Genomic DNA, 121,896 nt, shown 5'->3' with positions numbered 1-121,896 from the left:
GGACTTAGTAAGATCGGCATAACAGGAAAGTTATTCTCATAAAAGTTAAATCTCACCCCGCCTCTTCTCTATTGTCCTGGACCAAAAACGCTCTAGGCATGTTTCACAAGGGATGCATGCTACATCTGTTTTTTTAAACAAGTGGGCACAGCAAAACAGGTAAATAGACCATAAAAAAATGCTCAAGGAGGAATGTGCAGACTGAACACCTAGAGACCCACCCACTCTTTAGTATAAAGGTGACACGGAGAGCCAGTGAGCTCAGCTTCCTGCATCCTCTCTCCATCAGTCTCAGCTTAAGAGTCTCTCCAGTTTGTGCATTGTTACTGCCTGCATCATGTCTGTGAGCAGTTACCAAGTCAGGTCATCAAACCAGAAGGTCAGCAGAAGCAGCTACGGAGGGTTCAGCAGCTCCTCGTTGTCTGGAGCTGGATTTGGTGGCGGCTTGGTGTCCCAAAGCGCCGTCATCAACTATGGAAGCGCTGGTGGCTTTGGTGGCTTTGGTGGCAGCGCTGGCTATGGTGGCAGCGATGGGCTCCTCTTGGGTGGGGAGAAGCAGACCATGCAAAACCTGAATGATCGTCTGGCAACTTATCTGGATAAAGTGCGAGCTCTGGAGTCCGCTAATTCAGAACTGGAGAAGAAAATCAGAGAGTGGTACGAACAGCACAGCTCAATAAACAGCAACCAAAGAGGAGATTACTCCAAGTACTTTAACATCATCCAAGATTTGAAGAGCAAGGTGAGTCCCATAATAGGCATTAATTAATGCAATAAACTTTTGTTATTTTTAAATACATGTTGCCTTTAATCCTTACTGTTATATTTATGTCTTTGGTGTATATAGCTAGTATTTAAATATACCATCATGTTAAAGAAGGCTGACTAGAGGTTAATTGTCATGTTCTGTGAATGGAATGTTAGACAGGATGTCAGCTGTGAAAAAGACATTACCTGTTTCTTGTTTAACAACTGTCGGGGTATTTCAGTAAAGCAAAACACAATATACAAAGTGCAGTATCTTATAGCAAACGATTCGATCTTCTACATTTAGTACATTTTTATTTATACATCTATAAAATAAAAGTGATCCTATGTAAAGGGCTATTTAAGACAATCCTAAATACATATACCGTATTTTCCGGCATATAAGACGACTGGGCATATAAGACGACCCCCCTATTACATGATCTACCGGTAATACTTCTACTTAGGTTACCTTGGAGATATTATACTCGGCGTATAAGACGACCTCCCATTTTTGGGGGATTTTTTTGAGGTTCAAAAGTAGTCTTATATGCCAGAAAATACAGTATATATAGTTGTTCCTTACCTGCAGAAAAGTAAAGATTTTGAGCATTGTATTTGCATTTTTTTCTATGCAATCAGCCGTATTAGGCCATGGGAGGCTTAAAAGAGGCCAACAGTAACATTTCATTACATGAAGTTCAAGTGGATCTCAGGTCAAATTTTAAATTTACAGCCATTGCTTCACCTTGCTGCTAATATGAATAAATTAAACAGCAACAGCCATTAAAAATTAATGTTCACTGCAATGGATTTCCTCTTGGTCTGAACAGCTAGTGGGTGCTATGATGATGATGCTATGGTAGGCTATTGGAGGCTGTTGTTGAGATTTCTATACATGAAGGAAAATGGGGCCTCAGGTCAAACTCTAAATGTATGTTCATTGCTTTACCATGCTGCTTCTATGAATGAATTAAGAGTAACTGCTATGACATATTTAGATGTTCACAAGGGTGAATGCCTTTGATGTCTAACCAGCCCCTGGGTTCTCTATGGGGCTTTAAGGGGCTTTGGAGGCTGTCATTGAGATTTTGATACAAGAAGTTAAGGTCAAACTTTAAATTCAGGTTTACTGCTCTATTTATTTGCTCCCATGAACACATTTAACAGTAACAGCCATGAAATACTTGGATGTTCACTGGAATGGATGACCTCTGGGTCTGACCAGCCACTGGGTTCTGTATGAGGTTAAGGGAGGCTGTCAGTGAGACTTCAATACATGAAGTTAAAGTGGACCTCAGGCCAAACGTTGCATTTAGATGTATTGCTCCATCATTCTGCTCCTAGAAATAAATTAACAGTAACAACCACAACATAATTAGATATTCCCTGGAGTGGATGCCTTCTGGGTCTGACCATCCACTGGATTCTGTATTAAGTAGAAGTACTGGTTGGCTGCTTTCGACCTAAGCAGCCAATCAGTACATAGAGTCCTTTATTGTCTTTGCCTCATACAGAACCATCATCAACCAAGTGAAGACATGGTGGGAACAGGAAAGCAGGGGGCAGTAGTTTAGGTCCACAACCATTTTTTCAGTTATAAAATCTGCAAGAGGCAGCAGACAGCAAAGTCAATTTTGATTGTTTTGGTTGCCTGTCCGGCTTGTCTTCAAGATACAGATGTATTAAGTAAGACAAAAAGCAATGCACAGAGTGCCATATGAGACCGGCAACTCAAAATTCATTCTTCATTGACCAGACTTTAGCCAATTTGTAGTCTGCCTCAGCAGTTCTCAACCAGGGTTCCTCCGGAGGATGCTAGGGGCTCCTTGAGCTGTGGCTGAGTACCCTCCCATCTGATGGTGCTTGCCTTGGTCCAGGGCCAATGTCACTTGGCAGAGCCAACAGAACGACACCAATTATCTTTTTAGCTGTCTTTAAGGGTAACATTCTAACCACCACTGGGGGTAATTCGTCCCATTGTCCACCAATATAAGGAGCATGTTTACCATTGATCCTTAGTTTAGGTAAAGGTTTCCAGAGATCTGAAAAATTATTTTAGGGTTCCTCTGGGGTAAAAAGGTTGCCAAAGGCTGGTCTGGCTGGTACACATTGCTGTATTTAGCACATCTTCACTCATTGGATATGCATTTCAAACAACCCATTAATTAAATTTTCTCTGTTCAGCTGGTAATAAGCTCTTGGATTATTGCACAACATCATAACTTTACTATTTATTTCTGAATACAACATATAAGTAAACTATGCAAATCCCTATGGGAAGTTAGGATGTTGTTTCTTGATTGTTTTTCCCATTATAAATATAAATAATAAAGGGGTAGTATTGAGTGAAGGGACATAAACCACAGAGTTATCCGATTACTTTCTGCACAATGCATTACGTCATACTGAAATACAACCTGTTGTTAATAATTATCCTCTATAGATGCAGTGGGACAAGGATGCCTAGAAGCAGTTTTCCTTTATTTACAGAGCAGAGCATAAAACTATGATTATCCAAAAATATATTATTAGTCCCTAGCGCATGGTTGGAAAAACCATATGTCATATCTGCTTTATTATACAGAATAAGCTTACCTTATTGGATCGAGCCTGTAAGATGACTGCTGATTATTTGAATGGGTTATTACTTATATGCTTTGCATGCTACCCTATGAAGCAGCCGTTGGAAATGCAAAACCATTCTTTTTAAAGAGGTATTCTACCTTCAGATGAATTAGTCCTCTTAGTTTCAACATGCTGTTCTATAGTTTTTACTCTACCATTTATAAATATGCGGAAACTTATACCTGCTGTACAATACAAAGGGCTGCACTCGGATTACAATAGCCTTTGACAGATGACATGCAGTTATGTTTCAAGATAATGGTAGCATTTTACTATACCATAAAGGGGTTTATTTACTAAAACTGGAGTGCAAAATCTGGTGCAGCTCTGCACAGAAACCAATCAGCTTCCAGGTTTTTTTTTTTCAAAACCTAATTAAGCAAGCTGAAGTTAGAAGCTGATTGGCTACCATGCACAGCTGCACCTGATTTTTAGTAAATCAACCCCAAAGCATCAAGAAGATAGAATAGAATTTCTAAAGTCTAAAGGCCCGTACACACGTACCGATTGTCGCCCGAAAAACTTCGGCCGACGACCGATCTGCCGATTGTAGGCTTGTTAGTATGATGCCTCCGACAGCCGACAGCGCACATTCGGCCGAAAAGAATCTGTCATGCAAGCATTACAATTTTTGTATGCTGACACGAGAGCGGCCGATTGTTCGCCGGTCAGTACAGAATTCGGCCGACAGACCGCAGATTTGCAAGACTGGGCATGCTCAGAAAAGGAAAAACACAGGGAAAGTTAACCATTACATGACATCACTTCTGCAGTCGACTGTAGTCGGCAGACAAAATTCTTGTGCAGTCTTTTGCACTTTTCAACAGATACCGGCAGCCCTGGACAAAAGACGGCCGATCGTTCGGCCGACGATCGGTACGTGTGTACAGGGCTTAAGTGTAAAAGGCCTCTTGCTCAGGGATCATTAAATAGCCTTGCAGCAGAGAAACAGGAATGTGCATTTGTGTGTGCTCCTAGTTCTCAGACCCGATGTCATGCAATTAAATTAGCTATTGCCAAGTTAACTGACATACTGACACTGCTAAACTTGGTCTAGGCCTAAAAAAAAAAAACATTGGGAATTAAAGGGTTAATACTTAAAGCAAACCCGCTGATACTCTCACAGGTACTGATGAGGCGACAACTCTGCATTTCATTATCAGATGACGCCTAAATCCTATTTACCTATTTTTCCTTGTATCTTCCTAACGAACAGTAAAGTAGCCCATCATTATGAGGGGCCAGTAGGGATGTGCAGTAGGAAATAATAGCATGCAGGACGCCAACACTGTCAAGAAGTGGTAAAATTTGCAAGTTACAGATCCAAGCCTTCAGGACCCTGGAGAGGGCCCCAACAAGTACCTGTAAATCAAAGAATTAGCATTATAGTTGAAGAGTGTCTCATTGAACTTCTAATGTAAAATATATTCACATAATAGAAAAAAAAATTGGATAACGTTTGCTCAGATTTTAAAATGTAGAAATTACCTTGGCAAAAATGGGGCTCAGCAATGCCAGGCAAGGATGTATAGATAGCTTCAATCAGCACTGATCATGTAGCACATCAACAATAGACAGAGATGGCCTTGAAATAAATGTATGATAAAAGCAGAACACAGGGCACATAGATCTAGTGCATTGTTTTAAAATTAAATTTAATAGTAATAAGACAGTATTGCACTTTCAAAGAGTCTATGAAATTGAGTGTGTAACCAGCCTAGGAGAAGATAATATCCTAAGCCCCCAGCAGCTAAGAGTATGTGTAACAAGGTGTTTATGTGCACTGTGTTCAGCTTTTATGTTACTCAAAGAAATTCAAATTGTTAAAAAGTTTGTTGATACAAAAAACCTGTAAACGGAAAGTAGCCAACTCATTTTGGGGTTTGATCTCTTCTTCATGGCTAACTTCTTGGAACCATGGACCAATCTTGTGGCATCAGATAAGATGCCTTAGGCAAGGCTGAACTTTAGAACTGTGCTCCTGCACTGTGCACCTGGCTGCATTCCAAATTTCAGATAGGATCAGCATGACAGTAAGGAAAATGGTATTTTCAGAAGCTGAGACCATAAGTGGAAACCGCCATACATCTGTCACCACAGGCCCGCTTTAAGCCTTCTGAAATCTTTTACAATAATTTGGCATATCAGTGCTGTAAGCAAATAAGACAGTGAGTCAGCCTGGTGGGCACCTGTTAACTTTTAAATTTTATTTTTTATTTTTTAAATATTACTTTTTAAAATTAATACATTTTTCATTTGAATTTGTTAAATTTGTTGACAAATGTGGAAGAGAAATCGACAGTGTAACTACTGTTCTTAATGTGTCACGGTACTTTGATGATGGATACTAAGTGTATGTTTCCACTGTTTGCATATACCTGCCATTCAGTTGCCTGCGGGCTCTCAGGATAAAAGGTTTTCTGTGTCTGGAACTTTGCTAACATGTCCAATGTACACTGAAAGATAATAAAAACATGCTCCCTTTGACGGCAAACAATGCATTTGTTTGTGTGCCATAGAAACAGAATCAAAGAGGTAATATTGTAAATGGAAGTAGAAACTGGAACATCAATGTACTATTAAATAAAGAACACATTAAAGAAGATTGACCTTAATGTAACATCATTATCTTTAATTATCCATAAGATAAACAGTTTAAAACAATATTGTGGATTCAATATGAAATTATGTATAATTTTCTCATTCCTATAAATTTTCTTAATTGTTTAATGGCAATATTTGTGGATTACTCAGTGATGCTGTGCAAAGAACACCCATAAAAGACCGCGAGCCCCATAATTACGATTGCTAAATAATGTCTTCTGGTCTTGCCATGGCAAGACCAAACATTTTGCCATAGCGAGAGGTAGAAAGGATTTTGTTTTTGGCAGAACTTCATGTTCTAAAACTAAGACAAAAAATGAATACAAACTGTAATAGCCAATACTTACTAGGCAGTTTGCTTGTTTTATTGACCTGACTACAGCAATCTGAAATCTGATCGGATATTGTTAGTTACTGCTCTTTGAACATGAAGGACACTGTCACACTTGAGGTGAAGTTTGGTGCCCTTATGTTCAGATTGCTTTCTATAGGGCATTTGACAGGTGGCGCTCACCATCTGATTAAAACCCTATAATGCTGCACTACCGCATAATTGCATGCATTGCAAGCGGTTGAGGCATGGCTCTAATTAACTTATTGGTACCACCTGTCAAACTCTGCAAACTGAGTTAAAAATGCTGCTGCCATAAGGTGAAGCCTTGTGGCTGTTTCATGTGAACAGCTCCATCCCGCTGTTATTTTACAGTTCAGGCGGGCGGTGCTTTAAATTTGCGGCTCGGTCGTCCATTTTTACTGCCCTCTGACCACCATATCTGAAAGCAAGCTATTGCTGCTTCTGTTTTTTTAGGACATAATTAATAAAACTATATTGTAATTACATAACATAAGATTTTAAGCTGGATCCAAGTGAATATGTGGCCTTTTTAAATTAAGGGTGCCAACATAATATAGAATGTTCATCTGGCCATTGACAGACTGGAGAATGTTTAAATATTTGTAGGCACTTCCACAGTTCTGGACGATTTTCTGAAGCCAATCCATAATTGTCAGGGATGGATTTTTCCTGACAGTCACTACTTACTCTGAAACAGGTTGGCACCAACAGCACTCCTTTATATATAGGCACAAATAATCAAGTTTCCCCAATGCACATTTGCATGTTTGTCCAAAGATCATTACTTAAAATGATTGTTTGCGGCTAGGGAGTGAGGTTTGTGGGTAGCTTTAAATTAGTTGAAGATAACAGGCACCTCAAGAGGCCTAGTAATACCTTTAGTAATCTAACAAATGCCCTTCTTTGCCCCAGTTACTTAGGAGCCTGACTTATCCAACTTTGGACATGAGCCATATAGCTAAAGCTAAGCTTCATCCTATTATGAGAGCTACTCTGCAGCCAACAGAGAAGAGAGGTTACCTCATGGGCAGGGCTTAGCTCCAAAATCAGAGAAGGCAGGACAACTAAACTACACATGTACCAGTGATCTCAAAGCTTATAAGAGATGGTTTGCAGGTTATCAAGTACCTACTGATACTTAAGTTAGCCATAGACTGTTCGAATCTTGGTCCATTCAGCAGGGACTGGCAGAGATTCAAACCATCTAGGGGCAAGATGATTGTACCCAAGTCAATTAATCGATCAACTTAGGTACAACCAGCCTGTTTGATTTTTTTAATGTGATTTTTGGCAGTGGCTATAGGCACTAGCAATAATCACTATGTTTTCCCGGCAGGGACGACTCCCCAAGCCCCAGGCTGGGAGAACACAATAGTTCCAGGGGAGGGATTCCCCCCTTACCACTGACTATGCTGATGGGGGATCAAGCGATTAGGTTGCAGGAAAGAAAAGGAAAAAGGAAAGAAAATCCTGCCATCTATAGCTGGCTTTAGGCTCACAGCCCTGCCTCTGTTTTCTAAACGCTAGTTGCCTGACTGATGCTGATCCTACGTAGTGAGGAATGGAACCTGAGCAAATAGGCAGCTAATACATTTGTATACCTGTTGCACATCACTCACCAATAGTGAAACTGAACAATCATCAAAAGTCATCAGAAATGATCCTAAAGTATATACTAAACCATTTAACTAACCTTGGATATTGTATGGGGAAGAGTATGGGTAAAATATGGGAAAGGATAAGAACGCCTGTCAGGATTATTTTGTTCCATGTGCCCTATTGGATAGACTTCCCTTCATTTCTTCACCTGGAGAAGGCATATTGCCTCTTAGACATATGTCCATGCAGCAGGTGCCCACTGCAACATTTTCTTTTGACCTGTTTTCTAGTGACAACTTAAAAATAATTAATTTCCAATCACTTTTTGGGGACCCAGAGGGGACAGAGACAGCAATACAATCTGACAGAAGTTGTAACGCTACCACAACATCCCTAACTGCCAAATCTTGAATGATATAGTGGTCATATGATTGTTTCAATAATAAAAAGTGCTGAAAAGAAATGCACTTTTCCATGCAGTAAACATGTACGATTTTTCCTATTAGGGGGGTGGAAGGGAGCACTGAAGAAGATAGCCTCTTGTAAAAGACAATAGCAGTTGGTCAAAGAAAACCATAATCTCAAAGAAAGCTCAGTTAGGGAGGTGTTTTCATGTTGAGCCTTCAGACATGGCCATATTGGGCTCATGCTCTCTGATGACTGTGATCATCTTTAGTTAGCAAAGCTTGTCTTCTCCCCAGAAATGTTGCCTTGTAGGTGGCCTGGAAGACTGTAGGTTTAAAATATACATACTATAGTATGTTTCCGTTGGTTGGTACACCTATAAAACGGTTATCATGTTGTACAAAGTGACAGCAGGTTTTGCAGGTGTGAATGCTGAAAGTTTTATTGGAATGTTGTCTGCATAAGTAATTTCCTGTTCCCTTGGGCAGGTGATTAGCTAATGAGTTTCGTCATTTGTCAACGACTTGTATTAACATGTGTTACAAAGATAAGATCTGTCAAGCAAAGTGAGGTGTATCATGATCAAAGGCCAATGAAGATGTCATGCTTTGTGTCCAACAGATTATCTCTGCCAGTACAGACAATGCTAGAGTGGTCCTACAGATTGACAATGCCCGACTGGCTGCTGATGACTTCAGAATGAAGTAAGCAATTTTCAGAAGTGCTTTGAATGTTGAATAATGAGTGATCTTAACAGATTTCAGTTTGAACATAGACGCCGCCCAACTCAAGATTTTCTAGCGGTTGACTATCAAACCACACAGCAAATAAGAGTCAAATGCAAAGCATAATGTTTTTGTAACTCTTTTTTTGTAATTATGTAGAACTAAAATTTTCATTTAAAAACAGATTTCATTAAGAAAGCAGCAACAGCCCGAGTAGAGAAGCCTGTCCTCTAAAAGCATATTGCAGAGAACGACCTGCTTCAAAATAGAGATCAAGGGTAATTTTCTGCAACATGCTTGCAGTGGATGGGCTTTTCTACTCAGACTGTGACTTCTTTCTAAATAAAACAAGCAGGGCTGGCTCTACACCTCTGCATTGCAGTAACACAAAATAAAACAACACCCCCCAAATGCATGGTACACTGTGTTTAGAATAGCATCCTTAAGCAATAGTACAATAGATGCTGACTAACCCATTGCAGTGCCCTGCAGAAAAAAATGATAGGCTTCCTAAACATAACATACATTAACACATGAATACAGTATTTAACATTACCATGCATGCCGTAATCAACCCAACCATAATGGACAGGTGTAAAAGAAGACTAAAGTAAAGTCATTCTTTGATTTTGAAGAAATAGTGAATGTTTAGTAAAATAAAGTAAATGTTTAAGTAAGGCAGCCAGTAATTTATGCCCTTACTCCATTGCAGATATGAAAATGAATTGGCCCTCCGCCAAAATGTGGAGACTGACATCAATGGCCTCCGACGTGTCTTGGATGAGCTGACACTCGCCAGGTCTGACCTTGAACTGCAGATTGAGTCTTTGACTGAAGAACTGGCTTTCCTAAAGAAGAACCATCTAGAGGTAGGAAGACCATTTAAAGGTTTAACTCAATCAGACCTGACAATGCGGACAAAGATACATGTTGGCACTCACCACTTCAAGGGTTCTTCCCCTTAAGAAGGCATTTAAGGCAAGAGGATGGGTCCAAAGGCAATAACTCCAGCATATGCCTGGATCACATTATTTTTCTTAATAATACATATAAGTTAAGCATTGGATACTGGTTATAGAAGTCATACGTAAATGTAATGCTACTACACCATGCAATGGGAAAATCAGGCACTTTTATAGTGGGCAAAATGTAAATGATGCTGAAAATGTGATACTGTGGCACAATAAACTATATAGCCCGCATCTTAATAAATGTGTATGCTTCACATAAATAGGAGATGAATGCCCATAAGGGTGGGACCGGTCAAGTCAGTGTTGAGATGGATGCTGCACCAGGTGTGGACATAACCAAACATCTGAATGAAATGAGAGCTGAGTATGAACTACTGGCAGAGAAGAACCGCAAAGATGCTGAAGAATGGTTCCTCAAGAAGGTTAGACATCACTATACAGAGCTTTACCACTTTCTCATTCTTCTTTTATTATGTTTAGTTGTAATTAATTGGAAAATTCTAACATTGGTCATTTCAGAGCAGTGAACTGAAAAAGGAAATTTCCATTGGTGTACAAGAAGTCCAAACTAGCCGCTCTGAGATCTCAGACCTCAAGCGCACATTACAAAGTCTTGAAATTGAACTACAGGCACAAATCTCCATGGTAAGTATATTTTTTTAATAATAATATTAAGTATTTGCTTTCTAATACAACCGTTTCTAATGTCTACAAACCAGTTTTAAAGGCTATCCATATTTAACACAAACTTAGAGAGCTTTTTTACTAGAAAGTATGGACCATTGGCTTGGGTCTCTTCTTAAAAGACCATATTCTTAAAAAAAAAACATTGTTAGTAATGGCTTTCTGTCGGTCAAATGGAGTAAAGTAAAGGCCCCATTAGTATAAATTAACATTTTAACATTGTAAAGTGGTTACTATTTGTGGTTTAAAAAGGACCAGTCCTTTAAATAGACTAACTTTATTGATACATAGTGAAATGGCATTATCATCAACATTTTTATTGAAATAAATGCTATTTCTATCAATTCCTTTGCTAGAGGAAAGTCATACAACATTTTTTTTTCACCCCTAGAAAAACTCGCTGGAAGGAACATTATCAGAGACAGAAGGTCGTTATTGTTTACAACTGAACCAGCTTCAGATCCAGCTCAGCAGCATTGAAGAACAGTTGCAACAAGTCAGATCAGACATGGAAAGACAGAGGGCAGAATATGCAAGACTCTTGGACATCAAGACCAGACTGGAGATGGAGATTGAAACCTACAGACGCCTGCTAGATGGAGAACTTGGGTAAGAAGAATTTGCTAAGAGATGGAATGAGGCCAAATAAGATTGTCTACACTAAATTTGATCAGAGATTAAGGGTCTGTCCAAACATTACCCAACCACAAACCCCCCTCTAGAGCCTGTGACAGCGTTTTTCTACCTTGCTCCTGTAGTGAGAAGAGCCCTTTTCCTACATGCAGTGTGTGGGAGGCAGTTGGGAGTCAAGGCAGTGGCATTGTTTCACTTGGAAAGAAATCAATGTATGCAAGTGGAGTGTGACAGAGAGGGATAGTGGGGATACTGTAAGTAAAGTACTGTCATCCAGCAAGCACAACAAAGCCACAGAGTTTTTAGTCCAAACTGGAAATTTGGAGCACACTGGATTTATGGCAGGTGATCTGGTATTTTTCTGTACTTGTAGGGATAAAACAGGGTAAAATGTGTTTGTGTTGCATAGATGTACTAAATGTATTTTTTTTTTTTTTTTTTTTTGTCCAAACATATTCTGTCAATAAAATGAAAAAACTAGCAAATTAGTCACTCATCTTGTTGCCCAAATAGTCCTTCCCCTATACTATTATAACTTAGCTGGCCAAGTGGTCAACTCCGTTGTTGGGTTTTTTTGTTGTCATGTATGTGTGAAAGTGTTATATTAGTGATAGAATGAGAACAAGTAATTGTAATGTGACAGAGGTCAAGTTACAAGTGACACATTTGGTATAGCTGTATTTCTTTTTAACAATATGTTGACGTTTCAGGTACATATAAAGCAAACTAAACTCAGATCTTTTTTCTCTAATTACAGAAGTTTCACTGTGCAACAAACCAAATCTCCGGCATCATCAGTGGACTCCAAGAAAGGTAAAGTTTTGGCCCTGACTGAGATTATCAACTGTTGAAGATGAAGGTATCACAAGTGTACATATACATCGTGTTGCAACAAAGGCCACTTTTTGACCTAGCCATAGCGCATCAGGTGCTCCTTTGCTTCCCCTTGCACCTCCACTTTAGGTCACCTAAAAGCGAATGGCATAAAGAAATTAAATAAAGTCCTTGATAGTGTGGACAAGCATTAGAACTTCTTTTCTTGGGGAGATTTCTCCTCAGTTCTTCTCGCCATGATAGCTGTCATTGGAATAGGCATTCTAATTGGGTGATTTCCTCTCTATTCCTGTTCTAGTGATGGCTAACGGCTGATAGTGGTGATTCACATTCTACTGGAGTTTTTCTGTAATGCTGAAGCTCAGAGTCAGGAACATATTCCAGCATTTAAAAAGCTACAAAGGTCACCTTAATAAAATTATCATGGAATGTGTCTAGGCAGATGTTGAATATCCAAGAACACAAGGGAAAGTGTGAAAGTATATGGAACCAACCCTTTCTATCTTAGGGCCATGAATGGGTCAGATTACTTAATTACAACAGGGTGATTCCACAAAGAGAACCATTTCCATAAATTTACAAAAACTTTTACACAAGTCTCTTTTTACCCAAAAAACATGTAGCTATTTCCCATATCTTAATCACACTCTTGATTGGTTCACTTAGCAATTCAACATTAGCTCTGAATATAAGGCAGACAGCATTTTGCCTCTACTAATTATTTCTGGCTACTGGCAAGGAAGTGTCACATGATTTTTTTTTTATACTCATTATAAACTGAATCGACTGCCCAGGCAGGCCCTCATACTACATAATTGTTCATACATCTAAAGAAGATGTACTGAGAATGTGTAATTGGAATGTAATAGATATGGCCAGTATAAGATGGCAAAACATCAAAAGACAGATATAGCTGGCCATATATGGTTAAAAACTTGGCCAATTCAACAGGAACCAGCCAAGATTCGATCAATCTATGGGCAGGTTGATTTTATCCAAGTTGATCCATCGATCGACTTGGATACAACTAGGCTGTCAGATCTTTTACATGGGATTACTGCCGGCAGCTATAGCCACTAGTGGTAATCATTGTGTCCTACTAGCTGGGAAGGCTTCCCCCACCCCACCAGCAGAACACAATAGGGCTGTGGGAGGTATTCCCCCATCAACACTCGTTGTGATGATGGGGAAATCGAGTGATTTCATTTTCTTCTGCTTGTAGTGGAAGGAAAAAAAATGTAATCATCTATGGGCTGCTTATGGCAAGCAGTCTTTATCTACAACCAATCTGCATGGTAACAACTTTTAATGCAGTCTATTGTTTAAGAAGAGAATGATTTGAAAGACCAACTCTTGTGTATTCCAGATCCCACAAAGATAAGGAAAGTGAAGACCATTGTTGAAGAGATGGTGGATGGAAAAGTTGTTTCTTCTGAAGTGAAGGAAATGGAAGAAAAGATGAATTAAATAATAGTGCAGGCACAACAAGCTATGGTTGATGTACAATGGCTGCAGAACAAAGTCAAGCTTATGAAATTCACTTTGCAATTACTTGTGAAAAAGCTACCATTTGTACCAATACATATAAAACATGGCAATATCAATAATATCATTTTTCTGTTCTGACTTGCCAAACACACAGTGTAAGAGGACAAAACTAAACCATTATGGGGCAATGACAATATCCATCAATCCTGCCTATGTTCCTGTGTTTCTTTCAATAAAGCATTACTTTAATTTCTGTGTACGAGGTCTTTAATATTCTTTATGTGCACCACCAAGTACTTTGTATTTTGAATATCCCAGATGGTTATTTGATATTATTTAATGTCCTTCAAAAATGTTTGAGTATCTAGTAAGAGCTGGAAAAATCCTAGGGGCCTGGCAGACTTCCACACAGCACCATCTGAACAGAGCAGGTACAGAGGGGGAAGAGTCACTCCTCTGACTTCTTTTATTTGCTTTCTTTTCCTAACTATTATTTTTGATAATTGTTTAGTATTATTTTATGCCCTTCCCAAATGTTTGAGTTTATGGTAAAGGCTAAAAATTACTAGAGCCTAGCAAAAACTCCATAGAGCCCCCCCATAAGGGCAAATGAGGACAGATTCCCAAATGAATGACTATGTTACTACTATTTGCATTGAGAGCAAATGAGAACAAGCAATCATTCTCTAAGTGCTTCTTACAAAGTCATAGATGCACTTGAGAGTTACTTAGACAAACATGCTTACATAGGTGAATTGTGTCACAAATTCAGAGGCTGAAGCCTACAGAAGAGTAAGACAAATAAACCGTCACTGCCTGAGTCACGTCTCCCTAAGTGGTCTTGAGAACAATGACTATCACAAAGGTATACCACTTCTGTAATTTACAGATCATAATTCATTCAAGCTATGTTCCAGTCAAACTAAAGAATGATGACTTTTTATTGACTTGGAGATACTGTCTGCCTACTAAATAGTTATAATTTTCCTGTAATTTATTGTATGTTCTAAATGCCTATAGTCACTAGCATTCATATTCTCTAAATCACCCTGAACATTAGCCAACAAAATGCACAAAAGTGTTCCAAGGCCCAGTGCCCATAACTATATCCCTCTGCACTGCACAACAGCATATGTAAGAAATGTTGGTTCCAGCTTGAAGTACCGTGAGGAGTATGCTAAATTTAGTTCAGCTCGATGTTATACTCAGATTAAAACTGACAGCACAGTTGATGTATTTTCTTAGAAGCACTAGGCAATTTGCTTGCTGACTCCACTTTTTGTCTGTAGTGGTACTTTAAGACTAGGTTGGCAGTGGAAGACCTTAAATGTCAAACTCAAGGAGCCATACTTTGGGGCACATGAATAAAATATCTTATGAGCCTAAACTATCCAACACCAGGAGCTTCCAGGGCTACACACTTGGCCAGTGCACTCAATCTATGCACTTATTGGGTTCTCTGACTTGGGGCATCACCCGCAAGGCTCCACCCAATCCCTCTACTGATATTACCCAGCTCTCATCCCTGGGTCGCACAAGCTCAATCCAGAATGCTTCCCTCGTCCTCCTCCAAAAGTTCAATCCTCTCTGAATCCTGGAATCAGAGCGGCATTCTTCCCCCTTCCAGTATGGCTACATGTATGCAGCCTCTTCACACTGCACCTGGTGCCCAGTCTTCCATCCTTTCAACCACTGCTTACTCCATCTTTCTCTTTAAATATATTTTTGATAGCGCTGCTAGAGGAAACGGAGGTTCACACATTTGAATGCTCAGGAACTGAATTACTAAAGACTTTTCATATGCAAAATAATACATCTTGCTAAGCATATCAGGCACGCAACTTTAAAACAATGAAGTTACTCTTCAATGGTTGATGCACTCCTTTGCTGCCTAGATGCTCTAAGAATGTCTGTAAAACCAGCCTTACGAGAATCGAAATTTAACCTGTTCAACAGGGACCAGCTGAGATTCGATCCGTGTATGGGCAGGCTGATTGTACCCAAGTCGACCCATCATTAAACGTAGGTACAACCAGCCTTACAGATTTTTTACATTTGATTACTGACAGTGGCTATAGCAGCTAGCAGTAATCATTGTGTTATGTCGGCCAGGAAGGCTCCCCATGCCCATGGAGGAAGGAAAGAAAATCTATGTCTATGGGCTGATTGGGGGGTAACTCCATCCCTGCCTCAACATTCCTCTTAGGTATGTCTCATACCACGCTTTGCTATGGTGGGGAAGTAGAGCTAGATCTCTTAAAGACCTCCATGCAAGATAAATAAAATATCTGCCTCAAATCCTGCCTTGTATGAAAGCAATACTGTACCTAAATACACAGATCTTATAAACAGAGCTGACTCTCTTCAAAAATACATCCCTAATTATTGATATAGGCCAAACACATTGAGGAAAGGTCTGCTGTCAATTTTTGCCTTTCCTACAAAAAATAGGCATATTTGGGTAGAAAGTCAGTCCTGCCCTTATTTTTGGTATATCTTGGTGTTCCCCCACAGGACAGAATGAAAACTAAGACCATGTGAGGATAAGTTGGCATGACCCTACCAAAGGGTGTAGTTTTGTTTTCTATCAGTACCATCTGGTACAGATTTATACACTGTGACATTATAACTACCAGTATCACTAGTATTTATAACTGCAACAGTGTTTATGACCATGATAATAAAGTGTCTACTTCTGTGATAGCGCAAGGGTCCAGGCTTTCAATGAAACGAATGCCCACCATATCCATTTTGATTCATGATATAAATAATATTAATTGCAAGACATTGATTTCTTATCAGTTTGAACCCTCCCCACCCCCCTCCCCCTTCGTCTCTCTGTACTCAGTTACAGAGCTTAACACTGTGGGATTCTAGTGCAAGAAACATGCTTTTCCCCTGGCACCCAACCCCATATCCCTTCTTCTACACCAGTGCATCCAGGCAGTGGCACTTCTAATATTATATATGTATCTATATACTGTATGGGTATTTTCATATTCATGGGTAGTGCTATATATGGCCCTGGATATGAATACCAATCCCCAAATAAGATCTATTTCTCAATGCAGCACCTTCTGTGGTCTGCAACATATGATCATTAGGGATGGGTTCGAACATGGCTGAACACATGAACAAAGTGGGCGCTCAGCGGGAAGTTCGCCCACCGATGAGGGCCCCATAATGCACTGCGCTGGTGCAGTGAATACATTTGCTGATGATTGGCCAAAGCATGCCCATGACCTGTATGCTTTGTCCAATCACACCACAGTGTCCTGTCAGAGCCATGATTGGCCAAAAGCAGGCTGCCTTTAGCCAATCATGGCTCAGAGGCTAAGTCCACGCCCAACACTATAAGGCTGCTGCTTACATGGCAGCCGTGTATAATGTATGATAATAGAGTTTAGGCAGGTAGTTAGTGGATAGTGAGTTGAGTTAGTTTAGTGCAGTCAGTGTAGTGAACAGGCATACCCCACTTTTATAATGTATGGATATGTTGTAGTCCTGGGTCCCCTTTCAGTGCTCCCCAAGTTTTGTGTCCCTGTCACTTATAGTTTGTGAGCAGTGCCATGTCAAGCAGACCGAGATTTCCCATAGACGCCGATGTTAAAGACAGTGAGCAGTGCCATGTCAAGCTGACCGAGATTTCCCATAGACGCCAATAAGCACTGAAAGCTGAAAATTGGTCTAGGTAGGAAGGGGGTGAAAGTGCCTTGTATTTAAGTGGTTAAGGGAAAACCTATGACAGAATTAAAAAAAAAAAATGGTGTGGCAAGGGCCTCTTCCTAACAACCCTGGGCTGTGGTTGTCGGGGTCTGCGGGTGGGGGGCTTATCAGATTCCAATAAGCCCCCCACCTGCAGACCCCGACAACCACAGCCCAGGATTGTCCGGAAGAGGCCTTTGTCCCCATCAACATGGGGACAAGGTGCTTTGGGGGCCTGGTATAGTTCAGAAGGGGGGGCCCTCACTCACCCCACCCCCATCCTGGCCAGCCAGGCTGCTTGCTCGGATAAGGGTCTGGTATGGATTTTTTTTTGGGGGGTACCCCACACCGTTTTTCTTTTTTTTCAATTTTGGGGTGGGGTTCCCCTTAAAATCCATACCAGACCCGAAGGGCCCGGTATAAACTGGGGTGGGGGGGGGGTGACCCCATGCAGTTTTTTTTCATGTTTTTTTTTCTGTATTGCTGGGAGTCGACAATACATTACAGCCACAAGCAAGTTTAAATGACATTTTTCCCTTTAGAAATGTCAGTATTGCTACAGCAGGCTCTATACATCATACAGATGTGCCATTTTACAGGCACATCAAGGGGTCTCCCCAGGCATGATATTTCAAGGAATTTTTCATTTTTAACGTTCAATATATTTTATTAATATAAAGAGTGAGGTTACAAAAAAAGAACAAAACAATAACAGGTGGTATGCAAGGTGAGATTGCAGAAGCAACCGGAAACAGGAATACAGTGGGCTTCAAAAAGAATACAATCCAAACCAGAAGAATCATATCAGAAGCATCAAAATGAAATATCATCTTCAAATGAGGAAAAAAAAAAAAGAAAAAAAAAAAGACCAAAAAAGAAAACGAGCACAGGCCAGGGGGAAACCCCAAGAAGTCTTTAAAGTAAAGAAAGAAAAAAGGAAAGTAGACGAGAGAGGAAGATAAAGGCGAGGGAAGCGAAGGCAGAAAGAAAGCAAATGAGAGTCGCCTCAGAGGCTCCCGGACAGGGAGGATAAGTGTCCCGGGTAGAGGGGCGTGTTGGTATAGACTGCCCATGGTTCCCAAACTGCTTCAAAAGCGCTTTTCCTATCAAGGAGAGTGCTGGCTAATTTTTCTTGGGACATAATCCAAGAGATTTTACGTTTAGTTGCTGAGAATGAAACCGATTCCCGTTTCCATGATTTTGCCAAGGTCATTTTAGCACCAAGGAGTAGGAAAAAAAGGAGTTTAGACATATGCCCATCACTAATGATCATGTATTTTTTCTTTTAAATCCGCGGTGGTGATGAAAATAAAAAACACAAACTGTTAAGTGTACAAAAAACGTGCATGTGAGCAAAGTGGACTTAAGGGTGTGCTTTTGTCCACCCCGGAAGGGGTAGGACCTCTCCCTGATCCCCACGGGGCACAAGGCTCCTAGCAGGGACAAAGTCTACCACCTAGGCAGAAGGCCTGGCTGACCCCTCTCCTCATGGCTAGCCGAAGACGACTACCCAGTACTAAGTCGAGGGGCTTTCCCAAAAAGAGACCCCCCCCCCCATGTTCGGGGGAGGAAGGATCATGTAGCCATACTCAATTTTGTGCAGAGCACAGGGAATTTGAGTTGCTCATTCCATGAAGGTAAAAGGAGGCACTGTGCTGACAGATAGGCCTAAATTGGGGAGCCTTCATTGCTTTGCCATTGCCACAAAAGTTGTAGCTTTACATTGGCCATGTATAGTAGTTATCTTAAATGCCTGTACCACTATAATACTTCCTACAGCTAACGAAAATTGGCCCTGTTACAATTGTTGCTTATTGTCATTCTGTAGCTATGACACTGTGTTTACCCAAAAAGTTATTTTATTAGACCGGTTTAACAAATATGCAAATTAGCTGTAAACTGTAGATGGTAATCCATTCTCAATACTGTTGTAAAACCTGTTTTACCATAGAAACATTTTATTTTATTTTTTTTTTTTTTTACTGGATCATTGACCATTATCAAAGATTCAATACTGCTGAAAGCATCTGAAAATATAAATTGCATGACTCTCTCATTTCAAAAAATTTGGAGATAGGTGAAGGAGCACCAAAATTGACCCTACCATCTTTTTTTGCACCATGCTAGATATCAGCGCCTGTCACTGGTCACTTCTGATATTACATGTCTCATTATATTGTATTTCTCCATTGAGCAAAACTACCATGAGGACAGCCCTGTAGAAAGAGCCAACATGAAAATTCTACAACGCTGGGAAACTTTATACGTGTAAAAACGTCAGAAAAACATTGCAAAAAGAATCCAGCATCCCCAAACACTGATTTCCTTATATGAGCATATTTGTATAGGAACAACCTGGGAACTCAATAGATAAGATAAGGGCTACACCTTTCACATTATAGCCCATGTAGAATCTCTCCCAAGTCCCCACCTTTCTAAGAGACATACTTTAACCTTTCCAAACAACGAATACAAAGCAATAAAATAAAGGGGTTAATCAGCCATGACTCATAACAGCCTAATAGTGTGACGATAGACTAAGATGAAATGATTGTGACTTTGGGCAGACCATAATACAGCTCAAAGGGCGTGGTGCTTAGTATTTTTTAAGAGTTATTTATGGTTATTTCAGTGTGTGAACTACACACAAAAGATAAAGCTGGTTACACAATACTGGGTGACACCATGTACAATTCAGGCATCAGTAATGATGAAATGATATCTGTTAAGAGGGCTTGTACTAGGAAAACCCAGGAATATGATTCAAGAGCTTAATGCATGTATGAAAAGTGAAAATAAGTCTGCATGAAATGATGGTCTTCAGACAGACAAAGATTATGGTAGAATGGGGCCCTAGGCAATTGTAGCTCTTACCCTCAAAGGAGCTGCTGATGGAGGGGTCCCCTAATTCCAGATAACAATGATTCTTCTGGGAATGCCACGCCAAGGCTGGCCATAGACGGAGCAATTTTATTTCCTGCAACAACAGATTGCAGGAAAGAAAATCCCTTGATTTCCCCATCAACGCCGTAAGTGTTGATGGGGGAATCCCTCACGGGGAGCCATTGTGTTCTCCCACACATACCAGCAAGGAGAATACAGCTGCTAGCAATAATTGCATGTAAAATCCGACAGGCTGGTTGTGCCCAACTTGATTGATCAATCAGTCAAGCCTGCCCATACATGGTTCAAATCTGCTGAACCAGCAGAGATTCGAACTGTGTATGGCTGGCTTAAGACTAAAGAAAGAAATACTCCCCACAAAAAAAACATATGAAATAGCAATAACAATAGGCAATGACAGATAACAATTTTGTACAACACCACAAACAATGGGAGGATCTTTAAAGTATCTTTGTACCTGAACCCTTTGTTAAACATTCTGTTTATAGCCCTAAAGAACAGACAGTGCACACTCTTCATAGGCTTTGCTGCTTAAGACAGGAGACAGGAAACTTTATTCAGGGAAAAGACATAGAGCAGTGGTCTCCAGACTATGGTCCAGGGGCCAGATGTGGCCCTTTGCTTGCCTTTATCTGGCCCTTGGGGCAGTATTCATCCCATTGTTTCGAGACACTCTTCTGCCCACTGACACCTGACACCAATAATGGGGCATAATTCCTAACATTGACATTAACAACGGGGCACTATTTCTGCCCCTAATACCAAAGATGGGAGACTGTTTACTCAAATTGATGCAAAAAGCTGGGAACCTATACAAGCCGCTGTACTAAATCAGTCTCTAGAGTTCCTGGGACCTCAGTGTTGCATGTTTTGCAGGACCTGTGTGCTATTGACACACAGGATCTTGAAAAATGGTGAAGTAAGGTTGTGGAATGTAAGTATGGGCTTTGGATAACATTTTAAGATAGTGTTGGACTAAAGACATCTTAGGATTGGTAAGTTAAAAAAAAAAAAAAGTTTTGTATGTTTGTATGTTATGTAATGTTTGTTTGTATTGTAATGTTTGTATGTAATGTTGTAGTGAGGGTTATATATTAAGGGCTAGTTTAAGGGGTTAGATTTGGTGTCCAGGGAGCCTGATATTATAAACTACCAAGAACATACACTATATTACCAAATGTACTTTATTGGAACGCCTAACTTTACACACACGAACTATAATGGCATCCAAGTCTTAGTCCATAGGGTTCAATATTGAGTTGGCCCACCCTTTGCAGTTATACCAGTTTCAAATCTTCTGGGAAGGCTGTCCACAAGGTTTAGGAGTGTGTCTATGGGAATGTCTGAACATTCTTCCAGAAGCGCATTTGTGAGATGAGGCACTGATGTGGACCAGGAGGCCCGGCTCGCAGTCTCCACTCTGAAGGCCCGTACACACGATAAGAAAATCTGAAGGGAAAATTTGTCCGACGACCGATTTTCGGATTGTTAGTATGGTGCTTTCGACAGCCAGCTCTGACTTTTTGGCTGACAAAATCCTGATGTGCAGGCTATAAAATTTTTGTCGTCCATAATACAACGTCTGATTTTCGTCTCATTAGTACAGTTTTCGACGGAAAAAAATCTTAAGAGCAAGACTAGGCATGCTCAGAGAGAAAGAACACATACAAATCAATCCAACACATGACATCACTTCTGAAGTAGAATTCTGTCGTACGGGAAAATTCGTATGAAAATAACCTCTTCACTTTCCACATCAGACTAGCATGCCACAAAAGACGGACGAGTGGTCGGCGGAAATTCGTAGCGTGTGTACGGGGCTTTACACATCCCAAAGGTGTTCTATTGGGTTGAGGTCAGGACTGTGCAGGCCAGTCAAGTTCCTTCACCCCAAACTCACTTACCGATGTCTTTATGACCCTTGCTTTGAGTACTAGTCTAAATCATTTGGTGGAGGGGGGAATATAGTGTGGGGTTGTTTTTCAGGGGTTGGGCTTGGCCTCCATAGTTCCAATGAAGAGAACTCTTAAGGCATCAGCATACCAATTTCATGTTCCCAACTTTGTGGTAACAGTTTGGGGATGGCCCAACATGGCTGCGCACCAGTGCACAAAGCAAGGTCCATAAAGACATGGATGAACGAGTCCTAACCTCACCCGATAGAACACCTTTGGGATGAATTAGAGTGGAGACTGTAAGCCAGGCCTTCCCATCCAACATCAGTGCCTGACCTCACAAATGAGCTTCTGGAAGAATGGTCAAAAATTCCCATAGACACACTCCTAAACCTTGTGCACAGCCTTTTCAGAAGAGTTAAAGCTGTTCTAGCTGCAAAGGGTAGGCCAACTCAATATTGAACCCAACGGACTAAGATTGGGATGCCATTAAAGTTCATGTGTGTGTAAAGGCAGGCACCCCAATACTTTTGGTGATATAGTGTATGTATCTCTGAAACTTTGATTGTGGCTCTGAATGCAATCGGTCTATATCCAGAAAAGCCAATCTGTACTTGTATACAAGTACATGCTCAGATGTATGTAAAGACCTTTACAACCGCTGCATATGTCAAACTCTCATTGATTTTAAACAGGCTCCTTGGCTCGGCTGTATGCTACTCCGGGCACTTAAGCAAACACCTCTTCATGGATGTATGGTTCTACATGCTTCTGTGCATGAACCCTAAAGCTGCCACACCAATAACAATGCAAAAAGGGTTTTATTAGTGCCAGGAAAAGCCCTGCAACGGAAAGTTTGGTTTAAACGGATACAGCAATGGCAGGGTTATTTAAACAAAATGGAATATGGGAACAAACAATTGTAAATTAAGGATCTGTGATTTTTATTTCCTCTTATCACCTTTGAGAGGCCTTGCCAAACACAGTGGACAGTGAAGAGCATAAAAACCTGGCTGACAACAAGGTAATAAAACACAGTAACAAATGACTCCAGAAGAGGAAATCAAAAGTTTTAATAAAGTGTATGGCCTATCTGTGGGTGGGTGCAGCATAGTGCGGTGGCAGTAAACACTCATTCCAAATGTATTAAACAGAACTGTGAATGAACTGAAGTCTATCAATACACAATAAGCACAGAGGGCAACCAGAACAGGAGCACTCACTGGATGTAATAGAGTAGTTGCAGAAGGTCTCAGGTGTGCCGATAGCATCTGTCTCGAGGGGCAGAATGTGGCCTGGCTGGTCTGTACCCAAGCGGAGAGGCTTCCAGGAAGGATGGCATGTCTCTGCACTTTCCTGCTCATTTGGAACCTCTCCCTGACACTAAGCACTGTCCCTGACAGAGGGGTGACTTGTCCCTACTTTAGCCACACATGAAACGTGCAAAGTGCATAGACTTAAATAGACTCTGCCTGACCCAAGATGGCTGTCAATGTCACATGGAATGCCAGCATGCAATTGGATGTTGCCTCTCTATGATTGAGAAGATCATAGAGGAACTAGGTTCTTCTAGACTTCATCCTCTACCTGCATTGCCACTGGGAATGATCACCACCTGCAGTGGAGAAAATAGACTGCACTGCCTACATTATCTACTGTTACTTTGCCCCATCTATACCACTGGCCAGTGAAGGAATGGCTTTAACCACTTGCCTACTGTGCCTACTCATATATGAAAAAAACTGTGTTTTACTTATAACCCAAAACATTATATATATGTTTTTAGCAGAGACCCCCAGGGAATACAGTATTTGCGCAACAATTTTTCAAACACATGTAGCACTACTCCCAAAGGAGCTGCTGAGTGTGGGTCCCCCTGAGTTACTGCTAGCAACAACAGTACCTTTTTTTTTTGTAAATTCAATGTTTATTAGGAGAGGAAAAGGCATACATTGGAGTCAAGATCAACAGTACAGGATCATATACACAGTACTAGACATAACTCAGTTTCGAAATGAATGCTAGCAATCACATAATATACAACGTCAGAACAGGAGGGCAGTTGAAGAAGACATCATATCAAGGTTCCACAGGAGGCCAGGCCCCCGGAGAAGTCCCCCCCCCCCCCCACCGGCATCTACCATATGGCCGGGGTACTGAGGCGGAGAGGAACCACCCCAGCAGACCCAACTCCCCGCAGTTGACCAGGGGGGACCCAAGAATGTATGCCCACAAGAAGAGACAGATAAATAAAAGAAAAAGTGTAGCAAATCCTATTCTCCCGCCTCTCCCATTTCTTTTTACTGAGAAGGTGGGACAGACCCACAGGGTGAGAGGGAAGAAGGCAGGGACAGTAGAGGGGGAGAGTAGTAGAGAGAGAAAAAAAAGGGGGGGGACTGGGGGAGGGAAGGATAAAGAGAGAGAGATGGCCACCCAGTCCGCAGATATCAAGCTAGACCACCAAGTCCTTGTATTCTGCGGAAAAGCTGAACTCATGCCAGTAACAACAGTACCTTTAAGCATGTTTTTCAAGTGTGAGCACCTCAGACAAGAACCAGTCCAGTTTCTTTGGTCTTTAGGGTTTATTTGAGAACTTGGATGGGAGAAGTGGGATACTCCAACAACTGAACTATGCACATTTAGGCAGGGACACTGAAAAATGCTGCTTGACGCTAATTAGCGCTTCACTGACGCTGGTTAACGCTTCACTGATGCTGGTTAACGCTGACTGATGCTGGCCTCAGCAAGACCAGTTACTAGAACTTCACCTCTGAATGTGGAAAAGTCCCTTTGAGCTCCCCAAGGTACTCCTTCCTGAGGAAGCTGACTTTAATGCAAACTGTATTGCTGAACACTTCAAGGCCCTTCCTGGCGCCCTCTTTACTCCCCAAACTTCAGGGCTTTACTACTTGGCACCCCCTTTACTGTGCACTCCTGGTTAGCTGGCTCCTGGATCCCCCCCTGACCTCTCTGGAGTGGTCCTCTCTCCTAGGCAGACCCCTGGGCAGATCTTAAGTACTCACAACACTGTTTTTCCTGAAGATCTCTGACCAGCAGCTCCACTCGGTCAGCAACTCTGGATCCCTTGCAGCCCAGCTCAAACTCTGGTCCCTAGGCTGACTGCCTGGACCACCTTCACACTTTACAGGAAGAAAGACAGCCGTCACCTCCTCCCGGGACTGAGGCTCCCACCAAAAGACACTCTGTCACAGGCTCCTTTACCTATTTATCTGCAATCCCGGGATGCATTGCAGGAATGCCTTCCCACTGGAACTGACATAAAATAGAGTTTGCCACTGGCTGGGTTTCCTCCACTGTCCAATGAGCTCCCTCATTGGCTGCAGTGGGTACACTCCCTCAGACCCAGTGAATAACACCTGGAAACATGTGGCAGGCTAAACTAATAGATCAGGCCCTCCTGATAAGCATACAGGGCCACAAATATGCTTTTCCTAGCACCTACCTAGGAGGGTGCTACACACATTTTTTTAAATATTTAATGAATAAGAAAACAAAACACAATATTTACCCCAATTTTTTGTACAATGTGAAAGATGATGTTATGCCAAGTAGGACAGGCCCCTTGATACAGATCTGTACTGAATGTATGCAGAATCAGATCCTTTCCAGTGTCTCCCTTCCAGTCAGCTCTGCAGGACCTCAGTTCAGCTCCTCTCTGACTCTCAGGCCCTCAGGTCGACCACCTGAGGCCACATGGAAACTTCTACAGAGGAGGGGCAGCCGCCCCCTCCCTCCAGGATCCTGCTCTCTAGCTCAAAGTCCCCGAACACATGTGCCCTAGCATTTATACAGTATCCCAGCATGCACCGAGGCACTTTTCTCTGCCAATCACCAGGGCTGTACTAAATGTCTGTGCCCTCATTTGTCAGGTTTCCTACCACTGTCCAATATGCCCCTTATTATGACTCCAATTGTAATAGTGACTTATCCCTTGCTGAGACCTTTTTCTGGCCTGTATAAGCAGATACAATCACCGCGGACAATCCTTATCAGATAGCTGAACTCACCAGACACCGTTTCCTTCTATCCATGTAGGTTTTTTGCAAGCAGTAAGTACAGCAGACAACAAAATGTAGTAGATGATTGAAGGATGGTATCTGCAGGTCAAAACATGATAATGCATTCCCGGGTGCGAGTAGATTGTATACAGGCCTAGACAGATGTGGCCATCTCTATTTCCACAAGCATAAAGAAGCAGGAACAGGAAATACATCATAAATGGGAGGATATAGGAAGGAACACAGAGGGGAAGACAGAAAGCCGAGTGCAACAACCAAAATAACCACAAGATGGCAGTATAATAACCAAACATTACCACAACTATGCATAATATTATATTTTACATATTGGTGTAACAGCACACCTACCTATAGGACCAGTGTGAAACACTTCATACGAACTAAGCTGCACCTGAGCACCATGAGCAGACCTCACAAGCAGATCCGGCTCTCTGGTAGGCAGAAAGCAATATACATTTACCTGGAAATCTCTCTGGTAAGCAGAAAAGATCCAAAAATGATATTCTCTCTTCTAGCACCTACCTAGGAGGGTGCTACATCGATATTACTTTTAGAAGTAGGAAGAGATAGCCCAAACTAAGCACACTCTGCCATACTTGCAAACTGTCCCTTTTTTCCAGTTACAGTCCCTGGAAATAGGAGCCTGTCCCAGGTAATTTATATTGTCCCTGGAAGTGCCTGGTAATTTATATTGTCCCTGGAAGTGCCTGGTAATTTATATTGTCCCTGGAAGCGCCTGTTAATCGGCCTGCCCATAAATGTTATGCAGAAGTAGTGCAGCTGAATGGGAGAATTATTCCAACTCTGCTACTGTGGCCTTAAGTTTGAAATTCCCTTTTTAATTTCCTGTAATTCTCTCTATATTGAGTAGACTCTATAATCTGATAAGTAGGCGAGATTAATTATGCAGAGTGGGCGGAGCATCAGGGAGTGGGCAGAGCATCAGGGAAGTGGGTGTGGTAATTGATAGCTGTGCTTCAAAGTGTCCCTTGAAATTTTTTTTAAATGTTGGCAACTATGACTTTGCCCAACCCAAGTGGATAGCAGATAAAAGCATCCTCAGCTCGATTTATCTAAGCCATGCCTCTATGATTAATCCCTGGGGGGGTGGGTGAAACATGTTGGGGGCATGACTTGGATAAATCGAGCCGAGGCTGCTTCTACCTGCTAACCATTCGGCAAGGTGGGCAATGGTCGGGCTATTTCCTACTACATCTACAGTGTGCTTTGGGTCTGGACAAACCTTTCCCCAGCCTGCACCCTCACTAGTCAGCGGCATCCATTTCATCGAGCCTTGTTAGCCTGAGCGGGGGCCACTAAGCATTTATTGTGGGTCACATTTTAATGATATTATTATTTACTTTTACTCTGTATCCCAAAGGCTGTTTTTCTTTTATTTTGAATATGTGACCAGCAGGAGAGGACTAGAGGCTCCTGCCACTGTTTCCCTACAGACATGTTGGGAAAGAGCTGGGTCATGTGACAGCTGTATATTAAACAGGAAAAAAATATTTAGTCATTTTTTAAAATTAAAATAATTACAGTGCCATCATCTACACTGTATTACCAAAAGTATTGGGATGCCTGCCTTTAAACGCACATGAACCTTAATGGCATCCCAGTCTTAGTCCGTTGGGTTTTTACCCACCCTTTGCAGCTATAACAGCTTTAACTCTTCTAGGAAGGCTGTCCACAAGTTTTAGGAGTTCATATATGAGAAAGTTTGACCATTCTTCCAAAAGCACATTTGTAAAGTCATGCAATGATGTTGGACGAGAAGGCCTGGCTCACAGTCGACACTCTAATTCATCCCGAAGGTGTTCTATCGGGTTTAGGTCAGGACTTCATGCAGGACAGTCAAATTCCTCCACCCCAAACTCACTCATCTATGTCTTTATGGACCTTGCTTTGTGTACTGGTGCGCAGCCATGTTGGAATAGGAAGGGCCAACCCCAAACTTTTCCCACAAAGTTGGGAGCATGAAATTGTCCAAAATGTCTTGGTATGCTGACGCCTTAAGAGTTTCCTTCACTGGAACTAAGGGACCAAACCCAACCCCTGAAAAACAACCCCACACTCTATTCCCCCCTCCCAAGGTAGGGACAAGGGGTGGACAGGAGGGATGGCTGCCCAGGGCACTGTGGTATCATGTGAGGTGGGGGGGTGCCACAGGGAGATTGAGAGGGAGAGGATTTGTGTTCAAAGGTGGAACCTGGGGAGTATTGTTCTAGGAGAGGAAATTTGGGGGGGCACTACGAGTGCGGATTTAAGGGGATTTGTGTTGAGAGGGGAATGGGGAAGAAGATTTGTGCTAGGCGGGGGATTGAGGGAAATTTGTGCTGGGAAGGGGGGATTTTAAATAGGAGGGGGGGGGGGGTTTGCTAGGATTTTTATTTTTTTGGAAGGTGGGAGGGATTTGAGCTTGGGGGATGGGAGGGGCAAAGATTTGTGCTGGGAGGGGGGATTTCAGCAGGGAGGTGGATCTGTACTGGGAGGAGGGGGGATTTATACTTAGGAGGTAAGCCCAGTATTTTTGTGGCGAGATTGTTGCTGACACATAACGCTGATACATTTTGGGAGGGGCGCAGTTTGGCATGTTCGCCCTGGGCTCTAGATGACCTTGTCCCGGTGTTCTGCCAAAAACATCAACTTTCCAAAAACTCCAACCACATCATTTCCGATGACTCTACAGCAGGAACAGTTGGAGATTTCAACCACTTGGTGTTTTCAAAGAACAGGCGGCAGCGTATACACTCCAGTACACACTATATTGAGTGGACATTTTTAGTCCGGCAGCTAGTAACCAACAACATGGCCGCCTCCAAGGCGGCGACAACTAGCGGGCGGACAAACAATGTCTACTTGCACTGGAGTGTATAGGCCACTGGTGTTCAGTAAAAACATCAAGTGGTCGAAATCTCAAATTATTCCTGTTGTAGAGTAAACGGAAGTGAAGTGGTTGGAGTTCTCTGCAAGTTGGATTTTTCAGCAGAACACTGGCACTGCACCCTTCTCCAAATGATTTGGATCCGTGGACAAAGCAAGGTCCACAAAAGACATGGATGAGCGAGTTTGGGGTGGTGGAACTTTACTGGGCTTTACAGAATCCTGACCTCAACCTGATAGAACACCGTTGGGATGAATTAGAGCACAGACTTTCCCATAGACACACTCCTAAACCTTGTGGACAACCTTCCCAGAAGAGTTGAAGATGTTATAGCTGCAAAGGGTGGGCCAACTCAATATTGAATCCTACGGACTAAGGCTGGGACTTTACTAAAGTTCATGTGCGTGACAAGGCAGGTGTCCCAATACTTTTGTTAAAATAGTGTATATACAGTATCTCACAAAAGTGAGTACACCTCTTACATTTTTGTAAATATTTTATTATATCTTTTCATGTGACAACACTGAAATAATTACATTTTGCTACAATGTAAAGTAGTGAGTGTACAGCTTGTATAACAGTGTAAATTTGCTGTCCCATTAAAATAACTCAACACACAGCCATTAATGTCTAAACTGCTGGCAACAAAGGTGAGTACACCCCTAAGTGAAAATGTCCCAATTGGGCCCAAAGTGTCAATATTTTGTGTGGCCACCATTATTTTCCAGCACTGTCTTAACCCTCTTGGGCATGGAGTTCACCAGAGCTTCACAGGTTGCCACTGGAGTCCTCTTTTACTCCTCCATGATGACATCATGGAGCTGGTGGATGTTAGAGACCTTGCGCTCCTCCACCTTCCATTTGAGGATGCCCCACAGATGCTCAATAGGGTTTAGGTCTGGAGACATGCTTGGCCAGTCCATCACCTTTCTCCTCAGCTTCTTTAGCAAGGCAGTGGTCATCTTGGAGGTGTGTTTGGGGTCGTTATGTTGCAATATTGCCCTGTGGCCCAGTCTCAGAAGGGAGGGGATCATGCTCTACTTCAGTATGTCACAGTAGATGGTGACATTCATGGTTCCCTCAATGAACTGTAGCTCCCCAGTGCTGGCTGGTGTTGAGTTATTTTGAGGGGACAGCAAATTTACACTGTTAGTGCCGGTTCACACTGCAGCGGCACGACTTCGGGGGTGACCTGTGAAGTCGCGTGCACCGTGACTTCGGCGCGACTTGCACGGACTTCATAAAATTAATTTCTATGCAAGTCGCTCCAGGTCGCCCCGAAGTAGCACAGGACCCTTTTTCTAAGTCGGAGCGACTTGTGGCACTCCTATTAGAACCGTTCTTGTACTACACAATGGACCGCGACGGTCTGCGACTTGTCAGGCTGACAAGTCGCCTGACAAGTCGTACTAGTGTGAACCGGCTCTTATACAAGCTGTACACTCACTACTTTACATTGTAGCAAACTGTCATTTCTTCAGTGTTGTCACATGAAAGGATATAATAAAATATTTACAAAAATTTGAGGGGTGTACTCATTTTTGTGAGATACTCTACATAAAAAGAAGGGATCATAAAAATTAAACAGTGTGTGTTTAGTATGACTTTAACTCCACCAGCCACAGGGGGGCTTGTTTTTTTGGCATTACCACTTTAAGAGTTTATGTTTAATACAGGATTATTATTCGTATTATCAGAAGTCTCTATCTTGAAACTGATCTGAATGATGGAAACCGGTAAACTTGATAAATTATTCATGCACCACAAAGCTCCTCGGGGCACACTTACTATGAAGCTGTCTGCTTTGTTTGATGATCTTCATGTATCATTCACAACCAGGAGAGGAACAGCTGGCCAGACTAATGGTTTTTTTACAAGGACCTCAGGGCTATACACAGAAGGCTTGACATTTGAAAGGACCTGTTGAAATGATAACTATCTGGTTCTCAGCGACGATCTTTGCACATTTTTTACTCTCTATTGGTGAAATCCAGTCAGATATACAAATAAAATCAATATAATGTAGTTATTTATTCATTAATGTATTTTATATTCAATTAATATAAGTGCTTAAAGTGTTACTAAACCCACAACAGTAAAATCAGTCTGTATATGCAGTAAAGCATGCTTGCTATACTGACTGTGAAACCTAAGGGGTTAATCCTGTGCCTTATGTAGAAAGGTTGTTTGATCCTGTCTTCTCTGATCCTCCCCTTCTTCCACTGTCCACAATCCATCTCCTGATAGAACAGATCCTTGGGGGCACTCTGCACATGCTCAGTTTGTGGTGTATTGCTATAGTTTTTTCTTTTTCTTGGGAGGGTGCATGTGATCAGCACAGGGCCAATCAGCACTGTCCAGACAGAGGGTCAGGGGTTCTGCAGCCTCATAGGACACTCAAGGGAGAATGAAAACTCCTCCTACAAGCTTTAACCAGTGCCCGGCTGGAGTCTCAAAGGAGTTGCAAGACTGTTATATCATTCCTCTCAACTTTTTGAGATGGGAATGTGGGACACCTATCAGCAAATGTATGTAGGCATAGGACACACCCCCCCTACCACGCCCCCCTTAAAGGAGAATTATGGAAAAAAATTAGTTAAACCCACAAGTGCTTTTTTTTTTTTTTACCACTACAATTCCTTTATACTGGCTTTTGACATTTATAAATGCAGCAATTTTGAATTTGGATGAAAGGTTTAGCACTGGGAAACACTTTCTGAAAGATAAAAAGTGAATTTTATATAAAACTATATAGATCAGACCAAAATGAGGGAAAAATAAGGAGGAAAGAGTGACTTTGTTCCAAATCAGGGACAGTCCCTCGAAATCCGGGACAGTTGGGAGGTATGCTATATACTGCTGATTAGAAAAGGTATTTTGCCATTTATATTTACTAAAACAACTGCATTTCCATGTTCTGTGTACTGTGGGAGACCAGATATAGTGAATGCAGGGTCCTGGGTTTAGGAACACTTTAAATGGTTAGTTCACCTTTACCAAAATTTTGCCTATGCAGATAAAGGGCATCTGTAGATAAAAACAAACTGTGCACGTATGACTAAAGGTAAATAATGAACTTGCTATAGTTGTAGGGCATTTACGTACCTCCTGAAGCCTGGCTGGAAAACGCCTAGGATATTGCTGAGGGCATTGAGGACATAGCTAAGAGATGCATAGCTGTTACTGTTCACCTTCACCAACACCTTTTTTGGTAAAGTTTGATAAAGGTGAACTGTGCCTTTACACCTGTCTAGTTCTAAGCCTCCTGCAATCTGTATAAGACCCCTTTCACACTTGTGCCACCTGAAAGTCGCGCGATTTTGATGCAATTTTAAATGGACTTGAAACAATGCTTGTGTAATCTTGAGGTCTATGGACCTCAAATCGCATCAAAGTCAGACCAAAGTAGTGCAGGGACTAATTTGAAGTCACTATGACTTGAAGTCGCACACATATGAACAGTACTCATTGGAAATCATGGGGTAGGACTTGGCATGTGACTTTGCAGTCCCAAGTCACAGTATAAGTAGAGGTGTACCGAACTGTTCGCCGGCGGACAGTTCCCAGCGAACTTAGCATGTTTGCGTTCGCCGCTGCGGGCGAACATATGTGATGTTCGGTCCGCCCCCTATAATACATCATTGAGGCAAACTTTGACCCTAAACTTCACAGTCAGCAGGCATATTTCCAGCCAATCAGCATACCTCCCTCCCACACCCTCCCACCTCCTATAAATAAGCAAGGGCAGCATCCATCTTAGATCATTCTGAAGCAGTGTGTGTAGTGAGAGTAGGGAGAGCTGCTGCTGCTGCTGTTAAGCTAGGGACAGTTGTTAGTCAGTGTTCCTGGTCTTGCTAGTCAGTGTTCTTGGTCCACTACTGCTGAAAGGACAGCATCCTGACAGCACCCCAAAAAGCCCTTCTAAGGGCTGGTATTTGTGTAATTTATATATATATATATATATATATATATATATATATATATATATATATATATATATATCTAGTGTCCCCAAAAGCCCTTTTAAGGGCTGGTAATTGAATTTTTTCTTCTTATATATATATATATATATATATATATATATATATATATATATATATCTAGTGTCCCCAAAAGCCCTTTTAAGGGCTGGTAATTGAGGATGTTTTTATTATTTATATATATATATATATATATATATATCTATTGTACACTGCAGTTGCCTGCCCGCTGTGTGTGAGAGGCCACAGACCCACCACAGACTGTACTGTGTGCACACCACACTCATTCCGGGTGGCACAGGCACAGTACCTTGCATTTTAAAAAATATTTTTTTTTTCCTCTGTCATAATTGCAGTGAGTGCTGTGTCAGGTCCACAGAGTGTACTGTACCCGCTGGAGTGCACTGCCCACCACTGATATATATATGGTGGCACAGCATCTTGTTGCAAATTGAAAAAAAAAAATATTTTTTATTATTGCAGTTGCCTGGGCTGCCAGTGACTGTCAGGTCCACAGAGTGTACTGTGCCCACTGTAGTGCCACTGCGTGCCCACCCACCACTGATATATATACGGTGGCACAGCAGCTTGCAAAGTAAAAATATATATATTTTTTTTATAATTGCAGTTGCCTGGGTGCCAGTGACTGTCAGGTCCACAGAGTGTACTGTGCCCACTGCAGTGCCACTGCCCACCCACCACTGATATATACGGTGGCAGGCATGACTTTTTTTGAATTAGTGTCTGGGGGGGTCTAAAAAGCGTACCTGTGAAGTTTCAGCTCTGTAGCATGTCCAGAACCAGAAAAAAAAGATCATATAGGTGTAAAAGGGGTTCCCACCATCCCTGCTCTACTGAAAAATGATCTTTTTTTCTGGTTCTGGACATGCTACAGAGCTGAAACTTCACAGGTACACTTTTTAGACCCCCTAGACACTAAATCACACAAAAAAAGTTCTTAAAAATTGTCATTTTTGATAGAGAGCCAATTATTGGAAAAAATAAAAAAAAAACTTAAAAAAAAAAAAAAATTTCTTTGGATTTATTGTCTGGGGGTCTAAAAAGTGTACCTGTGAAGTTTCAGCTCTGTAGCATGTCCAGAACCAGAAAAAAATAGAATTAGAGTTAGGGCTAGGGTTAGGGTTAGGGCTAGGGTTAGGGTCAGGGCTAAGGTTAGGGTTATTTTTAGTGCTTAGGGTTAAAGGGTTAGAGTTAGAGGGGTAGGGGTAGGGCTACTAACTCTAACCCTAAGTATCTCACCGTAACCCTAACCCTAGCCCCTAACACTAAACCTAACCCTAACCCTCTAACCATAACCCTAACCCTCTAAGCCTAGCCATAAAAATAACCCTAACCCTAAACCTAACCCTAACCCTAGCCCTAACCCTAGCCCTAAGCCTAACCCTAGCCCTAACCCTAATTCGTAATTTTTTCTGGTTCTGGACATGCTACAGAGCTGAAACTTCACAGGTACACTTTTTAGACCCCCCAGATGCTAAATCCAAAGACATTTTTTATTTATTTATTTTTTTTAATTTTTTCCAATCATTGGCTCTCTATCAAAAAGGACAATTTTTAATAACTTTTTTTGTGTGATTTAGTGTCTGGGGGGGTCTAAAAAGTGTACCTGTGAAGTTTCAGCTCTGTAGCATGTCCAGAACCAGAAAAAAATAGAATTAGGGCTAGGGTTAGGGTTAGGGTTAGGGCTAGGGTTAGGGTCAGGGCTAAGGTTAGGGTTATTTTTAGTGCTTAGGGTTAGAGGGTTAGAGTTAGAGGGGTAGGGGTAGGGCTACTAACTCTAACCCTAAGTATCTCACTGTAACCCTAACCCTAGCCCCTAACACTAAACCTAACCCTAACCCTAACCCTTAAAGCCCAGTTCCTGTCCCATTTTGGTCGGTTCTGGTCTGTTTGCGGTTGTTTGCGGTGCGTTAAACGGGGAGTTTGGTCTGTCACTGTGAAGCGGGCGTAACCCTTACACTACCTGATCGATACAACATCATACCTGATCGTATACACACACTGGATGTTTTAAAGCACGTTATTCCAAACAATTTAGGAATTTTAGGTGATTTATGCCCTTTATGGAATAAAACCCGACTCTGCGTCAACTACGTAATTTTCCATGGGAGTTTTGCCATGGATCCCCCTCCGGCATGCCACAGTCCAGGTGTTAGTCCCCTTGAAACAACTTTTCCATTACTATTGTGGCCAGAAAGAGTCCCTGTGGGTTTTAAAATTCGCCTGCCTATTAAAGTCTATGGCGGTTCGCAATGTTCGCCGGTTCGCGAACATTCGCCGATGTTCGCGTTCGCCGTTCGCGAACGGCGAATTTTATGTTCGCGACATCACTAAGTATAAGGTCCCTTTCACACTTGTGCAGCCTAAAAGTCATGCGATTTTACCATGATTTTGCTACTATTTTTTGCCCCGATTTTGATTGGACTTGAAGCAATGCCTATGGACCTCAAAACGCATTAAAATCGTCCCAAAGTAGTTCAGGGACTAATTTGAAGTCATACAGATTTGAATGGTACTCATTGAAAATGGAGTATGACTTGTCATGCGACTTTGCAGTCCCAAATCGCAGGACAAGCCGCACAAGTTTGAAAGGGATCTAACTGAGACTCGGAGTGGAGGGATAGTATTCAGAGCTAGTCAGGCTTTTCTGTGCAAAACATGAACAAGTTAACAGAAGGACGGAGATGTCCTCATTAGTCTACAGCCTCACTTTTCTATCCACCACTTTCTGGATTCCTCCCTATAGGTCGATAATCTGATCGTAATTTCCACTGTTGATTTTTTTTTTTTAAAGGTTAAGGTAAAGGTTAAGGTTAAGGTAAAGGTTCGGCTTAACCGCTTCTAGACCGCCCACTGCATATATACTGCAGCAGGGTGGCCCAGGTTCGCGAAATCACATACATGTACGTGATTTCGTGCACAAATTCTGGGGCATGTGCACGATCCGTGGGGACCCACTCCCGCTGTGATTGGATGCAGCGGGAGCCAATACACAGGTCCGGCAGCCACGATGGCCGCCGGTCACCCGCAATCGTTCTCTGGAGAGGCAGAACCGCGGTCTGCCTATGTAAACAAGGCAGACCGCAGATCTGTGAGGGAGAAAAATGGAGATCTTGTGAAACACGGATCTCTTTCTTCCCCCAGTCACAGCATCTCCCGCACAGTTAGTAATCACTCCCTAGGAGCACATTTAACCCCTTTGAGCTCCCCTGATGTTAACTCCTTCCCTACCAGTGTCGTTTATACAGTGACAGTGCATTTTTCTTAGCGCTGATCACTGTATTGGTGTCACTGGTCCCCAAAAAGTGTCACTTAGTGCCAGATTTGTCCGGGGCAATGTCGCAGTTCCGCTAAAAATCACTGATCACCGCCATTACTAGTAAAAATAAATAAAAAGTCCATAAATCTATTGCATAGTTTGTATAATCTTTGCGCAAACCAATTAAAATACGCTTATTGGGATTTTTTTTTTGCAAAAAAAATGTGACTGGGAGCAGGGCTGAAGGAGGGCACCAGAAGGGAGATGCAAGAAGACATCCATTATCTAAAACTACGCATGCACGTGAAACGCGTAGTCACGGCAACAGAGGAAGTTTGCGTTCCACCCTGGTTCCTACAAGGCGAGTGACGTATTTCCGGCCCTCGCATCATCCTCGAGCCAGCTGGTTCCTGGAAAGGATCCCCCACTCTCAGCACACAGCGGCATTTGGAAATCGGCCATCCAATCTCCAATCCTGAAGGTGCCCCTGCCTGACTCTAGACCTAGGGTGGTATGTACAATGGTGCCCCCCCCCCTTTTTTATCAATAAACTGAACTTTATTTATCGGACATCTATATTGCATTCCCTTGGATCCCGTTTGTGTTGTTCCTATCGTTTTGCACAGAGCAGCCCCAATCCTCCTTTTCTTGGGGGTTCCCCGCCGTTGCTATTGGCTCCTCCCCCATGACCAGTGCCCCCGGTAGCAAGCTGCTTACTATGGAGGCAATGGTGTGTGCTTGCTCCTGAGCACCGATCTATGCGTCTATAAGGACACATAGGGGGAGATTTACTAAAACTGGAGAGTGCAAAATTTGATGCAGCTGTGCATGGTAGTCAATCAGCTTCTTACTTTAGCTTATTCAATTAAGCTTTGACAATATAACCTGGAAGCTGATTGGCTCCCATGCACGACTGCACCAGACTTTGCACGCTTCAGTTTTAGTAAATCTCCCCCTATGTGTCCTTATGGTTGGCTCAGGAGCAAGCACACACTAGTGCCCCCTTAGTAAGCAGCTTGCTACCGTAGCTCTATGGAGTTGCTCTATCAACCCCATAGAGCCACAGCTTGGCCCTGCCCCCCATTCTCTCCCCATTGGCTCACTGGCTGTGATTGACAGCAGTGGGAGCCAATGGCTCTGGCTGCTATCTCAGCCAATGAGGAGAGGGGTCCCAGACTGTCAAGGCTCTCGTGCACATCATTGGATCGATAGGGTCTCAGGTGAGTATTGGGGGGAGGGGGGCTGTGGGGGGAGCAGCACACAGAATGCATGAAGGTCTTTACAATCAATTTTAACATTTCTAGAAGAAATATGACACAAGCAAGTTACACATGCTGTAAAACAGCTTTGGACTTACCAGTTATTACTGCCCCCTACTGGTGTGAAGTTGTACGACACTGACCAACTGCAAATTTCCTAAATTCCAACACAGCTTTTAAGATTTTTCTAGAAAGTGAATTGACGTAGGTTTGAAGAGGCAGCTTATGAAGACTTCTTTTCCTTAGGCTGTTCATGACATAAACCGTCAATCATACTTAATCTCTATCGTCTGTACTAGTACAGTGTATTTTTACAATTAATTACGTGCAGTGGGCTTATCTTAGGGTATTATTTTGCCTAATAGACTATTACAATTGACAGAAACATATCATTTCGTGCTATTACACTGTGACTCGATAAGTCTGTTTGTAAGCTCTATCTTACGTAGATCGCTTACAGCAGTCTTTCTCCACCTTTTAAACACAGAGGAACCCTAAAAGAGGTTGTAAACCTCCGAATTGTTTTTTTTTAAAAAACGAACACCTGAAAGAAAAACACATAATGAGCTAGTATGCATCACATTCTAGCTCATTATGAAATACTTACCTAAGAACGAAGCCCCGAAGTGCCGACCACTCACCTCTCTCATGGGTGACATGTTGTGTCGCCCTTCTTCCGGGTTTGCGGCATCCGGCCATCTGATTGGCTGGAGCCGCGATGACGTCACTCCCGCGCATGCGCGCGGGAGCCAACGGTAACGGCACGGGGCTCTGAAGGAACGGCCATTCCAAAGGGATGTCACTGGCTGCATCCAAAGTAAATATCTCCTAAACTGTGCATGTTTATTGAGAACGACCATGGCATCCAAAAAGCATTCTTTTTTGCGCAAAAGCGCTTTTTAGATGAACTGGAAAACAGTGGCAGCGAAACGGAGTTACTTGAAGAACTGAGCGATAGCGATTCATGGGGAAATTCGTTATCAGGTCTGGAAAGTGACGACAGCGATGATTCAGATGTCTCTTTCTAGCACGTAGCTTGTGGAATTTGAATTGATTCTTCAGAATTTCCAACGCAGCGATGTGCCAGAAAGAGACATCAGAATTGTCGCTGTCGTCACTTTCCATACCTGATGACAAATTTTCTCACGAATCGCTATCGCTCAGTTCTTCAAGTAACTCTGTTTCGCTGTCGCTGTTTTCCGCTTTTTGGAACGCTTTTTGGACGCCATGGTCGTTCTCAATTTTCCAGGCACAAAGAACTGGAAAAGCACAGGCAGGGCACTGGAAAAGTCACCAGGTGAAATCCTGTGGGGAAATGGCATGATACAGTGTAATCCATTAGGATCACAACTTTGTTTCATGTAATTTGGTTTATTTACATTTTTGAAATTGCCGCCGGTTCCACCCCCCCTGCGTCGCAACGCTCACAGGGAGGGAACTGGAAGGCAAGTGCCGGCATTGGCCGAGCACACAGCGGAAGGATGACGGGGGAGGACGGCGGGGGAGGACGGCGGGGAATCACAGGGGAAGGTGAGTTTTAAAATATAAAACAACAGATTTCTATGCAAAACAATGTACCGCTTTTATCACAGAAATCCTGACATAGCCAGACCGCCAGGGAGGTTAATTTACGTGTATGTGCTCATCTCAGTGGCAACATCGCTTCCACTAAAGTCCTGTTTTTTAAGGGAGAGATATATACTGTCCCTTCCTTCTTTTTTGAGGTACTGATTATTTGAGGTGATTATTTGAGGTACTGTTGCCTTTTTATATTCTCAAACCAGTCTGCCCATTCTCCTCTGACCTCTGACATCAACAAGGCATTTTCCTCCACACAACTCGAGCTCACTGGATATTTTCTCTTTTTCGGACCATTCTCTGTAAACCCTAGAGATGGTTGTGTGTGAAAATCTCAGTAGATCAGCAGTTTTTGAAATCCTCAAACCAGCATGTCTGGCACCAACAACCATGCCAACTTAAAAGTCACTTAAATCCCCTTTCTTCTCCATTCTGATGCTCGGTTTGAACTTCAGAAAGAGTTGCGGCCATGTGATTGGCTGATTAGAAATTTGGGTTACCAAGGAATTGAACATGTGTACCTAATAAAGTGGGCGGCGAGTGTACAACTCAACATATAATATGTATTAGAAATTACAACTCTAGGCTAAACTACTACTTTTTAACCACTTCTGGACCAGAAGATTTTCCCCCTTAACCACTTGCCGCAGATTTACTGCAGCAGGGCGGCTCGTCTGCGTATAATCACGTAGATCTACGTGATTATGTGCATGTGGTCTTGGCTGGGCACGGGAGCCGCACTCCCGCTGTGAGTAAACACAGCGGGAGCCAGACCGCGGGAGAAGCGGGCACGATCGTCGCCGGCCTCCCGCGATCTTCACAGAAACTCTTCTGTCACACAGGCACACTGAGATCGCTTGTTTCAGCTAAGCTGAAACACCGATCTCTCTGTGCCAGTCACAGAGCCCTCCCCCAGTTAGAAAGCACTTTACGGATACATTTAACCCCTTGATCACCCACTGTGTTAACCCCTTCCCTGCCCCTTCCCTGCCAGTGTCATTAGCGGCAATCAGTGATTTTTAGCGGGACTGCAACATTGGGACGGACAGATCAGACACCTAACTGACATGTTTGACACTTTTGGGGGGACCAGTGACATCACTACAGTAATCAGTGCTAAAAATATGCACTGTTACTGTAATAATGACACTGGCAGAGAAGGGGTTAACCAAGAGTTGATCTAAGGGTTAAGTGTGAGCCTAGGGGAGTGTTTTCTAACTGAACGGGGAAGGGACTTGTGAAATGATCACAGAGACATGTGATCCTATATAGAAGGATCACAGGCGCTCTATGATCATTTCAGAGAGAACAACGGTCAGCTGTGTTTACAACGGCTGACTGTCCTTCTCCCTCAGTGGGGAGCGATCACGGGTGTCCCGTGGATCAGCATCCCTCCTTCCTAGTTGGGGAGGGAGCGTGCTTGCCCCCCAGCACAGCTTCCGCGAACCAACGTACCCATACGTCGATTCGCGCAGCCGAACCAGCCTCCTGCAGTAAAACTGCGGTGGGTGGTCGGCAAGTGGTTAATAGCCACAATAAGGAAAAACTCATAAGGTCATAGTATATATGCTCATCAAGTAGATAATATTCCCCACTGTAGGGGGCCAGATGGCTGGCATTCCTCATCAGGGAGGCTGGATGGAGTCCTCGGAAGTGTGGGTAGGCAGCAACACTTCCTGGAGCTGGTCCGAGAATCCTGGGTAGGTGGAGGTTGAGCGGACGTTCCGGGCGTCAGTAGCGATGGGTTCCTTCTTCAGATCGCTCTATCCAGCTGCTTTCAGGAGACTCCTCACGACGAAATTCCCCCGAAAGAAGAGGTAATAATCACACAAAAATGACAGTATAAATAACACATAAATATGTCACCGACTTCTATTTAGGTGTGGCCCTCTGGGTCCAGGCAGGAGAAGGGCAGAGGACAGACCCTTTTGTCAGACCTCTTCCCTCTGTACCTCAACACCCTGAAAGAACCCTTCACACACAATATCTGATTCAGTGCACTGAAATAACCCTTAAGTCCAGGCCCACTCATATAGTGACTAGAATCCTGAGTGTAGAAAGGGCCCTTATGTCTTTAGTTAGCTTTGTGGTGGTGCACTTGACGTCCCTTTGCCAAAAGGAATAAGGTTTATGCAGGGAATTCCTTGTAGACAGGAGTGATGCAAATTGTGTTGGCAGTATCCAGGTAATCAAGGCAGATACTATCATTTCTCAGCAGAGTGGAAGGATATCACAGGTTCTCCTAATTAAGTGACGCAGAGAAACAACACCGGTGCCTGTATGCAGTGTTGTGGCTTGGGGATGATTGGGCAAGTGGCCTCTCACCAATCCCTGTCAAGAGGCCCAAAGGGGAAGATGTCCTGGGACAGATTATTTTGATGCCCGACTGGCTACCTAATCGCTGAAACACCTCACACTTTCATCGGAAAAGGGAGAATGAAGGCGAAATAATGTTGGACTTTATAGGCACTGTTAATTAAAATTGTATTTTTATTAAGAAATAGTTAAAAAATCAGAACAAAAAGAAGGAAAAAAGGGGGGGTAAAAACCTTAGTAATAGAGGCATGTTACCTCAAGTACATATCCATCACATAGTCACACATATAGTACATTACATATAAGTATTGAAGATGATAGCGACATAATACATCACATATTGATAGGGTTCAAAGACGATTACAGAACGGGTTACTGAACTGCTCATGAGTTCCACCTATGTGAGCGTTGATAGACAGACGTTGCATGTAGCCAGGTTGCCCTACATGTTTGTTTTGCTCACATAGCAAGCTTCCTCTGGAGCTACTGGTACAGGAAGTGTCTGGATGAGAGCCAGGTGATGAGAGGATACAATATAAGTAGAATAAACCTTAAAAGGTGTAGCAACTAACGAGGGGGTCCTTTCTTCCTGGAGTGTTCTGCCAATAAACGCCCAAATGTTTTCAAAGGTAAATGGTTATGTCTTTAGGAGACCAAGAACTTGTCTCCATATAACCAAAATTGTAATGCCGGTCAGGAGTGCATCATATGAAGGCTTACAGGATATGGAGATCCAAGAGTAAGGGACGCCTATGGTAAAGCAGATGCTCCTATGCTGACAAGGCAGGAATAGATGTAGGGCAGAGATCACTCCAGCGCAAAGAAACTGTGTACCCCCCCGGATGGGGAATGCCATCCTGTGGCCCGGTCTCCAAAAGGAGGGGATCATGCTCTGCTTCAGTATGTCATAGTACATGTTGGCATTCATGGTTCCCTCAGTGAACTGTAGCTCCCCAGTGCCAGCAGCACTCATGCAGTCCCAGACTATGATACTCCCACCACCATGCTTGACTGTAGGCAAGACACACTTGTCTTTATACTCCTCACCTGGTTCAGCCACACACGCTTGACACAATCTGAACCAAATAAGTTTATCTTGGTCTCATCAGACCACAGGACATGGTTCCAGTAATCCATGTCCTTAATCTGCTTGCCTTCAGCAAACTGTTTGCAGGCTTTCTTGTGCCACATCCTTAGAAGAGGCTTCCTTCTGGGACGACAGTCATGAAGACCAATTTGATGCAGTGTGAGGAGTATGGTCTGAGCACTGACAGACTGACCCCCCCCCCACCCCTTCAACCTCTGCAGCAATGCTGGCAGCACTCATACGTCTATTTCCCAAAGACAACATCTGGATTTGACACTGAGCATGTGCACTCAACCTCTTTGGTTGACCAAAGCCTCGAGGCCTGTTCTGAGTGGAACCTGTCCTGTTAAACCCCTATATGGTCTTGGCCACTGTGCTGCAGCTCAGTTTCAGGGTCCTGGCAAACTTCTTATAGCCTAGGCCAGTGATGGCAAACCTTGGCACCCCAGATGTTTTGGAACTACATTTCCCATGATGCTCATGCACTCTGCAGTGTAGCTTAGCCTCATGGGAAATGTAGTTCCAAAACATCTGGGGTGCAAAGGTTTGCTACCACTGGCCTAGGCTATCTTTATGTAGAGCAACAAATTTTTTTTTCAGATCCTCAGAGAATTCTTTGCCATGCGGTGCCATGTTGAACTTCCAGTGACCAGCATGAGAGAGTGAGAGCGATAACACCAAATTTAACACACCTGCTCCCCATTCACACCTGAGACCTTGTAACACTAATGAGTCACATGACACCGGGGAGGGAAAGTGGCTAATTGGGCCCAATTTTGACATTTTCACTTAGGCGTGTACTTACTTTTGTTGCCAGGGGTTTAGACATTAATGGCTGTGTGCTGAGTTATTTTAAGAGGACAGCAAATTTATACTGTTATACAAGCTGTACACTCACTACTTTAACTTGCAGCAAAGTGTAATTTCTTCAGTGTTGTCACATGAAAAGATATAATAAAATATTTACAAAAATGTGAGGGGTGTACTCCCTTTTGTGAGATACTGTATATCTGATCATGTTTGACATTTACGCTTAAATATTATTATACAGGTAATTTCTGCATATGATTTTTTTGTGTCTTCCACTGCCTGTTTTATTTTAATGCCTGAGGTATGTTACTGTAGACACTTTGAAACGTACATGTTTGCTAGGAAAAGGTTTGATTATAGGACTCTATGGTGTGTATTTATAAAAAAATTCCCATAGTTGTTCTATCTTCTATTGAAACTCCTTATGTGTAATCGAGTGTTCTCAGCTATATCCTCTGCAGTTCAAATGTTTAAGTATGGAAAATACAGCATTATGGCCAGTAGATGGAGCTATGGAGCATCGTCGCCATCTAGTGGCCATAATACAGTATTTTCCATTTTCACACATTTGAACTGTAGAGAGCATAGCTTAAGAACATTCAATTTTGCCCCATCCATACAGAGCAAATTTAGATGCAGTTCTGATGTAAGGTCACCTATACAATTTTTTATAAACAACCCCCATGTGTCCTGAATAGTTATATTGTCCCGATTTTAAACAAGTGCCAAATCACCAGTATATTGGATTGCTAAACATGAAATCAGTTGCGTGCTTGAAAATGTAGTTCCTACTGTGCTGACTTTATTTAAGCAGGTTCAGTTTCAATACATTACTGCAATTTATCCACGAATGTTATATAATGATCTATTTAGTATTGTTCATATACAAGTCTTGGTGTAAATGTTATACCCACCAGCATTCCCAACCAAATTTCCTGTATACATTAGACTACTAGTCAATAATTTGGCTTAAAATGCAAGTCAGAGCAAAATAAAAAAAAACATATCCAGTGCATCTCTCCAATGAATGCATATTCCCTCTTGTTTAGTCCTGGGAGCAGTAGGACTGACTCGTAATTCCCCCTCCACCAAATGATTTGAACAAGTACCCAAAGCAAGGTCCATAAAGACATGGATGAGCGAGTTTGAGGTGAAGGGACTTGACTGGCCTGCACAGAGTCCTGACCTCAACCCGATAGAACACCTTTGGGACGAATTAGAGAATTGAAGACTGCGAGCCTTCTCTCCAACACCAGTGCCTGACCTCACAAATGCGCTTCCGGAAGAATAGTCAAACATTCCCATAGACAAACCTCTAAACCTTGTGGACAGCCTTCCCAGAAGAGTTGAAGCGGTTAGAGCTGCAAAGGGTGGGCCAACACGAAATTGAACCCTACGGACTAAGACTGGGATGCCATTAAAGTTCATGTGTGGGCAAAGGCAGACGTTCCAAAACTTTTGGTAATATACTGTATCTTCTAACCAGTACACAATTCCTGTCACAGTGGTTTGGGGACTGGGGGTACAGTGGTCGTTGTTGAGGCCAGGCCCTTCCTTTTGGGTGGAAGACACTTTTACTACCTTAATGTGAGCTCACCATAATGCAGAGTCCTCCAGACAGAAGTGGATGGAAGTTGCAAGAAAAGCCCAGTACATACTGGAACTAGAAGACTATTTCATGCTCATGCAAATGTGCCTAATTCAGAGCAAAGGCTCACTGCATGACAGGCATTGACACGCATGAACGAGCGTACTAGTGTGCGCACAAAATGTGCACACGTGCATGCCTGGTATGGGCATTCGTGCCAAACGGACTAGTTAAGCTGGACTATGACATAAACAGATTACTGAGTGGTCTTCAGCTAGTTCCTGCTCTACCTATGCCCTGACCCGCTACATCTGCCTTCCCGTTCCTGACCCGGCTTGCTCCTGACCTGCTTCTGGATTACTTCCTGTCTGTTAGGACCTCGGCTTGTACTCTGTACTCTTTAGACCTCGGGCCTGTACTCTGACTCTGCCCTTGTCCTACATTCCTGTACGTCACTGTCCAGCTGTGTATCGATCCTGGCTTGTATTCTGACTCTGCCTATCGTTCCTGTACCTCACTGCCAGGCTGTTGATGACCTTCTTGCTTGAGCCCTGACTATGTTTCTGTCTGCCAATCAAGTGTCACCGTGTTCCAATTCCTGGTTGCTGTGACCCCTGGTCATCCGTATTGTGTAAGCACCAGCAGGCACAGCCCGCTACAACACCCCTTTTGCCACCCTGTGTCTTCATACCACTTGTCAAGAGAAGCCCCCTCTCCAACTCGATCTCCACCAGGTACGTTTTAGAAATTTTGTATATAGCCCTACAGAACAGACACAGTTCACATGGGATTTTCTGCTTAACTGCAGACAGGAAAAAGGAACTTTATTATAGAATAAAAAAGACAAATGGCGCTTTTCCACTGCATGGAACCGTACCGGTTCGGCACGCTTTTGTGCTTTTCCACTGCTGGTACCGCATGGTATAGGGTCGGAACGGTTCGGTACGGTACGGTATAGGTTTGCTTTTCCACTGCATGGAACCGAACGGTACGGTACGGTACGGCTCTGAAAAAACAGTACCTACTCGATTGTGGTTCCAACAGTTACCAAACTGGTACCATATCCCACAATCCTTTGCATGCAGTCACTACTAGCCACAGATTGGTCAGAGAATCCCACCAACCCTGTTGTTATCCCACCCACTTAACTTTAGTACTACTTTAGTGGAAAAGCAAACCTATACCGTACCGTAACGAACCTTTCCGACACTATACCATGCGGTACCAGCAGTGGAAAAGTAAACCGGGCCAAGCAGGGCCGAGTAGAGCCGAGCCGGTACGAGCCGGTACTTGCAGTGGAAAAGTGCCAAAAGTTTACCCATAGATGCAGCTACAAAAAATAAACACTGCCATCTACTGGCTGATGTAGTTGTTGCACAAAATACAAATAAGCATTGAATTCAAACAGTATGTGACAAAAGTGCTAAACTAGGAAGTTACAAACTGAGCATAAGCCCTTGCTTTCTCATGCATCCCTTGCACAAAGTCAAGTGATCACATGACCAATTCACAACAGGATGTAGGGGAAGTGCACTTGTGCTGAGCTTTACCACCCAGTACATCTGCTCACCATAGTCTGAATCAGGGTTCACAGCAGGGAAGTAAGTTGGTGGAAAAGTGCCAGCATGGGATGAACTTTCAGTTTCCATCAGGGCTCTTGCCTTAGTAGGTATGCCACTTTTTTAAAATAGAAAATGCCGGGTAATGTAAATATATTGGTATGTATGAATGACTTCTTTTAAAAAGAAATAAATAAGCAGCATTACATTGTCTTCTGACATAGATTTCAAGAGAACCAATTTTACCTTGTTTTTCTCTTGTCACTGTCATGTACGTGCGTAAAGGACTGGATTTATACTTGTCCCCAGGCAAGACCAGTTATCATAACACACAACATGAAGACTAGAGGTGCAGAGGTTGGGAGAGACAGTTCATTCACTCTACATCAGTGCATCTAGAATGGATGACTGGAAGAGAAGGGCAAACTTTAGGTACATACAGTAGTATACCATACTCCCTAACTTTGGAACTTGAGAGACACTGTGGGAGAAGACACGTGGCCAAAGAAGGAAAAATTAGGGCAGAACATTCCCTGCAAACTAAGCAGCAAAAAGCAAAAAAAGAATCTTTGAGAAAAAAAGACTTTGGTCAAGACTATGTAACCACAATATAGTGTATAGAGTGCAGATCTACTGTATGTAGTGTTCTACACAGCACAAAGAGTGCAGCGGCCAGGAAAATGCAATGTACAACACAACAGTGTGCAGTAGTAGGGAGTTTGTGTCATATGGCCTCCCACACTTGCAGCTTTGCCATACTAGGCTATAGCCTACGTTGGCTATGCTGTCCATTATGCCCAAGGGTTGTATAAATAGAAATATTATCAAGCCTTCGTGGGATTGCTACAGAGATATTAGAGCTAATAGTTATTATTTTTTTTTGTAAAATGCAGACTGTAACCCATTAGGGAACTTGGTAAAGTATATCTAAGGCCAAACCTTTTTATTTTATTTTTTGTATGGGATAGGAGAGAGTTAAAAGTGCTTTCATTTCTTCTTTTTTTTTCCATTTGGGTCTCAGTAGGGGGATTTCCCTTCAATTCCTGTCCTTTAGACTCACTAGATAGTAGAAAGATATCCTTCTAATTTGAAGGAACTCCCAATTTAAAACAATTTTGTCATAGGAACTGGTATCCCCAATTAGAAGGTTTCCATTCTATTTCTGTTCTGGTGGCTACTCAAAATTTTGGATCTTTATTTTAATTACCTGTGACATTGGTGATGAGGACAATCAGCGAGAATGAATCTCCCTTATGGGTACCCCTCTCCATGCTATCTAGAAACATTTTGCCTTTCGTTATACTTTAACTACTTTACCACCGGAGGATTTTGCTGTCTTACGTCCAGGCCACTTTTTGCGATTCGGCGCTGTGCAACTTTAACTGACAATTGTGCGGTCGTGCGACACCGTACCCAAACGAAATTTACGTCCTTTTTTTCTCACAAACAGAGCTTTCTTTTGGTGGTATTTGATCACCTGTGCGATTTTTACTTTTTGTGCTATCAACAAAAAAATAGGGTTTATTTTGAAAAAATAACAATATTTTTCACATTTTTTTATATGAAATCCCCCCCCCCCCCCCCAAAAATGTAAAAATCTAATTTTTTTTAAATTTTTGGCCAATTTGTTTTCTGCTACCTATGTTTGGTAAAAAAAAAAAAATCACAATAAGCATATTTTGATTGGTTTGCGCAAAAGTTATTGCGTTTACTAACTAAGGGAAAGATTTCTGTCATTTTTGGTGTTTTTTTTTTTTTTTAACGAGTAATGGCGGCGATCTGCGATTTTTTTTGCGGGACTGCAACATTGCGGAGGACAGATCGGACCCTTGACTGACATTTTTGACACTTTTGGGGATACCAGTGACATTACTACAGTAATCAGTGCTATAAATATGCACTGTTACTGTAAAAATGACACTGGCAGGGAAGGGGTTAATTTTATTGGAGAGGGAGGGGTTAATGTATGCCTGGTGCTTACTGACGTGTGTGGGGGGAGGTGACTGAGTGACACAGGGACAGATCGCATGTTCAGCTATGCTGAATCCTGCAATCTGTCACTGTTTGTCACTTAGGAGATCCGCCCGCTTTGTTTACACAAGCGGGCGGATCTCCAGACTCGATTCCCCGATGATCCCCTGGCCCAACTCCCGCTTTGACTGAAAACAGCGGGAGCGAGCCTCCGGCGGTGCGCGAGCGCCGCCCACAGGGGTAGGAGTCGGAATCGAGCCACTTTGCCGCAGTACAGTCAACGTGACTGGTCCGCAAGTGGTTAAAATTTTAATGAGTATAAATGAAATTTTTTGGAACTAAGATACATTTTGCAACCTAACAAAATAGATATTATTACATAAATAACAATAAATATAATTTTCATTTAAACTTGTTACAGCATACCTATTTGTTGAGCAGACTGTTTATGATCATGTGGAAATGCAATGTCTTAATAACTGCATGCCAAACAAACCTTTTCAACGTTCATTGATATTGCCTTAAGCAGACAGACAACCGTAAAATTTCCAGCATACAAGGTAGCCCAGAGCAAACACAGGGGGAAAAGCTTTAAAAGAAAAAAAGAATGTACCCCTCCCTGATTCTAGTCATATAACATTATACAAAAAGCCTGAGGGTTACATAATTGCTGTAAGAAAAGTCTTCTAATTTTGGGGTAGGACCAGCAGCAGCTGTTGACTGGGCAAATTGTTTTTCTCAAGGTGAATTTCCACTTTAAAACGCCCACTGAAATATATATATATAGAAGCTACAGACCATAATCCACATCCACATCATCTCTTCATCTCCTTTACCTGAGAGAGAGAGTATCTCCATCAGTACTTCCACCATGTCTGGCCGCTTTAGCTCAGCATCAGCTTATCAAGTTTCAAGCTCAGGTGGTGGCTTCAGTGGTAGTGCCTATGGAGCTGGAAGCGGCGGTGGCTTTGGAAGTGGTTTCAGTGGTAGCTCTTTTGGAGGTGGAAGCTATGGTGGAGGGCTTGGTGGAGGGTTTGGTGGAGGGCTTGGTGGTGGATCAAGTGGTGGAGCCAGTTCTGGGTTTTCTTTCAGCGCTGGGGGTTCAAGTAACTTCGCTGGAAATGATAAGCAGACCATGCAGAACCTCAATGACCGTCTGGCTACCTACCTAGAAAAAGTCAGGGCCCTGGAAGCAGCCAACGCTGAGCTGGAGCTCAAGATCCGTGAGTGGTATGAAAAGCAAGTAGGTGCTGCAGCAGGTGCAGGAGCCAAAGATTACAGCAAGTACTATGAAATCATCAGTGACTTGAGGGGAAAGGTAGGTTCTGATGTAGAGTTAAGAGTGTTGAAAATACTAGACTGATGTTAAAATTATATATTTTATAGAAGAAAATAAAAAATATAATTCACTTCTCAAGCAGGGATGATTGAACCAAAAGAATTGCCAAATCATACCAATTTATTTCTTCTGAATAGGTTTATATAGCTCTGCTGTTGTACTGTTCTGAATAATTTTATATAGTTTAAAATATTATAGTTATTAAATAAAATATTAAATTAAATATTATAGTTTAAAATAATATATAGTTTATATGATTCAATAACTGCCTGATTAATTGAAGATTGGACAGTTTTGTGTACATATATTCAGTAGAATCCAAAAAATTGCAATTCACTTGATTTGTAAATCAACTTCCTTATCACTATTCTGACCCATTATATTGTACTTTTTCAGTGACCCATTAAAAAATAATTTTAACATTATTTTTGCCTTTTTCATTACTTACAACAACCAAAATGTACTTTTATTTTTAAAATGCACATAACACAGTTCATAAGTATTATTCCTAAGTATTAATTTTCTCTATCTTTAAGCTGAAAAGTGTTGTAGGGATTATTATGTGCTTTGCATACTATAACATTTATGGTTTGATAGACTGAAGACAGGAGAATTTTTTGTAGAAAATATATTTGTAAAGGGAAAGCAGCTGAAAAAATACATGTTTTAACCACTTATGCCCCGGAAGATTTTACCCCCTTCCTGACCAGGGTTTTTTTTGCGATTTTTTACTGCGTGACTTTAACGGACAATTGCGCGGTCGTGCAACGCTGTACCTAAACTAATTTCACGTCCTTTTTTTTCCCACAAACAGAGCTTTATTTTGGTGGTATTTGATCACCTGTGCGATTTTTTGATCATGCGCTATAAACAAAAAAGAGCGTAAATTTTGCAAAAATAACAATATTTTTCCCTTTTTTATATGAAATTCCCCCCAAAAAAATTTAAAAATCAAAATTTTTTAACATTTTCGGCCAATTTGTTTTATGCTACATATGTTTGGTAAAAAAAAATCGCAAAAAGCGTATTTTGATTGGTTTGCACAAAAGTTATACTAGCAGAGGGAAAGATTTTTGTCATTTTTGTTGTTTTTTTTTTACGAGTAATGGCGGCGATCTGCGATTTTTTTTGCGGTACTGCGACATTGCGGTGGACAGATCGGTCCCATGACTGACGTTTTTGACACTTTTGGGGGTACCAGTGACATTACTGCAGTAATCAGTGCTATACATATGCACTGTTACTGTAAAAATGACACTGGCAGGGAAGGGGTTAACTGTATTGGAGAGGGAGGGGTTAAGTGTGTCCTAGGGGCGTGTTTCTAACTGTAGTGGGACAGGTCTCCTATTGTAAAAACAGAGATCAACAGTTCTACATAGTAGAACCGTCTGATCTCCATTTTTACACAGGGGAGAATGACAGGCGGCTTGTTTACCGCTCTACCGACGATCGTAGTGTGACCGATGGACATCGGGTCCGTCGGTCACACGCCCGCACTCCTCTGTGAACGAGCCTCAGCGGGCCGCTATTGGCTCAAAACCCGGTGACTGGCTAGCGACGTAGATCTACGTCACTCTGCCTGGCCGGGGCTGACTGCCGCAGTAAATATACTGTGCGCAGTCGGCAAGCGGTTAAAAGACTGTACAGCTAACTAGTAAAAAATAATAATAATAATCTAAATAGTGAATTGGCATGAACAATGTAGAAAACAACCATGCCAAAAATACATTTAAAATATAATCCTCTAACATTTCCTCGTGGTTCTAAAAGACCCCATTCTTGGAAAAACGATTTTTTTTTTTTAACAAATATGACACTATTCAGGTAAAGTATAGTCCGTGGAGATGGGGTGCTATGCAAGGTAAGCAAATGGCACAGATATTTAACAGACCTAAGCTGGCAATAGATGGTTCGAATCCCAGCTGGTTCAGCAGGGACCAGACAAGATTCGATCCATGTATGCGCAGGCTGATTATATACAAGTCGATCCATCAATCAACTTGGGGGCAACCAGCATATTGATAGCTCTGCGTAAGGGATTCCTCCATCAACACAGTCAGGGAATCAAGCGATTTTGTTGTTGCAGAACTTGCATCATTTATGGCCTGCCTTATTATATGTGAGATACACATGCTCTCAAAATAGAACCTGTCAATAGGCAAAGTAAAACAATTAGTAGGATGTCAACTTCTGCATTGGAAGAATAGCCTGGCAGTGAAGGTGAAGTCAAAAGAAGCTGAATGATGAAAATAATTAGATAGTGTCTGCACAGTTTATAATATTAAACAGTTTACAATAAATAACTTATATTAGCAATCGTAGGGAGTAGAACATAACACAAAAGACCTGCACTGCAAGGGTTTAAATCTTGTTAAATTAATGGTAGATAAGAAAACTGCTTGGCTTACCTTATTCCTATTCCAGCCAACTCCAACGCTCTTCTTTTCTCCCTCTGGCACTGTCGTAATCCTTCAACATCATCATATACAATTCAGGGCTATTAACCTTGCATTGCATATGGAGGAGGCAATAGTGTGAGCATGGTCAGGAGCACTTTAGAGAAGAGGGACCCTGCTTGAGCGAGGAATAAGGTAAACATTAGGTCCTCTTCACATGGGCGACCTCTGTTTTGATGAGCTGATGAACTGTCCACTGATGGGTGCAGAGCAGGTGGATGACAGGTCCTTTTCCGCTCAGTTTATGCAGAGAGGACATGGACAGAGCCCACTCTGCTCTATGGGCGGCCGGGTGTAAGCAGACTCTGCTGTCCGTTTACACCCAACTACCTCTGATCAGAGTTAAGCACGTTTAAACATACACATCCATTGATCCAAAGAGATAAATGGACTGTCCGATCAGGCTGACAGGCAGACCCGATTGGGTCGGTTGTGTAAAAGTCAGTGCCTGACCTTATTCCTCCACTCCTAGACAAAAACTAGCCGTCTGGTGGACTCCACTGCAAGGGAATTTGTTTTGTTTTTTTCTTGTTCCTGGAGTTGGTCTTAAAAAAAAAAAGCACATTAAAACGTCTTTTACGGTGTTTCGGTGGCCCATTCAAAATACAAGGTCTATCTTAACACAACACCCGTGCAGTAAAGCACTACAAAAGTGTGAATCTAACCTTAACATTTGCTTTTTACTACCCATTTCTTTATTATAATACTTTACTGTGGATTGGCAATGAGTAATGAGACCCTTGTTTCTTTGGTCTCCATCTCAAATACAATTCCTTCAGAAATACAGAATCCAAATTATTTTATAGTAGTTCACATTATATGAATCTACATATACTGTATATATATATATATATATATATATATATATATACAGTGGGTACGGAAAGTATTCAGACCCCCTTAAATTTTTCACTCTTTGTTATATTGCAGCCATTTGCTAAAATCATTTAAGTTCATTCTTCTTCCTCATGAATGTACACATAGCACCCCATACTGACAGAAAAACACAGAATTGTTGACATTGTTGCAGATTTATTAAAAAAGAAAAACTGAAATATCACATGGTCCTAAGTATTCAGACCCTTTGCTCAGTATTTAGTAGAAGCCCCCTTTTGATCTAATACAGCCAGGAGTCTTTTTGGGAAAGATGCAACAAGTCTTTCACACCTGGATTTGGGGATCCTCTGCCATTCCTCCTTGCAGATCCTCTCCAGTTCTGTCAGGTTGGATGGTAAACGTTGGTGGACAGCCATTTTTAGGTCTCTCCAGAGATGCTCAATTGGGTTTAAGTCAGGGCTCTGGCTGGGCCATTCAAGAACAGTCACGGAGTTGTTGTGAAGCCACTCCTTCGTTATTTTAGCTGTGTGCTTAGGGTCATTGTCTTGTTGGAAGGTAAACCTTCGGCCCAGTCTGAGGTCCAGAGCACTCTGGAGAAGGTTTTTGTCCAGGATATCCCTGTACTTGGCCGCATTCATCTTTCCCTCGATTGCAACCAGTCGTCCTGTCCCTGCAGCTGAAAAACACCCCCACAGCATGATGCTGCCACCACCATGCTTCACTGTTGGGACTGTATTGGACAGGTGATGAGCAGTGCCTGGTTTTCTCCACACATACCGCTTAGAATTAAGGCCAAAAAGTTCTATTTTGGTCTCATCAGACCAGGGAATCTTATTTCTCACCATCTTGGAGTCCTTCAGGTGTTTTTTAGCAAACTCCATGCGGGCTTTCATGTGTCTTACACTGAGGAGAGTCTTACTCTGCCATAAAGCCCCGACTGGTGGAGGGCTGCAGTGATGGTTGACTTTCTACAACTTTCTCCCATCTCCTGACTGCATCTCTGGAGCTCAGCCACAGTGATCTTTGGGTTCTTCTTTACCTCTCTCACCAAGGCTCTTCTCCCCCGATAGCTCAGTTTGGCCGGACGGCCAGCTCTAGGAAGGGTTCTGGTCGTCCCAAACATCTTTTATTTGAGGATTATGGAGGCCACTGTGCTCTTAGGAACCTTAAGTGCAGCAGAAATCTTTTTGTAACCTTGGCCAGATCTGTGCCTTGCCACAATTCTGTCTCTGAGCTCTTCAGGCAGTTCCTTTGACCTCACGATTCTCATTTGCTCTGACATGCATTGTGATGTGGAAGGTCTTATATAGACAGGTGTGTGGCTTTCCTAATCAAGTCCAATCAGTATAATCAAACACAGCTGGACTCAAATGAAGGTGTAGAACCATCTCAAGGATGATCAGAAGAAATGGAAAGCACCTGAGTTAAATATATGAGTGTCACAGCAAAGGGTATGAATACTTAGGACCATGTGATATTTCAGTTTTTCTTTTTTAATAAATCTGCAACAATGTCAACAATTCTGTGTTTTTCTGTCAGTATGGGGTGCTGTGTGTACATTCATGAGGAAGAAGAATGAACCTAAATGATTTTAGCAAATGGCTGCAATATAACAAAGAGTGAAAAATTTAAGGGGGTCTGAATACTTTCCGTACCCACTGTATATATATATATATACATAGATATATAGATATATAGATGTGTATATATATATCACCATAAGTATTGGGACGCCTGCCTTTACACACACACACATACACAAACTTTAAAAGCAACCCAGTCTTAGTCCGTAGGGTTCAATATTGAGTTGGCCCACCCTTTGCAGCTATAACAGCTTCAACTTCTCTGGGAAGACTGTCCACAAGGTTTAGGAGTGTGTCTATCGGAATGTTTGACCATTCTTCCAGAAGTGCATTTGTGAGGTCAGGCACTGATGTTGGAGAGAAGGCCTGGCTTGCAGTCTCCGCTGTAATTCATCTCAAAGGTGTTCTATCGGGTTGAGGTCAGGACTCTGTGCAGGCCAGTCAAGTTCCTCCACCCCAGTCCCACTCTTCAATGTCTTTATGGACGTTGCTTTGTGCACTGGTCCAAATTATTTGGTGGGGGGGGGGGGGGAATTATGGCGCGGAGTTGTTTTTCAGGCGTTGGGCTTGGCCCCTTACTTCCAGTGAAGGGAACTTCTAAGGCGTCAGCATACCAAGACATTTTGGACAATTTCATGCTCCCAAAGACATAGATGAGTGAGTTTGGGGTGGAGGAACTTGACTGACCTGCACCCCGATAAAACACCTTGGGAATGAAATAGAGCGGAGACTGCAAGTCAGGCCTTCTCCTCAACATCAGTGCCTGACCTCACAAATGAGCTTTTGGAAGAATGGTCAAACATTCCCATAGACACACTACTAAACCTTGTGGACAGCCTTCCCAGAAGAGTTGAAGCTGTTATAACTGCAAAGGGTGGTCCAACATAATATTTAACCCTACAGACTAAGACTGGGATGCCATTAAAGTTCATGTGTGTGTAAAGGCAGGCGTCCCAACACTTTTTGTAATATTCTGTATATATATTCAGCGCTGAACTAACAACCTCATATAACTAGTAGGATTGCCAGCTGGACACTAAAGGACAATCGCATAAGGCCTCTAACAAAAATATAAAAGAAAATGCAGCGTAATCAGAATACAAATAAATACACCGCAACAAAATCATGGGTTATACTAATATAAGCAGAGCAACAGTGGTAAAAATATATATATAAAAATATAAATAAAAACAAGTCCACTAATTGATAAATTGAAGTTAGGAAAAAAGTTCCAACATGTAGAGAGCCCAAAGCATAGGAGTGTGGAGGATTCCTCAGTGAGTGAAGAGATCAAGGAACAGAGTGCTAACAATAAACATAATGACTCCTTGTGTGCTGCTATCATCCCATCACCAAGGCTTTATCTGCCTCTCACCTCCAGACCCAGACTGCTTAAATTAATAAAAATCACGCAGCTTCAGTCCTCATTAGACTCCCTTCTTGGGTGGCTAGTCCAGACCCCATCCACAAAACAGGCATGTTGGGAGAGAGGAAGCAGACATCTAGTGCTCTCCATATAATTTAAACTATTATTGAAGTTTATAAAAAGCACTTACATTGTGAAGTTTTGAATCAGGCGTGTAACAAACACGGTGTACAACTGCATCTCCTAGGTGTACCAAGATGGTTGCGGGTTACGTGATTTACCCCGTACGCGTTACGTCCTGTGTAGGCAGGACTTCATCAGCAGGTGAATGAATTCCCCTTTTGCCTTTTGTATTTTGACTTTTTTATGTTAATTTAACTCTCAAGTCTAAAATGGACCAATAATCACAGTGCAATGGGGACAAAACAACCTTGCCTTACAGAAACCCATTATATTTACTAAAGTTGTTGAATTGCTTTTCAGGTGTAAGCTACATTTATTACTTATATAGATTATGATGTATTAGAGGCATTCATATATGTGAAATATTTGTATTTTGCTCTTAATTTTAGATTGTGGATGCCACTGTTGGGAACTCAAGGATTGTTCTGCAGATTGACAATGCCAAACTGGCTGCTGATGACTTCAGATTGAAGTAAGTTAAACGGAAGATCTATTTTTGCATAAACTAAAAATGTTACTATAGTTTAGACTCACTTTCAAGAAAGATGCCAAGGTGGCCGAGCATTGTTCCTCTCTCAAATAATAGCTATGTGATTGGTAAAATGTTACTACTATGGCACTACAGTAAAAAAAAAAAAAAAAAAAATAGCTATGTTGTCAGTGTGACAATTGAGTGCTCTTAAGTCAGTATGTCAATACATTTTTGAGCTGTCTGTAATTTTTTGGCCAGCTGCCCATTAAATAAGGAATTGTGAAGATGAAACCCTGCTACGAAGATTTTGAATAGAGTATGTAAGGTTCATTCAGAAGGCTGACCTCTGATGAAAGGCTAAAGCCAAATTTTTTCTTACATTTTTTAAAATGTTTAATGAACCCCATATAGTACATATTAAGTGCGCATTTGCATCCCTATTTGGAATATGAATATCGATACAGTATGCCACAATTTAAAGCCAATTGGTGTGATTTGAGCTACTGTTTTATCCTTAAGGTATGAGAGCGAGCTAGCTTTCCGCCAGAGTGTGGAGGGTGACATTGCTGGCCTCCGCAGAGCCTTCGATGATCTGAGCTTGTCCAGAGGAGATCTGGATATCCAATATGAAAGTCTATCAGAAGAGTTGGCTTACCTCAAGAAGAACCATGAAGAGGTAAGTTCATTTTCATTTTTTAAATTTTTTCTCTGATGCTCTATTCTATGCTCACCTGCAATGGACCACAATCTAACTTCCATAGAACAGCACTGTTAATTTTCAGCCATAATGTTTGATATTAAGCACGACTAGACCCCTAAACAACCTTACGCAGTCAGTTTACCCACTGTAGCCAAATATACAACTATCCGGGTGCCACTTAGGTAAAAAAAAAGGTTTAATACTGCCTCATGGAATGAGTCCACTTTTTCTTTTAATTTGTAGCATGTTTTTTTTTTTTTTAATTTACGTACCTTCGCTTGAATCATCTTAGTACATCTAAAGATACTCACAGGTATTTAACAACACTCTCTCACATAAAAAATTCAGCATAATACCTAAGGCATAATAACCTGGGGACTTACTGTGGTGCTTCTTTCAAAGCCCAAAAAACCACCGTTGATTTCTGAGCACACGCTTTCTCCTTTATAAATTAAATTTCTGCTTCATGTCGACATTTATGCAAATATTCTAAAAAGTGTTAGAATATAACTGTATAAACTTTACGTTAGCATTTATGGCTAACTATTAAGTATTAACATATTATAGCAATAAAATAATTTCTTAGAACATTGGAAAATGTCACATAATTTATTTTTCTTATTTTTTCTAGGAAATCCAAGTGGCAAGAAGCAGTGCTGCTGGCCAGGTCAATGTAGAGATGGATGCTGCTCCTGGAACAGATCTCACTAAGATTCTGAATGACATGAGGGAAAATTATGAAGTCCTGGCTGATAAGAACCGCCGAGATGCAGAGGCATGGTTTGCCCAGAAGGTGAGAGGGACATCTACAAATAAATGGAAATGTAATAGATCCTGTACTGTGGCATTAACCATAATATTTTGAAAAAGGAGGGTGAGGGAACACATTTTGCCCATGTTTAGACCCTTTTTACATGGGCTTTCCAATCAGTTTTTTCAGTAGGATCTGAATGCAAGCTTCACCAAGGTCCAGAAAAATAATTATTCCAGACCTATATGTTATGGATCAGAGATAACCTAATATAAACGTACAAGTCTGTTGGCCGTCAATAGATGCAACACAGGTCTGCCACAATCAAGCGTCAAAATGCGGACAAAATCTGAACAGGCACAGATGTCACAAAAGTGGCATTGTATTTTTTTTTTTATAAATTCTTTATTTAATGAAACATGAAGGCATACAATAAGGCAACATAAGGTACAAAGAAGAAACAGCAGTCTAGTATCAAAGTACAAACAGAGAATCCAGAATTTAGCGTTGATCTGAAATATGACATCTTGAGAGATTAGGAAGAAGAAGCAGACCACCTGTGCACCACCACGGTTGTAAGCAGAACAACCTATAGGAGACAAATAAACTCATAGGACATCTCCAGGAAGACCCTCCCATCCACCGGCATGTATCTCATGGCTGGCCACAGGGATTTGGGAGAGACACCCATAGAGTCCAGAGGCATCGCATTAGCCACCGAGGGGTCTAGTGCATGTATGCCCCCTAGGGGGGAGAGCAGGGTGCATGCCCAGGAGACGGGCTAAATGTTATGAAAAGGAGCAGAGAAAGAAGTCCCAATCTCCCGGGTCTAGCAGAAGAGGAGATTGGGGAAAAAGAAGGACAGAGATAGAGAGCTAGAGGGGGGGGAAAAGGTGGTGGAGGGGAGGCAATAGTTAGGGGAGGGGGAGGAAAGGGGGAGGCCTACCCCAAAGCCGCAGTCACCTTCAGGCAATTAAATCTTTGTATTCTGTCGTAAATGTGAATTCATGCCAGTAATACCAACGTTTCAGAAACTTGTCCCTGATACCGTGCTCAGTGGCAACTAGGTCTTCCATTTCATTGAGGCAGGTAACCTTACAGAGCCACATAGCTACCGTAGGGGGCTGAGTCTGTTTCCAAAGCGGGGGGATGCAGCTATTTGCCGCTGTGAACAGGAGCAGCAGTATCGATTTCCGATAAGACGCTCTCGGGAAATCGTGATGGTGGAGAAGAAAGTGGGCTGGATCCAGAGTAAGGGTGTGATCAGTAAATTTTTGAGCAATACGAAGAACAGATGTCCAAGTGGCATTGTATTAATGATTACAGAGTTGCATTAATGTGTGTATTTTATATCTGCCTAGAGTTCAGCATTAAATCTAAGAATACCAGCACAGATGATCCTTTTCATGGATAACACATGCTATGTCCAATGCAAAAGCCTTTAGATTTGAGGAGGTTATTGTCTCTGTCTATCATGCCTGGCTTCATTTTGCAATATGGTCACATATCGTCTTCACCTATGATCGTTTCAGAGTAAAGAACTAAACCAGCAGATCTCAGCCGGTGTGGAACAAGTGCAAACAAGCAAGTCTGAAATCACCGACCTTAGACGTGTCCTCCAAGGCTTGGAGATAGAGTTGCAGTCTCAACTGGCACTGGTATGTCAAATTAAGTGCATATAATACAACCAAAACCTATATGTACAGACAGGTACTTTTGTGTATTTCCAGATATGGAGCTTTTATCTAGTAGGTGGAAGTTTTTATACAAATTCTAAGTACCAGATCATCTAAGAGGACATAATCCATTTTAACAGAAACATAGGAGAGATTTACATGCCATCAGCCATTTTCTGAGAGTTCCTGTCCAAGTTAAACGTAGTTGGCCAAAAGCTTGTAAACCCCTGACCATCACATGTATATGTACAAATGTAGGTGGGCACCCCTCCACATTATTGGGTTCAGGTATTTCCAGTTAAGGGTACAGACGATACTTCGACAAACAAAGATATTTTAGATAATTGTACACTTTTAACTATGTGGCAACAGTTTGGGAAAATCCTTTCTTCTGCATTAGTATGTTTGTGCTCATTGGTGGCCCCAATGTGAGCCAAGTCTTCAACATCAGTATGCTTTTTTGGTTGCATGGGCATACATTTCCAAAGACACACTCCAAAATCTTGTGAAAAGCTTTCCCAGAAGTGTGGAGGGTGATATACCCACAAAGAGGGTTAGAAATTCATTGATGCATGGTTTTGGCCATATATGAAGTATAGCTCTATTAAAAAATGGCAAACTGTAAGGAGAATAAACTTGATAGCTTTGATTATATTTAATAATTTTATGATTGGAATTGGATACACTGCTGATTTAAACCTTTTTGCCCAATTCCATATTTCTATGACAAGTACTAAAAATGTGCACAAAAATAATACCATGTTTTCGCTTTTTTGTTTTTTTTTTTCTTAGAAAAAATCCCTTGAAGACACCCTAGCTGACACTGAGGGTCGTTATGGAGGACAGCTCCAGCAGCTGCAGCTTGTCATCAGTGGATTAGAGGAGCAGATCTATCAGGTCAGATCAGACATAGAACGGCAAGGCCTGGAATACAGAGAGCTGCTCAATATCAAGACCAGATTGGAGTTGGAGATTGAAACATACCGTCGCCTTCTAGAAGGAGAACTGGGGTGAGTGTCTAAAATAAAGTGCATCAAAACATTGTAGAACCAATAAAGACATAGATATATAAATAGGATATGTAAAAACTGATTTTCATTTGTATATGTACACTGCTCAATAAAATTAAAGGAACAGTTTTTAAGCAAAGTATAGCATCAAGTCAACTAAATTCCTGGGATATTGATCTTGTCAGTTACGTAGCAGAGGGGGGTTGTTAATCAGTTTCAGCGGCTTTGGTGTTAATGAAATTAATAACAGGTGCAGTAGATGGGCAACAATGACACAACCTCCAAAACCAGAATGGTTTTACAGGTGGAGGCAACTGACCTTTTATTCCTCTACTCATCTTTTCTGACTGTTTCACAAATTTTTCATTTGGCAAGAGTCAGTGTCACTACTGTTTGCATGAGGCGATACTTGGATCCTATAGAGTTTTCACAGGCAGTCCAACCCCTCCAGGATGGCTCTAGAAGGTACCCATCAGCAGGACTGGTGTCTGCTCCTTTGTGCAAGAAGGAACAGGATGAGCACTGCCAGAGCCCTACAAAATGACCTCCAGCAGGCCACTGGTGTGAATGTCTCTGACCAAACAATCAGAAACAGACTTTATGAGGGTGGCCTGAGGGTCTGACATCCTCTAGTGGGCCCTGTGCTCAATGCCCAACACCCTTGGTGCTTGATTGGCATTTGCCATTAAACATCAGAATTGGCAGGTCCTCCTCTGGCACTCTGTACTTTTCACAGATGAGAGCTGGTTCACCTGAGCACATGTGACAGACATGAAAGAGTCTGGAGAAGCCATTGAAAACATTATGCTGCCTGTAACATCTTTCAGCATGGCCGGTTTGGTGGTGAGTCATTAATGGTCTGGGGAGGCATATCCATGGAGGGATGCACAGACCTCTACAGGCTAGATAATGGCACTCTGACTGCCATTAGGTATCGGGATGAAATCCTTGGACCCATTGTCAGACCCTACGCTGGTGCAGTGGGTCCTGGGTTCGTCCTGGTGCACAACAATGCCTGGCCTCATTTGGCGAGAGTATGCAGACAGTTCCTAGAGGATGAAGGAATTGATGCCATTGAATGGCCCCCACACTAAATCCAATACAACACCTCTTAGAAATTATTTTTCTGTTCATCCTAGGCCGCCAGGTTGCACCTCATTCTGTTCAGTGATGTCCTGGTCCAGATCTGGGAGGAAATACCCCCAGGACATCTCAGTTGTCTCATTAGGAGCATCCCCCCAATGTTGTCAAGCATGCATTTAGGCACGTAGGGACCATACAAACTACCATTTTGAGTTGCTGCAATGAAATTTCAGCAAAATGGACTAGCCTGTTGCATAATTTTTTTACTTTGATTTTCTGGGTGTCTTTAAATTCAGCCCTCTGTAGGTTGATAATTTTCATTCCCATCAAACGAAGTGGCATCCTATCATTCCTTACACATTATCCAGTTCATATCAGTATAGATATCCAGCATGATATTTTTCCCCATTGAGAACTGATGTGTTTTCAAAGTGTTCCTTTAATTTTTTATAACAATTTTTAAAGGTGCCCATAGATTTAGGGGGTGAACTGAAGGCACAATTCAACTATCCATGAGCAAAACTCTTGACTGGTTTCTTCATGAACATGTATGTGGCCAGACTCAGCAAAAACATCAAAGGACCAAAAGGAAATTCTGCTGAAAGCCTGCCATCCATCCATCTGTGTGGTGTCATATGCTGGCTGATGAACCTCGTCAAAGCTCCCCACATGGAATTAACAAACATGTCAGCCAGCCACATTCTAATGACATAAGCCTTCACAAAGCTTTAATATTCCAGAACTAGCTCACCTAGATCAAGTTCACCCGAATTCACCCTGATCAATCTTCACTTTGACATGTTTCACCTAAAAATTGGCTTAATCATAAAGATGTCTGTTATTAAGCCTTTTGTGGGTAAATATGTTGGAGTGATGTCATTGGAATGTGGCCAACTTATTTGTTCATACACATTAGGGCCGGGGTCAGTGCACCCAAAGCTAATATTACAGTTTGGTAGAGGATATAGAGTTACTCCACCTGAAGATTCCTTATTTCTCTAAGGAACTCTATAGGTGAGATCTCCATGCTTGAGTTTCTGGTTCTGCACACCTGCTGTGTTCATTACAAGGGTTTTTCAATCTCCCTGTTGCATTTTTCATTTGTTTTAAGGAAAAGGCAATAAGAGATGCTAGAACCCTCAGACGTGGGTAGAAACAAACAAAGCTCCTAGATGGGCTGGAGCAGTGTTAGTAGAAGATATAAGAAGCCAATAGATATAAGAAGCCAGTAGCTAATGCAGCCCATCAGGATCACCTTAAAATGAAAATCACCATTCAAAACTTGTGTAGAAGGGAGCATCAAAATTCTTAGACTATGATAATCTAAATAAAGCAACTGGACACAGGCTTTAACAATGATTAACATTTGCCAGTATTTCTTCTTAATGGGATTTCAAATCTTTTCAGATGTAGTTATGTGTTGATAGGTAAAGCTGGTCATAGATTAAGGCCATGTCATGGAGAGGAATTGCAAAGAAAGTCATGGCTTTTCACATCTTTCACTTCCAGTTGATCTAAGTAATAGATTTTCACAACTCTATACCATTTTTTTTCCAGGCAATCTTCTACCTCTAAGTCTTCCACGGTATCTTCCTCTTCCAAGGTTCCTTCCTCATCATCCTCTTCCACAGCTGTAGCAGTAAAGACAGCATCTAGTGAGGAGAAAAAAGGTAATACTTTCCTTTGTCTCACATTCAGGTTTTAGATGTTAAAAGAGAAGTATGGGTTTCTGTTTTTTTTTTTTTTTTTTTCCAGATTTATACTTAGGTGGATGCAGCATCAGTCCCCTGGCGCCTCTAAACTGAGACTCTGAGCAATCGAACAACGCTGATCACTCAGTTCTCACAGCTTCGTGAGCAGAGAGCTGCTGCCTGTCAGTCAGCAGCTCTCTGCTCTGCCCCCTCCCTGGAGCAATGAGCTGTGCAGGGGGTAGAGTGGCCGGCTCAGGCTCTCAGCGACTCGCCGACTTCTGTGATCTCAGCTGAGGGCGGACTTCAGCCGCTGCACTCCTGTGATCCATAGGAGAAGTACAGCCAAACAAGCTTTGGCTATACTTCTCCTTTAATGTCAATTCATAAACGTGTGGTAGTTATTTTACATGTTTGTTTATTTTTGCATCAGAATTTTTAATTTCCCGAAAAAAAAAGAATATTCAGTGCAGAATTGCTATTGTAAAATAACAACAGAAGCTAGTGAGATTTTTAGAAGCACAATTCTGCTCACATATAGTGTATGCCAAGCTAAAATCCTTTTTTTTTTTTAGCTTCGGCTAGAGAGGAGAAGGATTAGAACCCCCCCTCATTGGCCTACTTTTAAGTAGGCTATTCCCCCTTCAGTCCATCATGAATGCTGCTGCCAGACTCATCTACCTTACCAACCATGCAGTGTTCAGTACACCTCTCTGACAATCCCTCCCTTGGCTTCCACTCCCCCAGCAAATAATATTGAAAATACTAACAACCTAAAAAGCCATCCACAGCTCTACCCAAATCTACATCACCAACCCTGTCTCAAAATACCAAACCATTCTTTTTGAGACTTCCAAAACCTCCTCCTCCCATGCTCTTCTCCAGAGCCTTTTCCATCCTCTGGAACTCCTTATCTAATCTGTCTGACTATCTCCTACTCTATCCAGCTTTAGAAGATCCCTGAAACCCCATTGCTTGAGAGATGCCTATTCTGCCTTTAATAAACTGTACTTTTTACTTACTCCATCAGCTCATTCCTAACAGCTATTATCTTTTTATCTTTTGACCCTCTCTTTTAAATTATAAGCTCCAACGAGCAGGGTAAAAATAGATCCTGTATAATAAAAATAATAATAATTGTAATCATTTATTTTTGTTCCTATCTAATGATCTGGTCAAGGGAAGTGAGGGCAAATTTTTCTTCAACAGAACCCTAGATAACGGTAAAAACATAACAAAAGTTTCAATCTTTCCCCACTCTATTTAAAATGTGTATCTGGGACAAACTTACTAATACTGGGACTTTAAAGTCCAGCATGCATTAGCTTTTTTAAATCTGTACACGAAACAAACCTTTATTGTATAAAACATTTATAATTTGTTTAATACAGCAATAAAAAATACCATTGTATATGCACAAATAGTATAACCTCAATAGGGCTTATACAACCATCTTCTCATGTGTTATTTGCAGACTATAAGTAAAATTTTGTGAAAAAAAAAAAGTACTTATTTTTGCTAGGTCTTTCCAAAGCTAAAAAATTGTCTAGAGTCAAGCTCTAAATTGAGTAGATTTGTGAAAAAAAAAAAAAAGTCATAGCTAAATTTGAAAACATTGTACAGGTAAAAAAAATGACACATCTGATATGTTTTTGTGAAGTGACGCTTTTAGGTTTAACCACTTCAAGATCAGGCCTATTTCTGAGATTTGTTGCTTACAAGTTAAAATTTGTATTTTTTGCTAGAAAATTACTTAGAACACCCAAATATTTAATACATTTAACAGAGATCCTAGAGCAAAAATAACGATTGTTGCAATATTTTATGTAACATTGTATCTACACAGCGCTCTTTCTAACGCAATTTTTTGTGAACAAATACGTCAATTAATTAGAAAAAACGAAACAGTAAAGTTAGCCCAATTTGTTTTTATAATGTGAAAAATTATGTTACATGGAGTAAATAGATAGCTAACATGTCACTCTTTAAAATTGTGCACGCTCGTGGAATGGCGACAAACTACTATAGTACTTAAAAATCTCCATAGGCAACGTTTTAAAAATTTTTGGTTACCTGTTTAGAGTTGCTGAAAGCGTCTTGCACTAGAAATATTGCTTTCACCCTAACGAACACCGCAATACCTCACATGTGTGGTTTGAACACTGTTTACATTTTACTTACGCATGCATTTGCTTTGGCGCGCGAGCACGGGGAGGGGGGGGGGGCCCTTAAAATTATTATTTTTTTCCAATTTATTTTTTTTTTTTTTTATACTGTCCTTTACCTGTCCCAAGATCAGTGTTTTTGAATACTGTGGATTTTTAAAAACTGGCGCCTTTGGCTGCCGAGTAAACTGGAAGTGACATTGCAACGTCACTTACGGGCTACTACATTGGAGGCTGGATCGAAGCCAATGCCGGCTTTGTTCAGGTCTGCAGCCAGCCGGCAGATGTTTTGGCTGGTGGCTTGGGTCTCCCGGGCAGAGCGGCAGGAGGAGGGAGGACGTCGGCTCCCACTGCTTGTAATAGCTGAGTGGCTGCTTAGCCACATCTGTTATTATTACAAGAAAGCCGACCGATGGCTCTAAAAAACGGTACTGGAGTGATGCCTGCAAGCACCCCCCTGGGTGCAACCACTGGAGCAAAATGACGTACAGGTAGATGACCAAATTTTGAACAGACGCTGAAAGCATAAGTATTGTAGATTATAGAACAGCATACATAAACACTGGAAACCAATCAAAGTTTAGCTTAATAAAGCAACATCGATTAATTCTGATTGCTTCCTACAGGTTAGTGTTGCTTGCTTCTTGATGAAATATGTTTACTGGAGCAGAACTTAGGAATCCTGCCTTAGTGTAATTTTGAATACAGGCACAAAATGGGTTCCAATATCTTTAATAATGCAATTCCCTTGATTTTTATTCCAGACCCAACCAAAACCAGAAAGGTGAAGACCATTGTAGAGGAAGTGGTAGATGGAAAGGTCGTGTCCTCCTCTGTGCAGGAGGTTGAAGAGAAGGTTAATTAAGATAAAAGGTCAAGATTCTCTTGCAGAGCAAATTTGGGCATGTGGGGGTGCAAGGGGCTAAGCATTGATTCAGTTTTCCTGAATGTAAAATGATTCTTTTTCACAAATCTTGAGATTAAATAAAATCTGTTCTGACTGCTACATTGCTGGCATTCTTTTTTCAAAACGATGGTGTTGGGTTAATGGGTTATCAAAAGCATGTCTCAGTATGCATGACAGTACAAGATAGGCTTTCACTTTGGTAATTAAAGGACAGGTACATTTTGAGTGTGCCCATAAGAACACCCCAACTTCTGTTTCTCACACCTCTTTTGGCCTGGGAAGTCTGACTACTGCATCCAAAGACTGTCCTCCAATCAATGAACATCACAAATCAATGAACATCTGTCACTGGAGCACTGAGAGTGAAGCATGCAGCACATTTTGCACAGATGAAGATTTGTTTATCTTTATATCACTGAAACTGCACTGTTTATTGGGACTTTTGTTATATTATTCAAAGTCACTGCTCACCTATTGGGACACTTTATTCAAGTGATTTATGATTATCACAATATTATTTGTTATCTTTTTCAAGTGTTATTGATTCACCATTATCACAGCATTATTTGTCACATATTTAAGCGATATTTTTATTCACTTAGCGCAGCAACATTACTTTATTGATTACTGAGGGTGTTTTGTGTTTGGCACTGATTGCTTGCAGCTTTGTGTTTTTCACTTTATTTTGAGGATTGCGCTGATTATTTTCACTTTATTTATCACAAATATAGAGACCCCACAATCCAAAAATGTATTTTTAAGAGACAGATATATGGAGTGTTTTGAGATTTATTATAACTGATAGGGTGGGTGTTTCCAACACTTAGGGGTATATTTTTTAAAGCAAGTTGCAGAACTATTCATCCCCTGAATTCCAGGTACTTTCGCTGGTACTTTTATTGGAATAAGGAGCAAAAATAAGTGTTAGGCTATGTAGCACTGCCCCCTAGGGAGCTGATAAGTGCGGATTCCCCTGGGTTACCAATAGCAACAGTCCATAAAACTTATCACTTTATACTTGGCTCAAACAATGAACAGTCCAGGGGATTTGTTTTTTTTGTGTTTTATTTTGGCTCTTGGATAGGAGAATGGATGAGTGGAATACTCCAACTTGAACTATGCACAAATGTTGAGGACACTAACTGTAGAATGCGGCAAGGCCGTTGCTTCACCTTGATACTGCAGTGAAGATAGTAAATTTGGTCCTGTTGTTTTGAACCTTCAGGGTCTCTACTGTGTGTGCTAGCTTCTGTCCACTGACCCCACTGGAGTGGTCCCCTTACTGGGTAGACCCCTGGCAAGCTCCCGGGTACTCACGGACAATGTTTTTCCACCGGTCACTCTGCCTTCTACTCCACTGTCAGTATCCTGGACCTCCTGGCTCAGCACCACACTCTGGCTCACCAGGCCGACTGCCTGTGACCAACTTCCTTGCTGACAGGAGGAGAGACAGCTGTCACCCTCCTCCTGGGACCTAGCTTCCTGTCCAAAGGTCTCCTGCCTCATGTGCTCTTGGCTTTTATTTCCAATCCCATGATGAACCTCTACAGTTGCCAACCCACTAGGATGGTTACAAAAGCCTGTGTATCATTGGCTGGGTTTCCTCCACTGTCCAACAAGCCTCCCTATTGGATACAGTGGGGACACTCCCTCAGACCAGATGAATGCACACTGAGCACAATGAGCAGGACTAACTACCAATCAGGCTCCCCTGATAAGCAGATGAAGCAAAACAAATGCTTTTACCTAGCACATGACTAGGAGGGTGCTACAGCTATTTTTTTCTCTCGGTTCAATGTTTTTCATACAGAAGTTAATCAGGAAAATGCTCTCAAATGGCCCCTAGATGAAACTGATGACAATAAGACAGAAATACTTACTTACAAATATTGCCAGCACCGTCTGGTGGCCATACCACTTAAAATGCACCTGTCCTTTAAAGGTCAGCTCCTTCACAATTGATATTTTGGTTTGGGGTAAGTACTGGTGTGCTGGATCCCTCACTGCATGTGAGATTTACTAGCAGTACTTTTTTTTGTTTTCTCTATATTATTGTTCAAATTTCCAGTTTTCCATATTTAGAATTTTTATATATGGTTTATTGTATTATTTTCCCTTTCAATCAAGCAAACCTGCATAGGCAAAGCACTTTTAAAGCCCTCCTCCTCAGTTCAGCAGACAAGAAAATATTGGAAAATTCAGGGTATGGAGGACCATGTGGCTCACTCCCCTTCTTTTGATGTCATTGTGCTGGTACTTGGTTTTAGCTCAGGTTTGTCACATGACGATGGGGAAAGAGTCCTCAATAGAGTTGATCGAACACCTGGATGTCCGGGTTCGGCGGGTCCGGCCGAACTTGAAAAAAAAGTCCGAACCCCATTGAAGTCAATGGTGACCCGAACTTTTGAGCACTAAAATGGCTCTAAAAAACACATGGAAAGGGCTAGAGGGCTGCAAATGGCAGCAAAATCTTCTTAACCACTTACTGCATACTAAGGTAGATCTACGTCGGCAGAATTTGCGGTAGTATACCGGGATGATGCCTCTAGCTAGAGACATCATCCCGGTACCGTGGTTTAGAGCCGACAGTCGGGTTTCCGTCTGTAATGACCGATGCGGCTCGGGAGCCGCTCGATCGTTACCCGGGTGAGCGGGAGGGGACATCCCCTCCCCACCCGCCGCCTTCCGTGAGCCCCGAGCACCCAGCCGGCACGTCCGCCGGCTGGATGGAGTCTCGATCAAAGCCGGAAACTGCTTCAATCGGGTCTCCGATGGCGTAACACGGAGGCGGCGTGCATGACGTCACTTCCGGGTTACTGTGCTGCAAAAGGCGGCAAATTTAAAAAACAGCTGTATGCAAAAACGCCGTTTTTGGTGTTTTGCATACATGGAAGTGTAGTGGAGGGGTCTAGGGTATTTTAGACCCTCGATCCCTCCATAAAGAGTACCTGTCACTGCATATTGCTGTCACAAGAGAAGTTTACATAGCTTGTGACAGCAATAAAAATGATCAGATTTTTTAAAAAAAAAAAAAACCTGTAATAAAGTTAAAAAAAATTAAATAAATAGGAAAAAAATAAATTTTTAGCCGCCCCCATCAGCTCGTGCACAAAAAAAAAACGTACACGGAAGTCGAGCCGCGAATGAAATTGCTGTTCAAACCACACATGTGAGGTATTGCCGCGATCGCCAGAGCGTGGGCAATAATTAAAAAAAAGAGCTAAACTCTAACTCTAAACTGGCAACTGTTAAATAAATTTAAAATGTCGCCTATTGAGATCTCTATTTACCGTAGTTTGTCGACATCCCATGGGGGGGGCGCAATTTTGAACCGTAACATGTTGGGTATCTATTTACTCAGCGTGACATCATCTTTCACAATATACAAAAAAATGGGCTAACTTTACTGTTTAGTGTTTTTTAAATGCAGTGAAATGTTATCTTTCAAAATTTTTCCAAAAAAATGGCGTTTTAAAGACCGCTGCGCAAATACCGCATGACAAAAAATATTGCAATGACCAACATTTTATTCTCCAGAGTCTTTACTAAAAAAATATATATATATATATAATGTTTGGGGGTTCTAAGTCGTTTTCTAGGAAAAAATACTGGTTTTTACTTGTAATCAAAAAGTGTCCGAAATAGGGCTGGGGCTTAAGTGGTTAAGATCATGGCAAGTGCTCTGCAAACAAATGTGGATAGGGAAATAACTTAAAATAAAATAAAATATATAAAAATAAAAAATAATAATCTTGAATGATGTAGGAGAAGGATGAGGCCCATATGGAGTAGGAGGTTGAGGTGGCGGTGGATATGGCGGTGTAGGTGGAAGCGGCGGCGGCGGTGGAGGAGGAGGACGAGGTAGCCAACACTGGTTTTGGTTTTTAATTTAATTTTTTTTTTAAATTAGGGTACACCCCAAAAGAGTAAGAAAGATCAAATATAACAAAGGGTGGGTAAGCCGGTATACATGTCTATTCTGCACAAGGTACGGACAAGTCCTGTGGGATCCATGCCTGGTTCATTTTAATGAACGTGAGCTTGTCCGCATTGGCTCTGGACAGGCGGCTGCGCTTTTCTGTGATAGTGCCCCCAGCCGTGCTAAATACACGTTCAGATAATACCCTGGCTGCAGGGCAGGCCAGCACCTCCAAGGCGTAAAGGGCAAGCTCAGGCCATGTGCCCAGTTTGGAGGCCCAGAAGTTGAAGGGGGCAGACCCGTCATTCAGTACGTGTATAGTACGTAAGGAACGGTAAGAAACTGTATATGGTATATGGTAAGGAACAGTGATGGCGGCGGGGGGCTTTTTTCCCCTTCTGGGTTGAGTCTGGCCTTGGAAAAGGTATGTGTCCCTGGTTGTGGGTCGGGCTCTCCAAAAGCTGTCGAAGTTCTGAGGCCTTCTGGTAGGGACGGGGCTGAAAAGCCTGTGGTGTATGTGTCCCTGGAGTGGCAGTCCAGGCGTGCCATAATTCACGGTGGATGACAACAGTATGAGTATGGCACCAAGGACACTGCACTTCCTACACACATTTTGCACACCTGTCTCTAGGGCCGGGATTTTGGTCAGGAGTCAGGACCAGAGGAATTTTTTATTCCTGGCTGAAGGGCTTGCCATAGTATTGCAACGTGGCACTAACCTTGCACTTCTCCACTATCCCTTTCCCCACTTCTATGTGTTGTGTGTCTCACGTTTTGTGTTTTTTTATTGTGGCGGTACACTTTATTTTGCCCAGCGTGATTAGTATGGTGTAGGTCCTTGGGCCTGTCCCTGAAAGTCTTGGGAGGGGTGGATATTGCCTTCTGGCTTGGTTCGCCCTGTCTCATGGGGTCTCTCTTCGGGAGAGCCCCACCTAGTACTTGGGGTGGTCTGTTTCAGCAGACCTCCTAAAGAACGGGGCTGCCTGGTTTCGGCCAGGTTAGCCAGTGTAAGTACCCCAGTCCCTGTCAGGAGCCTTGTGCCCCGGGGGATCAGGGTCAAGGACCATCTGTACACCCTGTGCACTTTTTGTGTTTCACTTTTTTGGTGTGCACTTTTTTTCCTTTCAATAATTTTTATTGAGAAAACAAGATTACAAAACAGAGTAATGCATTTGTAGAACAGCATTTGTAGTAACAAGCAATAAATCTCGACAAGCGGTAACAATCATAATACATTTGTCCCCTAGTGCAATAGCTGAATGGGATACGGTGGTAGTATATGGCTAAGTGTACCCAACCTCAATCAATGCAGAAGATAACATTCAACCCCCACCAAGGCGAGTCCCACCTGCGCACCCCTATTGGGAACCAGCTGTGCACAGGGAGGGGAACCCCCAGACCGGAGGCCGAAATAAGGATGAGGTTATGTAGAGCCCATATGGTGTCCCACTACCCTATGGTGGTGACAATCGTATCTAGACCAACCCCATGGTTATGAAGTACCAACCATCATCAGGCAACTAGAAGATGGGACGGGAGATGAGAATGCCGAGAGGAGGAGGGGGGGGGGGAGAGAAGGATAGAGCAGAAAAAGGAAAGGGAAATAGGGGGAAAGAACGTTGTCTAGGGAGAACCCACCGCCATGGAAGCCTTCCAATGAGGGAATCAGGGGCTTCAGTCATTAGAGTGGGACTTTCACATAAGTCGCCCATGGTTCCCATGTAGATTCAAACCTAGCTGAAGAATTTTCCAGTATACTAACCAGTTTCTCCTGGGTCATAATCCATGAGATTTTCCACTTAGCCCAGAGAAACATACCGAGGGGCATTTCCAAGCCCCCGCTATGGTTAATTTGGCCCCCGTTAATATGAAGTGAATGAGACAATGGTTAGATTTACTTGCTGGAAAATTCTGCATGTTCAACAAAGCTATATGTGGGGTTTGTGTCAGAGCCACACCAGTTAGCTTGCGAATAACATTGAAGACTTTGTTCCAGAATCCCCTAATCTTGGGACATAACCACCAGATATGTAACATATCACCCACTATATCACAGCCCCTAAAACATAGCGGAGAGGCCGAGGGAAACATCCGTGAAAGCCTAGACGGGACCAAATACCACCTCATTTGAACCTTAAGATTGGCTTCGATCAGGGCTACATTTAGTATACCACGGAAGGCTCTAGTAGAAGCTTGGAACCATTCCTCCGCAGACCATTCGCATGCAAGATCAGTCTCCCATGTCTCCATATAGGCTGTTTTTGAGGACTTCGAGGCCAAGGAATTATTTATGATCGTAATTCCACCCTTCCTTTTCAATAACTCACCACACCAGGCTTCATAAGGGGAAACAGTGGGGGGGGGGGGGGGGACTGGCTTAGTCGTCCATAAGGAGTGTAAAAAACGTTTTAGTTGGAGGTATCTGTAGTTTTCGGATATTGGCATCTTTAATCTATTTTTACAGTAGGTGTCCGTGATGGGGCCCGAACGTGTAAAAAAGTGTCCTATCCTGTAAAGACCCTTATCCAACCACCACTTAAATGCCTGAATGTCCTCACCCGGTGGGAACAGTGGGTTTCCGGAAGATATGAGCCAAGGGTTTGATGGGAGAAACTAGTGCCGTATGAGTTCTGAGAGAGTCCCAAAGTTGAATCGAATGTAAAAGAGTTGGGGAAAGTATCGGAGGTCTACTTCTGGGTGAGCACCAAAGAAGAAAGTCCAGGGTCTTCCGTGGGACCGCCTGCCGTTCAATAAGTACCCAGTCCGGTATATTAGTGTGCTTATAAATCTCAGAAGTCTGGGCTAATCGGGCAGCTTGGAAATACCACCATGAGTTAGGAACTCCCAGACCGCCCTGTTTCCTAGATCGAAATAAAACCGTCCGCGAGAGTCTATAACCCTTAGTTCCCATATAAATTTGGTGATCCTAGTTTGTAGGTTCTGTAGAAACCGTTTGGGAATCAGGATAGGGAGCGAGCGGAAGTAATATAATATTTGGGGTAGAAGAGTCATCTTTACGGAGTGTATTCTCCCCAGCCAAGAGAGGCACATGTGTTTCCAGCTGTTGAGATCAGAGATTATGTGTTGAAACAAACCAGGGTAATTAGCTCCAAACAACTGGTCCACCTTGGGAGTTAATTTAAAGCCTAAGTACGGGATGGAGGAATCTGCCCAGGAGAAATTAAAATTGAACTGGAGATTAGATACCTCTGACTGAGGGAGGTTAACATTCAGAGCCAGTGATTTTGAGAAGTTCACTCTTAAGCCCGAGACTCTGGAGAAGGCCTCCAGGGTCTGGCAGACATTCGGTAAGGAGACCAAGGAAGTTGTTAAAAACAGAAGTAAGTCATCCGCAAAAAGAGCACATTTGTGGTCGTTCGGACCGCAACGAACCCCGTTTATATCTGGGCTATCCCTAATAGAGATAGCCAATGATTCAATCGCTATGGCAAAAAGCAGGGGTGATAGAGGGCACCCCTGCCTGGTGCCACTAGAGATCGAAAGTGGGGCCGAGTAGTGGCCCTGCAATTTAATTCCTGCCTCAGGAGTGGAGTACAGCACCCTAATGATATTCAAGAAGGTTGAAGACGGGAAGTTCAAGATCTGTGCAATGCTACTCGCTAAGTTGAGGAAGGGAGAGGGAGGATAGGAAGGATTGTACCTCTGCTAGTGCAGGGGGTGTGGTAGGATTGTAAAGGCTGTGATAAAATTCTCGAAAAGCATGTAAAATACGCTGTGGGTTCTGAGTTAAAGTCCCCCCCACTACTTTAAGTTTCAGAAGCGCATGCAGGCGATGTTTGGGATGTAGTCTGTGGGCCAGGTATGATGAGCCCATTCTATCAGTTTGATGGTAAAATTTAGCCGAGGTCCACCTCAAATGTTTTTCGGCCTTAGTGGTTAAAGCCAGATTAAGAGAGAGCCTGGCAGCGCCCAGTGCTTCCGCAGACTGCCTAGAAGGGGTCTGTTTATGTTTACCGCTTAGTTCCTGGAATTCCCTGTCAAGTCGTTCAACGTCAGCTTTATGTGCTTGGAGGGTGCGCAATGAAATTTGGATGAGTACCCCTCTAAGTTTCCCGGGAAATATCCTGGGTGTCATTCAATCGAAAATACTCCTGAATAGCCCCATCAATCTCGTTAACAATGCTGGGATTACTCAGGAGAGATTCATTGAGTTTCCATGTATATTCGCGTGACCAATGTCCTCCGCCCAGCAGATGCAGATAGACACCTGAGTGATCGGATCAGGAAACATCCCTGATGTTTCAGAATGCCTTTCAGAATGCCTTTAATCCAATTTCTATGGTGACAGCTGTGAGTAGGTATATAACTATTCCTATCGGTAGGCTTAAAGTGCGTTCTAGTGGATATTTCTCCGTCCTGCTGCGTTACTGTGAGATCCAAGAAATTCACTTCTTCCATACTCCATGTTCCTGTAAATTTTATTTTATAACTGTTGGTATTGGACTAGAAACATCTGATATTTTATCAATCAAGCCTGAGCACGAGCACTTTTTTTTAACTTTGAAGAGTCACCTTCACTAAGGACATTTGTATATATATATTTTAGCACACAAGTCACTGTATTTTCTGGATTGCTTAAACCGTTATTAATGTTTGTGATTTATTTATATATTTATTAATTAATCTAACACTGATGCACTTTATATCCACTGAAAATTAATGATTTATAAGATCCATATATTTTGGTTGAATTTTTATACTTAATCACAGTTTACTTGATATCAGTTTATACACTATTCATCACAGCAAGCGCTGTATTTGGTCCTCCAGACCAGTCACTTACAACTACCTCATTTTCTACAGAAGGTGCTACCTCACTTATTTATTTAATTATTTTATTCTTAAATTATACAAACATATTGCACATATATTATATTTTACCCTTTCCCATTGGCGCGTGGAAATATACTACATATATTTTTTTACATACCAGCCTAAGGGGCCAGTAATTACATAACCGGCTGGGATTGCAAACATACAACAACATGAAGACAAGACTAACAGACAAAGACATACAACATAGAAGGCTCCAAGGGACCAAAATTAGAGAAAAGGTTTTTCCCCCTGCTGAGAGGGAAAGTCCCATGTTGGTAAAACTGGAGAACCAGCAACCAAAATGGGGAGAGGGGCATGATCACCGCCCCAGTGATCCGGATCCCCAAACATCAGCTGAACATATTAAGAACCCAGTATAACATTACATAGAGAAACAAAATATATATTGACTGTATTGGGAAGTTATCAAAAATTATCCAGGTGTACAGGGCTAGAAATAGCCTTGTTAACCTAGAGAACATAGCAGTGTCTAGCTTCCCAGTGATTCAGAATGTGTGTACAAGGAGGTCCTCTTGAAACTTGAAAAATGAGAACAAAAACTAGAATGACCCAGTCCTTGTGATGCAAAAAATAAAAATGAGGAGAAAGTAAGAAAAAATAAAAATAAAAATCGAGCTGTTGTTCAGGAGAGTTCCAGAAGATGTCCACAGCTCAAGGTAAGCCAGGAGTTGAGAGGAGAAGTCTCAGGGTGGGCGGCCATCTTTAGATTTCTGCGATCTGCGACGCTGAATAGTGGTCGGGGATAAATCAGTGAAGATTTGAATTGGCATGCCTTGAAATGACAGGTTATCATTGGAGCGAAATTTCTGCATAAAGTCCTCTTTAACGCCATAATAATGAGGTTTCACTATGATGTCTCTGGGTAGGCCATCCTGACGGGGAGACTGTGAGCCCTGTCCAACTCCAATTTATGTGGGGCTATGTCTGACAGAAGGCTCCTAATGATGGATTGCACTGCAGCCAACACATCCTGGACGGATTCAGGGATCCCCCTGATCCTGAAGTTATAGCGCATGCTGTGGTTTTCCAGATCATCTATTTTCAGGATAGCTGTTTCTAACTGATCATGTAATTCCTGAAGACGATCAGAGTTTTGGTTAGATTGGAGTACTGTTTGTTCAAGCTTGGTTTCTATGAATTCAATGCGGGAACCAAGGTTAATGAGATCAGCCTTAATTTCCCCTGTTATTTTAGATGCAGTGTTAGTTAGGCCTCTGTCCAGCAGTTCTGCAAATTTATTAAACATAGCTTCCATCTGAGCTTGTGGGTTGGGGGAGAATACAGCTCCAGAGTAAGGAGATTGTGGATGGGCCGCCCCTGAATCCATGGGAGTCCCTGGCATGGTGGTTAACATCAGGCCGAGTAGCGATTCAGTGGACGCTGGAGAGACAGACCCCCCTTGTGGCATACTCACAGGGGAGCCCCCCGCAGGGCTCACTGATATACCGTGTCCCAGCGATGTGGAGGAATGCTGGGGCCTATCGGCGCGGCATCCGCTATGTTGGAGATTCCTGTCAGGCTTACCGGGATGGAAAAGAATGCTGAAAGGTCCCTGCGGACCAAGCCCGATGACATAGGGCTGACCAGCGGGCTTTCCCCCATCTTCCGGTGCTGGTGGTGACAGGCTGCGGGTTCGTGGAGCGGCGCGGGTATCCGGTCTTATCTGGGGCGGGACGGAGCTCCGGCTTCAAGCAGCAATCTTGGAGCTGCCACACATGCGCTCCACTGGTGTGCACTTATTTATGCAACCACCGTGTGATAGTCTTAAAAAAAAAAAAACAGCTGATGGTTCTGGTTGTTGTGGCGTGCCGACAAAGCTTTTCCACATTTCATACATGCTAATCCTGCCTTATGAGGTGCTGACGGTGCCCTGGCTGCGTTGGCGACCTCCTCCCCTGCCTTCGCCTTGTGCTTCCACTGTGCCCCCGCTGTCAGGTAGGAATGCCACCAGCATCGCTTCTCGACCTTTTGGCTAAGATCAAGTGTAGTATCTGTTGTTATCAGTTATCTGGGTGCCACCCTGCTGTGAACATGGTTCCTCCTCCTCCATCTCCTCCTCCTCCTCATCCTCCACCTCGCCATCCTCCAAAACTGTGCCCTTGGTGGACAATTGTGTACCTGGCATTTGTGGGTGCAGGAACCAACCCTCGGAGCCACTTGTGAATGACTGCCCTAAAAGCATTGGAAATGATCACTGCTCTGGATGCGGAGGCGGTAGAGGATGAGGATGAGGAAGCAGAGTAGGAGGAGTTAGCAACAGGAGGCAAACTGAAGAGCCCTGCAATCCTTGGTGGTGGAAGGAGATGCGCCAAACATATTTAAAGGGTGTATCTCACAGTAACATAATCAGCAAACGCTGCAAAATTATTAATTTTCCCCTATATGGGCGTTTATTGAATAGCAGAATAGAACAACAGTATCCAAAGGGTGTATCTCACACGTACAGATACAGACTAAGCTGCAATTTATTATCTTTCTGTCCCCTAAATGGGTGTTTATTGAATAGCAGAATAGAACAACGGTATCCAAAGGGTGTATCTCACACGTACAGATACAGACTAAGCCGCAATTTAATATCTTTCTGTCCCCTAAATGGGTGTTTATTGAATAGCAGAATAGTACAACAGTATACAACGGGTGTATCTCACAGTAACATATGCAGACTAGGCCGCAATTTTATTTTTTCTTCCCAAAATGGGTTTTTATTGAAAAGCGGAATAGAACAATAGTATCCAACAGGTGCTGGCGGTGCCCTGGCTGCGTTGGCGACCCCCTCCTACTCCTCTGCCTTCGCCTTGTGCTTCCACTGTGCCCCGCTGTCAGGTGGGAATGCCACCAGCATCACTTCTCGACCTTTTGGCTAAGATCAAGTGTAGTATCTGTTGTTATCAGTTATCTTGGTGCCACCTTGCTATGAACATGGTTCCTCCTCCTCCATCTCCTCCTCCTCCTCATCCTCCACTTCGTCATCCTCCAGAACTGTGCCCTTGCTGGACAATTGTGTACCTGGCATTTTGGGGTGCAGGAACCCACCTTGGAGCCACTTGTGAATGACTGCCCTGAAAGCCTTGGAAATGATCACTGCTCCGGATGCGGAGGCGGTAGAGGATGAGGAAGCGGAGTAGGAGGAGTTAGCAACAGGAGGTAAACTGAAGCGCCCTGCAGTCCTTGGTGGTGGAAGGAGATGCGCCAAACAAATTTAACCACTTGCCTACTGTGCACTTAAACACCCTTCCCATCCAGGCCAATTTTCAGCTTTCAGCGCTGTCACACTTTGAATGACAATTGCGCGGTCATGCTACACTGTACCCATATGAAATTTTTATCATTTTTTTCACACAAATAGAGCTTTCTTTTGGTGGTATGTAATCACCTCTGGGTTTTTTATTTCTTACAAAAAAAAAGAATAAAGACAGAAAATTTTGAAAAAAAAAAAGTTTTTCTAATTTTCTGCGAGTAAATTTTGAAAATAAATTTTTCTCCTTCACTGATGTGCGCTGATGAGGCGGCACTGATGGGCACTGATAGGCTGCACTGATGGGCACTGATGAGGTGGCACTTATGGGCACTGATGAGGTGGCACTTATGGGCACTGATGAGGTGGCACTTATGGGCACTGATGAGGAGGTACTAATATGCCGCACTGATGAGCACTGATAGGTGGCACTGATAGGCGGCACTGATAGGCGGCACTGATGAGCACTGAGAGGTGGCACTGCTGGGCACTGAGAGGTGGCACTGCTGGGCACTGAGAGGTGGCACTGAAGGGTGGCACTGCTGGGCACTGAGAGGCGGCACTGACAGGCGGCACTGATGGGCACTGATAGGTGGCACTGATGGGCACTGGCGGATGGCACTGGACACTGACGGGTGGCACTGATGAGCGGCACTGATGGGCAGCACCATCAGTACCCACACTCAGTGCCCATAGTGCTGCCAGTCAGTGCTCATCAGTGCCTAGATGAGCAGGCACTGATGGGCACTGACTGGCAGCACTATGGGCACTGATTGTGGGCATTGATGGGGGCACTGATGGCGGGCACTGTGGGCACTGATGGGGGGGCACTGTGTGTATGTTTTTACCTTTTAGTAATCAGGGCACTGGTGATCAGTGCCCTGATTACATCGCTGTGTGTCCCCGGCGCTGTGATGCTCCCCCTCCTTCCTCACACTGCAGGCTCTGTGTGAGGAAGGAGCGCCGGCGATGAGAGATGATCTCATATGTTTACATATGAGATCATCGCTCGTTGGACGGCCCGATCACGTGGTGAATGGCCGCTGTGATTGGCCATTCACCACGATCTGTGATCGGCCGTGTCCAAGGGACACGGCTGACACAGACTTTCCCCGCTGCGTGCTCGCAGGAGCGCGCGGGGGGGCGTGTCACTGGAGGCCGTTTAAAAACGGCCTCCCGAAAATTCGAGTCCGCGCTGCAGCCGTATATAGGCTGTAGCGTGGATGGCAGCAGGTTAAAGGGTGTATCTCACAGTAACATAATCAGCAAACGCTGCAAAATTATTGATTTTCCCCTAAATGGGTGTATCTCACACGTACAGATACAGACTGCAATTAGATACAAGCTGAAATTTATTATCTTTCTGTCCCCTAAATGGGTGTTTATTGAATAGCAGAATAGAACAACAGTATCCAAAGGGTGCATCCCACACGTACAGATACAGACTAAGCTGCAATTTATTATCTTTCTGTCCCCTAAATGGGTGTTTATTGAATAGCAGAATAGAACAACAGTATCCAAAGGGTGCATCTCACACGTACAGATACAGACTAAGCCACAATTTAATATATTTCTGTCCCCTAAATGGGTGTTTATTGAATAGCAGAATAAAACAACAGTATCCAAAGGGTGTATCTCACACATACAGGTACAGACTAAGCCGCAATTTATTATCTTTCTGTCCCCTAAATGGGTGTTTATTGAATAGCGGAATAGAACAACAGTATACAACGGGTGTATCTCACAGTAACATATGCAGACTAGGCTGCAATTTAATATCTTTCTGTCCCCTAAATGGGTGTTTATTAAATAGCGGAATAGAACAACAGTATACAATGGGTGTATCTCACAGAAACATATGCAGACTAGGCTGCAATTTAATATTTTTTCCCTATATGGGTGTTTATTGAATAGCGGAATAGAACAACAGTATACAAAGGGTGTATCTCACACGTACAAATGCAGACAAGGATCCAATTTAATTTTTTTCCCCTAAACGGGTGTTTATTGAATAGCGGAATAGAACAACAGTATCTAACCGGGTGTATCTCACAGTATGCAGACAAGGCCGCAATTTAATATCTTTCTTTCCCCTACATGGGTGTTTATTGAATAGCAGAATAGGAGAGAGGGCGTGGCTGCCAGCGCGGAAGATGGCTGCTTGTTGAGTCAGCTCCGCACGGCCACCCAGGACAAACGCCGCTACTAGGGCCCACAAAGCTCCTACACACCCCGGACACGATCCGTGACCTGCAGGGGACCATCCGCCATGGCTAGGCGCAAGAAGGATACCGGACAGTCCGGTAAAATGACGGGATATCTCATCTCCCAAGCCTCCGGGCTCCGCAAAAATGGCAGCGGGACCACGAGCGGAGGGCAGCGCGGGAAGCCGAGCCCGACGCAGATCCCCAAGCTTCCACAGCTCCAGACTACCCCACCTCAGCGCCTCATGATTGCAAACCCGGATAGCGGACAATCTTCGGGTTCACCTTCGCCACCTTCTCCGTCATCCCGGAGCCCAGCAAAGCACAGACAGCGCAGGGACTCTCCTCCTCCAGCGCTGCACGATTCAGGTATGGAACTTACTTTTAACAATCAGGCCTCAGCGGCCTTCAGCCCCACTCCTGGAGACTCCTTTGCAGCCTGCCCTTCGGGGGGGAACCCTATCTCAGAATCCTCAATGAAGAACATGCTGTACTCCCTGCGAGCATCTATGCAGGCTGACATGCAGCAGCAAACCAGGCAGATAACTAAAGAAATCTCCTCTCTGGGCTCCAGGATAGATTTAGTGGAAAGAACTGTTAATACCCATGCTGAATCCATCAATATGGTTATAGACAGGACGAACTCTCAATCCGAGGAAATCGCATGGCTGAAAAATAAGGTCGCCGATCTAGAAGATCGGAGTCGGCGCAACAATATAAAGCTGAGAGGTGTTCCAGAATCGGTACCCCCCACACAACTTCTGCAATATGCGACGGAGCTGTTTAAAACTCTGGTCCCCACTATCCCGGACTCAGAACTTTTAATAGACAGGATTCACCGTCTACCCAAACCCTCCTTTCTAACGCATGATGTTCCCAGGGATGTTCTCATGAGGGTGCATTTTTTCCATGCTAAAGATCGCATCATGCTTGCCTCCAGACAGAACAATCAGCTACCGGATCCATATAGCGCTGTACAACTCTTGCCGGACCTGTCCAAGCACACACTGCAGGCTAGGCGCAACCTATCCACGATCACTAAGGCTCTGCGCAACCATCAGGTACAACACAAGTGGCGATACCCTGCGACCCTTCTGGTCACCCATGAAGGTTCATCTGTGGCTATTAGATCCCTGGAAGAAGGGATTTCAGCGCTCCGTAGATGGAACATACTGCCGGCGGATCAGGCTTTGCCGCCCTTCTCTCCACCTTTACGCCCATTGGAAGCTGAATGGCAAGTAGCATCGCGCAAAAGATCCTCCAGGTCTCCGTCAGTGCACTCCAGCCCCAACGCACACTGAGGACCCACGTTTTTTGTCCTAGGCCACGGATAGCACCTCTATCTGGCCTCCTGTTATTTTTCTAGCGGTTGGTTCCGCTCTCGGACTGCCGAGACAGTCCATTTCTTATGCTTTTTGTTTTCTTTTGCCCTCATACCTATTCCTCCTTCCCCTGCTACCTCCTCCTTGGACAGTAAGGATGATTCGCAACTGATGCATTTTTGTTCTGTTTTGTACGCCCAAAGGTCAGCTCTAAGGATCCCTATGTCTACCCATGACTATTAAGGTGATATCCATCAACGCGAACGGTCTCAATCACCCTGCAAAAAGACGCTCTCTGTGGAAGGAGGCTACCTCACGGAAAGCTGATATATTAGCTGTACAGGAAACACACTTTCAGGTTGACAATCAACCTCGCTGTACCCACAAGAACTTTCCACTGATCCTGTTTGCCTCCTGTAACGACAAGAAGCGGGGTGTGATGCTGGCGTTTAGAGACACTTTGGCGGTCACAATCCACAAGACTGTACTGGATCCTGACGGCAGGTTCATCATCACCACCTGTGACATAAATGGCATGCCAATGACTCTGTGTGTACTCTACGCACCAAACTCGCACCAACTTCGGTTCCTGAAGAGAGTTCTCCCGCAAGTATATGATGTTAAATATGGTCATTTATTGTTGTGTGGGGACTTCAACGCTGTCGTCGACCCTGGGTTGGACACCTTGGCGTCCCCCCGGGACCGACGGCAGTCCTTGGGGCCCCTTCTTCATAAAGAGAAGCTGTACGATGTTTGGCGATGTCAACATGCAGCGGAAAGGGACTATTCCTTTTTCTCTCCTAGACACAATTCCTATTCCAGGATAGATTTGTTCTGTGTAGACTTATTTTTGCTGAATAGGGCGACTTCCTCTGAGATCGCTGACATCACCTGGTCCGACCATGCGGTGGTGGAATTGACCATAGAGGAATCCGCCAAATTCTCCCCGACACGTATCTGGAGATGTGACTCCCGGGTCTTGCAGGACGACGGGTGTCGTAATAGACTCAACAAGGAGATACATGAGTTCCTTGCCATTAACGAACCCTCTGTCTCCGACCCGTGGGTGCTGTGGGGTGCACTCAAGGCCTTCATTAGAGGGGTGTGCATCCAGCAGCAGTCACGGCTTCGGAGGCAGAGGAGGGAAAAGATATCATCCCTAACGACTGACATTCACAATCTGGAAATGACCAACAAAGCACGACCGAACGATGCGGACTCGATGGCTTTGATTAAGCTGAGACAGGACCTTAGACTCCTACTCCTAGAACAGTCAGACAAACATCTCCAATACCTTAAACAACAACATTATTTTCAAGCTAACAAAGCGGGGAAATATATGGCCAATCAGGTTAAACACAAACAGGCTAAGTCAAGGATTGCACATCTGCTGCAACCCTCGACCAAATCGAAAATCACACACCCGCAGGCCATAGCCGACGAATTTGCCAACTTCTACGGCGCGCTGTATAACTTACAGAACGACCCTAGCGAACACCAACCGACAGCTGCGGATATTGACCAATTCCTCGCGGCCGTGTCCCTGCCATCTCTCACTACTGACCAACTGGAATCGTTGAATTCACCGATTCTACTGTCTGAGGTCCAAACCAGCATCTCCTCCTTGCCCAAGGGTAAATCACCAGGGCCGGATGGATTCTCAAATGAATTCTTCCAGCTCACGTCCCACCTCACGAGCCCCACTTTAGTTGCAGTGTTTAACAAGGCCATGGAGGTGTCTTCACTCCCACCTGACATACTAGGGGCCCACATTGTCACGCTACCCAAACCAGGGAAAGAACCTAACACCCCTGCTAACTTTCGCCCCATCTCCTTGCTTAATTCCGATGCCAAAATATACGCCCGTATACTCGCCAAACGCTTGCAAGCTATATTGCCGTCCCTTATACATAAAGACCAGATGGGATTCACGGCTGGTAGACAGACGTCGGACGCGACTAGAAGGGTCCTAGGAATCATGCATCTAGCTCATACATCCAAAACCCCATCAGTGCTACTCACTTTGGACGCCGAAAAGGCATTTGATAGGGTCCACTGGGGGTACATGCGAGCCACGTTGTTGAAATTTGGCTTTCGGGGCCCAATACTGTCAGCTATTACAGCGCTGTATTCTTCCCCAACGGCTCGGGTATACACTGCTGGCACTCTGTCCAAACAGTTCCATATATCGAATGGTACCCGTCAGGGATGTCCTCTCTCTCCATCAATTTTTAACTTAGTCATTGAGCCCTTGGCGGAGACCATTCGATCCAACCCCGATATAATGGGCTTCTCCCTCCCTTCCTATCATCATAAGATAAACCTTTTTGCGGACGATATTATCTTAATGCTTACCCAACCGCACACGTCCCTTCCAGCAGCTTACGATACACTTCAGGCATATAGTAAGGTATCGTACTACAAATTAAATGCATCCAAGTCCACGGTCCTCAACATGGGGGTCCCCTCCGCCTCCCAGATATCCCTCGCGAGTAATATTCCCATTCCATGGTCCTCGGATAAAATACACTACTTGGGTATAGATCTCCCAGCAAACCCTGCCAAATTGCTCTCAACAAATATGTCCAGAATACAGGCAAAGATCAATGCCGACGTATCTCGCATGCGCCCCCTGTGGTTCTCATGGAGCGGCAGGGTGGCGGCGTATAAAATGTTTATCTTGCCACAACTGCTGTATTTGTTCAGAGCTCTCCCTATCCATTTCCCTATGACGCACCTCCTCAAACTATCTAGGACCTTGACGACCTACGTGTGGGAGGGCAAGCACCCACGCTGTGCTTTCGCGACTCTAGTTCGGAAGAAACAATTTGGGGGGGGGCATCGATCCCAGACATACCGACGTACTATTGGGCCACTGTCTTGGCTCAGCTACGACATTGGCTAAACTCTACCGAACACCCGATTTGGGTGGACCTGGAGAGAGACATTGCACCCATTTCGGACCTCAAAGCGCTGCTTTTGAGTGATAAATGGAAGGCTTGGGACCTACGCTTACTGCCTCCTACTATGCAAGCTTCGCTGAGGGTGTGGCGTCGCTCTCCAGTCCCGCTCAATGAAAGAGACATTCTGTCCGAAACCTTATTACCGATTTCTATTCTCCGATTGCATATACCTGATCTCCCCACACGCTTACTGACTAGTTGGGGCCTTAGGTCACTTAACTCCTTCTATGATAACGGCACTTTGCTCTCAACTCCCGACCTCATTCGCAAGTATGCACTCCCACACAACTCCTTTTACCAAGTGCTCAGGGTAACGCACTTCCTACTATCTCACCCATTATGCAAAATAACCGTGGACGGGAAATTATGGGACGCACTCACAGACACGTCGGGACATTCCCCTAGACTGTCAACCTACTACAATATATTGCTGGACAATGTGACGTTTCACAAGACCACACACATGTTCAGATGGGACAGGGACCTGAATGTGACTTTCTCTATTACTGAGTGGAAGGCAGCTCTACAGGCGATTCACAAATATTCACACTGTGCCACCCACTGGGAAACGGCTCTCAAGATAACGAATCGGTGGTACTACACCCCCTTTCGACTGGCAGGCTTCTCCCCAAAATATTCCCAACTATGTTGGAGGGAGTGCTCCCAGGTGGGCACTCTGCTTCACATACTATGGTCGTGCCCCTCCCTACGCAGTTTTTGGAACCAAGTGTTCCCTTACATATCTTCTCACACGGGCTGCCTGACCTCACCGTCCCCAGCTATGGCCTTATTACATCTAGGTATAGATAAAATCCCTGTCATGTATAGACCTTGGGTGACCCATGTTCTTCTGGCGGCCAGGACGGTAGTCCTACGTAAATGGAGAACACCCGATGCCCCGAACCTGTCAGAGGTGGTTTCATTATTAAAAACGAACTATCAATTTGAAAAGGCTATCGCCATCAACCAATTGAAGTTGCAATCCTTCAACTCCCAATGGAACTTCTGGGCAACAACATTGTAGACCAGTTCTAATGTACTGACATTATTGTTCTTTACTGCATCCTTACTCCACTCTACCTCACCTAACCTGTACCTTTCCCTCCCTCCTCTACCCCTCCTCCTCCCCCACCCATGGGACAGGCACTGTTCGGCTTGTACTGTTATGTTTCGTTAAGCCTGTACCATGTCAATATGTTACTGTATTTGTACGGTTGTTCATTTGCAATGTATGCATTTAATTTTCAATAAAAATCATTTACACAAAAAAAAAGAATAGCAGAATAGAACAACAGTATCTAAAAGGGTGTATCTCACACATACAGATGCAGACTAGGCCGCAATTTAATTTTTTCCCCCTAAATGGGTGTTTATTGAATAGCGGAATAGAACAACAGTATACAACGGGTGTATCTCACAGTAACATATGCAGACTAGGCCACAATTTAATATTTTTTTCCCTAAATGGGTGTTTATTGAATAGCGGAATTAAACAACATTATACAACGGGTGTATCTCACAGTAACATATGCAGACTAGGCCGCAATTTAATATTTTTTCCCTCTATGGGTGTTTATTGAATAGCAGAATAGAACAACAGTATACAAAGGGTGTATCTCACACGTACAGATGCAGACTAGGCTGCAATTTAATTTTTTTCCCCTAAACGGGTGTTTATTGAATAGCGGAATAGAACAACAGTATCTAACGGGTGTATCTCACAGTAACGTATAAATGAAAAAAAATTATTTTTCCCTTTAATTGGTAATTTTTGAAGAGCAGATTAGAACACAGCTGTGTCTAAAGGCTTTATCTCACAGTAACATATAAAGGAAAAAAAATTCCCTTTAAATTGGTGATTTTTGAATAGCAGATTAGAACAGCAGTGTCTAAACACTGTATGTCACTGTAAAATATGAAGGAAAAAAGGTATTTTTTTTTTAAATCCAGATTAAGCAGACACATATGCACTGAGCTTGCATTATATGGCTGCTACACGCCGCACGCCTAACAGGTTGGATACTGTTATTCTATTCCGCTATTGAATTAAAAAAACGCATTTGAATGGAAAACTGAATTTTTTTTTTTCCCTAAAAACTGAAAAATAATTATTTTCCCCTTACATTGGTGATTTTTGAATAGCAGATTAGAACAGCGGTGTGTAAACACTATATGTCACTGTAAAATATGAAGGAAAAAAACGGAAAATTTATATCAATACTTACCGCAATTTTCCTTTCCTGATGGACTCCATGGCAGCACACGTATGGGTAGGCTCCGCCTCCTCTCCTACCCTATAGGACCCCACTCCCATAAATCTTTGCTCCATACCAGGAGCCATGTTCCATAAATTGACTACTCCAGCAGATCGGAGGGGACTCCTGCTGCCATGGAGTCCATCAGGAAAGGAAAATTACGGTAAGTATTGATATAAATTTTCCGTTTTCCTGACAGACTCCATGGCAGCACACGTATGGGAAATAACTAGCGGGTAACTGCTGGTTTAACAGAAAATAGGTGTAATTTGCACCGTCAACAGACAAAACTTTTAAACCAAAATTAACCGAAGACAAAGAAGCCGGTTCAACACAGTAATGCGACATGAAGGTATTGATTGATGACCAAGAAGCCACTCTGCATATTACGTCAGGAGCTACATGAAGAGAAGCTGCCCACGACGTAGAGATCCCTCTGGTGGAATGAGCCGTCACCACCTCTGGAGGAGCCAGTCCCTTGGCTCTATATGCCCACTGGATGGTCTGAACTATCCAACTTGCTATGGATCTTGAGGATGTTTGTTTGCCTTTGTTTTTCCCGTAGATGAGAACAAAAAGATGATCTGACTGGCGAAAGGGAGCTGTGGTCTCCAGATATAACCGTAGAGTTTCCCCCACATCCAAAGGATGGATGGACATTTCATTCTGAGATTTGAACGTAGGCAAAACAATCTCCTGGTTGACATGGAAGACTGATGTTACCTTCGGATTGGAGCCAAGCATCGGAACCAATACTACCCTATTAGGAAAAATGTAAGGAATGGTTCCTTGTATCCCAAGGCACCGAGTTCGGAAATCCGTTTGGCTGATGTAATAGCCACTAGAAAAGCAGTCTTCATGGAAATATTTAAAAAAAAAAATGGATCCTCCCGATTCAAGGTGATTGAAGAAAGAAAATCCAGAACCGTGGGAAGGTCCCATTTAGGGAAGCTTTCTAGGAGGTCTCAGCCTGGTAGCACCTCTGAAGAACTGGTGAACCAGAGAATGTTTTGCCCATGCAGTCCCAGTAAAAGCAGAAATGGCTGAAATTTGGACTTGAAGAGAACTGACTGCCAGCGACAAGTCCAGCCCGGACTGGAGAAAACCTAAGATATCCTGGATTCCCGGGTCAGTGACAGGACCAGACTCGCTATCCATATAATCTTTAAATTTAGACCAGATTCTTTCATAAACCTTGTTGGTGCCGGGTCTTCTGGCACTCATCATTGTGGAGATCGCCTCGTTTGGACAACCAAGAGCTTTCAGTCTTTCCCTCTCAAGAGCCATACCATGAGATGAAGTTGTGCTGCGCAGGGATGAAGAATAGGCCCTTGGGACAGAAGATCCGGCCTGGATGGCAGAGGTACCAGACCCCGGCAGCTCAGCTGGAGCAACAGAGGGAACCACGGTCTCTTTGGCCAAAAGGGAAGGATCGCTATGATCTCCACTCTCTCCGTCCTGAGTCTCTGAAGAAACTTGAATATGACTGGCACTGGGGGAAAAGCGTAAGCTTTGTGAAAGCTCCAGTGATCCGTCAGGGCATCTACCCCGTAGGCATGGGGATAACGCCACCTCGTCTAGAATTTCTCCAGTTTGGCATTGCTTGGAGAGGCAAATAGATCTACCTCTGGACGTCATCCTAGAGACATGACCCACCTGAAGATCTCTGGATGAAGTGACCACTCGTTGTCCAGAACAGACCTCGAGAGGAAGTCTGCCTGGACATTCTGGGCACCTGGAAGATAGGCGGCCGACAGGTTGGACAGATGTCTTTGAGCCCATTCCATAATTGGTTTCACTTCTTTCAGAAGAGAAGAGCTGTGGGTGCCCCCTTGTCTCTTGATGTAGGCAACAGTTGTCGTGTTGTCCAGCCTTAAGAGAACCAATGCATCGGTCGCCAGATGTTGAAAGGCCTGGAGAGCACAGAATGCTGCCGGTACACTCCAGAAAGGGCCTCATCCTCCACTGTGCCCACTTCACCATGGGAGCCGTGGAGACCATGGTCCCGATTATCTTCATGCACTGGGAATCCCGGAGATGAGAGGCTGATAATGCTGGATGAATCCTGCTGCGGATTACCGGAATTTTCTCTGATGGAAGGGAGATGGTGCCTCTGGAAGTATCGAAGAGAGCCCCTAGGAAGACCAACGATTTTGTGGGTTCCAAATGGCTTTTTTCCAAAATTCAGGAGCCACCCAAATTCTTGAAGGGTGGAAATCACTTGAGACCTGTGACGCAGAATTTGATCTTGGTGTTTTGACAGGAGAAGCAAATCATCCAAGTAATGGTAAAGACGAATCCCTTTTGCTCTGATCAGGGCTACTACAGCCAGTAAGATCTTTGAAAAGATTTGAGGTGATGTGGTAAGCCCGAAAGGGAGACAGGTAAACTGGAGATGCACCTGACCTACTGCGATTTGAAGAAATTTCTGCATTTCTGTCGCGACTGGGACATGAAAGTAAGCATCTTTCAGATCTATGGCTATCATCCAATCCTCTGGCTGCACCACCTGGCGAATTGTGAAAAGTGTCTCCACCCTGAACCTCTCTTTCTTGATGAAGGTGTTTAGGTGTGTTAAATCTATAACCGGCCTCCAAGAGCCGCTTTTCTTCAAGACCATGAAGAGCGGAGAATAGATGCCTTGGAACCTTTCCTCGACTGGAACAGGCACTGCTGCACCCTGGGCAACCAGGGATTCTACAAATGATAGAAGAATCAGCTTCTTTTCTTCTGAATGGGGTAAGGCCGTAGGAATGAAACGAAGAATGGGACTTTTGTCGAAGATCCACACATGACCGTGTGATACGGTTCTGACGATCCACTGATCTTCGTCCGAGGCTGCCCAGACGTGCGCAAATTGAAGTAAGCGTGCGCCTACTCACACTGTCTGGACAGGTTCGATATCAAAAGGACTTAGTTGCCTCTCAGACACCAGAGGATTTCCCTTTGGAGAACTTTTGTCCTGTAGACTGGGGGCGCTTCCAGTTCTTTCTAAACTCGCGGCCAGGCCTGTAGAAACACGTCTTCTCTGGTCCATCAACCGGCGATCCTGGGGAAGGAACCCTGATTTACCACCAGTGGCTCGGGTAATGGCACTGTCCAGTTTAGTACCAAATAGAGATGAACCCTCAAAGGGGATTCTAAACCAGGCCTGTTTAGAGACAGGGTCAGCCAACCAGTGACGCAACCACAAGGTGCGCTTGGCCGTGACGGAGGACAGCATGACCCGCGCCGCCAAGCGGATGATATCAATGGATGCCTCCCCCAAGAAAGCCGTTGTCAGCCTCAATTCTTGAATGGCCGAGCTCCTGGCCACTTCTTCGGAGACACTCAGAAGTGTAGCCTCCACGTTGTCCACCCAGGCTTCCATAGCCTTGGATGTGGCTGCCAATGCCAAGGCCGGCTTACAAGCCATACCTGCGGAGAGATAAATCTTTTTAAGATCTGTGTCGATCCGCCTGTCAAGAGCGTCTTTGAAGGAGACTGAGTCTTCTAATGGTAAGGTCATGGGTTTCACCAACCTCATCAAGGCCGCATCGACCGTGGGAGCAGAATGTAGATGTTTCACTTTATCATTCTTAAAGGGATACATCCTGGAGATCTTGGATGACAAGGAGTTTCTCTTCTCAACTCCCTGCCACTCAGCTGTAATAATTTCACCCAATTCCCCCAGAAGGGGAAAATGGGAACGCTCTTTCTTGAGATGTTTGAAATATTTATTTTGTTTAGCTGGGGATTCCACTGGATCCTCCCACTTTAGTGCCTCCTTAACTGCTTTAACTAGCGGTGGGACCATGGCAAATTCAAAACCTACATTCTGGTCTTCCAAGTCATCCTCGCTGTCCGTGGAATCTTCTGAAAAGTGACTTGGTTGGGAAGTACCTGGCTCCAATTCATCCCTTGGAAGGGGACCACAAGCTTCCGAAGAGTGACCAGACAGCCTACCAGGATCCCAGTCTCGGAGGGATTCCTGTACAATCTGCCTGACCATAGACTCTACTGGTTGTTCAGTGTCTTGCTTTTCCTTTAGTACTCTGGAATAACAGGTATCACATAAGGACCTATCCTCAGGGACACGGGCTCGGCAGCCCCAGCATGACTTCCCTGAACCGCGGTCAGAATGGCGGGAATGTCGCGGTGCGACTGAACTGGCAGTGTCTTCATGACGCTTGGACCTGGAGCTAGACCTATGGTGACTAGACTTTAATGAAGAGTGATGCTGGACTGAAGGAGACCGATCCTTGGATCTAGAAATAGGGCGTTGGTCAGACCTAAAAGGGCTGAACAGAGAAAGAAACAGGGAAAAACACACTTAGGCTCCGACACACAACTAAACATATAAGGGTTAAGGAAACTAGCTCACCTGTTGCGCAGGGACTGGCCACCGGGGGGGGGTGGTGAAGTATCCATTGCAGATAGAAGTACAGCCTGCAACAGGAAGAAAGTAAGCATATATGTACTAACTTTCACCTCTCCACCGCCCCCCAGCCCCCAACAGCCACTGGCCCAATGCATGACTTACCGCCAAAGAGCAGAGTCGCAGCACAGGGAAGCCACCACAAAGCCCACAGACATCCCAATGAAAACAGCTTTGACAGCTGCTTTAATTTCCCGGGAGCCGCAAAGCCTCGCCCCCCTCGACGCAATAGCGTCATAGGGGACCGGAAGCAGCGCGCGCGCATGCGCGAACCACGCAAGAGCCGAGCCTCATCCTGGACAACCAACCAGAGGTCCGGAGAACTGGGGGGGGGGGAGCCGAAGCGGCGATCTGGAACGCAGGAGCGCACCAGCCGCTACAAACAGGAAATACAAAGAAAGAAAGAAAGTTTATACATTACCACCATGACGATAGCAGAACAGTCTCAGGCCTGGAGAAATATCTGCGTGTGTAACGGGGCATCAGGGCCTATCCGCTTAATAGCAAGAACGTTTTGGCCAGTGATGCAGTCCACCTCTCATGCAGGTTTTACGGCATCTTCAGCATCATGAAATACTGCCCGGGTCCACCCAGTAAATACCGAGCTTGCTGGACATAAACAAGGAGGCATTCATCTAGCAGGAATGATCACACGCCAACAGGACGCCTGAAACCGATAAATATCCTATAAGGTAAGACTACCTTCTTGCAGGAGGAGAACAAAAAAGGAACACGGCTCCTGGTATGGAGCAAAGATTTATGGGAGTGGGGTCCTACAGGGTAGGAGAGGAGGCGGAGCCTTCCCATACGTGTGCTGCCATGGAGTCTGTCAGGAAAGGTTTTTTTTTTTTTAAATCCAGATTAAGCAGACACATATGCACTGAGCTTGCATTACATGGCTGCTACACGCCGCTCGCCTAACAGGTTGGATACTGTTGTTGTTCTATTCCGCTATTGAATAAAAAAAAAAAAACGCATTTGAATGAAAAACTAAGAAATATTTTTTTTCCCCTAAAAACTGAAAAATAATTATTTTCCCCTTACATTGGTGATTTTTGAATAGCAGATTAGAACAGTGGTGTCTAAACACTGTATGTCACTTTAAAATATGAAGAAAAAAATTTTTTTTTTTTTAAATCCAGATTAAGCAAATACATATGCACTGAGCTTGCATTACATGGCCGCTGCACGCCGCACACTGCCAACCTAACAGACTGATAAAAGTTTTTTTTTCTCCCTCCTCCTCACTGGGTTCAGGTCAGGGCAAAAAGATCGTGCACTGCACTCCCACATGTAAGGGATGCCAGGTACCCCATAAAAAAACACATTTCCGTTCTATGGCATTTCTATGAAACCACCAGTAGATGGCAGCACAAAGTTCAACTGCAAGCAAGGCATGGGAGGAACTAAAAGTTAGATCTTTTGTTCCTGGGGGAACAGAATAGCAGTTGCTGTGTCCCTCAGAATAAAAAGTCATACCTCGTGTCCATATCATTGCAGGTAAGAGGGAGTATATTTAAGACTACGAACAGGGCAAAATTGATTTAATTTATATCCCTGTGATCAGTAAAGGCTCCTGTCACTACTGTGTGATTAAATAACACTGCACAAATGTTAGTGGGTCACACTGTCGCATCACATGACTACAGTGTACCAGGAATGTGGTTATTATAGTGTTATGTTTTTATAGCTCATATTAGATTGTATTATGAGACCACTGTGATGCAGAAGGAGTAACAACATATCAGCACATGTTTAATTAGTTATTATTTTCTATGAGGACGTTATTCCTGTATATGAGAATGTTGATATTGTTTATATATATATATATATATATATATATATATATGTGTGTGTGTGTGTGTGTAATAGTATGTATAAACAGAATAGCAGTTGCTGTGTCCCTCAATAAAAAGTCATACCTCATGTCCTTATCATTGCAGAAACGTTTTCAATAAAAATAATTCTGGTTTCACCCTGTCCGATCCCTTCGCACATTGGAATTATTGCCCATACTTTCAGCATATGTGCAACACACACAATAAAATTGATGTAGATCGCTGTCTGATTAAAGAAGGTTCTTCCTATTCTTTCCCTGAAAGCAATCTCCAGCCTGCCCCTACAATAATCTCCTATCTCTCCCTCATATCAGCAGCAGCAGGAAACTGTCCCTACAATAGTTAGAGCAGAGTGACGTGCGGCGCTACGTGACTCCAGCTTATATAGAGTCTGGGTCACATGCTGCACTGGCCAGTCCTAGCCATGCCATTAGTAGGCATGGCTGTGATGGCGTCTAAGGGCACACTAGTTAAACGCTTGTTGATTGGCTGCCCTGCGCGATTACCCTGCCATTAAAACCGCGCCAAAACATTAAAACCACGCCAAAACATTAAATAAAATGACCAAACAACGGGCTGTATCCCGAATACACAGTAAAATGTTCGGGTCCGTGTCCGTGTACTGAACACCCAAAAGTCCGGTACGATCCCGAACAATACAGTCCAGGTTCGCTCAACCCTAGTCCTCAACCCTGAGTAATCTCCAGCTTCAGAGACTAAATAATAGTCCCTTGGTGGCCCTTTAAGAGGGTTTTAGGGCTTGGAGGCTGGCTTCTTGACCATGTGACATCTGGGATTTGTTGTCACAGTAGTCACATGATCAGGATCGCCTGACCTTAATCATTGACCAGGAGATGTTTGATCCAACTCAGTCACATTGCTGGGAATGTGTAGTAAGCACTCTCTCTCTGCACAAAGTGACGGTTCAACATGGACATGTGTGTGGTGGTTGGGTCTCAAAGTCTGAGTTCATAAAAGATGAAAAAGTGAGCCAATTCCAAATATTCTGGAAACCCCTCAAACCCCAAAAGATGCCCCTTTGCTGCTGGTCTGTTACCACAACACACAACCCTAAAGTAAGTATCTACCAAAATGCTGGCGATGGCAAGCCCTCATTGGTCAACATGTCCATATGATTGCACTGACCAATGAGAAAAACTTTATTTCTTCTTGGACACCTTAGCAGAAGAAGAAGCCCAGATGTGCTTCTCATTGGTCAGCATGGTCACATGGCTATGTTGACCAATTGCAAGTATTATGAAGGATACTCACTCTGGGACTTTGTTTTGGGGCATATGGTGTATGAACTGCTACGCAGGCAGCATGGGGATCATGGCCGCTATGTGCAGCAGGGTCTGGAGGGGTGGGCAGGATATTTGGAGTCAACTTACCTTTTAATTTTTTGTGAAAAGGTGAACCGATCCTTCAGGCTCACCTGTCCTGCCGCAGCATATATATATGAATACAGGCAGCAGAAGCCTCGGCAGTGAAACAAAGACAGATAACAAAAGTTGAGTGTTTGCTGATGAGGAATGGGCTTTAAAATAAACTTTTGCTTTGCTGGGATTCAGAAGACATAGGCAAGATAGGAATCATTTTTTTTGTTCCAGATACTACAGATACTATGAATAGTAGGTGATTTTGAAAGAGGCAGGGCCCCAGGTATTATAGGCAGATGATGCATTGTAGTGCAATGTCTAAATATAAACTTGCTGGTTTTGGTTTTCTGGTGCTGAATAGGGTTGAGCGAACCCGGACTGCATTGTTCTTGATCGTACCGGACTTTTGGGTATTCGGTACCCGGACACGGACCTGAACATTTCACTGTTTGTTCGGGTACTGTCTGTTGTTCGGTAATGTTATTTTGATGTTTTGGCGCGGTTTTAATGGCGCGGTTTAAACAGGTGCAAGGCAGCCAATCAGCAAGCGTTTACCTAGTGTGCACTTATAAGCCATCACAGCCATGCCTACTAATGGCATGGCTGTGATTGGCCAGTGCAGCATGTGACCCAGAGTCTATATAAGCTGCAGCCACATAGCGCTGCGCGTCACTCTGCTCAAACTGTACTAGGGACAGTTTCCTGCTGCTGCTGCTGAGGGAGAGATAGGAGATTATTGTAGGTTCAGGCTGGAGATTGCTTTGATGGAAAGAATAGGAAGAATCTTCTTTAATCAGACAGCGATCTACATTGATTGTATTGTGCAGGGGTGCAGTGCACAATCTTTTTGCCCGGAGGGAGAGATAGGAGATTATTGTAGGGTCAGGCTGAAGATTGCTTTGAGGGAAAGAATAGGAAGAATCTTCTTTAATCAGACAGCGATCTACATTGATTGTATTGTTTGGGGGTGCAGTGCTTGATCTTTATGCCCTGACCTGAGCCCAGTGAGGAGGAGAAAGGAGAAACAAAAACTTTTATCAGTCTGTTAGGTGGGTGGTGTGTGGTGCTTCACATTTAACGCAAGCTCAGTGCATATGTGTCTGCTTAATCTGCATTTAAAAAAGAAAAAAACTTTTTTCCTTTATGTTTTACTTTGACACTGCTTTTCTAACCTGCTCTTCAAAAAGCACCAATGTAAGGGAAAAATAATAATTTTTCAGTATTCAGGGGAAAAAAATTATTTTTCAGTTTTTCATTCAAATGGGGTTTTTTTTTTATTCAATAGCGGAATAGAACAACAACAGTATCCATCCTGTTAGGCGTGCGGTGTGTAGTGACCATTTCATGCAAGCTCAGTGCATATGTGTCTGCTTAATCTGCATTTAAAAAAGAAAAAAACTTTTTTTCCTTCATATTTTACTTTGACATACAGTGTTTAGACAGACGCTGCTTTTTCTAATCTGCTCTTCAAAAAGCACCAATGTAAGGGGAAAATAATTATTTTTCAGTATTTAGGGGAAAAAAACTGAAAATTTATATCAAATACTTACCGTAATTTTCCTTTCCTGATGGACTCCATGGCAGCATGCGTATCGGGTTTGGCCCCGCCTCCAAACCTACCCATAGGACCTCACTCCCATAAATCTTTGCTCCTGTTCAGCACACGTGTTCTGTAACTATCATCCACAGAAATCTGGGAGGGAACTCCTGCTGCCATGGAGTCCATCAGGAAAGGAAAATTACGGTAAGTATTTGATATAAATTTTCCGTTTTCCTGACAGACTCCATGGCAGCATACGTATCGGGAAATAACTCGCCGTACACACAGGGTGGGCAGGTGCTGAACAGAAAAGTTTAATGCATTTTGTCAAACAGACAGGACTTGCAAACCAAAATTCACAGACGAAAGAGCCGCTGGCTCAACACAGTAATGGGACAAAAACGTGTTAATAGAGGACCATGACGCTGCTCTACAGATAACTTCAGGAGCCACATGTCTGGAAACTGCCCAGGAGGTAGAGATGCTCCGCGTCGAATGAGCTGTAACTACTGCTGGAGGGGGTCAAGCCCTTAGCCCTATAAGCCCACTGGATGGTCTGAATGATCCAAGAGGAAATAGATCTCGTCGAGGCCCTTGAACCTCTGTTTTTACCATAGAAGGTAACGAAAAGATGTTCCGATTTTCTAAAAGAAGAAGTGACTTCCAAATATTTCTTAATACACTTCCCAACATCCAGCGGATGAACCGAGGATTCTTCTTCCTGTCTAAAGGTCGGTAACACTGTTTCGATGTTTTCATGGAAGAGAGAAGTCCTTTTTGGTCTCGCATCCAGCATGGGAATGAGCACCACTCTGTCAGGAAAAAATGTTAAGAAAGGCTCTTGTGCCCCGAAGGACCCAATTTCTGACACTCTTTTTGCTGAGGTTACAGCTACCAGAAATACTGTTATCAGAGTAAGTTCCCTTATGGTCATGGATTCGGACATGTCTTGAATCCGATCTGACAGGAAATCCAGAACTAGAGGCAGATCCCACTTGGGAAACCTAGGTTTTCTTTGAGGTCTAATTCTTACTGCTCCTTTAAAGAATTGACGTATTAAGGCATGACTGGCCCAGGAGATCCCTGTGAAAGCTGAAATCACCGATACCTGGACTCTGAGCGAACTCACCGATAGCGGCAAATCCAACCCTGATTGCAGAAAGCTCAATACATCCTGGATCTTAATGGAAGATTGAGGATCAGGTCTTGCAGCCAACTGTGAAGAAAACTTTGCCCAGATTCTCTGATAAACTCTGTTCGTTGAGTTTCTTCTGGCACTGAGTAACGTAGAAATCGCCGTTTCCGGACAGCCTAAAGCCTGTAACCTCCTCCTTTCAACATCCAGATCCTCAGATGTAGACGGGCCGGGCATGGATGGAGTACAGACCCCTGGGGCAACAGATCCGGTCTGAAGGGTAGCGGGATTGGGTCTCGGACACTGAGTAGCGTCAGAAGGGGAAACCATGGCTTGTTCGGCCAGAAGGGAATCACCGCCACTACCTCCACTGGCTCCGACCTGAGTCTCCGAAGAAACTGTAACACAATCGGAATTGGTGGGAAGGCGTATGCCCTGTGGAATCTCCACTGATCCGAGAGTGCATCCATCCCTAATGCTTGGGGATCTCTGAATCTTGTATAGTACTTCGGCAGTTTGTAGTTGCAGGGGGAGGCGAAGAGGTCTACTTCTGGAGAGAACCCCAATGTCAGGATCCAGTCGAATGTTTCCCTGTGAAGGGACCACTCGTTGTTGTCCAGGTCCACTCTGGACAGGAAGTCTGCTTTGACATTCTGGACTCCTGGAACATAAACCGCTGAAAGATTCGAGAGATTTCTTTGTGCCCAGGACATAATCGGTTCCACTTCCCTCAATAGGGACCAGCTGCGCGTTCCCCCCTGCTTCCTGACGTATGCTACTGCTGAGGTGTTGTCCAGACGTAGCATGACAGGTTGGTCCTTTGTTAGATGAGAAAATGCTTGTAGAGCTTGGAATGCTGCTCGGAGTTCCAGTATGTTGGACACTATCCCCCGAGTGGAAAACTTCCACCTGCCCTGCGCCACCTCTGACAGACAGTGGGCACCCCAGCCTATGTTGCTGGCGTCCGAGGTGATCACTACCCACGGAGCTGGCTTCAGAGAGTGGCAGTTCAGCAGGTGGTCTCTGCATAACCACCAGGGGAGACTCGCTCTCATGGAAGGGGTTAAGAAGATGCGTTGATCCAGATGCCACGTATCCCACTGCTGTAGGAATCCCTTCTGAAAGGGTCTCATCCTCCACAGGGCCCACTTCACCATGGGGACTACTGCGACCATAGTCCCGACCACCTTCAGGCATTGACGTGCCTGAAGATGAGAGGATGAGAGGGCAAAGCGAATCCTGTCTCGGAGTGTCCCTATTTTCTTCTCTGGAAGGGAGATAGTCGCCTTCTCTGTGTCGAACAGGGCACCCAAGTAGACCAGGGACTGAGTTGGAATCAGGTGGCTCTTTTCCTCGTTGAGTAACCATCCAAACTTCTGGAGAGTGAACACAACCTGCTCCAGATGAATTAATAGTTGATCTCTGTCTTGGGACAACAGGAGGAGATCGTCCAAATAATGGTGAAGTCGGATACCTCTCAATCTCAGTAGGGCTACCACGGCCAATAAGATTTTTGAAAAGGTCCGTGGAGATGTTGAGAGCCCGAATGGGAGACAGATAAATTGAAGATGTAATCCTCCCACTTCGAACCGGAGAAACCTTTGAAAATCTTCGTCCACAGGGACATGAAAGTAAGCGTCCTTCAAGTCGATGGACACCATCCAATCGGCCGGCTGGACTGATTGCTGTATGGACAACAGGGTCTCCATTTTGAACCTTTCTTTTTTTATAAATTTGTTCAAAAAGGTCAAATCTATGACTGGTCTCCATGATCCGTTTTTCTTTTGGACCAGAAAAAGCGGAGAGTATATTCCTTGGCCTCGCTCGGACTCTGGAACGGAGATGACAGCCCCTTGAGCAATGAGAGATTCGACGTAGGAAAATAAAATCTGACGCCTTTCTTCTCGGAATGGTATGGCAGTAGGCAGGAACCTTGAGCCTGGCGTCTCCTTGAAGACCCACTTGTGGCCTGAGGACACCGTCCTGACGGCCCAGGGGTCCTGAATCAAAGCCGCCCAGACATGACGGAAGGAGCGTAGACGCGCACCCACTTGACATGCCTGAGCGGGCCCACCTTCAAAAGGACTTAGCGGGCTCGCGGTCCCCTGAGGAGACATTCTTTGTCGTCTTCCTGGAAGACTGTCTGGATCTCCAGTTTCGGTTGAATTCACGACCAGGTCTATAAGAACGAGCCTCCCTGGCCCGGTCAGGAACGAACTTCCTAGTAGGCTGTCCTTTCTTGATGTTGAACTGGCGTCGATCCTGGGGAAGAAACCCAGACTTACCGCCCGTAGCCCGAGTTATGGCCTCATCGAGTTTGTTCCCGAAAAGGGAGGACCCCTCAAAGGGAATACGGCACCAAACTTGCTTTGATGCCGGATCCGCAACCCAAGGGCGGAGCCAAAGGGCTCTCTTAGCTGTGACCGAGGACAGCATAACTCTTGCCAATAGACGGATCAGATCTATGGAAGCTTCCCCAAGGAACGACGAGGCCAGCCTAAGCTCCTGGATTGGGGCACTTCTGGCCACCTCTTCCGACACCGATCTGACCGAGTCATCTACCACATCAGCCCAAGATTCCATAGCCTTGGATAGAGCAGCTAAAGCCAGGACTGGCTTGCAGGCCATACCTGCTGTGAGGTAGATTCTTTTCAAATCGGAGTACATCCTTCGGTCCAACGGGTCTTTAAATGAGACCGTATCCTCTAAGGGAAGGGTCACATGCTTGACCAGTCTCATGACTGCTGCATCTACTAGAGGAGGAGACTCAAGATTTTTCACATCTTCCTCTTTGAAGGGGTATAGTTTCGCCATCTTGGATACTAAGGAATTCTTTCGTTCCACCTTTCTCCACTCCTCCGATATAATTTCTCCCAACTCTCCCAGAAAGGGAAAATTAACACGCTCCTTATTGAGCTGTTTAAAGTACTTCTTTTGTTTAAAGGGGAACAGCTGAGTCCTCCCAGTTTAAGGTCTCTCTGACCGCTTTAACCAGGGAAGGCACCAAAGCATATTCGAAACCCAGGCAGGGATCCTCATCTTCAGAGTCGCTACCTGACAAGAGCATCGACTGATGGCTTGTATGGGCCGACTCAAAATCTTCCTGTACTTGAAGTGCTACAGGGGAAGGGCTTCGGGAAGCCATTGCCGTGTCTTGAGAACGACTGACACCCATCTCGGCCAAAGAGTCCTTCACTACCCTCTTGACCAAAGCCTCAATGCGTTGATCAGAAGTATCCCTTTCTCCCGCAGCCTGGGAGAAACATCCGTCACAGAAGGACTTCCTTTCTGGGACACTAGCACCACAGCCCCTGCAACCTGCTTTGTCAGGTCTCCGTGAGTGGCTGGCTGAAGTGGACGCCTTACGATGATGGGAGCAAGAACGGGATTTCCCTGTAGAGTGCCGGTGGCGAGAACTCGAACGCCTTTCGCTTCTTTGAGAAGAGTGCCTAGTCTCTGAACGAGGAGGGCTGAAAACAAAAGAAACAAAGAAAAAACAGACAGGAAGCTAGGAACACTTGAGTTCCAACCCCCACCCCCTATAACCCGCACCCCCACTAAGAAGACCCCAATACCTGTTAGGGGCGGGCTGACCACCGGTGGGCAAAGTAGCTTCCATTCTGGTGCTGACCTACAGGGGTGAGCCGGACAGCAATGTCAGAAACCATGAAGCAAAAAGAGGGGGGGGGGGGCGCTCCCAAACTGGGGCCAGTTACTCACCAGGAACCAGGAGGATACCAGGCAGAGCGGCAGCGAACAGTAGGAGTCCAAAAACGATCGGCTGCAGTATAAAGTACACCCAGTATCAGCAGTGTGTATAAACACAACACTGCTAAAAGTTCTGGGGTTTAAATATGGCGCCTGGTGACGTCATCAGCGATCGCCACCGACGCCGACTTACTGCGCATGCGCCGTGCTCTTACTGCCCATGCGCGAGAGCCAAGCCTCGTTCCCGAGGCGCCGCACATGCGCAGTAGCGTACCGCACCGGCGGTCGGTCAGGAAGTGAATCGCTGACCGGCCCCGGACCACTAGCCACCAGGGAAAGCAGGAAAAACCAGGTAAGAACAAAAAGCGATATATGAGCAAACAATACACAAATAGCTGCCATGGAGGACTTTGTTACTCACAAACCGCTGATCACCAGGGATGGATGCACACACCGGACTTATCTCATTCTAGGGTACCGGCCACCCGCAGCAGCTGGGCTTTTTGGCCAAGGCTGCATACATCTTCGCCCCTACTCCATACCCCGCAGCAGCTGGGGCTTATTGGAGAGCTCAATACCCGACTGGTAGAGCCATCCATCACCCGGAATCCATCTTCAGGTAGGATATCAGGTAATCCTTTGGAGGACAAAAAAAGAACACGTGTGCTGAACAGGAGCAAAGATTTATGGGAGTGAGGTCCTATGGGTAGGTTTGGAGGCGGGGCCAAACCCGATACGTATGCTGCCATGGAGTCTGTCAGGAAAAATATTTTTCAGTTTTTCATTCAAATGGGCTTTTTTTTATTCAATAGCGGAATATAACAACAACAGTATCCAACCTGTTAGGCGTGTGGTGTGTAGCGGCCATTTAATGCAAGCTCAGTGCGTATGTGTCTGCTTAATCTGCATTTAAAAAAGAAAAAAAACTTTTTTCCTTCATATTTTACTGTGACTTACTGCGTTTAGACACTGCATTTCAAATCTGCTATTCAACAAGCACCAATTAAGGGGACAATTATTTTTCAGATTTTCATTGATACGTTACAGTGCGATACACCCATTGCATACTGTTGTTGTATTCCGCTTTGCAATAAAAACCCATTTAGGGGAAAAAAAAATAAATTGCAGCCTAGTCCGCATATGGTACAGTGAGGTACACCCATTGCATACTGTTGTATTCCGCTTATCAATAAAAACCCATTTAGGGGAAAAAAATAATTTGCGCCCTAGTCTGCATATGGTACAGTGAGATACACCTTTTTCATACTGTTGTTGTATTCCGCTTTGCAATAAAAAACCCATTTAGGGGATAAAAAGTTAATTGCGGCCTAGTCTGCATATAGTACAGTTAGATACACCCATTGCATACTGTTGTATTCCGCTTTGCAATAAAAACCCATTTAGGGGATAAAAAGTTAATTTCGGCCTAGTCTGCATATGGTACAGTAAGATACACCCATTGCATACTGTTGTATTCCGCTTTGCAATAAAAACCCATTTAGGGGATATAAAGTTAATTGCGGCCTAGTCTGTATATGGTACAGTGAGATACACCCAATGCATACTGTTGTATTCCGCTTTGCAATAAAAACCCATTTAGGGGAAAAAATAAATTGCAGCCTAGTCTGCATATTTTACTGTGAGATACACCCTTTCTATACTGTTGTTCTATTCCGCTATTCAATAAACACCCATTTAGGGAAAAAAGATTACATTGCGGCCTAGTCTGCATATGTTACAGCGCAACAAGGCACACAGGTCTCGCATGGAGGCCCAGTTATTGGTGGTGAAGTGGTGCTGTTCCGCAGAGTGACTCATGCATGCTTGCTGCAGCTGAAACTCCATTATGGCCTGCTGCTGATCGCACAGTCTGGCCAGCATGTGCAAGGTGGAGTTCCACCTTGTGGGCACATCACATATGAGGCGGTGAGCGGGAAGGCCGAAGTTACGCTGCAGCGCTGACAGACGAGCAGCAGCAGGGTGAGAATGCCGGAAGTGCGCACAGACGGCCTGCACATTCTGTAGCAGCTCTGACATATCGGGGTAATTTCTAAGGAACCTCTGCACCACCAAATTCAGCACATGCGCCAGGCAAGGGATGTGTGTCAAACCGGCTAGGCCCAGAGCTGCTACTAGATTTTGCCCAATATCGCACACCACTAGGCCGGGCTTGAGGCTCACTGGCAGCAACCACTCATCGGTCTGCTGTTGAATGCCCCTCCACAACTCCTGCACGGTGTGTGGTTTTTCCCCCAAACAGGCAAGTTTTAAAACTGCCTGCTGTCATTTACCCCTGGCTGTGCTGAAGTTTGTGGTGAAGGTGTTACGCTGACCGGATGAGGAGGTGGTAGAGGATGAGGAATCGGAGTAGGAGGAGTTAGGAACAGGAGGAAAACTGAAGCACACTGCAATCCTCGGTGGTGGAAGGACATGTGCCAAACTGCTATCCGCCTCTGGCCCAGCCGCCACTGCATTTACCCAGTGTGCAGTTAGGGAGATATAACCTCCCTGACCGTGCTTACTGGTCCACGTATCCGTAGTTAGCTGGACCTTGCCACAGATGGCGTTGCGCAGTGCACACCTGATTTTGTAAAGGAGGAGGGAAGAGCGCCACTTGAGTGCAAGATTATGATTTATTATGACATAAATACGTAGTAACTTAAATTAAAGTAAGGATAAAAGCATCTGTCAGGTCCAAAACAGTTCCACGATGGTGAGAGGGGTCCACAAATCCAGGGTGCCTCAGGTACAGAGCGCCGGACCAGCTGGCTGTGTGCGTCCGGGCGATCGGGGAGATCAGAAAGATGCTTCCGGTTCCCTCCACGGCCGCATCTTTCTGATCTCCCCGATCGCCCGGACGCACACAGCCAGCTGGTCTGGCGCTCTGTACCTGAGGCACCCTGGATTGTGTGGACCCTTCTCACCATCGTGGAACTGTTTTGGACCTGACAGACGCTTTTATCCTTACTTTAATGTAAGTTACTGCGTATTTATGTCATAATAAATCATAATCTTGCACTCAAGTGGCGCTCTTCCCTCCTCCTTTATCCGTTTAGAGTTTACTTCATTCTGTTTGAATGAGCTGACCCTGAGCTGCGGATCACCCTTGGATTGCCTCTAAGAACTGTCAGAAATTTGCACATGGACTCTTAATCCCCCCCTGTGCAAACTGTTTTTGCCCCACCTGTGTACATCAACACTTTTATCTGCCATTTTTTCAGCTTAGATCTATATGAACTCTTTGAACTTTGACCTCTGAGCGCCTAAACCAGTCTCTACACCTGATTTTGTCACCCACTTGGTTGTGCAGGGAAGGTATGGCTTGCCTGGAAAAGTAGTGGCGGCTGGGCACAATGTACTGTGGGACAGCCACCACCATAAGGCTTTTAAAACTCTGCGTCTCCACCAGACGGAATGACAGCATTTCAAAGGCCAGGAATTTTGAAATGCTGGCATTCAGGGCCAGGGATCGCGGGTGGGTAGGGGGGTACTTCCTCTTCCGCTCCAGTGTTTGGGAGATAGAAACCTGAACGCTTCCACGGGACATTGTGGAGATGGTTGTTGGTGACCCAGGTGGTGGTGTTGCTGGCAGATCCTCTGTTTGCGGGGTGGCAGGTGCCGGTCTCACTACAGAGGTGGATGAAGAGGCCGAGACTGCAGCAGAAGAGGAAGCAGGAGGGGCCAGAGACCTTTCTTGGTTTTTGAGGTGTCTACTCCACTGCAGCTCGTGCTTTGCACTTAGATGCCTAGTCTTGCAGGTTGTGCTCAGGTTGAGAAGGTTTATGCCTCGCTTCAGGCTCTGATGGCACAGCGTGCAAACCACTCGTGCCCTGTCATCATCACTTTGTCTGAAGAACTGCCACACTAGGGAACTCCTTTGAGCTGCCTTTAATCTACTATCGCCGGTACTTGTTCTGGCCTCAACATTTGTAGAGGCGCATTAGGCCCTGCCAAATATTGCTGTAAGGTTCTGTCGCCTACTCGCAGCTGAGAAAGGTGTTTCACTTGTGCATGTAGCTGGCACAGATCGACCACATCCTCTCCTTGCAACAGGAGCTCCACCAGCAGCACCACGACCCAGCACTAACATGGTGGAGCAGTATGTGTGCACATGCCTAGACGTACTGAATGACGGGTCTGCCCCCTTCAACTTCTGGGTCTCCAAATTGGACACATGGCCTGAGCTTGCCCTTTACGCCTTGGAGGTGCTGGCATGCCCTGCAGCCAGTGTATTATCTGAACGTGTATTTAGCACGGCTGGGGGCGTTATCACAGACAAGCGCAGCCACCTGTCCAGAGCCAATGTGGACAAGCTCACGTTCATTAAAATGAACCAGGCATGGATCCCACAGGACTTGTCCGTACCTTGTGCAGAATAGACATGTATACCGGCCTTACCCAGCCATTGTTGTATTTGATCTTTCTAACTCTTTTGGGGTGTACCCTAATTTAAAAAGAAATACAATTAAAAACAAAAACCAGTGTTGGCTACCTCGTCCTCCTCCACTGCCACTTCCACCTACACCACCACATCCACCGCCACCTCAACCTCCTACTCCCCCAATTTTTTGCTTGTTTATTATGTATTCGGTCTGACCAGACTTCTGAGGTTGAGCATCCCATCCCCCACACACACCTGTACTCTATCAGAGTCCACTATCAAGTAGATATAGGAGGAGTCCTTTGTAATGCATTAGCACATCTATCCCAGCAAGGAGTGTTGTCTCCAAGGGTTAGAGAGGCTGGATTCACCCCTTTTTTATGGATAGTGTAGGACCCACTGATAATGGGGTACTTTGACGCAGTGGTGGGCTTGAGCACGATATGGCCATATGGTGGGACTAAATCCCCATTTTTATTTATGGATTGTCTCCATATTTGATAGTCATTTCTTTTGCATGTGATTTGGGGTGTACCCTAATTTAAAAAGAAATACAATTAAAAACAAAAACCAGTGTTGACTACCTCGTCCTCCTCCACTGCCGCTTCCACCTACACCGCCACATCCACCGCCACCCCAACCTCCTACTCCATATGGGCCTCGTCCTCCTCCTCCACCGCCTCCGCCGCTTCCACCTACACTGCCATAGCCACTGCCACCTCAACCTCCTACTCCATATGGGCCTAGTCCTCCTCCTACATCATTCAAGATGATTATTTTTTATTTTTATGTTTTTTATGTTATTTTAAGTTATTTCCCTATTCCCATTTGTTTGCAGAGCACTTGCCATGCTCTTAAGATGAGTTTGCTACCATTTGCAGCCCTCTAGCCCTTTCCATGTTTGTTTTAGAGGCATTTTAGTGCTCAAAAGTTCGGGTCTCCATTGACTTCAATGGGGTTTCGGGATCGGGGTAAAGTTCGGGTTAACTCCGGTTCATGAACCCGGACTTTTTTTTCAAGTTCGGTCAAACCCCCCGAACCCGGACATCCAGGTGTTCGCTCAACTCTAGTCTCCATCTCAAATACAATTCCTTCAGGAATACAGAATCCTAATTACTTTATAGTAGTTCACATTATGTATATCTATGTATATCTATGTATATCTATATATCTATATATATATGTATATATATATATATATATATATATATATATATATATATATATATATATATATATATATATATATATATATATATATATATACTGTAGATAGATATAGATGTATATATCAACAGGTATATATATATATACACACATACACAAACTTTAAAAGCAACTTTAAAAGCAACCCAGTCTTAGTCTGTAGGGTACAGTATTGAGTTGGCCCTCCCTTTGCAGCTATAACAGCTTCAACTTCTCTGGGAAGACTGTCCACAAGGTTTAGAAGTGTGTCTATGGGAATGTTTGACCATTCTACCAGGAGCACATTTGTGAGGCCAGGCACTGATGTTGGAGAGAAGGACTGACTTTGCAGTCTCCGCAGTAATTCATCTCAAAGGTGTTCTATCGGGTTGAGGTCAGGACTCTGTGCAGGCCAGTCAAATTCCTCCACCCCAGTCCCACTCTTCCATGTCTTTATGGATGTTGCTTTGTGCACTGCTCCAAATTATTTGGTGGAGGGGGAATTATGGTTTGGAGTTGTTTTTCAGGGTTTGGGCTTGGCCCCTTAATTCTAGTGAAGGGGACTCCTAAGGTGTCAGCATACCAAGACATTTTGGACAATTTCATGCTCCCAACTTTGTGGGAACAGTTTGAGGATGGCCCTTCCTGTTTCAACATGACTGCACACCAGTACACAAAGCAAGGTCCAAAAAGACATAGATGAGCAAGTTTGGGGTGGAGGAACTTGGCTGACCTGCACCCCAACACCTTTGGAATGAAATAGAGCGGAGACTGTGAGCCACGCCTTCTCTCCAACATCAGTACCTGACCTCACAAATGAGCTTTTGGAAGAATGTTCAAATATTCTCATAGGCACACTCCTAAACCTTGTGAACAGCCTTCCCAGAAGAGTTGAAGCTGTTATAGCTGCAAAGGGCCGGCCAACATAATATTTAATCCTACAGACTAAGACCGGGATGCCATTAAAGTTCATGTGTGTGTAAAGGCAGGCGTCCCAATACTTTTTGTAATATACCGTACATTTAGAGAGATATATTCAGCGCTGAACTAACAACCTCATATAACTAGTAGGATTGCCAGCTGGACACTAAAGGACAATCGGATAAGGCCTCTAACAAAAATAAAAGAAAATGCAGCGCAATCAGAATACATATAAGTACACCACAACAAAATCACGGGGTATACTAATATAAGCAGAGCAAAAGTTGTAAATATATATATATATATATATATATATATATATATATATATATATATATATATATATATATATATAAAAATATAAATAAAAACAAGTACACTAACTGATGAACTGAAGTTAGGAAAAAAATTCCAACATGTAGAGAGCCCAAAGCATTGGAGTATGGAGGATTCCTCAGTGAGTGAAGAGATCAAGGATCACAGTGCTGATAACAATAAACATTATGACTCCTTGTGTGCTGCTATCATCCCATCACCAAGGCTTTATCTGCCTCTCACCTCCAGACCCAGACCCTGCAGGGTCAGACCGCTTACATGGATAATAATCACACAGCTTTAGTCCTCATTAGACTCCATTCTTGGGTGGCTAGTCTGGACCTCATCTGCAATACAGGCATGTGGGGAGAGAGGAAGCAGACATCTAGTGCTCTCTGTATAATCAAACCTTTATTGAAGTTTAAAAAAAGCACTTACATTGTGAAGTTTTGAATCAGGCGTGTAACAACAAACACGGTGTACAACTGCATCTCCTAGGTGTACCAAGATAGCCGCGGGTCACAATCACATGATTTCCCCCGTACGCGTTACGTCCTGTGTAGGCAGGACTTCCTCAGTGGGTGAATGAATTCCCTTTTTGCCTTTTGTATTCTGACTTTTTTATGTTAATTTAACTCTCAAGTCTAAAATGGACCAATAATCACAGTGCAATGGGGACAAAGCAACCTTGCCTTCCAGAAACCCATTATGTTTACTAAAGTTGTTGAATTGCTTTTCAGGTGTAAGCTACATTTATTACTTATATAGAATATGATGTATTAGAGGCATTCATATATGTGAAATATTTGTATTTTGCTCTTAATTTTAGTTCTTGGATGCCACTGTTGCGAACTCCAGGATTGTTCTGCAGATTGACAATGCCAAACTGGCTGCTGATGATTTCAGATTGAAGTAAGTTAAGCAGAAGATCTATTTTGTCATAAACTAAAAATGTTAATATAGTTTAGACTCACTGATGCCAAGGTGCCCGAGCATTGTTCCTTTCTCAAATAATAGCTATGTGATTGGTAAAATGTTACTACTATTGCACTACAGTAAAAAAAAAAAAAAAATAGCTATGTTGTCATTGTGACAATTGAGTGCTGTTAAGAAAGTAAGTCAATACATTTTTAAGCTGTCTGTCATTTTTTGGCCAGCTGCCCATTAAATAAGGAATTGTGAAGAGAAAACCCTGCTACAAAGATATTGAATAGAGTATGTAAGCTTCATTCAGAAGGCTGACCCCTGAAAGGGCTGCTGGTTTGATCTGGGCCTGCACTCTACCAATAAACCCCACTAACTTGGCTCAATTCCCTTGGCACAGCTGTGATGCAATGCAATGCAATACAATACAATGTAAGATAGTACAAAATACCTGTATTGTCACTCCAGGATAAGACAACAGCACAATGGATTTCAATATAAACAATTACAAAGAAGCAGTATACAGTATAGGCCTGTATATGTTTCTAACTGCATGTGAGATTTAACAAACTGTGGGGCGTGACCCGCTCACCCACTGGATAGAGGCTCTGTGAGGTGACTTTTGTCCAGTGACTGAAACTTGCTTCTCCATCAGCTGGACCAATCACTCCGTTCAGCCCCACTGGGTGGATCCCATCCTCCAATGCTCGGATGAGTGTCTCTGGGTCTCTGCAATCTGGCCACCGTCTCCCCACAGGTCCTCTCAGGCAGGCCACACGATTCCAAGAGAGCTAAAATGGCTGTTCCGGCCCCTTTTATCCCCTACCCAGCATGCCCTGCACAAGAAGGTGTTCATGAGTAGATCACCAAACATCCCAAAACCAACAGTCGCTTCCTGTCTCTTTCAGAAAAAAAACATATCTGCATTACCAGTATTTGGTCACTAGATGGCTCCAAATACTCAAACATAGCAATGTCCATGGACGTTTTATTAAAGTATACAGACACACATCAACGTAGGAAAATATCAGCGCTACACACTCCCCCTACTTTATCTCTTTGGTCCTCCAAAGAGGTTCAAATTGCTTGCTCTATCTTGTATTTTAGCCTCTATACGGTCATACAATACAGACTGAGGAGCTTCCTACCAGTTGTCCTATGATGGGAAGCTATCCTGTGCACTCATAACTGAAACTACCGTGTCTGGTACAGATGTGCCAAGGGTTGAGGTGGGGCTGTCCCTTACTGAATCAAAAGTAGAAGGACCAGGCAGTTCAAGGTTTCTTTTGCTAACAAACTGAGATGCTTCAGAGCATTCGCCCAATGTATCATAAGTCAGTCTGCGTGGTGGGCGAATGTCTCTCTTTGCTCTTTGCACTTTCGGAGTGTCCATTCCTTTTTGACAAATGTCATCATCCCTCCTCTCAGTGACTAAAGATGGAGAGTAAATAAGAGTACTGGGCTCTTTTGCAGGATGAGTTGCTGGCACAAATTCTTGGGCCTTTGCCCTGAGATTTCCGTTATTATCCTCCTCTACATCTGAAGAGATATCAGCATCTGTTTCTGAAGCTTCCGGAGGCCACAGCCAACTCATCTCCACTTCCTCATCTTCATCTGTAGAGGGTGCAAGCTGAGACCTGGTTATTGGCCTACACACATCAGTGGATGTGGATGGGGATTCCCCCTCTGTGCTTATCCTGACTGCCTCTGTGAGAGGTAAAAGGTGATTCCAATGCCAGGTTTTTACTGGCCCAGTGTTTCCTTCTGGCTTGATTTCATACACTGGGAGCCCTGGTAGCTTCCTACACACAACGTAAGGCTGTGATCTCCAATGATCTGCCAACTTATGCTTGCCCGGGAAGCCTAGATTTTTTAGCAGAACCCGGTCACCTGGTTGAAGATCCTGAATTCTTACTTTCAGGTCGAAGTTCCTCTTTTGTTTCTGTTCTCTCTGGAGTTCGAGATGGCTTGAGCCTGCTCGTAAGCTATCTTCAGGCTCCTCCGCAGCCTGTCCACAAACCCTCTATGGGAGGTCTCTGATGTGTGATCCAAGGAGGAACCAAAAGCCAGGTCCACTGGTAATCGGGCTTCACGGCCAAACATTAATCTGTAAGGGGAATACCCAGTGGCGTCACTTTTGGTACTGTTGTAGGCATGAACCAGTGCAGTAATGTATCTACTCCAATAGGGTTTCTGTTCTGCAGTCAACATCCCCAACATATTCAGGAGAGTCCTGTTGAATTTTTCTGGTTGAGGGTCCCCTTGTCGGTGATAAGGAGTAGTCCTGGACTTTTGTATGCCTAGTAGATCCATCAGTCTCTTTATCAATTTGCTCTCAAAGTCCCTTCCTTGGTCCGAATGTATCCGTTTAGGTAAGCCATAATGGACGAAGAATTTCTCCACGAGAGTCTTTGCTACCGTGGTTGCTTGCTGGTCTCTAGTAGGAAATGCTTGGGCATAACTCGGTAAAGTAATCTGTTACCACCAAGATGTCCCCCTGCACACTCAGATCGGATTCCAAACAAAGAAAGTCAGGACCAGGTCCATTGGTCCCTGGCTCTCCAAATGGCCCATTGGGGCAGCCCTCTAGGGCAATGTCTTTCGTTGTAGCGCCTGAGGCAGGAATGACAGTAACTCTCCACTTCTTTCCTCATGTGAGGCCAGTAGAACCTGTCCCTTACTAGTTGGAGAGTCCTCTCGGTTCCCAAATGACCATGGTGATCGTGTAAAGCAATCAGTACCCTCTCTCTGTGTTTTCCCAGCAGGAGCAACTGCCACTTCGCTTCTGGACCATCAGAGGGGTCCCTTCGGTAGACCACCCCTTGGTGCAACTGCAACCGATCCCATTCTTTCAGTAACAGCCGGGCTTCCTTCTTGGGGCTCTTCCGCAGCACATCAGACTGTTGATGTTCCAATGCCTTCAGCACCAGCCCACACAGTGGATCTCTCCTGAGATCCTTTCTGGATAGCTTGGGGAGACCCTCCTGTACAACCTGGGAGACGTTGCAATAGCACCTGGGTACTCCCTCTTAGGATACTCCTACTTCTTCGGCTCTGGCCCCACTCTTCCTGTATTGACTTGTCCCTTCCCAAACGGCCCTTACTCCTTCTAGAGTAAGTTGAGTCCAGTCTTCTGAGGGATTTCGGGGGTCATGAGTGGGTGGGCTATTTTAGTGAACCCTACCACAAACCTTCTGTAGTACGAGCAGAAGCCTAAGAATGGCCTGAGTTCAGTCACGTTGGTGGGCCTGGGCCAAGAAGTGACAGCTTCTAACTTTTTGGGATCAGTTGCCACTCCCTCTTCAGACACAATGTTTCCCAGGTAATTCACTGAGGGCTGGTAGAACTGGCATTTTTCCATAGAGAGCTTCAGATCTTCATCATAAAGTCTCTTCAGGACCTTCTCCAGGCGTTCTTCATGCTCTTCCAATGTTCTTCCAAACACTATGACATCATCCAGGTAAACTAGTACTTCAAGAAGGTTCATGTCACCCACTGTCTTTTCCATCAACCTCTGGAAAGTTGCTGGGGCCCCAGACAGGCCTTGCGGCATCTGGTTGAATTTAAAGTATCCCACCGGGGTGATAAAAGCGGTCTTCTCTTTGTCTTCGGGGCACATGGGGATCTGATAATACCCACTCTTTAAGTCCAGCACACTGAACCATTTCGCTCCCGCTAGGCTCTGCAGAGCATCCTCTATCCGAGGTGTGGTGTACTGGTCAGGAATGGTCCTCCGGTTCAGGGTCCTGTAATCGATACATAGGCGTAGGGACCCGTTCTTCTTCCTGACCACCACTATAGGGGAGGCATAAGGACTCCTGGACTCCCGGATAATGCCCGTCCTCTTGAGTTTGGCCAGTTGCTCTCTCAAATCTCCCAGATCTTCCAATAGGATTCGCCTAACCATTTCAGGAAACGGCTTGTCTTCCTTAAAGCGGTAGTATAGTGCTTTTTGACACTTTTACCTACAGGTAAGCCTATAATAAGGCTTACCTGTAGGTACAAATAATATCTCCTAAACCGGCACGGTTTAGGAGATATTTACAGTGCATGCAGCCGCTCGCGCGAGCGGCGCATGCGCTCTGAAGGTCCGGGGGGACCTTCAATTAAGTTGCCGGGAGCTTGCCGGAAAAATCACTCCCGCGCGCATGCGCGGGAGTGATGTCATCGCGGCTCCGGCCAATCATCGCGCTGGAGCCGTCTCTTCCGGCCAATCAGCGCGCCGGAGCCGCCGAACCCGGAAGAGACGACAAGGGATCATGGCAGTGCCCGTAGCGATGTCCGGGGGTCCGTGTCGGGGCTTCGTTTTAAGGTAAGTTACACATAATGGGCTAGTATGCGATGCATACTAGCTCATTATGCCTTTGTCTTGCAGGTTTTTTTTTTTTATTTATTTTTTTTTATTGGGTTTACAACCGCTTTAAGTCGAATTCGGTGGGTGGCACTCTTTGCCAACCCCACATCAAATTCACTTTTTGAGAAGGCTGCCCTCCATTTCAGAAGTTGAGCTTTAGCTCTTTCTCTCCATGCAGGGGTAAGAGGCGTATTTTTCGAGCAGAATTCTTCTACAGGGATTTCTGCTGCTGGTCCTTCCGTCAAACCACATGCTGCAACTGGAGTTGCTGGGCTGACCTGTCCTAACAGTAGTCTGGCTGGCACCCTCACTGGCACAGCTGCCGCATTGCGGACACTGACTGGAACTTTGCCGTGAGTCCTCTTCAATACCCTGGTGGGCAACACTTCAGAGATAAGCTCTAACCCCTTTTTTTCTTCCTGGCTTGTATTTTCAAGGACAATGAAAGGACCTGTTTTTTTCCAGCTTAACTTGACAGAGGCTCTCAGGCAGATTACTTCACCCGGCTGGACTAGCCTCTTTTCCCTATTCAGGAGCCAGATTTGTCCCACTCCCTCTTCAGGAGCCTCTTCCTCTTGTCTAAGGTCTCGGTATGTCTGGGCCAACATTGGATGTATTTTAGTGGGGAGGGTCCCCTTCTGCAGCACAAGCTGTGCAAGTAGCCTCCTCACTAAGTCAGTGTTCGTCCCAATGATGAGGGAATTTTTGTCAGCCCCTGAAGGACGAGGGCACACTATGGCCAAGGTGTCAAAAGTCTCAGCCTCTCCTGCTGTACTTGAGTCTGACCGGCAGGTAACCATCATATGGGAAGTTCTGAGTGCCTAATCCCCATATCTCTAGTTCCTCCAATTTCTATAACGGCAGGTGCTTGAGGTGTCTGTCATAGAAATCCCTGTAGAGCAAGGTTACTTGGGCTCCAGTGTCCAGCAGGGCTTTCATATAAATCCCCTCTACTTGGATGGGGACAATTGGGGAGGGTCCCACTAGCTTGGGGGGAAATCCACTGATTGCAGTACCTTTAGCCTGCTTGGTGGCTTGTACCTTCACCTTTGGTTTTGGGGTCTCTCACTTTTCCGTCCTGGCTTGTTGGTGACCCCAGCAGCCAGGGGCATATGAGTCATTGTGGAGTTAGCTATTTTAACCGGGTACCCAGTTGACTCCTTCACTGGGGCCCTTTGAAGTTTCCCCCCGGCTGTTTGAATTTTGTCTCAGTTACTGGGCTTGGGCAAATTCGCCTGAGATGTCCTACCCCTCCACATTTGAAGCAGACTCTCTGTGTTTGTTTCAATGGGTAATGGTAGGAGTCTCCAGAGCCTTGAATGGCGGGACTTCTTCTGTCTGGGGTTTCACCAGATGGGTCATCAGCATGGTCATCATCTCCAGTATTTCTTTCTGGGTCTGGAACAGCTTCTCCAGTCCAGTCTGACCTACGGGTAGGTGGTGAACAGGTGAAAGCCATGATCCCTGTTCAACGCTTGCTGTAAGTACATTCAGTTCCTGAGTGTCTGAGGGGACACCTATCTGCTGTATTTTAGCACTTGTGGTGCTAGAAGCTTGAAGTTTCCTCTGTTTTTGGTCTCTCTCAATCTCCATCTTATCTGCTTCATTCACTTTCTCAATGAGGACCTCATCCGGAGTTGAGGGATCTTCCAAATACTGCTTCAATTGTAGCTTGATATAGTCACTCCTCAATCCCATAGTCACAGATCTCCGGAATTTCCTCTTAACTAGCTCGGCTCCAAAATGCTCTCCGCTTCTTTCTTCCTTTGATGCGAACAGCAGGCGGTCCATGAGCTCAATGGCCCAAAATAGGAAGTTCTGAGGAGTCTCTCTACTATCCTGTGTCATATTTATCAGACGATAAAACAGCTCAGTGGCATCTTCCTCCTCATAATAGCTTTTCAGTATCCTCTTGAGCTGGTTCAAGGTCAATCCACTCTTCCTCTCCAACATACCCCTGACACTTGAACCTGGGCTGATGGCATGGATTACAGCCTCTCTAATTTCCGATTCCAGATATCCTTTCTGTAGCCCCAATTCTATTTGGTGTAGGAGGCTGGTGTAGGACCGTTTGTCCTTCTGCCCCTTTTCTCCTATCTGGCCATCAATGTGGAAATCCTTCCGGATGGTTACTTCCTGCAAGCGGCCCTGGGTGCGTTTCTTCAGCACCTTCCCAGGGCTGGGTGTTATCTGGCTATCTCTCTGGTCCTCCAAACCGACACGTAACCCATTAATACGTTCAGCTATAATACTGGAGGTCTCTTGAAACTTCTCCTGTATGTCACGGTACTGTCGTTTCAGATCAGCCAGCTGTCGTTCTGCCAGTGATTTAGCAGCAGCCCCTGCTTTCCTGTCTAAAGGTTCTAACTGCTTCTGACTGGGAGATTGTCCTTCATGCTTGCTGGGATGTGTCAAGTGAAACTCTGTCTTTTCAGACAATTTTACACTGGCACCGTGGAAATTTTCAGGGACATCCCGTCCGCACCAATCAGTGCATAGGTGCAGTCGGTCCCAGGATCTGGTTTCACTGCAACCACGTAAGCCTTTCTGTCCGGGGACAATGTTTTTACCACCTCTTTAATTTGTTTCTTTCCCCAGTCGCTCCCTGGAAATTCAATGGCCACGCTTGCTTCTGAGCGTGTCCCCTCTGCTTCGCACCACTGGACTACTTTGATGGGGTCCATGGTAGCCTGAAGGGGGGCGGGCTTGCTTGTAGAGTGACAGGATCCCAGACAAGCCCCCACGTGTAGCACTGACCCCCGAAAGGGCTGCTGGTTTGATCTGGGCCTGCACTCTACCAATAAACCCCACTAACTTGGCTCAATTCCCTTGGCACAGCTGTGATGCAATGCAATACAATACAATACCATGTAAGATAGTACAAAATACCTGTATTGTCATCCAGGATAAGACAACAGCACAATGGATTTCAATATAAACAATTATAAAGAAACAGTATATATATATATATATATATATATATATATATATATATATATATATATATATATATATATATACCTGGGAGCTCCCCCTACTTTATAAGCTATGTGTGAGATCTCACTTTTTGGAGTACTTAGTCCTGGATCTTCTTTTCTTCGCTAGCTAAAGTGGCTCCTTGTGATTTGTAATCCACAGTTTTGGTGAATTAAATTGAAATGAAAATGCTTCTGGTGTAGCTGTAACAGATATTTTAACATTTCTTGAGACATCAAGGTAGATAGGCCTCAAACCTTCTCAGTATCAGTTGCTCTGCTCCTTCCTGGAACTATAATTTCCAGGGAGGCCTGTATATGAGTCTAACTGCATGTGAGATTTAACAAACTGTGGGCCATGACCCGCTCACCCACTAGCTGAACAGATAACTTTAATTAGTACCATCAACTGGCAGTACTTGAATACCAAAATTAACAGAGGATAAGGCAGCTGGTTCAACACAATACTGAGACATAAAAGTGTTGATGGACGACCAGGACGCTGCCCTGCAGACCACTTCAGGAGCAACATGTCTGGAAACTTCCCAAGACGTCGAAACACTTCGGGTTGAGTGTGCCGTTCCCACTTCTGGAGGATCCAAGCCCCTTGATTTGTATGCCCACTGTATGGCTTGAACGATACATGCAGCAACAGCTCCAGAAGAGGCCTATATTCCTTTTTTCTTTCCATGAAGAAGAACAAAGAGAAAATATGTTTGACGAAAACCAGCTAAGGCTGCTAAATATTGCTGTAGAGTGTCACCTACATCAAGAGGATGAATCCGTGAGCCTTCGTCCGTCCTAAAGGTGGGAAGGACAATTTCCTGGTTTTCATGAAATACTGAAGTTACTTTAGGAGTTGATCCTAGCATAGGTATTAGGACCACTCTGTCTGGGAAAAAGGTTAGAAACGATTCCTTAAACCCCAGACTCTGGATCTCGGAGACACGTCTTGCTGAAGTAATTGCCACCAGGAACACAGTTTTGAGAGTGAGTTCCCAAATTGATTGAGGCCTATTTGAAGATGATTCAAGTGATGAAAAGAAGTCCAAAACCAAGTGAAGGTCCCATTTTGGAAATCTGGGCTTCCTCTGAGGCCTAAGTCTCATAGCACCTTTGAAGAATTAGCGAATCAGTGCATGTTTAGCCCAAGAAACTCCTGTGAAGGCTGAGATGGCTGAAACCCGAACCCGTAATGAACTTACCGATAAAGACAGATCCAGGCCTGACTGGAGGAAGCCCAGAACATCCTGCATTGTAGGAGTCGCATCAGGGTCGCTTCTAGGAGATAAATAACTAGAGAATTTTGCCCAAATTCTCTCGTAAACCCTTTTGGTGCTACTTCGTCTAGCGTTCAGAAGGGTAGGAATAGCCTCTGCTGGACATCCTAGGGCTTCCAGTCTCCCCCTCTCAAGAACCAAACCTTGAGATGCAGGCGTGCTGGGCACGGATGAAGAGTAGGACCTTGAGATAGAAGATCCGGCCTGAGAGGCAGGGAGACTGGAGCCCGGTAACTGAGCAGTGTCAACAAGGGAAACCATGGCCTGTTAAGCCAATATGGAATTACTGCTAGGACTTCCCCCACTTCCATCCTGAGTCTCTGTAGGAACTGAAGAATGATCAGAACCGGGGGGAAGGCGTAGGCTCTGTGAAACTTCCAGCAATCCGTAAGAGCATCTACCCCGAAGGCTCGGGGGTCTCGGAATCTTGTGTAGTATTTTGTAAGCTTCTTGTTGCCTGGAGCTGCAAACAGATCGACCTCCAGGAGAAAGTCTAAGGACTGAACCCACCTGAAGACATCTATGTTGAGGGACCACTCGTTGTTGTCGAGTGTGACCTGGCAGAGAAAATCCACCTGCAGGTTCTGTACCCCCAGGACATATGCTGCTGACAGATTGGACAGATTCTTCTGGGCCCAGAGCATAATCGGCTTCACGTCCCGAAGCAAGGACCAGCTGCGTGTTCCGCCCTGTCTCTTCACATAGGCTACTGCCGTTGTGTTGTCTAACCTGAGGATTACAGATGACCCTTGAATCAGATGACGGAAAGCCTGAAGCACCCTGAAGGCCGCCCTGAGTTCCAGAATATTAGAGACTATTCCGCGGGTAGAGAAGTTCCACTTGGCCTGTGCAATTTTGGACAGACAGTGAGCTTCCCAACCCGTGCTGCTGGCATCTGATGTCACTGTGACCCAGGAAATGGGAGATATGGAGTGACATGTTAAGAAGGTTTTCCCGTAGCAACCACCAGGGAAGACATCTTTTCATGGCTGCCGTCAGTGAAATGTGTTGAGCCAGGTGGTCTGACTTCCACTGCTGAAGAAAGCCTATCTGGAACGGCCGTAACTTCCAAAGAGCCCACTTCACCATGGGAGCTGTCGCTACTAGAGTCCCAATTATCTTCAGACACTGCCGAGCAGTGAGATGAGAGGAGGAGAGGGCCAGCGAAACCCTGTACCTGACCACTGTTATCTTCTTCACTGAGCCCCCAGAAAGATGAGAGACTGAGTTGGGACCAGGTGGCTCTTTTCGATGTTTAGGATCCACCCAAATTCATGATGGACCTTGATGACTGTGTGTCTGAGGAGCTGAGACTTGTCTTGGGACAGGAGAAGGAGATCGTCCAAATAACGGTGTAGCCTGATGCCCTCGACTCTGATCAAAGCCACCACCGCCAACAAGGCCTTTGAGAATGTGCAAGGCGATGTGGAGAGCCCAAAGGGGAGACAGACAAACTGGAAGTGACTCCCTCCTACAGCGAAGCAAAGAAACTGTTTGCGACAGGAACGTGAAAGTAGGTGTCTTTCAGGTCTATGGATATTAGCCAATCTCCTGGCTGAACTGAATGTTTAATCGTCAAGAGAGACTCCATCTTGAATCTTTCTTTGCAAAAAAAATGGTTCAAGTGTGTCAAATTTTTGACAGGGATTCAAGAACCGTTCTTCCGAACCATGAAAAGGGGTGAGTAAATACCCTGACCTTTTTCGATGTCTGGAATGGGAACCACTGCACCCTGAACTAGCAGGGAGTCTATGTAGGTGAGACTTCTGACTTTCCTTCTGATGTGGGAAGAGAAGTAGGAACAAATCTGAGTTTTGGGATGCGGTCGAAAGTCCAGAAGTGACCGACCGAGACTGTATTGATGGTCCAGGTGTCCCGGATTGAGGCCGCCCAGACATGCCCAAAGTGGAAGAGACGAGCCCCCACCTGACATGTCTGAGCGGGCCCAATCTCAAAACGACTTAGTGGCCTCCCGGTCACCGAACAAATCTCTCTTGGAAGACTTCTGAAAAGATGACTGCCTGGACTTCCAGCCACTACCTTAGCTCTTGCCTGGCTTGTAGCTGCGTGCTTCTCTGGACCAACCAGTATTCTGTTTCCTTGGTGTAACTCGTTTGGAGCCGACTGGGCGTCTATCCTGAGGGAGGAACCCCGACCTATCGCCAGTGGCCATAGAGATAGCACTCTCTAATTTGTTCCCAAAGAGGGAAGAACCCTCAAATGGGATCCGACACCATACTTGTTTAGAAGCAGCGTCAGCCACCCCAGGCTGAAGCCAAAGCGCCCGTTTGGAGGTCACGGAAGAAAGCATCACTCAGACCAAAAGACGGATGATGTCAATGGATGCCTCACCCAGGAAAGCCGATGCCATTTTCAACTCCTGAATAGGAGAGCTCCTGGCTACCTCTTCAGAGACACTTTTAAGAGTCTCCTCAATATCTTCGGTCCAGATTTCCATCGCCTTGGATCTTGCGGCCAGGGCCAAGGCTGGCTTGCAGGCCATACCCACTGTAAGGTAGACTTGTTTCAAATCAGAGTCAATTCTTCACTCTAATGGATCCTTGAAGGAGGCTGTATCCTCCAGAGGGAGAGTCACGTGCTTGACAAGCCTCATCACTGCTGCGTCTACCAGTGGAGGAGACTCTAGATGTTTTACTTCCTCCTGTTTAAAAGGATACAGTTTTGCCATTTTAGAGAGCATGGAATTTTTCCTCTCTACCTTATTTCACTCTTCTGTAATAATTTCCCTTAGTCCTCCTAGGAATGGAAAGTTGAGACGTTCCTTGCTCAACTGTTTAAAAAAATGTTCTGTTTAGGAAGAGAGACTGTTGGCTCCTCCCACTCAAGGGCCTCCCTTACTGCTTTCACCAGAGGGGGAACAAGCCCAAAGTCAAACCCCACACAGGGATCGTCTGTCTCCGAATCACTCTCTGACAAAAGGAGGGAAGGGCGACTTGGCTGGGAAGAATCAAAACAATCTTGACCCTGCGATTCCATTTCTGGGGAGCGCGGATGTATATAAGTCGCTCTTTGGTGGGAGACCCCCAGATCTGCCAAGGAATCCTTTAGGACCTGTTTCACCACAGACTCCAGATGCTGGTCTGAGTTTCCTCTTTCCCCTGCTGCCTGAGCATAGCAACGGTCGCAGAGAGATTTCCCATCTGGGACCTGCAGGCCACACCCCCAGCATTTGTTCTCGAGGGATTGACCCATGTGACCGTGGACCCTGGATGGAGAGGACAAGTCTTCACCACGGTGCCTTGAGCTGGAAGGGGATTTACGCCTTGATCTGGAAGAGGAATGCCGGTGCTGCGACTTTGAGTGTCAATCCTCTTTGCAGGCAACATGCTGCTGATCAGTCCTGGAAGAGCTATAGGAAACAGACAGTAGAGAGATAGCAACAGGAAATGAGAGATCCGTGCCACCTCCCCCCAATAACTGCCCCCAAAATACCTGCCATGTGAGGGCTAACCACCTAGGAGCGGAGATGACTCCATGCTGACTGAAGCGATTTGCTAGAGACAGAAGGAGACAAAATGAGTACTGTGCCACAAGCTGCCAGGAAAGGGGGGGGGGGAAGTACCCCCTCCAGTGTCACTAACCTGTAGGATAGAGATCCGGCACCTGGGGAAGCCTGCTGCAACCAAATGACATTCCCAATACTGAAAAAGTCATTTCCCTTTTTAAATTTGGCGCCAGGATGATGTCAGCGCCAACTTTGGCAACTGCGCATGCGCAAAATGGCCACCAAACACGGAACTGCGCATGCGCTAACCAAGCCTCGCTTTTGAACCCGGTCGCGCATGCACAGATGATCAGAATACCAGGACCGGGATAGAAAACCGGCAACAGGTCTCTTATCTCGAGAAAAACACCCGCCCCTGCCACAGCAGCACAGATACACAGTACTCCAGCCTGGCAGAGAGAGGGGACAAAAGGGAACCATTTAAGACATAAACCACTAGAACGAGGAAAGTTGAAAAACAAGGCATAAACAGACTCCAAAACAAAAATACTTGAGGTTAGTTCAGACACAGTCAA

At 44.1% G+C, this 121,896-nt stretch overlaps 1 protein-coding gene across 1 annotated transcript; it reads left to right on the top strand.

The window, feature by feature from the left end:
- Positions 1-209: 209 nt before the first annotated feature.
- On the top strand, positions 210-66,721 carry LOC309567462 (uncharacterized protein). The gene is made up of 16 exons (XM_082272851.1): positions 210-742; positions 8,960-9,042; positions 9,776-9,932; positions 10,298-10,456; positions 10,554-10,679; positions 11,110-11,327; positions 12,109-12,164; positions 13,552-13,649; positions 49,374-49,850; positions 56,686-56,768; positions 57,288-57,444; positions 58,100-58,261; positions 59,752-59,877; positions 60,688-60,905; positions 63,546-63,658; positions 66,606-66,721. The coding sequence occupies exons 1-16, from the start codon at positions 338-340 to the stop codon at positions 66,704-66,706; spliced, it is 2,739 nt and encodes a 912-aa protein (XP_082128977.1). The 5' UTR covers positions 210-337; the 3' UTR covers positions 66,707-66,721.
- The last annotated feature ends 55,175 nt before the right edge of the window (positions 66,722-121,896 follow it).

This window comes from Pelophylax lessonae (genome assembly GCF_965119305.1).
Source record: "Pelophylax lessonae genome assembly, chromosome: 11".
NCBI lineage: Eukaryota > Metazoa > Chordata > Amphibia > Anura > Ranidae > Pelophylax > Pelophylax lessonae.
The sequence above is the reverse complement of the archived record's forward strand: the minus strand, read 5'-3'. Positions and strand labels throughout refer to the sequence as shown.

Excerpts from the sequence above, each read along its gene's own strand:
- LOC309567462 (XM_082272851.1), top strand. The coding sequence starts at position 338 with ATGTCTGTGAGCAGTTACCAAGTCAGGTCATCAAACCAGAAGGTCAGC. Across the intron at positions 743-8,959 it reads TCCAAGATTTGAAGAGCAAG|ATTATCTCTGCCAGTACAGA; the intron begins GTGAGTCCCATA and ends TGTGTCCAACAG. Across the intron at positions 10,457-10,553 it reads AAGAATGGTTCCTCAAGAAG|AGCAGTGAACTGAAAAAGGA; the intron begins GTTAGACATCAC and ends TGGTCATTTCAG.